The sequence below is a fragment of the Pseudophryne corroboree genome, chromosome 9 (genome assembly GCF_028390025.1).
Source record: "Pseudophryne corroboree isolate aPseCor3 chromosome 9, aPseCor3.hap2, whole genome shotgun sequence".
NCBI lineage: Eukaryota > Metazoa > Chordata > Amphibia > Anura > Myobatrachidae > Pseudophryne > Pseudophryne corroboree.
Window position 1 is genome coordinate 114,644,479 of NC_086452.1, and position 144,179 is coordinate 114,788,657.

The 144,179-nt window shown below is 45.3% G+C and overlaps 1 protein-coding gene across 4 annotated transcripts; it reads left to right on the top strand.

The window, feature by feature from the left end:
- Positions 1–4,936: 4,936 nt before the first annotated feature.
- Positions 4,937–105,319, top strand: RGS8 (regulator of G protein signaling 8). 4 transcript variants are annotated; one of them, XM_063939778.1, is made up of 5 exons: positions 4,937–5,362; positions 62,956–63,063; positions 68,155–68,261; positions 76,502–76,668; positions 102,814–105,319. In XM_063939778.1, exons 1-5 carry the CDS (start codon positions 5,235–5,237, stop codon positions 102,883–102,885), a joined length of 582 nt encoding a protein of 193 aa, XP_063795848.1. In that variant the 5' UTR covers positions 4,937–5,234; the 3' UTR covers positions 102,886–105,319. The 4 variants fall into 4 exon arrangements, with proteins under 4 accessions (XP_063795848.1, XP_063795845.1, XP_063795847.1 ...); XM_063939775.1 differs by lacking the exon at positions 102,814–105,319 and adding an exon at positions 95,177–95,710; XM_063939777.1 differs by lacking the exon at positions 102,814–105,319 and adding an exon at positions 95,177–95,710 and having other exon boundaries at positions 68,197–68,261.
- The last annotated feature ends 38,860 nt before the right edge of the window (positions 105,320–144,179 follow it).

Here is a 144,179-nt window from a genome sequence, read left to right on the forward strand (position 1 = left end):
AGATGCACAGAGCCTGCTCCTCTTCATGACTCTTCGTGACAGCATGACATCAGATATGCCGTGCTGGAAAAGTAAACCACTGGGACCTGAGGAGGGGATGAATGCTGTCCAACAGACACAGCATGTGTGAGTACCAGGAGGTGTGGGGTGTAGATGGAGGAGGACCATGGAGCCACCAGGACCTGAGGAAGGGGGAGGTGGCTGCAGCTCATCAATAACACTAGCACCACCTGCATCATCTATTGACGTAGGTGATGGGGTGGCCTTTTCTGTTAGAATTACTGTTCAGGGCAGTGGAGGAGGTAGAACTAGTGCCCCCTACCATTACAGGTGGTGGAACTCAATTCCACCTCGTTCCCCCTCACTTTAACCCCTGGCTGGGTGGCTGAGAGTAGTTTGCTGCATACCTAAGCAAGAGGAACCTGATCTAAGGTAGAGCTGGAGGGAGAGCATAACATTTTTTTAAGTATGTACAACTGTTACTAAACATCAAGAACATTTAACACCAAACACTTGGCTCTGTACATTAGATTTGGCAGCTGATAGGGCACTCTGCAACACCAGATATGTTTGTTTTAAATCAGATATTGTTCACATTATATTTTGCATGAGATCTGGCTCAGGTAACAGATATGGCTCATTGAAAAAAAAAGTTGTGAAATGTAATATGTTGCAAAGGGACACTCACTATCCTGACAGTGCACAGGTGTTAATGGGAACCATTAAAAAACACAGTACTTACTGAGTATGCCCTTCCAGACAAACTCCAGAGCTGGTTTACATGTTCCTGGTATGTTAACTTAAGAAGATATATGATTGTCCATGCTGTTTGTAACTTCATTGGTATTATTAGCCACTTATCCACATGGGTGAGGAGTGGGTGTTAATTACCTGGGTCCAGGATTGTTGGAGGGACCAGGCACCCCACCCCAACTCCTTGTTATCTGCCAGTGGCAACAGCATCTCTCCCACAACCAGTTTCAGGACGAGTGGGGCACATGCCCTGGGTGCCATCGCAGATCCAACAGAGAGGGTTTCCCTCCCCCCTGCCGCTGACCAGTGTAATGTACTACTCGGACATCCCGCTGGGTGCACCACCCACTACCCTGGTGCGTCTCCAGCTTGAGAGAGGAGAGCACCGGAGACGCACCACTCCAGCATCCTCAGCAATCAAAGGGAATCCTGGCCATCCAGATGCACTAACCACCAATGGTCAGGTAAAGGGGCAATAGGAGGGACAAGGAAACGCAGCAGCTGAGATGGCAAAGTCTATCCCCTCACAAGCTGCTGATACAGAGAGGAGCAGTGCAACCTCACATAAACCGATAAGGGTTTAACATACAGTAGGTGGGATTTCACCATATGTGTGACACTGTACCAGAAGATTTATTATTTGTGACACTGACAATTTATGACTTTAGAGGGGGAGCATAAAACCCCAGGATTAAGGAGCAGACTGACAATTGTGAACAACTGGCATTCAATTAATGGAGATTATAAACTCAGGGATTAGGTAGTTTATGGTAAAGGTGGAACCCAACATTAAAAGGGTTCCCCATTATATTGGCAGTATACAGTTAACGGGGTATACTAGAAAGGGTAGTCTCTAGGTGACCCACCTAACAGAAAGCATTGTGACTCTAAGTCTTGGGGGGCAGTATCCGTGTCTCTCCACAGGTCTCTCTCTCTCCCCCATGTCTCTCTCTCTCCTCCATGTCTCACTCTTTATCCATGTCTCTCTCTTTCCCATGTCGCTCTCCCTGTCTCTCTCTCTCTTCCCATGCCTCTAACTCGCCATGCCTCAGTCTCTCCCCATTCCTCTCCCTCTCTCCATGCCTCTCTCTTCATGTCTCTCTATCCCATGTCTCTTTCGCCCCTTGCCTCACTGTCTCCATGCATTTTTCTCCCCATGTCTCTTACTCTCTTCCCCGTGTCTAACTTCCCCATGTCTCTAACTCCCCCATGCCTCTCTCCCCATGTCTCTCTCTCCATCTCTCTCTAACTATGCATCTCTCTCTCCAATGCCCCCCCCACTCTCTTTCCCTATGCCTCTCTCTCCCCATGTCTCTCTTTTCCCATGTCTCTCTCTCTCCCCCATGTATCCCCGATGTCTCTCTCTCTCCCATGCCTCAAGCTCCCTCCCCTTGCCTCTCTCTCTTTCCACCATGTTTCTCTCTCTCTCTCCCCATGCCTCTCTCTCTCTCTCTCTCCGTACCTCGCTCTCTCCATATTCCTCTCTTTCATGCCATTCTCTCTCATGTATCTCTTTCTCCCCATGTCTCTCTCAACCCTTGCCTGTCTCTATGCCTCTTTCTCCCCATGTCTCTCTCTTCTCCCCACCATGTCTATCTTCCCCATGTCTCTCTCCATATGTCACTTTCTCTCTCTCCCCATGCCTCTCTCCCCCATGTCTCTCTCTCCCCCATGCATATCTCTCACTCTCCTATGTCCCCCACTCTTTCTCCCCATGCCTCTCTCTTCCCATGCCTTTCTCTCCCTATGCCTCTTCCTTTCTCCCTATGCCTATCACTTTCTCCCCATGCCTCTTTCTCCCCATATTTCTTTCTCCCCATACCTCTCCCTCCCCATGTTTCTCTCTTCCCATTTCTCTCTCTCCACCTTGTCAATATATCTCCCCCCATGTCTTCCCCATGCCTCTATCTCTCTCTCATGTCTCTCTCTCCCCATGCCTCTCTTTCCACATGTTTCTCCCTCCCCATGTCTCTCTCTCCTCATGTCTCTCTCTCCCAATTTCTCTCTCTCTCCCCATGCCTCTCCATACCTTTTTCTCTCACTTTCCCCATGTCCCCATGGTGGGACCATTTTTTTTATTTGCCCTGGGGGCGCCATTAACCCTAGTTATGCCTCTTCCCATAGCCCAGTAAGTGCTGCTGTGTATTTGCTTGGCTATGGTGGGTCCAGGGAGGCTGCTGCTGCAGTCTCCTCTGCCTGCACCTGATGTAAGGGATAATAAAGAGGGGAGTGAACACACTGCTCCTGCACCCCCTCCCCAATCCACCCTAGTGTTGTATGCATTGCCACAATTAACAAAAAATAATAATCACTTTTATTTTTGTAGTGGGCGTGGCCTGGCACCACTCTCTATGGCCCTGCATATCCATGGCATAGTATTCACAAAACAAACACACACATTTTGTCAACTGACTGACTGCTGGGGTATAGTGAGGCATAGAGCTTTCCTAGCAGCATTTAGTGATATATCATGAAAGGTTTATACTAAGAATCTTCCGTGGTGAAGCATTTTTGTAATGGTGGATTGTCTGTGCACTATCACTAGCAGTGGCAGAATGGCTAGGATCAAATGCTGCCATACAATTTAGGGCCGCCATACAATTTAGGACCGCTATACAATTTAGGACCGCTATACAATTTAGGACCATCAATAATGTTTTCTGAACATTACTCATTTTTATCTTACAGAACACATGACAACCCTTGCAGCACCTTGGGGTTCCGTAAAAGCTAGTTTGAGAAATATTTATAACGGCAATAGTCCACCAAAGTCTTTGTCACTAAATATGGGGGAGATTTAGAGACATAATGGTCCAATGAATCAACTCTTGTCATTTTTTAAACACAGCCTATAACATGGCAGCTGTGGCCCCCATACATCAGCGGCCGCGATTCCATGATCTGCCGGCATTGCAGATTCATTTATCGATCCAGTGATAGTCAGCCAGGGATGATTGGCAATCCGTCTGGGAATCAGGAAAATAAAACATGTTAAAACTACCTGAAAACAGTCGGGATTGTTTAATCGGGATTCTTAAAAGTTTAATAATCCGATTCCCCGACCAGGCGGCGTATGGGGGCCATTAAAAGCTGACTGGTTAACAAAATATCTCTCGCCACTTTATGGGGGTCATTCCAAATTGATCACATGTAGCAACTTTTTGCTTCTTGTGCGATCAACTAGATGCCGCCTATGGGGGAGTGTATTTTAGCATAACAAGGCTGGAATCGCTTGTGCAGCCCTGCTATGAAAAAAAGTTTTGTGTAAAACAAGACTAGCCCTAGACATACTTACCTGGTGCGATGATTTCAGCGATGCAGGTCCCGGAATTGACGTCAGACATCCGCCCTCCAAACGCCTGGACACGCCTGCGTTCGCCGAACCACTCCCGGAAAACAGTCAGTTGACGCCCCGGAATGCTTTCCCCCTGTCAATCTTCTTGCGGTCACCGCTGCGACCGCTTTCTTCGTATGCGGCCTTTCAATGCGGCCGCCGCACATGCACAGTTCCAACCCGATCGCACGGCTGCGAAGAAGTGCAGCGTGCGATCGGGTCGGAATGACCCCCTATATCTCTCCAAGCTTTGATAAATCTTTTCCTATGACTCTTAATTGCATTACCAGTGCAACAAAACTACAATGCAGGTGTACGCCGGAATACTGACAGAGGAATTTCCTGTAGCTTCTCTGTGTGTCACTCAGATGCCAATCTTGGTGAAAAGGAATAAGGCAGAGGTCAGATACACGTGACTGCATCATGCCTCCTGCCACATATTGTTATGTTTATTCTGCAATTTTATACCAATTCCTTTGTGACAAAAGTACTGATCTAGTGTGTCTGGTGCACTGTGAGTATCTTTGTGTGTGTGGCTGCAATGCATTGACATTCTGTTCATGTCGATATTCAGAACATGTTAACATTCTGGTGTCGGCATTCTGAGTGTTGACTTAATATACCACACCCATTGATGCAGCCCATGCTGCAATTCAGTCATCTTTTTCTGCTCATAGTACTCAAGGTGAAGTCTAATCAGTGACCTACAAATTGGCAACCTAACCTCCCTCTTCGTGCTATTTCTGCACCTATACTGATGTGCTACCAGGAAGAGGCCTGAAATAGTTAACAATAACAGATCTGTGGATCTGATTCCTGAGCTCCATCATTCACTGCAGAGGTTGGGACTGGGAGAACACGGTTAATAAGGGTAAGGGAGGCGGAGAGGTTATGCCTGGAACAGACACCATGTGACTATTAATGTTTTGGTACCCATGCAGGCAGAACAGTTCCCAGTAGCAGTCAATACAAGGGATGGCAGGGGTATGTTAGTATATCCAGGCAGCTATCATCAAATGTGTTACATTGCCTGACCAGACACCCTGCAGGGGGATTAGAAGGGCTGGGATTGAGCCGTCACACAAACAAGGGCAGGAGGCTTGGTGGGGGGATTATTTGTTATGCAGGGGTTTATCCCCTCTGGATAATGCATCAAAGCACCAAGCTCCGTTCTCTCAGCATGAGCTGTCCGCCACATTCAAGCGATGAAATGGATGCTGAGCTTGGGGGTCATGGAACAGGAAAACCGCCACGGCCATGTGGGTCTAATATGGGGTAAGAAACACGATTTTCAAGTGCCCCCGCTCACTTCTTTTGTCTTGTCTCGTCCCAACCCTCTTGTTGTTGCTGTTGTTCCCATTACAATATATCTCCCCCTCACATCCTTCATAAAATCCCTAACCCCCTAATCAGTGTAAAAAGAATGAAGAGGCAGCAATGAATGGAAATTATAGTGTATACAGTACTGCAAATGGAGCGAACATTGATGATACATCAGTGCTAGTTACTGTCATGTGGGGAGAGCGTGTTAATGAAGGCACCGAGCTTAATGGGCTCCAATGTTTGTTATTTCATGTATCCTTCAGAGAAAGAGAAATTCTTCCTCTCGCAATGTGCCCACAATATAGATTATTTTCTTTACTGCATTAAAAGGACACCATCCATTATCATGTTCTTTTTTTTACAAGGATTGAAAGTCAGAACCCATGCAATAGAAATATTCTCCCTTTGGAAGAAGTGAAGGACGAGCTACTGCATGTAGACAATAAAATGCATGAGACCTGTTTCATGCAGACAGTAGCAGGCACTGAGTGCAGAACAATGCTGGGAAGAGCCTCTTCTCAAACAATGGTTATATCAAAGGATGCTCTGCAGCATTCACTCCATGAGTCATGACATTATAATACACTGCAGTTGTCTACATCAGAGGGGAACAGAAAGCAAGACTCGGAGGAAAACAGTCATTTGTGTTTTTGTAAGTTTGATAACAGCTAGTCATCAGAGACTGGAATTATTTAACAAAGTCATCAACATGATCTTTGATCCAGACACTGATTATGCAAAACAGGCAACGCCGGTCTCTGGTGTATAGTTACAGCAGAATCCGCAAGCTGAATGAATTGATTAGTGCCTGGATTGTTTTGCACAATTTACAGTATACAGTAGATCAATTACAATTCTCCCACCAGGATTATGTTAATGGTGTAATGTACGTGTTGGCAAATGAATGCCGACTGTACACTGCATTGCAGCCGAGATGAGATGTTAATATAAAGTGTGGATCAGATTATTATCCATCTGCATAAGAAATGTACTGTGAGTCCGGTCATTTTTATACATGCACCATGAATTCTTTATAAGTGGCCTGTATCAAACAATCTATACAGTCTTCCCTTATCGTTCCATGGGATATTTCAATCCTTTGATACAATGTAGAACGTGATGAAGATGATAACCCCAAAAAATCATTTCCAGCCATTTTGTGCTACTTCTGAAGCATTTGAAGGAATTACAGTGCAATATTCTCAGGCAACATAGAGGTTTATATGGAAAGTATAACAGTAATGATCATTTCGCAATATTATAATATAGTTTTTGGATGTGTCCAAACAGATCTGGAACCCAGGACAGTTATGCTTTCAGGACTATGTACAATAAAATCTATTTGACTTAATATGTCTGACGCAAAAGGTGCAACAAAGATCCTGATCATTGAAAGAGTTAATAGAAAGAGATTATTAGATTTGAGGAAACAAGCTGTGAAATCACAAATCTCCTTCTGGCACCAGGACCCTTATCTGTGGCCATCTGTGCATAGATCAAGTAAGGATAGGGGGAGATAGCAGGGTTAGCAGGGATATTTAGCTTAATGAAAGCCTAGCACGGCCTACAGCACTCTCCTAACGTCATTCCAGAATCGCAGTGGTGTAAACAATCCTTTTATATTGATTTTTTGTGGGAAAAGAAAAGTGTACTTGGAATTGGTTAAAAGAGATAATCCGGATTCACCTAAAATCTTTCATGTCAGTGGCGGACCCAGGGGGGGTTTCCGAGCACCCATGAGTATTATTAATGGCTGTCTAGCGTTCTCTGCAGTCTGCTGTCTTCCTGGTGGCACTTGTAAGTGCTTAATAAAAGTTTACTTTCTTTTAATTATAGTACATATATATCCATGTGCATACATATATACACAGAGCTGGATTAAGGGGGGGGTTCTGGGGATAAGTACCCCTGGGCCCCACGCTGTGAGAGGGCCCCCCCTCCGCCGCCGAACACCGCAGATCGGATCTCTGTCACTGATCCGATCTGCGCTCCCTGTTCATCCCGGCCCCGTCAAACAGCCGTCAAGCAGCGCCGTCAAGCAGCCGCCTCCAGCGCTGCAGACTTTTACTGGGCAGCTGAGCCGAACGACGGCTCCGCTGTCCAATGATGAGGGAATCTGCAGCCTGCGGCTCCGTGACTGGTTGGAGCGCAGGCTGCAGGGGAAGAAGGAGGCGGGATCCCGTCCATGCACAGCCTCGGCGGCGGTGGAGGATGTTGTACCCGACGGAGGAGAGTGGAACAAGCTCTCCTCCTATTCAGTGCAAAAGTAAGATAGCCTGCATTAACTCTTTCATGTCAGAAAAATGTGAAGTCAATGTTCCTATATGTGTATATGTATGTATATACATATATGCATTTGTTTGTTAATATACAGTATGTATATAGGTATGTATGTCAATATATCTGTGTGTGTGTGTGTGTGTGTGTGTGTGTGTGTGTGTGTGTGTGTGTGTGTGTGTGTGTATATATATATATATATATATATATATATAGAACACAAATCCGGCGGCACTCAAGCAGACTGTTACAACCAGTTATGCAAAAGGTATCTGTTTAATTCATCCTACGGCATTTCGGGGTAACACCCCGTCGTCAGGGACAAAGCGTTTTACAAGCAGCAATTATTTGCTGCTTGTAAAACGCTTTGTCCCTGACGACGGGGTGTTACCCTGAAACGCCGTAGGATGAATTAAACAGATACCTTTTGCATAACTGGTTGTAATAGTCTGCTTGAGTGCCGCCGGATTTGTGTTCTATAAAGGATAGGGCCGTCTACTCACGGAGGGCACCGCAGCAAGAAAATACCTGTATACAGTATTGAGTGCCGGGTGAACAGTTTGTATGTATATATATATATATATATATATATGTATATGTATAATACGCAGAATATAATATATCCAAGCTACCCGATCCTCCCCTAGTTCAAATTTTACAGTGTGTGTCATTTACATATATATATATATATATATATATATATATATACTGATTTTAATTTTAGACCTTAGGGCCCCCTTGTTTTAAGTACCCCGGGCCCCCTGAAGCCTTAATCCAGCTCTGTATATACACATGTATATACATACATACATACATACATATAAACACACACACACATACATATGTGATATATATATACATGTGTATATATACGTGTACTGTATGTGTATGTATATATATATATATATATATATATATGATGCAGAAATGCCCGGCACTCCCACCCACACGCAGTAGATCCGGGTGCCCTCCGCAACCGATGATGCAATGAATAAATGGAAAGAAGGCAGCGGCACTCCGTCAACATAAAAGATCAAGCGTGTATTGAAGCAAAAATAACAGTGGTCACATAACAACCAACGTTTCGGGATCCTAAGATCCCTTTGTCAAGGCCTGTTCACGCCTTGACAAAGGGATCTTAGGATCCCGAAACGTTGGTTATTATGTGACCACTGTTATTTTTGCTTCAATACACGTTTGATCTTTTATGTTGACGGAGTGCCGCTGCCTTCTTTCCATTTATTCATTGTATATATATATATAAATATATATATATATATATATATGCATGTTTAATATGCGATGTATATGTATGTGTATATATATATACAGTATATATATATATATATATATATATATATATATACGGTATATATATGTGTATATATATATACAGTATATATATATATATATATATATATATATATATACACACACACACTAGTTTTACGGACCCAGCATATACTGGGTCACCTCAGTCCCCACCCCCGTGATTGGCTCCACCCAGTTCTGGAAACCCCCCCATGCAAATCCTGCGTTTGCCACTGCATGTCAATCATTTGTTGAAGCACAGTACAACCCCCTCAAGAAAAAATTGTGTATACTAAGATTTTGTATTCAAAATATATTTTGTTTTATGATAAGATTTTTTATTCATTATTATGCCTCACTATTCTAAAAAATCCTGTTTTATAAAAACATTAGCCTCGTTTTTTTTTTTAATTTATCAAATAAGCTTATTTTGTGCCAGGAGTTTTGCCGAAAGAATTCCTTATATAAATACAGAAGTTAAAAGAGGCTAAAAATGTAAAGCGTGATACTGGTTTGCAGCATATAAACTGTAGTAATGTAATTGGGAAGGGAATCTATTGGTGCATTGCAGCAAAAAACTACTACTTATTTCTGTACTGTATTATGCGGGTTTGTTAGCAAACAAAAAAAGCACACTAATAGGCAAAACCATGTTGAACTGCAGGTGGGGTAGATGTAAAGGGGAGTACACACGGAGCGATGTTCAGCTAATTTCTAAGCAATCTGACTAGATTGCTTAGAAATTAGCTGAACATCGCTCTGTGTGTAGGGGTGCCGGCGACAGTGATGTGCAGTCACGCGCGTTGCTATCGCCGGTGCTAGATTGGCCTGCATGCAGGCACAATCTAGCAGGTCGCTCATTTCACCACTGGGTGAAATGAGCGGCCCCCCGTGTCGTCCCACCTCGCTGAGCTCATCGCGCTGTGCTGAGTGGGGGGGAGATATATGTGTTGAGCGCTCAGCACACATCTCTGGGGAAATCTCCCCGTCAGTACGGTCCTTAACATGTGCAGAGAGAGTTAGATTTGGGTGGGTTATTTTGTTTCTGTGCAGGGTAAATACTGGCTGCTTTATTTTTACACTGCAATAGAGATTTCAGTTTGAACACACCCCACCCAAATCTAACTCTCTCCGCACATGGTACATCTGCCCCACCTGCAGTGCAACATGGTTTTACCCATTATACCCTTTCACATCGCAAAAATAACCCGGTATCGACCCAGCATATTGCCGGGTCGATACGGGTCAGTGTGCGATGTGAAAGGGCCCTTGGAGAATTTCCTGGTCACCTGACCCGGTAATTCAACCCAGGTAATAAGAAGAGATATTCCTGGGTTGAATATCTGGTCAGTGGCAATGTAAACGGGTTCCCGGGTTACCTGTTTCCTACATAGGGAGAGGCGGCGTGGAGATGAGTTCATCTCCCAGCACCGTCTCCATCCCCGCCGCGCTGCCGGCTCCGCCCCCCACCGCTTTGGCAACCAGACCGGCATATTGCCAGGTCGGGAAGCCAGCGCTGAGACTCCAATGCGGGATCCCACCTGGGAAGGACCCGTTTCCAATTCCTGGGTGGGATCCGGCATTGGAGAGGTGAAAGGGGTATTATAGTGTGCTTTTTTGGTGTGCTAACAAACCTGAACAAAGGCCCTATGTTCATACTATCTGTTTAACACCTTGAGTCCTATTGGAGAAAGAGCACTATATAAAAAAATGTATATATATTATTATGATGATTATTATGATTATTATTATTATTATTATTATTACTCTTTGAATTAGGATGCGCAAGATTGGACCATATACTTCATGGGACACAAAGAAATAATTAAATTTTATCAGAATTATTCACTCAGAGGGAGTAAACAAAGCATAATAGATTTAGGGGGACATGTACTAAACAGTAATAAAAGTGAAGAAGTGAGCCAGTGGAGAAGTTGCCCATGGCAACCAATCAGCTGCTTTGTATTCTTTTATAGTATGCAAATTATAAATGTTACCTCAATGCTGATTGGTTGCCATGGGCAACTTCTTCACTGGCTCACTTCTCAACTTTTAGCACTGCTTAGTACATTTCACCCTAATTCTATAATCCTGTCTCCGGGGAAAAACTTTAACTCATACTACTTTCAGTTACAGCAGTATAACCTCCAAATCAATGATAGGGTGCATCAAGGACATAGGACAGTTCCTAGCCCAGTAAAGTTTCCAATTGGCTGCAACTGAGAGGTAGTCAGCTTGTAGATCTCCAACTGTGTAGTTATTACAACTTCCCCACCAATATTCAGTATGTAAGGAAGACTGGAGTTAAAGGTTTTTCATAACGTCTCCTCAGATGTTAAAAATACACAAATGACAAGGTGGCTCCTGGTTAATGAATTAAAGCTCAATATAAAACATTTCTATTGCAATTTACTGTACAAAGAGCATCATTGGATTTTCATCATATCTGTAAATTCTCAGTGTGGCTCAAGTTTTTGAGCATGAGTATACACATATGCCCCTCTGATACAGTAATAAGTGAGTAAGTGCAGATTTAAAGGTAGGCTCATAAAACCTACCAACTTACTGTATTTATCCACATTTCTCATTAATATTTATTTTCATTTTATTCTAACATACTGTATGCTGCTTGGTTAGGGTGTGGTTCGTTTTATCGACAGTATCTAGGTCGACAATGTTTAGGTCGACCACTATAGGTCGACAGTCACTAGGTCGACATGGATGGAAGGTCGACAGGGTTTCTAGGTCGACATGTGCTAGGTCGACAGGTCTAAAGGTCGACATGAGGATTTTTTTTTTTTTTGGCGTTGTTTCCTTCGTAAAGTGACCGGGATCCCAAATTAGTGCACCGCGTCCCCTCACATGACTCGCTTCGCTCGCCATGCTTCGGGCATGGTGCCTTCGCTCCGCTACCGCTTCGCTCGGCACACTTTACCGTTCCAATCGTAGTCCACGTGGATCGTTAAGTATGGAAAAATGCGAAAAAAATGTGAAAAACTCACGTCGACCTTTAGACTTGTCGACCTAGCACATGTCAACCTTCCATCCATGTCGACCTAGTGACTGTCGACCTATGTTGGTCGACCTAAACATTGTCGACCTAGACACTGTCGATCTTCAGACCGGATCCCGCTTGGTTGACAGTGGTGTTTTATATAACTTCTAACACTAAGGAAATATCTGGGACTTCTTTATTGTGGATCATAAAAATAAAACGCAAATGATTTCCGAGTGAATATTTTTCTGCACAACGCATCATTTGCAATCACAGCTAGTGGATACATTGGTGGAAACACCAATATAGAGTAATTTGATAGGGCCCATGTGCAGCCAGTGTGAATTGTATGATCCACAGAATAAAGCCCAACAATGCCTGGAACTTCAGCACCATTTTTCCATTAAAAAAAAGTTATTAAAGTTGTTGGTGGTGGATATCGCTGTGTCAGGTATTGTTCTAAAATATCCCATAAACATATGTCCCAACAGTGTCACTATACAGAGGTTGTGGTCAGGGGCGGATTGGCCATAGGGCTCACCAGGAAGATTCCCTGTAGGATGACGTGTTTGTGGAGCCTGTTTTGTGTGTTGTCATGTGGCCCCACCCCCCACATGACAGTGGGCTGCCACTGCACTCAGTACACTGCATTGTCCCCATTCATTCTGTTATTCCACCTCTGCAGTACAGCAACTCTGCCGTACAGTGATGTTGCCATGGCTACACAGTATGTTATACCTCTTGTGCTGCCCATGTCAGGCCACTTCTACAAAATTTTGCAAGATCACTTTTAGTTATCCGCCCCTAGTTGTGATTAAGTCATAATGCAGTCATGGCTATGTTACATGGGGTGTGCTATGGCCGCTGGTTACCTGACTAGCTCATTTGAAGCATAAGGCCCATCACAACCTCCTTTACCTAAAAATTCCCTTGCATTACCAAATGTACCAGCGGCAGTACTGTACACCAACACAATTGGGACACACATCTCAGCATTCATGACAAGAGTCCTGACTGTCAAGACGAAAGGGCAGTCCACTAAAATCGAGACTGTCACCCCTAAATCTTGACAGTTGGCAGCATATATACAGATCTGGTGACTGAGAAGGTCATGAGCTATAGATAACATCAGAGCCATGTTGGTCATACTATTGGGTAACATGACATCACACGCTCTGTTGCTCAGTCGGGAGAGAAATGTTGCAACATCAGGTGAATATAATACCCATGTAACTCTCCAACTGCTTCAATTCCCTTAAAGTTTTCACTAGAAAATGAAATATGCTAACAATTGCTACTGACAGAGGACATCATTTTACTGGAAAATGGAGCTGTCTTGAAAGTATTGGTATCTAACTGTTACCTGGTACAAAGGAGATATTCACTGATGTTATATAGCCACTTGTAACCCAGTGATTGCAAAATACGTGCTATAGCGCATTTTTATGCGCTATAGGCAGCGAGGGACTAATTTTAAAAAATTGAGCGGGTCCTGCAGGACGCGCTTGGTTCTGAGTCACATAGTCCCACCTCAGCCAATCCCCATCCAGGTGCCTCCTGGGACAACCCTTCTTACACATGGAGGGCTGAGGAGGGAGATCCTGCAGGCAGTCGGTAAGGGTCAGGACTCAGGGGTAAAGAGGTATGGCTGGGGGGAGGGGCAGCAATATGACAGACTGGTGGTGGGGGAGGGGTTTACGGAGACAAATAGGTGGGAGAGGAGTGCTGTCAGAGCAGTATCACAGGCCTGTGGGTAGGGGTCACCAAGCATGGCCGGATTAACAATGGGGCTGATGGAGCTGCAGCTCCAGGCCTACCGTCAAAAAAGGCCCACAGCAACAGCATAATGCTCTGCTGCTGTAGACAGGATTTTCTTTCTTGCTACAGCAGCCTGCCCTGCCACTGGCCGTCCGGGGACCCGCCCCCACTGCCCGCAGCTACCCCCCACCCACCTCGGCACAGGTGGATCACACACCACCGCCGGCATGGAAGCCCTCCCTGCACCGCATACACACACTGCAACGGCACCTCCTCCACGCCGCGTATGCCTCCACAACCTGGCTGGCGGCTATCTTCAGACTCCTCCAGTCGATTATGAATACGGGCAGGCGGCCTGACAGCGGCAGTGTATCTAGACCTCCGGACCTGCTGGCTGCTGCTGCTTATACTAATTACAGGTATGCAGCTGGCAGGCTGAGGTCATGTTGCATTGTTGTCTAACATTTTCAGTATAAATATATGTATACTGTATATAATTTATGTTATATGTATCAATACAGATTATACAGATTATACATATATATATATATATATATATATATATAATATATTTTGTTTGTGGGTCTGGGCAGGGGCGGAACTCTGGGAGGCAGTGGAGTCGGCTGCCGCCAGGCTCCTGACCTCAAGGGGGCACATCTCCACTGTCTCCCGCAGCCTGACCGCTCACCGCGCTGCTGCTGCTGTCTGTGAGGGGAGGAGAGCGCATCGTGCGCCTCCCCTGCCCCTCACTCTCCGCCGGCGGAACGCTTCATTTCAGCGCCGTGAGCCAATCAGAGCTCGCGGGTCTCAAGCTTGGATTGGCTCACGGACCGGCGCCGAATTGAAGTGAGACACAGCCGCTGGAGAGTGAGGGGCAGGAGAGGCGCACGCTGCGCTCTCCTCCCCTCACAGACAGCAGCAGCGCGCTGAGCAGCACGGGGGAAGGGGGTCGTCATGTATATCTGTCACTGGGGGCATTGCCGGCACTGTGGGGACATGTATACCTGGCACTGGGGGGCATATCTGCCACTGTGGGGACACTGGCATTGGGGGCATAGCTGGCACTGTGGGGACATATATATCTGGCACTGTGGGCACACTGGCATTGGGGGCATAGCTGGCACTGTGAGGGACATATATATCTGGCACTGTGGGGACATATATATCTGACACTTGGGGGACATGTATATCTGGCACTGGGGGCATTGCTGGCAGTGTGGGGACATGTATAACTGGCACTGGGGTCACAGCTGGTACTGGGGAGACATGTATATCTGGCACTGTGGGGACACTGGCATTGGGGGCATAGCTGGCACTGTGGGGACATATATATCTGGCACTTGGGGGACATGTATATCTGGCACTGGGGGGCATATCTGGCACTGGGGACACTGGCATTGGGGGCATAGCTGGCACTGTGGGGACATATATATCTGGCACTTGGGGCATAGCTGGCACTGTGAGGACATATATATCTGGCACTTTGGGGGCATAGCTGGCACTGTGGGGGCATATATATCTGGCACTGGGGGCATATCTGGCACGGGGGCATATCTGGCACTGTGTGGGGACATGTATATCTGGCACTGGAGGCATATCTGGAGGCATATCTGGCACTGTGGGGACATATATATCTGACACTAGGGGCAGAGCTGGCACTGTGTGGGGACATGTATATCTGGCACTGGAGGCATATCTGGCACATGTGTGTGGGGACATGTATATCTGGCACTGGGGGCAGAGCTGGCACTGTGTGGGGACATGTATATCTGGCACTGGAGGCATATCTGGCACTGTGGGGACATATATATCTGGCACTTGGGGCATATCTGGCACTGGGGGAAAATGTATATCTGGCACTGGGTGGACATGTATAACTGGCACTGGGGGGTCATGTCTATCTGGCACTGTGAGGCATATATGTATCTGGCACTGTGAGGCATATATGTATCTGGCACTGTGGGGCATATATGTATCTGGCACTGTGAGGCATATATGTATCTGGCACTGTGGGGCATATATGTATCTGGCACTTTGGGGCATATATGTATCTGGAACTGTGGGGACATATGTGTATGTGGCACTGTGGGGACATATGTTTCTTGCAGTGTGGAGGCACCCATTTTTTGACATTTTTATATGTATGTGGTACTGTACTGGGGCATTATATGTATTTGGCCCTGTACAACATGACTAAAAACGGAGTTATGACACAAGGTCATACTCCTACAAACATCATAACGAAAGGTGCGCGCACAAAATGGGGTGTGGCTTTGTGAAAACTAGGCCATGCCCCCATTTTTGCGCACCTCCTTTGGCGCGCCCATGATACTGGCTCTTGCCTTTGACTACAGATTTTTTCTGGCTCTTTGTCTCTGACTGGTTGGCCACCCCTGTCCTAGTATATACAGAGAGCTGGCTGTGGCTACAGCTAGGGGGAGCTCCAGAACGCAGCTCCTGCCAGGCCCTTCCAGATGAGCTGGCCGAGTGAAGCTCTCTGTTCTTCCGTTGGGCTGATAGCAGCAGATAGGCACATGGCAGCACTTGCCTCAAGCTGCACTGTGGGGGTGTGTGTACAGTAGTTGGAAAGGGGAGGGGTGCTGGGGGGTCTTTAATAAATGTTGGCAGCACTGTGTTTTATGTGTGCATGTTTAAGTGATGTGTGTGTGTGTGTGTGTGTGTGTGTGTGTGTGTGTGTGTGTGTGTGTGCGCGCGCGTGTGTGTGTGTGTGTGTGTGTGTGTGTGTGTGTGTGAAGGAAGCGTGTGTGTGTGTGTGTGTGTGTGTGAGTGAAGGAAGCATGTGCTTGTTTTTGTTTGTGTGAGTGTGTGTGTATTTTTAAGTGAAAGAGGCGTGCGTGCATGTAAGGGAGACATGTGTATGTGTATGTGTGAGAGAGGCATATGTGTGTGTGTGTGTGTGTGTGTGTGTGTGTGTGTGTGTGTGTGTGTATAAGTGAAAGAGGCATGTTTGTGTGTTTAAGTGAAGGAAGCGTGTGTGTGTTTGAGTTTAAATGAAGGAGGCGTGTGCAGGAGTTTAAGTGAAGGAGGCATGTGTAAGTGAGAGGTGTGTGTAAGTGAGAGGTGTGTTTGTAAGTGAGGATAGTGTGTGTTTAAGCGAAGGAGGTGTGTGTGTTTAAGCGAAGGAGGCATGTGTGTGTTTAAGCTAAGGAGGCGTGTGTAAGTAAGAGGTGTGAGTGTAAGTGAGAGGCGTGTGTGTGTGTTTAAGTGAAAGAGGCGTTTGTGTGTTGTTTTTTTTTATATATATATATATATATATATACACACTGTATATCGGCACACCACTGCGCCAAAGCATCTACATTGTGACACGCTGTTGGGTGAGGGAGTACTGTAGGTGTGCTATAAAGGTATGCTGGTGTCTATTTTATTGTGATGACTGACTTGGAGTGCCGTCCACTTTGTATGTGTATCTATATTACTATTTGGAAAGGCACCTGAGCACGCTACTACTGTTCAACATGAGTGCCAGATAGCTACATATGAAGGGTGTGTGTGTATACAGTATGTATGGGGGGCACCAACATTTATCATGCCTCCGGGCGACTGGGGCGAACTTACGCCACTGGGTCTGGGCCAAGACTGGTTTGTCCCCCCTCCTTGCAATAGTAACCAGGCGGTAGATAGATAGAGATTATAAATATGTATATATATATATATATATATATATACACACATACACACACACACACACACACACACACACACACACACACACACACACTAGTTTTAAGATTTGACACTCTCTCATGGCTCAAATCCTCCTCCTTCCTCCCATTGTGGCTCCCTCCCAATCCACCCCAACAGATCGATCCCGCACATCTATCGTGACTCCTTCCCGATCCCTCCCCCATCTCTGTTCCATTCTGAACCCCTCTCCCCTACACACTCCAGTACTAACCCTGGCAGCCAGTCATCCTCTCCTCAGCTGATCTTTCTCCTATGTGTATATATATATATATATATATATATATATACACACACACACACACACACACACACACACACACACATAACTGCAGCGTTTCCCGGCACTCACAGTATCACCACACAGCAGCCCCGGTGCCCTCCTCAGTTAACTTAGGTAAGTATTGCGGTCGCGGCGGCACTCATCGGATTTGTAACAGAAATCAACACTGTACCACCAGAGTACTCTGACGAAGGATTAAAAGTCCAAAACGTTAGTGCTGTACAGTGGTGGTACAGTGTTTGATTTCTGTTACAAGTCCGATGAGTGCAGCCTTGACCGCAATACTTATTTTGTATATATATATATATATATATACACACACACACACGTATGTATGTTGGTATGTCCTGTCAAAAGGTCCGACGCCCTGAAACATTGACAATACACTACTGCTCTTCTGAATCAATTCCCTTGAGTGCCGTGTCTTCCAAGGAGTACGTATTATACCACTATTCAGGTACCAGGGCTAGCTGACTACTGAAAGTGGACTGCCGACAGATTTTGTGAAATTCTATATCTATATCTATATATGCTGGGTTGTTTAGGCAGAGCTATGTGCCCTGCCCATTTTGAAGATGGCAAATGTGCCCTGCCCTTTTACGGAGTGCCACGCTGATGTGGACACTCCTTGATTTTGAGCATGGTCAGTACCTGCCTTCATGCATCCCTGGGCACCAAAGCAATAACATTACGCCACAGAGAGCTACACTATTGTAGTCAGGAGGGGTTGCTGCCACACAAAGAGCTGCAGAGAAGGGGGCACCTTTGTTGAAAGGATCTTGTGCCGTCAAGTTCTGGACAGACCTGGAGATGGAGTAACAGGCAGCGGCGGGATTAGTGACAGAAGAAAGGTAGATTGGAATAGACAGACTCTGGTGTGGATCTTGTGTGCAGCTGGAACTGGAGTGAATGTGCCCAGTACATCTCTGACTACAGCAGAGATCCGCTGACACTGCTGCTTCCCTGTCCCGGCAGTCTGCATATCCCCTTCCAGGTGGCCAGTGTTTTCTCTCCCTCTCTCCTGCACAGAGTTCTCTGTCCATTTACTTTGTGGGACATTACAGGAGTATGAATTACGGTCTGATGCCATGTCGGGAAAACTATGGGGCCCTGAAAGGGCATGTCTGATGGTCACTGAAGGCAAAATGGGTGGCCTGATGGCATGTGGAGAATACTGAGGGGCTGTGAAGGGGAATTTGGGGGGATGAATGTTGAATTTTTGAAAAAATCTTATAAATATTGGTTTGGTATATTTAATTTCTTCAATATCAGTTTCATATATAGCCGAGCGCAGCATATTCTGTTGCGCTTTACAATTAGAACAACAGTAACAGAACAGGACTGGGTAAAACCAGACAGATATAGAGGTAGGAGGGCCCTGCTCACAAGCTTACAATCTATAGGGAAATAGGCATTGATACACAAGGATAGATGCTACCTATTTCATAATGGTCCACCAGATTGCTAGGTTCTTAATGGGTTGTATGATATGATCACCCAGCAATGTTGGCCAAGTGTCAGGAGGGTGTGAGAGTAAAGAAAGACAAGATATGTGATGTTATATATACTGTACAGAGAGGATGTAATTAGATAGGGAAGCATTGCAGGTTATGCGGGTGGGTCTGGAATTTGATAAGCTTGTCTGAAGAGGTGAGTTTTCAGGGAACGTTTAAAGGTTTGGAGACTAGAGTTGAGTCTTATTGTGCGTGGGAGGGCATTCCACAGAGTGGGTGAAGCCCAGATAAAGTCCTGTAATTCTGAGTGTGAACAAGTAATGCGTTTGGATGAGAGAGTCAGATCTTGTGCAGAGCGGAGAGGTCGGGTAGGGAGATATTTTGAGATGAGTGAAAAGATGTATGATGGTGCAGTTTGGTTAATAGCCTTGTATGTCAGTAAAAGTATTTTATATTGAATACGGTAGAATACCGGTAACCAATGGAGGGACTGACAGAGCGGATCTGCATATGATAAACGTCTAGCGAGGAAGATTAGCCGCGCAGTTGCATTCAAAATGGATTGTAGTGGTGAGAGCCTATGTTTGGGAAGACCGATCAGGAGACTATTACAAGAATCAATGCGGGAGATAATTAGAGCGCGGATAAGAGTTTTAGCAGTGTCTTGTGTAAGGTATGGTCGTATTCTGGATATGTTTCTTAGATGCATGTAACATGATCTTGAGATAGCTTGAATATGGGGAACAAAGGACAGCCACACACCATAATGCCTATTACACAATATTCCACACACCGTAATGTCCCTGACACAGTTTTCAACACATCGTAATGCCCGTGACACATTATGCCACACACCGTAATGCCCATGATACATTATGCCACACATCGTAAGACACATGATACATTAAGCCACACACACCACAATGCCCCTGACACATTATACCACACATCGCAATACTCACTATACAGTATGCAACACACCGCAATGCCCATGATACATTATGCCACACACTACAATGCCCATAAAACATTATGCTATAGACCACAATGCCTGTGATACATTATACCACACACCACAATTCCCGTGATACATTATACCACACACCACAATGCCCATTACATATTATTCCCCACAATAAGACCTTTATCTACTTTTAAATTACCTGCTCGTTGCCAGGGGTTTCATGCTCCTGGTGACATGCTCGTTGCTAGAGGGTGTGTAATGCTCGTTGCCAGGAGTTTCATGCTCTGGGTGTCCTGCTCATTGCCATCAGATCTAGACTTTGTGGCGCCCCGGGCGGAAAATAGCGGTGTGGCTTCACGGAGAAGGGGCGTGGTCAGTTATGCCCCCTGTAGAGTTGTGCCTCCAGTAGAGTTGTGCCCCCTAGTTGCACCGCTTAAAAAGTAATAAAATAGAAAAATAATAATACTTACAATCCCCGCTCCTGCTTCCTGACCGCTGCTGTCCTCCTTCTCTGGCCGCCAGCGCCGCTCATCTGATCTATGGGAGAGACCATAGCACCGCATAGACACTAGAGGCCAATTATGACCCCTGGTGTCTATGTGCTGCTCCCACAATGCAATGCGGTGCGCGATGACTTCATCATGCACAGCACAGCACTGCATCTACCGAGCACCGGGGGGCACCAGTAGCGGATCTTGCCACGGCGGCGGTGCCTTCCGGAAGGCGGCACCCTGGGCAAAAATCCTGCGTGCCCGTAGCAAGATCCGCTGCTGATTGCCAAGCGTGTGTAATGCTCGTTGCTAGGGGTTTTCATGCTCTTTGTGTCATGCTTGTTGCCAGGGGTGTAATGTTGCCACCAGCGCTATGTGCTCCTGGTGCTTCCTGGCTCTGTCAGACGTCAAGTATGATCACTAGCATCTGTCTCCTCCAAGGTAACAGCTATTTTTGGAGGGACATTTAGCAGATTAGCCGTCCGCATGGGAATCTGCACTTAAACAGCAGTAGCACACCCCAGCCTTGCACCTCCAAGCCTTCACAGTGGCTGTGGGGGCTGTAGATATGCCACTGGCTCAGCTATTGTATGTATCGGGCCATATGATTCATTATGATGCAGAGTTCTGTGGAAAACATCACCTCACTGTTTATGTGTCTGGTCACTAATCTAACAGAGAAATTGTCCTTATTGGGTCTGATTCATAGTTGTACTCTTTTCCAATGTTCATGCAGTTGAGTGATTAATGGTGGTCTTCACATGTGTCACTGTCGCAATGTGTATGGGTGGTGATGGAACTGTGATAATGATCGCAGTGAGGATCCATTCGCAAGTAATTGACAGAGAGTGTCCATTTTGTCGGAGGTCATTGGGAGTGACAGAATAAATGCTGGTGTGTTGGGAACATTTTTAAGGCATGTATATGATCTGTACACAGTAATCAGTTGTGGCGGCTATTCTGACTGACCATAGACTCACTCAGGAGTTCGCTGTTTCCCTGATCTGCGTCGATGCTGCGGATATGTACACAGTTGTGGGCAGCTGCGATTGCTCCGGTGGCCGTCTCTATACAAATCCCAGCGGCTGTTGCATTAGCATTTTTTCGCACATCCTATGAGTCAAAAATCATATCTGCGGCTGCATTAGCGTACTACTATGTATCAGGCCCAGCGGTTCTTTATTGTGTTTAATCAATATGAACTATTGTAAGGTTTACAAAGGATTTTTGATTACAATAAATGTATATTATATAAGGACCTAAATCAAAAACATTGTTTAGAAATATGATTATTGAAATATAAAAATGTAATCACCCGATATAGTTATTGCCGTGTGTGGGCATATTATTATTATTCCCACAAGGGGTCTCATAGCACTCGCCCCGTTCTGGTGTTCAGGTTGCCGCTGTCGGGATATTGACAGCCGGCATCCTGCCTGCCGTTATAACATATGTAACCCAACGGCAGCATCCCCTGTGGACCCACTGACAGGTGCGTGGGGGGGGGGTGCGGGGGGTAATAGCACGGACCCAGGCCCTGGCTGGGCCACTTCATAAAGCCTGTATAATTAGTGCATGTCCCCCTTCCCCATCCTTCAGCGCCACTGGTCATAATAGCCATAAAGGACTGTTGAATCCAAAGGTGACACTGTGAGCAGTAGGGAGTATAAGTCATAGAGTGAAAATCACATGGGGAAGATGGCCCTGGTCATAAGAGCTTGCAATCTAAAGTGGCGGTGTAGACAGAGCATGATATTTAGGGTCTCCATAGATCATGTCTACTAGATGTACAGTAGGTCATTCTACATGTACAACTTGTTGGCATAGTGCGATGGATTGATACCATAGGTGTGCAGCAGGAAGTCTTATAGATAAAGGATCACCTCAGGAGTTACCTTGTATTCAGACAGAACGAGACTTGAGATGTATATCTTCTTTATATAGTACTGAGTACCAGGATCAATATAACAACAGGTTTCAGTAACAGCTTCTTAACTTAAACATGTCAGTAACATGAGCTGCTCAGCTCACCTCCTTTCCTCAGAGACTTTTCTAGAACACACACGTGAGGAGGAAGAACAAACAAGTACATGCATATACAGCAGACAAACAATACACCTCTGTAAGTATACAGCGCCATCTGCTGCCCCTGTACGGTAACTACATGCATATAAACAAACCCATAGTCTGTTGTACATATTTCAACACCCCTTCTCAACAGACTGGGTTTCTTCAGTTAGACCCATCTTTGACGTAAGTCTCCAATGTCTCTCTCTGGTAAGAGGCTTAGTCATGATATCAGCTGTCATATATTCTGTTGGGCAATAGTTCAACTCTATAAGACCTTGTTCCTGTAGATCCCTCAGGAAGTGATGCTTGACATCAATGTGCTTGGTTCTTGGGTTCACTCTTTCTGTTTGCGCTAATGCAAGGCATCCTTGATTATCCTCATATATCTTGATAGGTTCTTCTTGAGGCATTTGTAGGTCTGATAGTAGTTGCATTAACCATACCACTTCTTGACTGGCGTGAGCTGCTGCGATATATTCAGCTTCTGTAGAAGATAGTGCTACGGTAGACTGCTTCTTGCTTGTCCAGCTGATTAATCCTTCTCCGATAGAGAATAGATATCCACTTGTGGATTTTCTGTCACTTGTATCTCCAGCCCAATCTGCGTCAACACATCCTGTTAACTTGTGACTTGTGTTTGCTGAGAGCTTAAGCTTCTTGTTAATCGTTCCCTTTAAGTAACGAATTACCCTCTTAACTGCATTCCAATCCATCTTGGTTGGTTTAAAGACTTTTCTGCTTAAAATCCCGACTGCTGTGGAGATATCTGGTCTGGTGACGGTTGCAATGTATAGCAATTTTCCTATGGCTTTTCTGTATAGATGGTTATCCTGTAACAGGTTGCTCTGATCATTTGGTTCCTTTTCATAACTTGTCTCCATAGGAGTGCTTGCTGTCTTTGCATCTTGTATACCAAATTCCTCAATGGTTTCCTGAATTTTGTATTTCTGACTTAGTGTGAATGTTCCATCATCTTCTCTTGAGATTTGCATTCCCAAGTAATGCGTTATGTGGCCGAGGTCTTTTGTTTCAAACTGACGGTTTAGTTCTTGTAGCAATTCAATTTCGTCCCCTTCTTGTTCAAAACAAACTAGCAAATCGTCCACGTAAATCAATACATAGAACCATCTTTCCTCTATCAACTTTGTATAGAGACATGGGTCTGCTTTGCTTCTAATGAATCCTTTTTCTGTCAGAACTCCATTTATCTTTGTATTCCATGCTCTTGCTGCTTGTTTAAGACCATATATACTCTTGTTAAGTTTACATACATGATCTGGGTTCTGAGAATTCACGAAGCCTGGTGGTTGTTCCATGTATATATCTTCCTTTAGTTCACCATGTAGGAAAGCCGTCTTTACATCAAAATGTTTCACTTGCATACCCTTTATGGCTGCTGTTAGGAGTAAGGTTCTAATGGTAGTGTGCTTCACAACTGGAGCAAACGTTTCATCATAATCTTCTCCAAATTTCTGTGAATATCCTTTAGCAACCAGTCTTGCCTTGTATCTTTCTATTTTTCCTTCAGAATCATACTTGACCTTAAAAGTCCATTTACATCCTATGGCCTTTTGGTCTACTGGTAGTCTGGTCAATGTCCATGTCTGATTGTCTTCCATTGATTCCATTTCTTCTTTTGCGGCTCCTAACCATTTCTGTGCTTCTCTTTCAGAAAAATTAGCAATTTCTTCCCATGATGCAGGTTCTTGTATGTTAATAGCTTTTGCTTTGTAAGATAAACGTGCAGGTGCTTTTCCCTTATTTTCTCTTGAAGAGCGTCTCACCCCCTCGGATGTACTCTCACGAGTGTCGCTGGTATTTGTCTTGTGTTGTACTTTAACTTCTTGAGTGATCTCTACTTCATCTGTTTCTTTGGATTCAGTGCTTTCTTCTTCAGTAGAGTCTACTGGAATTATGACATCATCTCGTGTTTCTTCTATGAATGTCACACTGTTGCTTATAACTATTTTTCCAGTTCTTGGATTTAAGATTCTGTAGCCTTTTGAATGTTTGCTGTAACCGACTAGAACTCCCTCTTCTGCTCGGTTCTGCAACTTGCTTCATTTTTCAGCGGGAATGTAGACGAAGGCTCTGCATCCAAAAACTCTAATGTGCTTTAAGCTGGGTTTCTTACCGTGCCACAGCTCATATGGTGTCTTCCTTACTGCTTTGGAAAGTAGTCTGTTTTGAAGATAGGTGGCTGTTGTTGCTGCTTCACCCCAATATTTATCAGGTAGTCCTGAATCTGTAAGCATGCACCTTATCATTTCTGTTAGTGATCTGTTTTTCCTCTCAGATACACCGTTTTGCTCTGGTGTATATGGTACTGTCTTCTGATGCTCAATACCGAGTCCTCTTAAGTACCGTTCTATTTTCTGTCCTGTGAACTCGCCTCCATTGTCGCTGCGAAGAGTTAGCATATTCCTCTTGAACCTGTTTCTGGTCATGGTCACATAGTCTTGCAGCTTTTCTAAGACTTCATCTTTACTTTTTTATTAGATAAGTGACTGTGAACCTGGAGTAGTCGTCAATGAATGTCAGCATATACCTTTTGTCTCCTACGGTTCGCGTTTTCATAGGTCCACATACATCACTATGTACCAGGTCTAGTGGTCAGGAAGCTCTGTTTTCACTTTTCTTAGGAATTGTCGTCCTTGTTGCTTTTGCTTTTATGCAGCATTGGCACTTCATCATTTCCGAACAGTCTGACACTTTCCAATTGTGTGCTCCTGTATCTGTAAGTGTGGCTTTGGCTCTTTGTTTGTGTAATCTTTCTGGTGGTTTGTGCTGCTCTGTCTTCCATATGGTGCAATGTTTTTTTCAGGTGACCCACTTTCTTGCATCTGAAACATGCTCTTGTTTCCCTGGTGTGTGGCTTAGTGCCCGCCATTTTAAGTGCTTTCTCTGTGTCACTTTCAGTATTGCACTCTGTAAGCTCCTTTCTGCGTTGATACTCCTCTATGAGCCTGTTCTTCACAAAGTCTGGTGTGATTTCTGCTTCAGGTCTCATTTCTAGTGCATTTATTAGTGCACTGTATGTATCTGGTAAACTGCACAGGAGGATAGCTACTATGTGGTTGCTTTTGATTTCTTCTCCCATTGACCTGAGCTGTATGGTTATCTCTAGTAGTGCACTGATGTGTTCTTGCATTGTCTTGCCTTTATTAAATCTCATTTGGTATAATTTTCTTAATAGGAATAGTTTGCTGTTCAAACTTGATCCTTCATGCACTCTCTGTAATGCTGTCCACATGTCTTTAGCTGTACTCTCTTGTCTTATGTGTATAAGCTGTTCATCTTCCACCAGTAAACTTATAGTGGCTCTTGCATGTCTGTCCTTATTAATCCACTGCTGATCCTCTCCTTCAGGTCTGTCTGCATTTATAACATCCCATAAATCATCTCTGGTTAATAGCATTTCTACTTTAAACTTCCATGTCTGATAGTTCTCATTAGAAAGCTTGCTAGCAGCTAGTCTGAGATCTGTGTAATTTGCCATAACCCTTCCTTGTATAGATCTCTCTATTCTTCTGTGGTATTAAACTTGTTTTACTCACATTTTTCTTTCCAAGGTTCTCCTGGGTTGTTTCTTGTGTATGTTACACAGTCTGCTGTCTGCGCCTGCTGGGACTTGCAGTGCAACTCGTGATCTGGATGCTGCTTAGGATGCACTCCTGAAAACTTTATCTTGTATAGACTCCAGTCTGGGCCCATAACCTGTTGGCATAGTGCGATGGATTGATACCATAGGTGTGGAGCAGGAGGTCTTATAGATAAAGGATCACCTCAGGAGTTACCTTGTATTCAGACAGAACGAGACTTGAGATGTATATCTTCTTTTTTTAGTACTGAGTACTAGGATCAATATAACAAAAGGTTTCAGTAACAGCTTCTTAACTTAAACATGTCAGTAACATGAGCTGCTCAGCTCACCTCCTTTCCTCAGAGACTTTTCTAGAACACACACGTGAGGAGGAAGAACAAACAAGTACATGAATATACAGCAGACAAACAATACACCTCTGTAAGTATACAGCGCCATCTGCTGCCCCTGTACGGTAACTACATGCATATAAACAAACCCATAGTCTGTTGTACATATTTCAACACAACTTGCTTAATGATAAAATCTTTTCTGCAAAGGTGTTTTGATTATAACTAAGGGGGTAATTCTGAGTTGATCTCAGCAGGAATTTTGTTAGCAGTTGGCCAAAACCATGTGCACTGCAGGGGGCGCAGATATAACATGTGCAGAGAGAGTTAGATTTGGGTGGGTTATTTTGTTTCTGTGCAGGGTAAATACTGGCTGCTTTATTTTTACACTGCAATTTAGATTGCAGATTGAACACACCACACCCAAATCTAACTCTTTCTGCACATGTTATATCTGCCCCCCCTGCAGTGCACATGGGCCCTCATTCCGAGTTGTTCGCTCGTTATTTTCCTTTGCATCGGTGCGATTTTCCGCTAACTGCGCATGCGCAATGTTCGCACTGCGGCTGCGTCAAGTAAATATGCTAAGAAGTTTGGTATTTTACTCACGGCATTACAAGGTTTTTTCTTCGTTCTGGTGATCGGAGTGTGATTGACAGGAAGTGGGTGTTTCTGGGCGGAAACTGGCCGTTTTATGGGTGTGTGTAAAAAAACGCTGCCGTTTCTGGGAAAAACGCGGGAGTGGCTGGAGAAACGGGGGAGTGCCTGGGCGAACACTGGGTGTGTTTGTGATGTCAAACCAGGAACGAAACTGACTGAACTGATCGCAGTGGCAGAGTAAGTCTCGAGCTACTCAGAAACTGCTAAGAAATTTCTATTCGCAATTTTGCGAATCTTTCGTTCGCAATTCTGCTAAGCTAAGATTCACTCCCAGAGGGCAGCGGCTTAGCGTGTGCACTGCTGCGAAAAGCGGCTAGCGAGCAAACAACTCTGAATGAGGGCCACGGTTTTGCCCAACTGCTAACAAAATTCCTGCTGCGATCAACTCAGAATTACCCCCTAAGACCTACTGCTTGTACTAACTTAATGGAAGTGACCATAGCAATTAAATCAGTAAAATCACAGCTGAAAATATGTTTCCAATATGTTGTGATAGACATACATGAAATGCTCTTGGAGCGCGTCACACCAGTGATTTTACTCTAGTTATCTGCTGGCAGTTATTGCTAACAGTAATTGGAACCAGAGATTAGAACGCTATTGGGAAATGCAGCTGCCTTAAAATCAGTGGTATTCTATTTGACAAATACAAACAGACACAAACAGCATATACAGGACACTGCTGTAAAACAATAAATTGCAACTCATTTTCTCATATCTATGATAAACATTAAAATCACCAGAAAAAAACACTTACTATTGAGAGTACCAGTTAACAGCAGTAGAGAAGAGCTGCAGTAATCACTCATTCATTTCTCATGACAATAAACTCAGATTTTTGGCCGTGGAAAACAACAGATGAAAAATTACCAGTCTGACATTACCCAAAAGGTGCGTACACACTAGGCAATGTGCTCCATGAGCGACATTGTCTAGTTTGTCCCCCTCCTGGCCCGGGCCGCCGGATGTGGCCATACACATTGTGCAACACTGCTAGTAATATCGCACAGTGACGTCATGTCGCAGACAGGCCGTGCAAGCAGAATTGGACAATAAGGTCAAATTGAGCTTCACATATGGCCGACACTGAGGGTCGTTAATGACCAGCGAGGCCGCGCATTGGCCGTCGTCAGCAGCATACACACTGGCCAATATAATAAATGATATCACTCAGGAGGGTAAAAATGAGCTATATCATTTACTATATCGACCTAGTGCAGAGCCGGATTATAGGAGGGGCAACAGGGGCGGTCGTCCCGTGGCCCCCACAGATTAGGGGCCCCCACACACTGTTCAACCGAGAACTGGCCACGGCTTTTCACTCAGGAGCACAGCATTTAGCTGTGTCTCCGTTCCCCCACGTCCTCGGTGGCTCAGCTGTTTATTAACAGCGGCCGCCGAGGAGCTTCAGTACAAAGTCTAGCGGGATAGTGACATTACATCCCGCGAGACACTGTACTAGAGCTGCCCCCAGCTGCTGCCATGACGGATGAGCTGCAAAGATGTCGGCACACAACGTGCTGTCCCGGCTCCCTTATCTCCCGTTCCCCCGCTCAGGGTGCTGCTGCTCAAAGTGTCCAAAACAGGCAGGTGAATCACTGATGTGATATACGTTGTGTGTGTGTGTGTGTGTGTGTGTGTGTGTGTGTGTGTGTGTGTGTGTGTGTGAGCCACTGCTATTGGAGTCTCACGAGAGGGGGGGGGGGGTTTCATACATTTTTTTAGTGGGGGCCTCCACAATTTAGTTGCCCCCGGGCCCCCACAACCCTTAATCCGGCCCTGGCCCAGTGTGTATGGGGCCTTAAGACAGCAAGCACCATTAATACTGGAAAGCGTGATATTACTGGAATTAAGTTATCTGTGGCACTGGTCTGGATATATTCCTGAGAACCATTTAAGGGGTTTCCAGACACTCATTCACTATTACATAGCATACAATATGAACATTAAGAATCCTATGATAGTCAGCCAATAGGTTCATGACTATGACAAGATCAACTTTATTGTAGGGTCAGCTATCAACAATCGATAGCATAAAAAACATTGATGGTCTATGCCCAATGTTGAGTACTTTAACCATCAATGGGTGAGAATCAGATATTTTTTCGCCATCAAGAAAACAGAACCACCACTTTTTTTTTCTCCTAGGTGCAGGGCACAGAGCTTAGTCCTGTCCCCTGAAATACCCACAAGCCTCGTCTCCGGGCTCTGACTGGCCCGCAGCCCAGTGAATAGTAAAGCAGGGTTGACCATTGATGGTTCCCTTGCAGATGGTTTCACACCATCCATCAAGGTTAACCATCATTAGTACCATCAATGTGTCCATCGATGCTTAACCCACCAATGGCAATCCCTACTTTTTTGTGGATCTTGTGAGTCTGGTGGAGGCAGATTAAATTTCTCTTGTAGGAGGAGTTAATGGGGGATATGGGGTTGACACCATTTCTCATTGGTGGTCCAGCAGTTGCATATCGTAGTGATAAAGAACACAGTTTGCGCAAGAATTTTTAACCAGGGGCTACTTTTGAGGCTTATCGAAAACCGTAAGCAGTTGTCTCCTCTCCCTTACCTAATACTTCAGAATTTAGGCAGTTTACGAATGCACAGCCATCTAAAGACCAGTGACGTGCGGTGAGGTCAATGGCTGGGGAGGCACTGGCCAGTGTCGGTGGGGCAATGATGCAATGAGCGAAGAAAGGGAGACAGAAAGACAGGGTGCGGCTGGGGGATCGTGTTAGAGTAGAGACAGAACAATGAGAGGGAGAGGAATAGGGGCAGGTGAGAGGTGACTGGGGAGATAATAGAGGGTGTCAAAAACAGTACAATGTCAAAGTAGTCACAAATGGAGAGGGGCAGAGACAGGGGCAGGTGGAGAGAATTAATGGGGCTGGGGCTGTTGGGTAATAGAGTCAGAGACAGGACAATAAGAGTGCAGTCACTCATCTAGAGGAACAGGGGCAGAGAGAGGATTGGAGGCAAAGCTAGCAACAGAAATCTTGGGGCCCAATACGTGGATATCTCTGGGCCCCCCCACCTTGGTCCCGCACACACACATCCACCACCCACTGCCGCTGTCACTTCCCCTTGGGAGAGAAAGAATTGAGGAGAGAGAGTGAGACAAAGAAGTTGTCAGGGAAAGAGCGAGGGTATCAGGGAGAAAGAGAGGAGCAAGAGTGAGAAAGGGTGCCAGGGTGGGAGAGAGAAGCAAGAAAGAAATGGAGAGAGAGACACAGGGGTGGCTCAGGAATAGAGCGAAAGAGAGAAAAGGTGTTAGAGAGAGAGAGAGGGGGAGGAGCGAGAGAGAGAAGCGAGCGGAAGTGAGAGAAAGTGTCCGGGAGGGAGAGAGAAAGAGAGTGAGAGAGTGTCAGGGAAAGAAAGAGGGAGAGAGACAGTGTCAATGAGAGAGACAGTGTCAGGAGAGAGAGAGGGGGAGAGAGTGTCAGAGAGAGGGTAGAGAGACAGTGGCAGAGAGAGAGTGTCGGGGAGAGAGATAGTGTGCGAGAGGGAGAGACAGTGTCAGGGAGAGAGAGAGGAAGACAGTGTCAGAAAGAGAGAGACACAGGCCCGAAGAGACATCGGGTGCTGCGGTCGGGCTATTTCATTTGCTCGGCCAGTAACAAATCTTCTTACACCCGAAAACACACAGGTTCAGTGAAACCAGTGTGTTTTCAGGTGAAATAGCCCCGTTTTTGGTTGAAAACGGGGCTGTTATCGTGCATTTTGCTTCGCCTGCCGGAGGCAGGTGAAGCAAAACCCCCAATAAGCGGCGGCACGCGCCAGCTTATCGGGACCAATTAAATAGCCCCCACCGGCCGATACTTATCACCCGGCACCCCGGGTCAATTTGAATACCCCAGACAGTGTCAGGGAGAGAGAGGATGTGAGATATACAGTAGTGTCGGGGAAGAGAGAGGGAGAGACAGTCTCAGGCAGAGAGAGAGATAGTGTGCGAGAGGGAGAGACAGTGTCAGGGAGAGAGAGGAAGATAGTGTCAGAAAGGGAGAGACACAGTGTTAGGGAGAGAGAGGGAGTGAGATATAGTGTCGGGGAGAGAATGTCAGGAAGAGAGAGAGAAAGTGTCAAAGAGAGTGTGAGCCTTATTCAGAGATGGCGGCAGATCGATGCATACGCAGTCAGATCTGCGTCCATCTCCGCACATGCTGAGGGCCACCCAGCATGTGTTTGGCTGCCTCCCGATGTGTCCGCAATGAGATTGCGGACGCATTGGAACTAAGGTTCACCCCTGGCTGCGCCGTCAGGCGGTCTGTCTCCATTTTTTTTGTTTTTGGAGCGGCTCAGTGTGACATCACGCTGCCGCCCCGAAAATGATCTGGCCCGCCCCCCAAAGCTGCAAAGACCATGCCCGATAGCTGCCGCTGTCAGTGACACTGTGGCCGCATCTATCGGGGATGCGACCGCAATGTGTCTGCCCGTGCAGTGCAGTTTGCCTCCATCAGTAAACTGCGCTGCGGGCCGCATCAACAGCGAGGTCTGAATGACCCCCAGTGTCTGGGGGAGAGAGAGAGTCACTGTCAGGAAGAGAGAGTGAATGTCAACGAGAGAAAGAGGAGAGCAAGAGGAGGGAGTGTTAGGGAGAGGGGGATTAGGGAGAGGGAGACACAGCACTAGTGATGGGTAGTTCATGAATGATTAGTTCAAAATGAACTAATCTCCAAAGTGAACTAGTTCGTTCAGTTCACAGCTTTGGCAAAGATTAGTTCATCAGGAAGGAGGAGTCAGACACAGACAGAATAGAGCCAGCAGCTGCATTAGGCTTCTCACTGTCTCATTCACTTCACTGGATTTTCACTTCCTGAATCTGATGCTGTAAAATGAAAGGTAAAAGTACAACACAGCCCATCAATACAGATCTAATAAAAAAAAAATAGCATCTTTACTGCCTAGCCAAAGTCTATGTGTGTCTGTGAGTGAGCATGTGTGGTCATGCTGCTCACCTTTCTGTGATACAATCACTGTCCTATTAGTCCAGATGTCCAAACACTTGCTGCTACTTCTGGTACTACTGGCTCCTGAGCATACTGCTGTGCTTAATCTTCTGCTGGGTGTTGTGTAGGTGCAGCTGCAGCTACAGCAGCACTGTTGTTATTCAGCTCTCACTCAGCAATACTCATGAGTCAGTACATCTCTGCTGCCACAGGGGTCACTGCTGTGCTCAGACATGGAGTGGACTCACTCTGTGGAGCTGATTGAGTTACATTGTCCTGACGACTCATGAGTCATTCTCCTTGCAAGTAGTTCAGTAGTTCATAGTTCAGTGATTCATTACAGTTCACTGATCAGTTCACTGACTCAATGACTCATACAGCCATACGAGTCAGTGCAGTACTTCTAAGATACCATGTGTGGCACTGCTGTGCTCAGGCATATGCATTGTATGGAGCTGATACTGAACTGCATATAGCCATGATTAATTCACCTAGCATATTAGGTGGTCACAAGGTACACTGTCACTCCCAATCAGCCAAAGACACAGTTCTGAGTGCTGCATTCTATCCTGTAGGGTCTGATTACTCTACACAAGACATAGGGGGATATGTATGTTTGTCTGATGAACCTTCAGACTTGAAATAATTAAAATATGATGGTACATATACTTAGGTAGTTCTATAGAAGTGGAGATGTTGCCCATAGCAACGTGTGTGTGTGTGTGTGTGTGTGTGTGTGTGTGTGTGTGTGTGTGTGTGTGTGTGTGTGTGTGTGTACTGAATATTCATGAGTCAGTTTACCTCAGCTGCCACAGGGGTCACTGCTGTGCTCATGGAGTCAGTGGACTCTGTGTAGCTGAGTGAACTGCATTCTCCTGACGACTCATGAGTCATTCTCCTTGCAAGTAGTTCAGTAGTTCAGTGATTCATTACAGATCACTGATCAGTTCACTGACTCAATGACTCATACAGCCATACGAGTCAGTACAGTACTTCTAAGCTACCATGTGTGGCACTACTGTGCACAGGCATATGCATTGTATGGAGCTGATACTGAACTGCATATAGCCATGATTCATTCCCCCAGCATATTAGGTGACAAGCTACACTCCCAATAAGCTAAAGACACAGTGCTGAGTGCTGCATGCTATCCTGTAGGGTAGGATTACTCCACAGAAGACACAGGAGGATATGTACTATGAACCTTCAAGTGACATAAAGTAGTGATGAGCGGGTTCGGTTCCTAGGAAACCGAACCCCCTGAACTTCAGCCTTTTTACACGGATCCGAGGCAGACTCGGATCTTCCCGCCTTGCTCGGCTAACCCGAGCGCGCCCGAACGTCATCATCCCGCTGTCGGATTCTCGCGAGGCTCGTATTCTATCGCGAGACTCGGATTCTATATAAGGAGCCGCGCGTCGCCGCCATTTTCACACGTGCATTGAGATTCATAGGGAGAGGACGTGGCTGGCGTCCTCTCCATTTAGATTAGAAGAGAGAGAGTGAGAGTGAGACACTTGATTTACTGGAGCTTAGGAGTACTCAGAGAGTGCAGAGTTTACTAGTGACTGACCAGTGACCACCAGTGCAGTTTTATTATATTATTATTTTATATAATACGTTCTCTGCCTGAAAAAAAACGATACACAGTGACACAGTATACCATATCTGTGCTCAGCCTCAGTGTGCTGCATCATCTATGTATATCTGACTGTGCTGAGTGCTCAGTGCTCACACAGCTTAATTGTGGGGGAGACTGGGGAGCAGTAGCAGGAGTACATATTATTTAACAGTGCACACTTTTGCTGCCAGAGTGCCACTGCCAGTGTGACTGACCAGTGACCACTGTCTGACCACCAGTATATTGTGATTGTCTGCCTGAAAAAGTTAAACACTCGTCGTGTGGTGTTTTTATTCTATAAACGCATTCTGCTGACAGTGTCCAGCAGGTCCGTCATTAATTATATAATATATACCTGTCCGGCTGCAGTAGTGATATATATACAGGTTGAGTATCCCTTATCCAAAATGCTTGGGACCAGAGGTATTTTGGATATGGGATTTTTCCGTATTTTGGAATAATTGCATACCATAATGAGATATCATGGTGATGGGACCTAAATCTAAGCACAGAATGCATTTATGTTACATATACACCTCATACACACAGCATGAAGGTAATTTTAGCCAATATTTTTTATAACTTTGTGCATTAAACAAAGTGTGTCTACATTCACACAATTCATTTATGTTTCATATACACCTTATATACACAGCCTGAAGGTCATTTAATACAATATTATTAATAACTTTGTGTATTAAACAAAGTTTGTGTACATTGAGCCATCAAAAAACAAAGGTTTCACTATCTCACTCTCACTCAAAAAAGTCCGTATTTCGGAATATTCCGTATTTCGGAATATTTGGATATGGGATACTCAACCTGTATATATATTTTTTATATTATTATCATCCAGTCTATATTAGCAGCAGACGCAGTACGGTAGTCCACGGCTGTAGCTACCTCTGTGTCGGCAGTCGCTCGTCCATCCATAATTGTATACCACCTACCTGTGGTGTTTTTTTTCTTTTTTCTATCTTCTTGATACTAGTAGCTTACTTTAGGAGTCTGCAGTGCTGACAGTGTCCAGCAGGTCCGTCATTATAATATATACCTGTCCGGCTGCAGTAGTGATATATATATATTTTTTATATCATTATCATCCAGTCTATATTAGCAGCAGACGCAGTACGGTAGTCCACGGCTGTAGCTACCTCTGTGTCGGCAGTCGCTCGTCCATCCATAATTGTATACCACCTACCTGTGGTGTTTTTTTTTTTTTTCTATCTTCTTGATAGTACTAGTAGCTTACTTTAGGAGTCTGCAGTGCTGCTGACAGTGTCCAGCAGGTCCGTCATTATATAATATATACCTGTCCGGCTGCAGTAGTGATATATATATATTTTTTATATCATTATCATCCAGTCTATATTAGCAGCAGACGCAGTACGGTAGTCCACGGCTGTAGCTACCTCTCTGTCGGCAGTCGCTCGTCCATCCATAATTGTATACCACCTACCTGTGGTGTTTTTTTTTTTCTATCTTCTTGATACTACTAGTAGCTTACTTTAGGAGTCTGCAGTGCTGCTGACAGTGTCCAGCAGGTCCGTCATTATATAATATATACCTGTCCGGCTGCAGTAGTGATATATATATATATTTTTTATATCATTATCATCCAGTCTATATTAGCAGCAGACGCAGTACGGTAGTCCACGGCTGTAGCTACCTCTGTGTCGGCAGTCGCTCGTCCATCCATAATTGTATACCACCTACCTGTGGTGTTTTTTTTTTTCTTCTATCTTCTTGATACTAGTAGCTTACTTTAGGAGTCTGCAGTGCTGACAGTGTCCAGCAGGTCCGTCATTATATAATATATACCTGTCCGGCTGCAGTAGTGATATATATATATTTTTTATATCAATATCATCCAGTCTATATTAGCAGCAGACGCAGTACGGTAGTCCACGGCTGTAGCTACCTCTGTGTCGGCAGTCGCTCGTCCATCCATAATTGTATACCACCTACCTGTGGTGTTTTTTTTTTTTCTATCTTCTTGATACTAGTAGCTTACTTTAGGAGTCTGCAGTGCTGACAGTGTCCAGCAGGTCCGTCATTATATAATATATACCTGTCCGGCTGCAGTAGTGATATATATATATTTTTTATATCATTATCATCCAGTCTATATTAGCAGCAGACGCAGTACGGTAGTCCACGGCTGTAGCTACCTCTGTGTCGGCAGTCGCTCGTCCATCCATAATTGTATACCACCTACCTGTGGTGTTTTTTTTTTTCTATCTTCTTGATACTAGTAGCTTACTTTAGGAGTCTGCAGTGCTGACAGTGTCCAGCAGGTCCGTCATTATATAATATATACCTGTCCGGCTGCAGTAGTGATATATATATATATTTTATATCATTATCATCCAGTCTATATTAGCAGCAGACGCAGTACGGTAGTCCACGGCTGTAGCTACCTCTGTGTCGGCAGTCGCTCGTCCATCCATAAGTATACTAGTATCCATCCATCTCCATTGTTTACCTGAGGTGCCTTTTAGTTGTGCCTATTAAAATATGGAGAACAAAAATGTTGAGGTTCCAAAAATAGGGAAAGATCAAGATCCACTTCCACCTCGTGCTGAAGCTGCTGCCACTAGTCATGGCCGAGACGATGAAATGCCAGCAACGTCGTCTGCCAAGGCCGATGCCCAATGTCATAGTACAGAGCATGTAAAATCCAAAACACCAAATATCAGTAAAAAAAGGACTCAAAAATCTAAAATAAAATTGTCGGAGGAGAAGCGTAAACTTGCCAATATGCCATTTACCACACGGAGTGGCAAGGAACGGCCGAGGCCCTGGCCTATGTTCATGGCTAGTGGTTCAGCTTCACATGAGGATGGAAGCACTCAGCCTCTCGCTAGAAAAAATGAAAAGACTCAAGCTGGCAAAAGCACAGCAAAGAACTGTGCGTTCTTCGAAATCACAAATCCACAAGGAGAGTCCAATTGTGTCGTTTGCGATGCCTGACCTTCCCAACACTGGACGTGAAGAGCATGCGCCTTCCACCATTTGCACGCCCCCTGCAAGTGCTGGAAGGAGCACCCGCAGTCCAGTTCCTGATAGTCAGATTGAAGATGTCAGTGTTGAAGTACACCAGGATGAGGAGGATATGGGTGTTGCTGGCGCTGGGGAGGAAATTGACCAGGAGGATTCTGATGGTGAGGTGGTTTGTTTAAGTCAGGCACCCGGGGAGACACCTGTTGTCCGTGGGAGGAATAGGGCCATTGACATGCCTGGTGAAAATACCAAAAAAATCAGCTCTTCGGTGTGGAAGTATTTCAACAGAAATGCGGACAACATTTGTCAAGCCGTGTGTTGCCTTTGTCAAGCTGTAATAAGTAGGGGTAAGGACGTTAACCACCTCGGAACATCCTCCCTTATACGTCACCTGCAGCGCATTCATCATAAGTCAGTGACAAGTTCAAAAACTTTGGGCGACAGCGGAAGCAGTCCACTGACCAGTAAATCCCTTCCTCTTGTAACCAAGCTCACGCAAACCACCCCACCAACTCCCTCAGTGTCAATTTCCTCCTTCCCCATGAATGCCAATAGTCCTGCAGGCCATGTCACTGGCAATTCTGACGAGTCCTCTCCTGCCTGGGATTCCTCCGATGCATCCTTGCGTGTAACGCCTACTGCTGCTGGCGCTGCTGTTGTTGCTGCTGGGAGTCGATGGTCATCCCAGAGGGGAAGTCGTACTCGTAAGACCACTTTTACTACTTCCACCAAGCAATTGACTGTCCAACAGTCCTTTGTGAGGAAGATGAAATATCACAGCAGTCATCCTGCTGCAAAGCGGATAACTGAGGCCTTGGCATCCTGGGCGGTGAGAAACGTGGTTCCGGTATCCATCATTACTGCAGAGCCAACAAGAGACTTGTTGGAGGTACTGTGTCCCCGGTACCAAATACCATCTAGGTTCCATTTCTCTAGGCAGGCGATACCGAAAATGTACACAGACCTCAGAAAAAGACTCACCAGTGTCCTAAAAAATGCAGTTGTACCCAATGTCCACTTAACCACGGGTAGATGTATGGACTCCCGCCGCAAGAACAGCAGCGGCGGCACCAGTAGCAGCATCTCGCAAACGCCAACTCTTTCCTAGGCAGGCTATGCTTTGTATCACCGCTTTCCAGAATACGCACACAGCTAAAAACCTCTTACGGCAATTGAGGAAGAGCATCGCAGAATGGCTTACCCCAATTGGACTCTCCTGTGGATTTGTGGCATCGGACAACGCCAGCAATATTGTGTGTGTATTAAATCTGGGCAAATTCCAGCACGTCCCATGTTTTGCACATACCTTGAATTTGGTGGTGCAGAATTATTTAAAAAACGAGAGGGGCGTGCAAGAGATGCTGTCGGTGGCCAGAAGAATTGCGGGACACTTTCGGCGTACAGGCACCACGTACAGAAGACTGGAGCACCACCAAAAACGCCTGAACCTGCCCTGCCATCATCTGAAGCAAGAAGTGGTAACGAGGTGGAATTCAACCCTATATATGCTTCAGAGGTTGGAGGAGCAGCAAAAGGCCATTCAAGCCTATACAACTGAGCACGATATAGGAGGTGGAATGCACCTGTCTCAAGCGCAGTGGAGAATGATTTCAACGTTGTGCAAGGTTCTGCAACCTTTTGAACTTGCCACACGTGAAGTCAGTTCAGACACTGCCAGCCTGAGTCAGGTCATTCCCCTCATCAGGCTTTTGCAGAAGAAGCTGGAGACATTGAAGGAGGAGCTAACACAGAGCGATTCCGCTAGGCATGTGGGACTTGTGGATGGAGCCCTTAATTCGCTTAACAAGGATTCACGGGTGGTCAATCTGTTGAAATCAGAGCACTACATTTTGACCACCGTGCTCGATCCTAGATTTAAAACCTACCTTTGATCTCTCTTTCCGGCAGACACAAGTCTGCTGGGGTTCAAAGAACTGCTGGTGACAAAATTGTCAAGTCAAGCGGAACGCGACCTGTCAACATCTCCTCCTTCACATTCTCCCGCAACTGGGGGTGCGAGGAAAAGGCTCAGAATTCCGAGAACACCCGCTGGCGGTGATGCAGGGCAGTCTGGAGCGACTGCTGATGCTGACATCTGGTCCGGACTGAAGGACCTGACAACGATTACGGACATGTCGTCTACTGTCACTGCATATGATTCTCTCCCCATTGAAAGAATGGTGGAGGATTATATGAGTGACCGCATCCAAGTAGGCACGTCAGACAGTCCGTACTTATACTGGCAGGAAAAAGAGGCAATTTGGAGGCCTTTGCACAAACTGGCTTTATTCTACCTAAGTTGCCCTCCCACAAGTGTGTACTCCGAAAGAGTGTTTAGTGCCGCCGCTCACCTTGTCAGCAATCGGCGTACGAGGTTACATCCAGAAAATGTGGAGAAGATGATGTTCATTAAAATGAATTATAATCAATTCCTCCGTGGAGACATTGACCAGCAGCAATTGCCTCCACAAAGTACACGGGGAGCTGAGATGGTGGATTCCAGTGGGGACGAATTGATAATCTGTGAGGAGGGGGATGTACACGGTGATATATTGGAGGATGATGATGAGGTGGACATCTTGCCTCTGTAGAGCCAGTTTGTGCAAGGAGAGATTAATTGCTTCTTTTTTGGTGGGGGTCCAAACCAACCCGTCATTTCAGTCACAGTCGTGTGGCAGACCCTGTCACTGAAATGATGGGTTGGTTAAAGTGTGCATGTCCTGTTTATACAACATAAGGGTGGGTGGGAGGGCCCAAGGACAATTCCATCTTGCACCTCTTTTTTCTTTCATTTTTCTTTGCGCCATGTGCTGTTTGGGGGGTGTTTTTTGGAAGGGACATCCTGCGTGACACTGCAGTGCCACTCCTAGATGGGCCAGGTGTTTGTGTCGGCCACTTGAGTCGCTTATCTTACTCACACAGCTACCTCATTGCGCCTCTTTTTTTCTTTGCGTCATGTGCTGTTTGGGGAGTGTTTTTTGGAAGGGCCATCCTGCGTGACACTGCAGTGCCACTCCTAGATGGGCCAGGTGTTTGTGTCGGCCACTTGGGTCGCTGAGCTTAGTCATCCAGCGACCTCGGTGCAAATTTTAGGACTAAAAATAATATTGTGAGGTGTGAGGTGTTCAGAATAGACTGAAAATGAGTGGAAATAATGGTTATTGAGGTTAATAATACTTTGGGATCAAAATGCCCCCCAAATTCTATGATTTAAGCTGTTTTTTAGGGTTTTTTGGAGAAAAAAAAACTGAATCCAAAACACACCCGAAGCCGACAAAAAAAATTCGGTGAGGTTTTGCCAAAACGCGTTTGAACCCAAAACACGGCCGCGGAACCGAACCCAAAACCAAAACACAAAACCCGAAAAATTTCCGGTGCTCATCACTAACATAAAGTAGAACAGTTGCCCCTAGCAACCAATCAGCTTCTGTCACTTTATATACAGTTGAAGATAAATGACAGAAGCTGATTGGTTACTTTACAACAGCTCCACTTTATCTCTCTCTAAGGTCTGTTACATTGGGGCAAAGGGACTTTTTTTTCTTTTAATTAATGTATTTTAAAAGCAGAAAAAAAGTGACTTATGACATTACTCTGAATTTGGGTCTTTCACTTGCATATTATGAAGTAAAAAGGAGTACCAACAATGGGATTAATATTGCAGAGATACATATGTCACTATAAGGTTGCTATATAACTTATTGCTTTTCTTAAAAATAAAAAAAATCTGACATTTTAAACATATCTGATCATTTGAAAAAGATTATAACTCCTACAATGAGCTAGTATTAGAAATACCTACTCTATGTGTAATAGTCTAGACTAGTTCTAAATCTAATCACTCCTTTCAGTCTCAGAGTCAGTGAGTGAAATGATGAACTAAATGAACTACATGAACTAATCTTCTGAACTAATCTTTTGAGTGAACTAGATCATAATGAACTAATCACCAAAGTGAACTAGATTTTCCATCACTACACAGCACAGGTCTGTACTGGGGGCGGGCACTTCTCAACAGTAGGCCCCGCCCCCTAAACACCCGCGAACCGCGGCATTGCTGAGCTGCATGGAGCCGCTCCTGATAAGGGGGGGGGTGGAAGGCTGCAGCAGTCAGGTCCTGCTCACCTGTTCCATGAACCTGCAGCCAAGCCAGCAGCATTAACGGGGCTCCTGTCTAGTCAAGGCAGCTGATCCCTGACAGAGCCCAGACGTATACTGCAGCATAGGGCACCGCTAGATGGATGTATTATGACAGGCAGCGTAATGGTGTGTAAGGAGCGGGAGCCATCAGCCGAGTCCCAGTGTCCCACCGATGGAGTGATGTATGGGACGGATGCCCAGTGACTGGTCGGTTGGGGAAGAGGCCAATGAGTACTGGAAACCAGGCCTCCTTTTCAGGCATCCAATCAGGGAGGGTAAGAGAGCAGTGTGCCACGCCCCCTCTGGATCCGTCCCTGCATCTTTGTCTATCACAGCCCTGCCCCTGTCACTGAGGCAGAGTTAAGGCCCGTACACACACACACTGGTCGATATGTGTAAACGCCCGCCCAGTTCATGACGTCAGTCCCCGACGGATCGAGCAGTGGGTATGCTGAACACACTGCTCGATCCGTCCATAGATATATCTGCAGATCAATTGATCTGCAGATATATCTGTTAGTGTGTACCCACCTTTAGAGGTGCCTCATCTCCTTGTTTTTTTCCATGGGCTTTTCCTGACAGCGCCCGTGGCCCTGCCCCCTGCTTAATGCAGTTTCTAATTGTCAGTGGGAGGCAGCGCTCTCGCTGCCTCCCATCCAGTTATGGCTAGGATTTCTTACAGCAAAAATGATTACAATAATACAAAGAAGTTAGTTATAACACAGAATCTGTGTTATAAATATCTTCCTTGTATTATTGTAATCATCAGATCGGAATATGACAGGAGAGGCACTGCCTCCCCTGACTGCACATCCCTGCTAAAGACAACTAGGGTATGCACTGTAGTCCCCACTGCAGGCCAACTTATCACTGCTTCAGTAATCGACCCTCAAGAGAGAGCAACGTTATGGTTTGGCACAGGCTCGGACTGGGCCACCGGGGAGCCGAGGAGATCACCGGTAGGCCCCACTGGTTCGTAGCCACGCCCTCTTTTGTGTGAAGGCGGGGTTTACCAGAGTTGGACCGAGGTGCAGCCGGCATTTAAAAGAAAAAGGAGTTATACCTACCCTAGGGGCACCAGGGTTGGTGACACCTGGTATGGCCAAAGCCTCCCTGCCACCACCCAAAAATGGGCATGGCTTCACACAAAGGGGGCAAGGTCTCATATGTGCCCAATGACATCACTAAAGGGAGTGTGGTTTCACAGGGAAAGCCCCCAATTACCTCACTCCGGGAGAGTGCGGGCTGTTGGATCCTTCTCAGTGACAGGAGTCGAGTGTTGCAGGTTAATGTTACACTGCAGCATCTGGCTCCTGTCACTGCAGATGAGTCAATATTTTGGTGCCACCCCCTGGAAGGTTGACATCCAGAAGCAGCTCGCACCCCCCTTGTGACACCACTCCTACTTTTCTGTAGTGACCCCTCACAAGTCAGAGTTGAGAATGGGAATGTCTTAAATTGTGAAATTTCTCGTATTTATCATGTGCAGTATACCCTCAAACATTTTACACATAAATATTGGTACGAATTAGTAAAAGGGGCGTGGTCACAGGTAAAGGCTTTTCCTATACTTTCACTGGAAATTAGGAATGTCCAAAAATCGGTACAGACTATAAAAAAAGGTACTGTACCTGCCAAAAAGCTACAGTTGGAGGGTATGGTGCAGTATTGTAAATTGTTGTTCTTTAAAACAGAGAAAGTAAAAAAAATGACTGCAATAAGATATGATGTGAAACACTTGTAAAAGGAAAATATTTAGAAGAATCTGAGATACAGTATGTATATTTAATTGTCACGGCCAGTGATGAGGTTATTGATTGTCCCTGAAAAAGGTGTATGGCTTATTCTTAGGGAACTCCAGAAATCTGCCAAGACAGAGGTCCTAAATGATTCCCTTCCCATAGAATGGGCCATTAGGACTCATTACACTCCAAATTTCTGTTTGTCACTAGGACAGAGCCAGGTTGCCAGCAAGATGGGCATGGCTTATGTGTTTCTTGGCAACTGATTAGTGGGCTCAGCGTTTAAGTCATCACTCTTTAGGTAGCACTATGTTGTTGGTTTTACTCTGGCCATATTCTCCCCCATGATTGGTGTTGAGGGATATTATGGGATATTATGGTTGGTGATGGCGACAGAAGGATGGATAGCGACCCTTTCTAAATGTCATGTATCCCAATGTGGAATCAAGGGCACAGATAGGGGAGTGCACAGAGTGCCTGGTCCCATCCTCACTGGGACCCATTACTCGTATGCTGAGCCATGGCGATGTCCTCTTAGGTGGCGTGGCCACTCAGTGTAATGCATAACACATACAGTAACTTCCAGGGTGGGCCCTCATCTCTATAAGGCCATGGACACCAGTCCCCACAGTCTCCCCCCCCCCCCCTGATGGCTGCCCTGGTAACTTTATATGGCCATGCCCCCATTGTGGCTTACCCTTTAAGTATCAGGGCCCACCCAAGCTCTATGTTTCTGCTGTGGGGTTCCGACGTCAAGCTTGGGTTGTCAATATTACTCAATTCAGCCATGTCAGAACAGGAAAGATCTGAGCCAAAGCTCCTCTGTAACTGACAATAATAAATAAATCACTGGTAATAGTGATGTGATGATAGCTGGCAAAGATGCAGGGGCGACAAAATCAGTTTTGTTTTTTTAAATAAAAAAAAAGTTATGTAAAACAATAGAAAAATAAACGTAAAAATGGCCATCCTCCTCCAGGACCTTTGCCAGCCCTCTAAAATTGTGTCATCGACCGGGACACTGTCACATATTACGAGTATCACACACATGCAAAAATGTGAATGAATGTTGCGCAGAATGCATGTGGTCTCAAACCTTTGTAAGTTTGTATGAATTTTGTATGAGCCCCACTTCAGCAAAAAACATTTTGCACTGCGTCACCATTTGTATCTAGCAGATAATGACTCCTTTATCAATGAGTGATAGACTCATTGTGAATGATAAAACTCATTGCATATGATAAGTGCAATGTGTTTGAAAAATGACAGTTGGGAGCTGATTGGCAGGAGCACCGGTTATCATACGCAATGAGTTTTATCATTCACAACGAGTTTTAACGCTCATTTATAAATGGGTCCCTTAGTCTGAAATAAACCAGAAATTGTTCATTCTAGGCATGTCTTTTTAATAAACATGCATAAATAAAATGCAACAACCTGGTAGCTGGCACTAAAATTATTTATTATTATTTAAATGACTAGAAATAGTAATCCAAATAATGTACTTAGGGGGTCATTCAGAACTGAACGCTGCTGTGCGTTTTCACACAGCGGGCGATCAGGTGCCAACTGCGCATGCGTATGCACCGCAAAGCGCACGCTTGTTGGCCATCAATAACGGGCATTGCTGGTCAGCGATGGGATGGTGCGAAAATTCCGATCACACGGACACTCGCAAGGTGATTGACAGAAAGAGGCCATTTATGGGTGGTAACTGATCGTTTATTTGGAGTGTCCGGAAAAACGCAGGCGTTCCCAAGCGTTTTCAAGGAGGGTGTCTGATGTCAGCTCCGGCACCGATCAGCCTGATGTGATCACACTGTAGGAGTAAGTCCTGGGCTGTGCAGAGACTGCACACACTGGATTTCAGCAGGTAAGTGTATACAGCAAAATTAGCAGCCCAGCGATCAGATCTGAATCTCCCCCCTTAGTTTACATTTAGGAGTAAATCTAGCTAGAAGTGTGATTTGTGGTCAAATATGACATGTGCAATCAGATTTAGAATTGGAAGGGGATGCATTCTCCTGTAGCTTAGCTGCAACTCGTAATAAAAAAATAAAGCTGCCCTATATGCACAAGCAGCCAATATTTTCCCTAAAGGCAACAATAACTAACATTTTCACCTCTTGGATGCAACGTTTATTTGCACCATTTAGTTTGATTTGCTCCTGCCTCTGAAGGCACTGGGGCTGATTCTGAGTTGGATTCTGAGTGGCTGTGTGTGTATGTTGCCATAGAAGCCTGATTTACTACAGTACCTTAATTTTCAAAGGTTAAATGCAAGATCTGTGCATCGTGAAATGGGAAGCCGCTCCGCCCACTGATTTGCAGAGGTTTGCATTCTGATAGTCGCTGCCCAGACAGAGTGAAAAACCACCCCGTGCAAGTCTGTGTACACCGTGCGAAAAGCTTTGCATACTAAGGTCAGCTGCAAATCCGTTCGCAGCTCACTCACCATCGAATGATTTTTCCAGTCTGTGCGTAGCCCTGGACAAGGTGTGTACACATGGTAAGATCCTTGTAAGTATCTGATTTTGACTATGCGATTTCCCTTGAACTCCCCAGAGCTCAGATAATACAGATTTTCACTATCTGTGCTTGATATTTTGTCTATGTACGATTTTGACTAAGTGCCAATTTTGATTATACTTTGTACTAGATAGTACACTAGATAGTCAAGATTGACTTGCCTGCACAGTCTATATAGCCTTATGTTACCGACCACACGGGAGAGTGCATCGGGATCGAATCTGTATCGCAAGCTGCCTAACACCTTGAGATATGAACTAACTTTTCATAAGATTTTGACTATATAGTCAAAAGCTTACAGATTTATCTCACCGTGTGTACACACCTTAACTCCTACAGTGCAATGGCAACAGGCTGATCGGGGCCGGAGCTGACGACACACACTATCCCAAAAACACTTGGGAACACCTGTGTTTTTCCTGACGCTCCCAGAAAACGGGCAGTTACCACCCCCAAACGCCCGCTTACTGTCAATCAGCCTGCGTTCGCCTAGCGATCAAAAAAGACACAGGATTTTTTTTCAGTTTGGCCTCGCGCCTGCTCATTATGATCTGTATGCATGCGTAGTCGATTGACAAATTGTCCGCTGTGCGGTTTCACACAACAGCGATCAGGTCTGAATTAGGCCCTATAGCCGCAAATATCAACTATAGTAACTAGGTGCTAGAGATCCGGCACTAACAGGCCCCCCTCTAGCTAAACGCCCTCAGTACTCCCAAGACGCTCCCATGACACTCACAAGACAGAACAGTTCTGTGATTGCCTTGTAACCACCCAATTCCCACCCCAAAATCAATTCCCACCCCAAAATTCCCATTTCATACAAAGAGAGTTTCAACAAAGATCTATCCAACTCAGTATGGACCGGAGAAATGTAAAGATGTATAAATTTGCTTCTGTGCATGGGAGAAAAGAGATGGGTCAGAATCAGCCCCACTATGTGTGTAGTCAGAGCCGGCCATAGGCATAGGCAAACTAGGCAATTGCCTAGGGCATTTGACATGCCTAGGGGCATCAGCAGTTTCTGCTGATTAAAATGATATGCGGCATGCCTATATTCTGTGTGTAGCATTTCATATGCAGATACATCCACAGTCTCACACAGTATATAGGCATGCTGCATATCATTTTAATCAGTAAAAGCTGCTTGTGCATCATAGCCACATAGCAATGCAAATAAGATGCATTTTCATAAATAAAAAAATTGCCAGATGTTAGCATTGAGGCAATATTTATGAGGACACATCTGTATCCAAGAAGAGGCAGAGGTCACAGTGTTAGTGGCAGTGTGATTGCTGTGTGCATGTGAGTGGGTTGGTTGTGCAGTAGTGTTCGGAATATGTGTAAGGAGCATTATGTGTGTCATGTAAAAATGCATTAATAATGTGCAACATATGTGTAAGGGGCACTATGCGTGTCATTATGTGTATAAGGGTATTAATAATGTGCGGCATATGTGTAAAAGGGTATTACTGTATGTGTGTCATTATGTGTATAGGGGCACTAATGTGCAGAAAATCTGTAGGGGGCACTGTGTGTGTCATTATATGTATAAGGGCATTAATAATGTGTGGCTTATGTGTAAGGGACATTATGTATAAAAGGGCATTAATAAAGGTTGTCATAATGTGTAAGGCGCATTATGTTTATAAGGACATTAATAATGTGTCTCATATGTGTAAGGGGCATTACTGTGTGGAATTATGTGTATAAATGCATTACTTATGTGTGGCATTATGTGTATAAGGTGCTCTACTATGTGGCATTGCATATAGAAATGGCACTACTGTGTCATCTAATGTTTATAAAGAGCAATATGGTGTGATGTAATATGAATAAGGGGCTCTACTGTGAGTAGTAATGTTTATAAGGTAAAGTGATACTACTGTGGGATGTAATATGAATTATGAACACTATCGCATGATCAAATGTGAATGAAGTTGCAGTACTGTGTGGCGTAATTGGAATTGGGGTTACTATTGTGTGGCCATGCCCCTTGCCCGCAAAAAAACACCCCTTTTTGGGCTGTGCGCCAAATGTGCAAACTGTCCCTATTTAAAATATAGGGGAAACAAACACCAAAATAAGGACTGCTATGGGTGAGGGGTGATGGTGCTGGGACAGAGGTGCAAGGTCAGAGGCGGAACCAGCGGTGGTGCTAGGGGGCACCAGCCAAAATCTTGCCTAGGGCATCATATTGGTTAGGGCCGGCTCTGTGTGTAGTCAATTCAGTTCTAGTAATGCAGTTCCCTATTTGCATTAACCATCTTGAATCAATGAATATACTTCCTGGAAATGCTATAGTGGAATGTGTGATTGCCCTCCCTTAGATACACAGCACTGACTCTGGTGAGTCACTGGTGAGGCATGATCTATAATTACTTTCTTTCCTGTAGTAGAATCTTGGTGTTTGAGCAGTGTGTTCTATTCATCAGTAATAAGTAGTGATTGCTTCAGTCTGTGATTGTACTTTTCATGCTCTGGCTTCCGGTATACCAACATGACCTGCACATAGCCATATGAGACTTTCCGTGAGCTGAGACAATATTCAGAAGAATGTTGACTATCAATTCCCTGAACCAGCTGCATCACTGAGGCATGAACTGATAGGCCGAGAAAATGGCTACGTCCACTTTCTTTAGGTGGCAGAATTCCAATTAACATTTTTTTATATATTTTTTCCACCATATTTATTACCTAATTTTTACACGTTTGTCTTATGGATAAAAAGCATGGTGGTGTAAAGAAAACCCCAGTTCACTGACCCCCATATACTGTATGTTTGTATGGCTACAAATATTGGAAATTTTGGAAATGTAGCTGAAAGAGGAGAGCGCTTCTGCACAGACTCCAGTTTTTCTGTTCTCCAGGGAGGCTTAATTCCCTGTCCCAAGATGGCCACCGAGTTCTCTATTGTGAATGTGTAGAGGCCATCTTGTATTTTACTGTGAAGGGGGGGGTGGGGCGGCAACGCTCAATTTCCAGGGCAGAGATGGAGCATTGCGGGGAAGGGGGGGTGGGTGGGTGGGGCGATCTCAATTTCTGCTTGCTGAAGAGGGGGAGGCGATCAGCATGCTGGACTGCCTTGCCCTGCGATGGGCAGCCACAAGCATGCTAACAAAAGGATTGCAAATTCTGCTAATTAGCAGTATCAGTGGCAAAACTAAACAGCACATGTCCACAGGGGCGTAGCTACCATAGGTGCAGGGAGTGCAGCTGCTATGGGGCCCAGAGCTGAGAGGGGCCCACCTTCCCTGTCACAATCACTGAAGCTCTGCTCCATCACCAGTGTACATGTAACAGTGAGTACGTCTGTACCTGCTCAGTTCAGTAATTGCGCTATTCATAAAATTAGTCATCTACTGGTGTGTACCTGTATAACTCTGCAATATCAAAACCCACACACATAATTTCCAACAAGATATGGGCCCAGGCACACAAAGTTTAAGTACACAAGCCCCAAGCTACCAGAATGACCACAGCAGCATATAGACAAGATTCGGAAAGCGACAGTAGATCCCGGTAACAGTCCAAACCCAGTGTAGAGCAACATAATACATGGGAAGATATCAGCTAAAGACATATTGTACGGACAGTACTACAGGCAGCTTACCAGAATAAAAGTCTCATGAGAAGAATACATTTAAGACATGTATTGTACAACACCAAGTTATATGAATGCAACAATATGAGTAAGTGCATAGACAAAATGATGTCTGTTTCTCAACAATTAATATGATAACAGCATGTACAATAGCCCATACAAAATATATCTAAATTGAGAGCCAACTCACCTGGAGTCACCCCTAGATCCTCCAAATGGCACTACAAGAACAAGCATACAGTGAGAACATTTGGAGGGCATGCTCGTTCTTGTAGTGCCTTTTGGATTATCTAGGGGTAACTCCAGTTGAGTTGATTCTCAATTTGGATATATTTTTGTATGTGCTATTATCATGTACAGTATCATAACAAAAAGCAATTATATAACCCAGAGTGGTGCTATTATCATGTAGCAGTAGGAACCACCAGTATCAGAGAAGCCATATCTTTGCAAACGGGTGGTATTCATGTGACCGGCGGTCTGCTGACCGACAGTCACATGACCTCCTCCACCATCCCGCCGGCTCAGTATCCCGATGGTCGGCATGCCGACCAACAGGGACTATTTCCACTCGTGGGTGTCCACGACACCCATAGAGTGGGTATAGAACCTGTGGCGACCGCAGGTCGCCACCGAGCCCGCAGTGTGGCAAGCGCAGCGAGCCCACAAGGGGCTTGCTGCACTCGCCCCTCCCCGCCGGGATCCCGGCGTCGGTATGCTGCCGGGATCCCGGCGTTGGTAAGCTGACCGGCGGTCAGGAGACCGCCGGTCAGCCATACTACACCCTTGCAAACATATGCAACTAAGAGCTCTGAGTTTTCTATTATCGTGTAGTGTTTAAGGTAATTCAGAGTTGGTCGCAGCAGCAAATTTGTTAGCAGTTGTGCAAAACCATGTGCACTGCAGGTGTGGCAGATATAACATTTGCAGAGACAGTTTTGATTTGGGTGGGTTATTTTGTTTCTGTGCAGGGTAAATACTGGCTGCTTTATATTTACACTGCAATATAGATTTCAGTTTGAACACACCCCACCCAAATCTAATTCTCTCTGCACATGTTATATCTCCCCATCCCCGCAGTGCACATTGGTGGTCATTTTGAGTTGATCGCTAGCTGCATTAGTTCGCTGTGCAGCGATGAGGCAAAAAAATGGCACTTCTGCGCATGCGTATGCGGCGCAATGTGCACGCGCAACGTACTATTACAACGAACTATGTAGTTTCACACAAGGTCTAGCAAAGCATTTGAGTCGCACTGCTGGCCGCAGATTGATTGATATGAAGTGGGCGTTTCTGGGTGTCAACTGACCGTTTTCAGGGAGTGTTCGAAAAAACGCAGGCGTGCCAGGAAAATTGCAGGCGTGGCTGGGCGAACCCAGGGTGTGTTTGTGACGTCAAAACAGGAACCGAACAGTCTGAAGTCATCACAAGCACTGAGTAGGTATTGAGCTACTCTAAAACTGCACAAAAAAACTTTGCCGCCGCTCTGCGATCCTTTTGTTCTCACTTCTGCTAAGCTAAAATACACTCCCAGTGGGAGGCGGCATAGCGTTTGCACGGCTGCTAAAAACTGCTAGCGAGCGAACAACTCGGAATGACCACCATGGTTTTGCCAACTGCTAACAAATTTGCTGCTGCAATCAACTCTGAATTAGGTCCTAAGTGTTTTTGCTGATACTTTTTGGTGTGCTGGGGTAACACTTTTGTCTTTTTCTTATTTAGAAATACCCTCCTTTTCATGCACCTGATAAGTATTACTAAATTGATTTAGTGGCTTCCATTTTATACAAATATGGAGAAATATGGAGCTTTGCTTACTGCAGTTTTCAAATGAATTTTGGCTTATCACTACTTAATAAATAACCCCCCCCCATTTTCAGTGGAAATGTTGATTCAAACTCAGAACAATTGGCAACAATATCATCATTTTATTGAAAAGAAGACATTTGTTTACTGGTGTTATTTTCCCTAAGGCTGACAACCTCCCTCACTGCCGCAGCATAGTGTGGAGTGGTTCTGCATCCTACTCAGTACTGTTCTGCTTGGTGAAATAATGCTATTATTACGGTTGTTGCATTGCCTGAAACCAGTGATGATGACAGTGGTGAATCAGCCTTAAAATTGGTTGGTCGAGTAAGGACTACTCATATTCAGTTTATAACTACTGTATAGGGATGGGAGGATGAGATCACAAGAGAAACATTTACAGCTAAAAGAAAATGCTTTAAAACAAAACATGCAATCTTTCAAAAGGAAAGCAAAAATGATAAGATTAAACAAACTAAGGGCCTCATTCAGGTTGGATCGCAGTGTGCGATCCAATCACAAAAAAAATTGAAAAAGATGCGGGCGCAAGCACAGCGCCTGTCCTGCGCATGCGCCTTAATTTTCTGTGTGTGTGAAGGGGGGGAAGGGGGGGGGCGGCAACGCTCAATTTCCAGGGCAGAGATGGAGCATTGCAGGGAAGGGGGGTGGGGGGCGATCTCAATTTCTGCTTGCTGAAGAGGGGGAGGCGATCAGCATGCTGGACTGCCTTGCCCTGCGATGGGCAGCCACAAGTATGCTAACAAAAGGATTGCAAATTCTGCTAATTAGCAGTATCAATGGCAAAACTAAACAGCACATGTCCACAGGGGCGTAGCTACCATAGGTGCAGGGAGTGCAGCTTCTATGGGGCCCAGTCTGAGAGGGGCCCACCTTCCCTGTCACAATCACATGTGTCATATACTTGTTTTCACCATTGTATGGTACGTAGGGGCCCTTACAGAATTTTGCCTTGGGACTACAATATATTTAATTACGCCACGGACCTGCTAATTGTAATGTAGCACATTATGAACTGGAGACACTGTATGTCGTAATGAGAATTGGGGGTACTGAGTGGCATAATGTGTACTGGCAGCCCTACAATGTGGCATAATGTGAACTAGGGCACTATTATGGGGCATGACATTAACAACTGCTGCGGAGAGGTGTCTCTCTTAAAGCATTGGGACAGGGCCCCTTCAAAATGTAGCTATGGGGCCCACAAAGTTTTGGCTACGCCCCTGCATGTCCACCTCAGTCTTTCTCACAGTCCTCTATAGAAGCAATGACATTCTCACCGCCTCCACATATGCTACCAGCACCAAGAGTGCTATAAACAGTCCTTACACTACCATCATGTTGTACGATCAGGTTTTTTACCCAATAAAAATTAAAAAATTAAGCATGATACCTTTTAAAATTCTGACCCGGAACCGGAAGTGATGTGAGCCGGTTGCCGGGCGCCGGGGGCACGAGCAGGACGTGCTCGTGCAGGCCGGAGAAGCACCAGAGCAAAGAGCCGATCGGGCTCTCGCTCTGAACCCAGGGGCCAAGCGGGGCAGGTGGCAGGGGCAGGGGCAAAGCGGAGCAGGCAGCAAGAGATTGTGTTGCTGCTGCTCCGTGTGTTTGTGTTGTGAGCCAGGGATAAACAGGAGCAGGGGAGTGTGCTGCTCCGTGTGTGTGTGTGTGTGTGTGTGTGTGTGTGTGTGTGTGTGTGTGTGTGTGTGTGTGTGTGTGTGTGAGAGTGTAAGCCGAGGTCTGAGCAGAGAGTGTGCTGCTCCGGGGACTGAGTGTGATCCGGGAACTGAGTGTGAGCTGGGAACTGAGTGTGAGTGTGAGCCGGGGACTGAGCAGAACAGGCTGCAGGTGAGGTTGTGAAGGTGTTACAGGTTAGAGTGCAACTACTGCAGTCCTATTTGTGTGTGAGTGCTTGAAAGTGTTTGAGTGCTTGAAAGTGAATAAGTAAACCCGTGTACAGCGCTGCTACTAGGAAGACGATCACAAAGTGGAAGAACTTCGCTGAGGGCAGGCCAGACGCGGGCCGGACACGCAAGTATCACACCTATTAAACACTAATTTCCATTTTTATTTTTTATTCTTTTGACTGTTTTCCATTGATACACTTATACATTTGTACATTTACATTGCATTACCAAGTACTTTACTGTGTTGAAAATTGTCTCTTTCCACAGCTAGGCTTTAGTATTGTGTTGTGTAGCATAGTCTGAACTAAGTTGTATTGTAATACATAGTCGGTATTGTCTGTATTATATTGTATTGTTTTTATAAAGGTACAGGGAGTTAGAGGTTTTTTAAGACAAAATGGGGGAGTCCGTGGTTGGGAATCTCACTCAGTGCATGTTGTGTGGAGCAACCAGCCCACTGTGAATACATCTGCGCGAGGTGTACGTGAATGGTTGCCCTGGAAGCCCAGGTAACTGATCTAGAGCAAACTGTTCCGAGACTGAGGAGTATTCATAATCTCGAACTGAGCTTAGATAGAACGGTGGAGGAGTTGCTGGGGGTCCAGTGGTAGAGGAGGACGAGGACAATCAGGTAGCAAGCTGGGTCACGGTTAGAAGGAAGAAGAAGAGGGGGAGGGGGAGACAGGACATCTCTGACCTGCCAAACCACAATAAATTCGCCCGACTGGACGAATATTCTGGGGATAGCAGTGAGGAAATGACGGTACTGGAGGATACTGTTCCCTCTAGCAACCAGAGGAGCGGTCCCTCCAGGACAAAGGGAAAAAAAAGAAAGTGAGGTACCTAGTCAAATTGTGGTGGTAGGGGATTCTATTATCAGGAAGACAGACAGGGCAATCTGCTACCGGGACCGCGATCGCCGTACAGTCTATTGTCTCCCTAATGCTCGGGTACGGCACATTGGGGACCGGGTAGAAAGATTGTTGGGAGGGGCCGGGAACGACCCGGCGGTCTTGGTGCACGTTGGCTCCAACGACAAAGTTAGTGGTAGGTGGGATGTCCTTAGGAGAGATTATAGGGACCTAGGACAAAAATTAAAAGGCAAGGACATCTAAGGTAATATTCTCTGAAATATTACCTGTGCCACATGCTAGTCCAGGAAGGCAGAGGGAGATTATGGAAGTAAATGTGTGGCTTAGAGACTGGTGTAGGAAGGAGGGGTTTGTGTTCTTAGAACACTGGGCGGACTTCTCAGTCAGGTGCCATCTTTTTGGTCGCGATGGATTGCACCTGAATGAGGAGGGGGTAGCGGTGCTGGGGGAAGGATGGTTAGAAGGTTGGAGGAGATTTTAAACTAGGTGCCTGGGGGGAGGGATTAGAAAGAATTAGTAGGACAACTAGAGAGCAAAGAATAGTGGGATGTATAAAGTATAATGGGGGTGGAGAAGGGGGAAGGAGTGAAATAGTCAGCAATGGTAATTTAAGGGATACTGTGGTTCCTAAGGAAATGTTATGTACAACAGAACTTGCGGATCAGGGAATTAATAAACTTAAGTGTATGATTGCAAATGCAAGAAGCCTAACAAGTAAAATGGGGGAATTAGAGGCAATTGCACATAATGACCATTATTACATAATAGTCATTACTGAGACATGGTGGGACGATTCTCATGACTGGACGGCAAACATCGAGGGATACACTCTCTTCTGGAGAGATAGGATTAATAAAAAGGGAGGGGGTGTTTGTCTCTATGTTAAACCATTCTTAAAACCATATTTAAAGGAGGTCAGTTACGAGGGGACTAGAGATAACGTAGAGTCATTATGGGTTGAGATTTCGTGTGGGGGTAAAGATACAAAAAAACTTTTAATAGGGACATGCTATAACCCGCCAGATATTAGTGTGGCTGATGAATTACAACTCTTGCAGCAAATCGAAAAAGTTGCAGGTATGGGGGACGTCGTTATTTTTGGGGACTTCAATTACCCGGACATAAACTGGAACACCAAAACAGTAAAGACAGCTAGGGGTAACAGGTTCTTAAACATGCCAAAAGATCATTACTTGTTCCAGGTAATTGAGGAGCCAACTAGGCAAGGGGCTATACTGGACCTAGTATTAACTAATAATGAGGAAATAATAACAAATACTAATGTAGTGGAGACCCTAGGAAATAGCGATCACAATATGATCACATTCGATAGCAGCTTTCAAAAACAACAATATAAGGGTTTAACCAAGATTTTTAACTTTAGGAAAGCAAATTGCATATTGCTGAAACAAGCAATGAAGGAGATTAATTGGGAAATTGTATTTCATGGTAAGAATACTGCTGAAATGTGGGACGTTTTTACAACTGCGCTCAATAAGTACACTAATTTAAGTCTGACGGAAAGGTGGAATCATTCCAGTTCTACAAGGAATGTAACAAAAAATGCAAAAAAGCGATTAGAGCAGCTAAAATAGAAAACGAAAAACAAATCGCAAAGGAGAGTAAAACAAACCCGAAAAAGTTCTTTAAGTATATAAACGGTAAATGGTTGAAAAGGGAGAATATTGGGCCCTTAAAGGGTAAGCTGGATGTCTTGATTAATGATGATAGGGATAAAGCGGATTTATTTAATAATTTTTTTTCATCAGTATTCACGAAAGAGGACAGGTTGACGAGAGTAGAGCATAACATAAATAATAATAATGACCCATTGCTTGGTACTTGCTTAAACGAGGGAGTAATCCGAGAGAGACTAAGTAAAATTAAGATAAATAAATCTCCTGGGCAGGATGGACTCCACCCCAGGGTTCTTATGGAACTCAACGTAGAGATATCGAAACCTCTATATTTGATCTTCAGCGAGTCAATTAGATCAGGAATGATACCAAAGGACTGGCGTATTGCAGTGGTAGTCCCAATATTTAAAAAGGGTATTAAAATGCTCCCTGGGAACTATAGACCAGTTAGCTTGACATCTATAGTGGGGAATATACTAGAAGGTATATTAAGGGATAGCATTCTAGAGTACTTGGATACCTCCAAGGTTATTACTAGGAATCAACATGGATTTGTGAAGGACAGGTCATGTCAAACTAACTTAATAAGCTTCTACGAGAAAGTGAGCGATAATATTGATAAGGGTCAAGCAGTGGATGTGATCTTTTTAGACTACTCTAAGGCTTTTGACAAAGTTCCACACAGGAGACTAATTCTCAAACTAAGAGAGCTTGGGGTAGGAAACACTATCTGTACTTGGGTTAGTAATTAGCTGTTTAATAAGGAACAGCGAGTGGGAGTTAATGGCATGTACTCTGAATGGGCTCCAGTACTCAGTGAAATACCGCAGGGCTCAATATTCTGGCCATTGCTGTTTAATATATTCTTTAATGACCTAGGTGAGGGACTGGAAAGCACAGTGTCAATTTTCGCAGATGATACTAAAGTATGTAGAATAATTAATTCAGACAAGGATGTTGAGTCTCTACAGAATGACTTAACTAGACTGGAGGCCTGGGCAGACATATGGGGAATGAGGTTCAATATAGAAAAATGTAAAGCTATGCACCTTGGGACTAAGAACAATCAGGCAGCCTCTAAACTAAATGGGGAAAATATAGGAATAACGGTAGTTGAAAAGGATCTGGGTGTGCTCATCGATAATAAACTTGGTAGCAGTACACATTGTCAAAATGCAGCAGTAAAGGCTAATAAGGTGTTATCATGCATAAAACAGGGTATTTATTTTATTTATTAGCAGTTTCTTATATAGCGCATCATATTCCGTTGCGCTTTACAATTAGAACAACAATTATAGAACAAAACTGGGCAAAGACAGACAGACAGACAGACAGAGGTAGGAAGGCCCTGCTCGCAAGCTTACAATCTATAGGGAAATAGGTATTGATACACAAGGATAGATGCTACCTGTAACATAATGGTTCCCCAGGTTGTTAGGTTCTTAATGGGTTGTATATGATATGATCACCCAGCAATGTTGGAAGACAAAATGTGAGTTTATGTGGACTGTACAGAGGGGATGTAACTTGATAGGGAAGCTGTTAAGGTTATGTGTGTGGGTCTGAAATTTGGTAGGCTTGTCTGAAGAGATGAGTTTTCAGAGAACGTTTAAAGGTTTGGAGACTAAAGGAGAGTCTTATTGTGCGTGGGAGTGCATTCCACAGAGTGGGTGAAGCCCGGGTAAAGTCCTGTAATTTTGAGTGGGAACAGGTAATACATGTGGATGAGAGACGCAGATCTTGTGCAGAGCGGAGAGGTCTGGTAGGGAGATATTTTGAGATGAGTGAGGAGATGTATGATGGTGCAGTTTGGTTAATAGCCTTGTATGTAAGTAAAAGTATTTTATATTTGACACGGTAGAAAACCGGTAACCAATGGAGGGACTGACAGAGCGGATCAGCAGATGAAGAACGTCTGGCGAGGAAGATTAGCCTCGCAGCTGCATTTAAAATGGATTGAAGTGGTGATAGCCTATGTTTGGGAAGACCAGTAAGGAGACTATTACAATAATAAATGCGGGAGATGATGAGTGCATGGATTAGAGTTTTTGCAGTGTCTTGTGTAAGATAAGGGCGTATTTTGGATATGTTTTTAAGGTGCATGTATCATGATTTAGAGACAGATTGAATGTGTGGAACAAAGGACAGTTCAGAGTCAAGGGTGACACCTAGGCAACGAGCTTGTGGGGTGGGGTGGATAGTTGCATTGTCAACAGTTATAGAGATATCAGGTTGGTAACTACTCTTAGCTGGTGGGAAAATAATTAATTCGGTTTTGGAAATGTTGAGTTTGAGGTGGCGAGATGACATCCAAGATGAAATGGCAGACAGGCATCCAGTGACACGAGCCAATACTGGTGGTGACAAATCTGGGGAGGATAGGTAGATTTGAGTATCATCAGCGTACAAATGATACTGAAATCCAAAGGAGCTGATTAGTTTACCAAGAGAGGAGGTATAGATTGAGAAAAGCAGAGGACCTAAGACTGAGCCTTGCGGTACTCCAACTGATAGGTAGAGAAGAGGAGGTAGAATCAGAGAAGTGAACACTGAAAGAGCGATTAGATAGGTAGGATGAGAACCAAGAAAGGGCTGTGTCCTGAAGACCTAGGGATTGTAGTGTTTGTATGAGAAGAGAGTGGTCAACAGTGTCAAAAGCAGCAGAGAGATCTAGAAGAATAAGTAGTGTGTAATGGCCTTTTGATCTAGCAGTGACTAGATCATTCACTACTTTGGTCAGTGCCGTCTCTGTGGAGTGTTGGGCACGAAAGCCTGACTGAAGTGGGTCCAATAAGTTGTGCGAGTTAAGAAAGTGTGTAAGGCGAGTGTAGGCAAGCCTCTCAAGTAGCTTGGAGGGACTGGGTAGCTGAGAAATGGGACGGTAGTTAGACAGTGTGTTTGGGTCAGAGTTGTGTTTTTTTTAGAATGGGAGTAATGACTGCATGTTTAAACAGAGAGGGAAAGATACCAGTAGAGAGAGAGAGATTACAGATTTTAGTTAAGGTTGGGATAAGCACAGGAGACAAAGTTTTACTGACCTGTGAGGGTATAGGATCAAGAGGAGAGGTAGTGGAGTAGGAGGATGAAAAGAGTGTTGATACTTCATCTTCACTTGTGGGATCAAATGAAGAGAAAGTGCCAGAGGGTTCAGGTAGGGAATTGAGCATGTCACTGGCTGAGTTAGAGCATACCATTTCATCTCGGATTTTATCAATCTTATCCTTGAAGTAGGAAGCAAGTTCTTGTGTACGGATAGTAGCTAGTGGGGGAGGTGAGGGAGGGTAAAGAAGTGATTTAAATGTATTAAAAAGTCGCTTGGGGTTGTTGGCATGATAAGAGATGAGAGATTGGAAATATGTTTGTTTGGCAGTGTCCAGGGCCTGACGATAGGAGTGGTAGGTAGTCTTATATGTGAGAAAGTCACTTGGATTCTGAGATTTCCGCCACTGACGTTCTACTTTACGTGACAGTTTTTGTAGGTGTCTTGTTGATTTAGAGTGCCATGGTTGGCATCTAAGCCTACGTGGAGTGTGATGGGTAGCTGGAGCCACTTCATCAAGGGCACTCTCTAGGGTCTGGTGCAGGTGTAATACAGCAGTGTCAGGTGTAGTAAATGTAGAGATTGGTGAGAGCAGTTGTTGCAGAGAAGTGGAAAGTTGTTGAAAATGTATATTGTTAGTATTTCTGCGGGTTAGAGGAGGCTTGCTTGGTTTTAGTTTCCTAGAATTTAAAGTAATAGAAGAGATTGTGAAGGTGATCAGGTTGTGATCAGAGAGAGAGAAAAGGAGTGTTAGTGAATTCGGAAACTGAGCAGAGCCTGGTGAACACAAGATCAAGGCAGTGGCCCTCCTGGTGAGTAGAGGAGTCGGACCATTGGGTTAGGCCAAGAGAGGAGGTTAGAGAGAGGAGTTTGGATGCATGAACAGATTGTGGACTGTCAAGAGCTATATTGAAATCGCCCATAATGATGGTGGAGATGTCAGAGGATAAGAAGTGTGGGAGCCAGGCAGAAAAATCTTCTAGAAATTGTTGTTTAGGTTGCCCAGGAGGGCGATAGATAGCTGCAACACGCAGAGAGAAGGGGGTGAAAATCCTGATAGAGTGAACTTCAAATGAGGTGAATGCGAGTGATGGAACCTGAGGTAGAACAGTGTATGTGAAAAACTGTGACAGTAAGATTCCGACCCCACCACCTTTACTATTATTAGGCCTAGATGTGTGTGAGAAGTGGAAACCACTGTGTGACAGTGCTGCAGGGGAGGCAGTGTCTGATTGTGTGAGCCATGTTTCTGTTATAGCAAGCAGATTAAAGTTGTGAGATATGAAGAGATCATGGATGGATGTTAATTTGTTGCAAACAGAGCGTGCATTCAATAAGGCACATTTTAGTGACTTGGAGGGGGATGGGAGACACGTGATATTTATGAGGTTAGATGGATTTCTATGTTGTTTTGAGACAGCAGAGTGTGAGAGGGAAAGGTGGTTGGGGCCTGGATTTGGTGATATGTCACCAGCTAATAAAAGCAGAAGAGTGAGATAAATATTGGTGGATGTTTGCGAGTGTTTGTACTGGTGGCCAATTGCGGTTGTCAAAGTACTTGCAGAGAGGAAAGTATAAATCTCATGAGTGTTTAGAAGAGGGGAGTGGAGAATAGAAGCTGTAATGTGTACAGAGGGGTGAGTTTCAGGGTGAGTGTAGAATGTGTTACATTTGGTGAGAATTCCATGAATTGAAATTAAAAACAGTAGTTTGATGAACATGCTGAGGTTGTTTGTATTTTATGGGTTAAGTGGAGTTAGAGTAAGTTGTTAAATTAAGTTACCTTTTCTTGATGTTGTTCAATGTTTGTTCAACTGTTTTTTTTAACTGTTCGGATAAGTATGGAGATACCTGGAATATTGTGTACAGTTTTGGGCACCATATTATAAAAAAGATATCTTGGAACTCAAAAGGGTTCAGAGGCGAGCCACTAAACTGGTTAAGGGGTTAGAGGCATTGGACTATGAGGAGGGACTTAAAAGGCTTGATATGTTCACACTGGAAAAGAGGCGACTGAGAGGGGACATCATTAATATTTATAAATACATTAAGGGACAATACAGGGATCTATCAAATGATTTGTTTACCAAAAAAACACTACATAGGACACGAGGATACCCCCTGAGGTTAGAGGAGAAAAAATTCCATACCCAACGGAGAAAAGGATTCTTCGCAGTAAGAGCAGTAAGGATTTGGAATTCTCTGCCAGAGATGTTAGTAATGGTGGTCTCAATCAATAAGTTTAAAAATGGATTAGATAAATTCCTAGCTGAAAAAAATGTCCAGGGATACAGCATTTAATAAATAATAATAAAAAAAAATGTAATGTACAATAGGTTGAACTCGATGGACATTTGTCTTTTGTCAACCTCAACAACTATGTAACTATGTGACTATGACCCAAATTCTCACTCAAATTACCTCCCATCTTCCTGCACCAATTATCTTTAACAGAACAAAACAGCATTGATGACTAAAAATAGAATATGATGTGTTATGAAATCATTTAATACACGTGTTCATATTTTGGAACTCAATTTTGTAAAAATTATGCTGAGGAAAAGAAAATGTTCTATTTCAGTTCACTTTGCATGTGTTAAGTATTTAAAATGTATAGTTACAAAGGGTTAATTATCTGAGAACATGTGCATTATTTCCCCTTCCTAAATGGATTTAAAGTTCTATTATGATGCTAAACTGATAACATTGTGTCTTGATGTACAACTTACGCACACTAAAACAGTTGCTTAGAGGCCTATTTTCAGTATCAAAGAATATATGGATGCTAGCCCCATAATGTATGTATGGGTAATGGCAGCACATATTGGAGATATTGGGGCTTATAGTGAAGGAGTGTACATGCCGAAATGTACTTATTTATTAACAGTTACTTATATAGCCTCAAACTGCCACACCAACACAGCAATGGCCACACCTCCTCCAGTTCTCACAATAGGCCCTTCAGCACAGGGCCCTTGTGCCCTTAATATGTCCCTGCTCTTGAAACATCTTATCGTACAGTATTTAAGCCTATGTATGCAAATAGATGTAGAGATTACTATCTTGGGAAGCCTTAGTTATAATAAGAGAAATGCCCTGAGCCAGTCCTCATCCATTAGCTCCAGAGTTGCCTACCCTCTCTCATTCTGCAGGAGACTCCCTGAAATAGTAGCAATCTCCCTCACTCCCTGAATAGACCAGCAATCTCCCTGATTTTACTTTACATTCTTGGGGTATAAACATAAATAAGAGATACATACAGTCAAATGAGTTCATCAGTGCCACTTCCCTCCATTGTTATAAGGCACAATGATCCCTACGGCTACATGCATTTTAAATAAGGTTTCTCTTGGCCACTTACAGTATATGGAAGCTCTTCTAAAACACAATACACGAACAATTCCTGAAAAATATCAGTGTCTTTTCTTCAACAAGTAGATCTTACAAACTTTGGGGCTCATTTACATTTGGATGTAAGTCGTGTTTATGACACGCCTCTCAGATGTAGCAGTACATGTCCGCGCTGATAGGTGTTACTTTCACAATCTCCCTGAAATGCTTTTTCAAAAGTAGGCAAGTATGGTTAGCTCACGTGCATGTACCATGCTTATAATTGTTAGTACAGACTTGAACATGTATGAATTTATTTCAGTACAACCATGGAGCATATGTATATCATGTGTGCCTGGTTTTATATGGCTAACCTGATTGGATGCTCACAGCTATAAAGTTTTTTTATCAGGAATTGTTGAAAAGACCAGCTGGACCCCTCAGTAATGGGTGCGGTGGTACCACTTATACCCGTGCCAACATTTCTATCTGTATCCAGCTGTATATATTTTATAAGCAATGCACACCTGCATCTTTTTATGTAATAACAAACTGGGGCTGAGTCACAAGATCTCTCTTTAAGAATGCAAATGGCGAGTTTTCTGCATACACCACATGTGGAGAAGTGCCTTTATACATTGGCATTGCACATGCCTGTCCTATTCAGATCTGTCTTTGCATGAAATGGGGCATTTAGGGGCATGAACAGGGTTGTGCAAGGGGGTTGATTAAGAGAGGAGAGAGCCCGCTTCATGGCAGCCGCTGCAGACGCATGCATAGATTTCCGTGAACATGACACTCACATCTTATTCTTGAAGATATCTCTACTATGTGAAAACCACCGCACCATTTTCCCGGTGATTCCTGTCTGCAGTGCCGACTGCCGCAGGGACTCTGGAGAGGTAAGTATAATTATACGGGAGCAGTGTGGCACCTCCCATCCCCCCCAAACCCAGGGGCCCATGTGCACTGCAAATACTGCACCCAGTGGCCTACTTTTTAAGTCTCCTGTCCAGGAGATACCTGGAGAGGAGAAGCATCTTACTACTTCGGGGGGTTGGGCCAGTCTTTCACGTCACTATGCCCCAAAATGACATGATTCATGGGTCTGCGGGAAGGGGCTGGGCTAAATGGTGTGACTCCTCATAAGTTAGCCTCACCCCCTCCATACAGTGCCGATATTTCCTGTATAATCTTCTCAATGGGGTTGTGGTGAAGCAATCGCAGAGAACCATCCTGACTTGTAGGAGTGTCATGGGTGTACATCAAAACGTCTGCTATTCTGAGATGTGCACACAGGAAAGGGAAGCCCACAACTACAGCCAATTGTGTGTGACTCAGAATCAGCCCTACTGTGCATGTACAGGTACAGTGATACAATGATTATACTGCTTATAATTGTATGTACAGTACTGTATGTGTCCTCACTTTTTTCCCTCACAATTTCAGCAGAAGCCGAGGAATACGGAATCACTTGAGCTGCCTCTCGCAGAAATCAGATTCTCTGAGTGATTTCTCAACTTTACAACATGATGCCAAGCACAGCCAGGCACTGAAGTGAGTAGCCTCTGCTTTTACTTTATGGCTGCTTACATCTAATATCCATTGCAGCTGCTTATTTATTTTCGATTAGAGTCCTGTGAATAGGGTCATTGCTTGCACTGAAAATACAGTTGTTCTAGTAATGTTGATTAGATTAATATGTTTACAATATTAACTTTACATGACGGGACTGCAAAGCACCACACAGTGGGCCCAATTCAAACCTGATCGCTGTTGTGAGAAATTGCAAGGTGGCCGATTATCGAATGACTGCGCATGCGTATGCATCATAGGGGGACATTTACTAAGCAGTGATAAGAGCGGAGAAGGGAGCCAGTGGAGAAGTTGCCCATGGCAACCAATCAGCACTAAACTAACGTCTATAATTTGCATACTATAAAATTATACAGAGCTGATGATTGGTTGATGGGGCAATTTCTCCACTGGCTCACTTCCCCGCTCTTATCACTTCTTAGTACATGTCCCCGATAATGTGCATACGTGAGGCCAAACTGCAAAAAAAATCAGTGTCTTTTTTGATCGCGAGGCGAATGCAGGTTGATTGACAGTAAGCGAGCGTTTGGGGCTGGTAACTGCCCGTTTTCTGGGAGTGTCAGGAAAAACGCAGGCATCCCCAAGCGTTTTCAGGGAGGATGTGTAACGTTATCTCCGGCCGGATCTGCCTGTTTTTTTCGCACTGTAGGAGTAAGTCCTGGGCTACGTACAAACTGTACAGACTGAAAAAAAAACATTCTATGGTGAGTGAGTTGCGAACAGATTTGCAGATGACCGGCGTTTGCAACAGCGGATTTTAACTCTGTCTAGGCGGCGACTATCCGATCGCAAACCTCTGCAAATTTGCAGAGGAGCGATCAGGTCTGAATTAGGCCCTGTATTCTGGTTTTTTTTTGTTTTTTTGTATTTATTTATTTATTTTAAAGACTGATGTGTACATGTAGGGTTTCAGGGTTTGGTTGGATTATATACTAACGCCTTTTATAATATCTTCACAAAGGCAAATATGAAATTTCATCATCTTGGGTTGCTCCTCATCATTAGACTAATACATGAAAAACAGTTTTACCACTCATGCTTGTTCCAGGAGTGCAGAAAATTACAAAAAAAGAATAATATTCCCCCAGCACATTGCATTGGTCCATCAAAAGAGACATACAGCCTACATGATTATATAAATGAAGAGACCTTAGTTATACCCCTTTTACACTCGCAGGAAAATCCCGGGATATTGCACGTGAACGCGCATCATCCCGGGATTCTTCTCAGTGTAAATGGGTACATGGACAATTTCCCGGGACGAGCATCCCGGGATTTTATCCCAGGTCAAAAGCAGGGTTGAACCCGGGACCGTCCCGGGAAGCTGTGTAGTGTAAAAGGGTCCGTCCCGGGATTCACTATCCCGGGACTGTTAAAAGGACTTGGATTGGAGCTTTCTTGGGCTCAGAAAAGCTGATGTCATCTTTTCTGAGCCCAAGGCCATTTCTAATGACATACTAATGCATTTGCAGGGATATCCCGGGATCAGTGTAAATGGGGCTGTCCCGGGTCGATCCCAGGTCTTAATGCAGTGTGAAAGGGGTCAGTCCCGGGAATGCATCCCGGGATGCATCCCGGGAAGCATCCCGGGAGTGACCCGGGAGTGCGAGTGTAAAAGTGGTATTACATATATTTACAAACATATGGTAAGCCATCAGCCACAGCTAAGCATCTCTGCTCTGGTGGTCCTACATTACATGATAAAAGCACCACTTTGATCCTTGTCCCATATTAGAGGATCCTGAGGTGCCTTCTTATTTGAAAAATACATAAACATATTTTTACCCAAAGTACTGCTATTATCATGTACATGATGGTGGTTTACCATTTGTTTGCAAATGTATGTAACTGAGACCTCTGCATTTCTGTTATCATGTCGGGTGTAAGTTTCTTTTGCTGGTCCACTGCAGTGTGCAGAGGGAATTTGTTTTTGTTTTTTGTCTATAGCCATAACATGTCATGCAACTACTATGCTCCCAGGAGCAAAGGAGGCCCTAGACTCAAACATATGACTATAAAGGGCCGTACTGACAGGGCGATTGCCCCAGAGATGTGTGCTGAGCGGTCTAGCACAGACCGCTCAGCACACATTTCTCCCCCCCACTCAACACAGCTGAGCGAGGTGGGGGGTGGACACGGGGGGGGGGGGGGGGCTCATTTCACCCAGCGGTGAAATGAGCAACCTGCTAGGTTGTGCCTGCATGTAGGCCAATATATCAGCGGTGACAGCGACGCGCGGGACCGCGCATCGCTGTCGCCGGCACCCCTACACACTGAGCGATGTTCAGCTAATTTCTAGAGATGAGCGGGTTCGGATTTAACGCCAGAATTAACGCCAGTTCGGTTTTATCCGGATTTTTCCTATTGGCTATCCAAAACACGTGACATCCGTGAGCCAATAAGATGCCGTTTTGAGAACCGAGTAAATCCGAGTAAAACCGAGTAAAACCGAACCCGCTCATCTCTATTTCTAAGCAATCTAGTTAGATTTCTTAGAAATTAGCTGAACATCGCTCCATGTGTACCCCCCTTTAGGGCCCCCTCAATATGGCTGCAATCAGATTCAGTAGCTACAGTACTAATGATAAATGTATTATGTATATGTAATTGATGCAGATAGGCAAAGTTGTTGTGGCGGTGTTGTAGAGAGTGTTAGTGTTATTTTAGGCTACAGCACTACTTTGATGAAATATTGCTCAACATTTTTGGCTAGGACAGCAGGATAGGGCCGTAATTAGCAGTATGCGAGTAGTGCCCCATGGGCACCTGTATTTAGCTTGCAAGGTGCCTGGAACAGTAGGTGTGCTATTATCCTGGTATTCTAAGCGTCACCATTGTTGTATGAACCTAATGTTGGGTAGAGACTGTTATAGGCACGTCAGTGGGTGTGTACCCCCGATATGTCTGTGAACAACGTCATTTACAGACATATCACATCGGCCCTGCAGCACAGCCAATGACTGATATATACTGTACTGTGGATTTTTCTGCGTATCATGCTGTGTTTGTGTGGGTGGTCTGCAGACCGCCCATACACTTGCTGCAGGGGCCACTGGTGACTGTCATTTCAACTTGATGGGCACCAGTGGTGACCTCGGGCAAACATATCGGGCCAACAATCGATAACTGTGTATGCACTTTTCAATTGTCAGGTAGGTTGGTGGATCGGCCTAGTATGTACCAAGCTTAAGTGTTAGTGTATCTTTGTCCTGGGATCCCAAGTGTCACCATTGTTCTGGGAACCCAAATATTAATGTGCCATTGTTCTATGAAATCCAATGTCAGTGTGGCATTATCCTAGGATCCTGGGCATGCCAATTTCGACCATTTTTCAGCATGTGGGAGCAAATGTAAGATTACTAGTTGACTGGTTGGAATAGAATTGTTCTAGTGTATAGTCAAGCTTTAGTTTATGTTTCAGGACAGCTATGCACCACTATGTCCAGCAAATAAAGAGGTGCACATCCACATTACTCTCCTGAGAAACGCCCTGTAAGAAACTTTCTGCAAACAGGTCTACCAGGAATTGCACATGGTGAAAAGAGTAAACAAAAGTCACTTCAAAGCCCTGTCTGCTAATACTGTAGGACCACACTCTTCATTAAATACAAAAGAATGTCCGCATTTGCAGAACCCCATATTAATTTTGTCTATATGTGGGTGTTCCTGGGCAAATATGCTGCATAGGGATTAAGTGGTCCTGGTGTATTTTTGGTTAATTGGAGGGCAACATTTTTACAAATTTGCATGTAAAAAATATTGTGTGGCATGCATGAGTTATGTGCTCTTGGAATGTATGGCAGCTATTAAAGCTTTTTCCATGTATTGACCTCAGCAAGCTGAAATTGCAGTTACATACTGTAGAGCATCTTGCTGTCAAGCACTTCTCCGTAGAAGGTCAGCTGGAGTTTCGGGCCTTGCTCTTCATTCCTCGTCGGGCTCCTTTTGACCTGTTTGAGAACAAAAAGAAAAAGAATTAAGTAAATGTGGGCACTACCTCTTGAGGCAGGATCATTGATAAATTTGGTACAAATGTTTTAGCCATTCAGGTCTTGGCCTGAGTGGCTAGATCACTTCTGGATTCATTGTAGCCTGCCATTTCAGACTGTCAGCAATAACACGGATTATTGCATGTGAATGTGCAGGAACCTGGTTTGCGGCAGTCTGAATGAGGTCAATTGAAATAACCTGGGTCAAGCGAGCCGGTATTTCAATTCGGGTAGCGAGCAAGGCTTGCAGTGCAGTGTGAACGGGTAAGCAAGGTCGATGCGATCCGGCACCCATTCACTGAATAGGAAGAGGCGGCACTTGGAGATCATCTTCTTCTCCAAGCCCATGGCAACCAATCAGCTGCTCTGTGTACTTTTACAGTATGAAAAATTATAAATGTGTAGCGTCAATGCTGATTGGTTGCCATGGGCAGTTTCTCCACTGGCTCCCTTCTCAACTTTTATCACTGCTTAGTACATGTCCCCCTAAAAATCTGCTATTGTTATGTGTGATCTTTAAGAGCTGTTTTTGGACACTTATGCCCTATGCTTAAATCAGGCAGACTGTAATTCTTACTGCATTGTGTTGTTGTGCATTACCTACAGGACAACCCATTGTTTCATATACCATAGAAAGCACAATAAAAGGCAGGTAACAATTCTTTAGCCAGAACCAAGATACTATCTGTAAATCAATACAGTTTTAAGTAGTTACTTGTACAGAATGCAAAATAAGGTAATGATACGTTGAGACCGACTGTGCAGGATACAAACCACTGAAGTTTATGCATTAAAATGAATTTGATTTATTATTTTAAAAATAACATAAGTAGATCCATAGCATACTATATTGGCCAAATGCAATAGCCTGTGGCTACCGAAAATGCCAATATTCCTGTAATTTAGCCGCAGATTTAAAACAGTAATTCTGTATTTGAAAAAAAATTGCCAGTTTAAATGTCGTTGCTAAATCACCAAAATATCATCAGATCAATTCATTGTTTATGCTAAGTATATCTTTATGGTAGCCAGTTCGAATTTACTATTGCCCCCTGTGTTCTAGAACCAGCCAATCAAGGATTATGTATATCTTTCGCTCCCACAGACGACTGACCGCAGATGAAACCAGGCGGTGGGCTCGGTCATTTGATCTACTCTTGTCGCATAAATGTAAGTACGAAGACCATGATTAATCATACTGTAGAACTTGCACTGAAAATATATCCTACAAAATACTGAAGGCAAATTGTGGAGTGTAAGGAATGTGCAGGGTGTAAGGTACATAGAATGCATGAAGGTATTACAAACATTAGGCATATTAATATAAAGTTTTACTAAATATACTAAATCATACATTGTCATGAACTGGACACCTATGAACTTTTCAAAGGAAATTGTTAAGGGCCCCACACACTGGCAGATAAAATGCACGATATGAACGTTCTGGTTCATTAATGAATGAGAACTCGTGCATTTCGTGCAGTGTGTAGGCACCAACGATTAACGATGCGCCGCCCCGTGCTCGTTAATCGTTGTGCCCCGTCGCTTATGCATGCAGGCCAATATGGACGAGATTGTCCATATTAGCATGCAGTGCTATGGAGCCGGGTGACGAGGGGAGTGAAGAAACTTCACTCCTCCCATCACCTCCCCCCAGCCGCCGGGTCGCCCGTCGGCCGTATCCACCGTCGGGTAGCTCGGCGGCGGATCTGCCAGTGTGTAGGGCCCATTAGTGTGTATTATAATGGACATGAGTAATGATCTTCTACTGTATACATAGTTTAATATTCTGGTAATTGCAATTAATATGGGTGATGGTTCCTATGTGTATTGTGTTTGTCTGGCAGGAGTGACATTTTTGCTTTGCTATAATGATGATATCCTTTATATTATAATGATTTTACAGTATTGGTACAGATAAAATAAAAGGTGTCAGACAAAGATGATAAAAAGCTTAAGATAAATGAAGTGTATTTAAGAATAAACTAGAAGAGATTAACATTGTACACAGCCTTGGAGAGTGATAACTTACGTACCAACCAATCAGCTCCTAACAACCATTTTTCAAACACAGCCTGTAGCATGGCAGTTAGGAGCTGATTGGTTGGTACTTTATCACTGTGCAATTTATCACTCTCTATAAATCTGGGCCATAAATAATATACAGTAGTTAATCATTGCAATTTGAGCATATAAAATCTGGCTGCTCCCCCCATAATAAACAAAGGGCATGAATCCTTTCTGTTAGGAATTGCACAGCCACAGGGAAGCAGCTGTGACTTTCCGTACATATAAAATGCAAATGCAAATACAGCAGGAGGTGTCTGTAGGAGATATCTGTGAGATCCAAATGGTGCATCTAAGAACGCAGCTTTGGATCACCATCTTGACCATTGGTTGTGACTCGCGATGGTAGTAGACCGCATTCAGTCTGCGTAAGCTGAAGCTTACTTAGATTTGCCATAGGATCCGGACAGCTGGGTCCAGGACATCTACATCAAAAACGGGGATGACACGCCCTCATTTTAAAGAACAGTGTTGGTTGCAGCCCACGGTCTGCCCCCCCTCCCCCCCACAATGCAGCAGCTTGTCAATCATGCTGCAACTAAGAGGGGGCTGCAAGCGATATCACAAGAAATGCAAATGTGCAGAGTGGGTCTTGAGCCTGTGCAGTGCTCTGGATGGTTATCTTCATTTGCACGGGCTACAGAAGTTAATGAGGTATCCTTATTGTCTATATGATAGGGTATATTTTGTTTGTTAGTATATATGTAGTGCGGTGCTGCGACCCTTACACCCAGGGCTGTTTCTAGACATTTTGGCTCCAGGTGCGAGCAGAAAAAAAAATGCGCCCCACCCCCCATACACATTCAATAATGTGCCCCACCACCTCACTCCACGAAACTCCACCCCCTTGAACGGAGTACTAGGGGAGATGGAGGAGGGGGAGCAGGGAGCCACAAAAGTGCTGATGCGGGTGCCCCATGTGATCGCACGGCTCGCCCACCACTAGAAACAGCACTGCATACACCTTATAAGGGTTATAAATATTGCTGTGCTCCTGAGGAAGCTGGCACCCATTAGACCAGCGAAACGCGTTGGGCTTCACTTGTAGGACCACCAGTACCAGCACCCTCATCCACCTCCTGGCGATATTTGGACCTATCAGCTTCCACTGGATAAAATTCCTACACAAGTCTTTCACAGACCCGGACTCATCCCCATCTGCCATTTGGTTTCTATTTGCATGAGATACCTAGGGGACTCTATCCGGAAACAAGTCTGGTAAAATATATTCACATCCAATTGAACTTGTGGGCAACTGTGGATTAGTGTCCTAGCCAGGGATTGTGGACATTATATTTGGAAGGGTTAATTTGTGGCATCCTACAATTATATTGTGCTATTAGCAATTGCTTTTATTCTTGAGGAATAGGAGAACCTCTTTTTATGAATGTATATTAAAAGTAACCATTTACATTTTATATATTGATTCAGCTGTCTGATATATTTTTGAACTACAGCAGGCGCCAGCACCTCTTTCTTTCTTGTGTTTCGCAATAGACCTGTTGTACTGGTCTCTGTGTGGAATGTTGACATGGTCTGAATGTCAACATGTCAAATGTTGACAGTCACAATGTCATAATATTGACATTGCCAGAATGTTGATAATGGACATGTCAAAAATATGTTTTGCTGTTTATTTTGCACCTAGCGCTTGCCCTACATAGCCTAACCCAAAAATCGGCTGTTGACATTCTCAATGTCGTCATTATGACAATGTCAACATTCTCTATATTGCTAATGTTGACATTCTGTCCATATCTTCATTCTGTATGTCGACATTCAGACCATGTTGATATTCTGGTGTCAACATTCTGAAACCCTTGATTGATGTAGAAATCTATTGTGCATTATAATGAACCTGGGATTAGGTACTTGGTCTCCATGGTAACAAGCATGGCGTAATGCTATAGCTACATATTACAAAAAGCCGCAGGGACAGATGAACAGTGCGGCGGATGGAGCTACTGATCCGCATAAAAATAGGCCTATCGTCATGGCAGCATTATGATGACACCATCGGCCATAAATTGTAACTACTAAAATTGTATCTGTAATTTCCTTGCAAAATTATACTATTTTTCTATTTTTATCTATTTAGGGAAACATATAGGCTAAGTGTAGGGGTGTCCACACCCATATGGCAGTAGTCACAGCTTCTCCGCATTTCAGAATAGGGTGTTGATCATTTTCAGCTCCAGGACAATGTGGCCCTTAATTCTGCCCAGATGACGGTAGGGTTAAGGCCAGTACTCACTTGCCGATGTCGGGAGAGATGTTTGTTGAGCGAACCGCTCAGCACACATCTCTCCCGCCGCTCAGCACAGCGCGGTGTGTGCTGAGCGTACGGGGAGGCGCTCATTTCACCCACCGGGTGAAATGAGCGAACTGCTAGATTGGCCTGCACGGCAGGCCAATCTAGCAGCAGTGATAGCGATGCGCGGGGCTGCGCATCGCTATCGCTGTGGGGGCTACACACGGAGCGATCCTGCTTAAAATCTAAACAATCTAGTCAGATTGCTTAGATTTTAAACAGCGATCGCTCCGTGAGTACCCCCCTTAACATCGCTGAATACAATACAATTAGGATAGTCACTGTCAATGGCTGCAATTTAAAACAGGTTTAAAACAACCTCATGATGTTTGAGCAGAAATACGTATAGGCGGTTCTACTAAATTGGCAGTTAGAGCGCAGCCCACATTGCACCAGACTCAGATGGAGAAATGGCGTGTATACAGGCTCAGACTGGCCCACAGGGGTACAGGGGAAACCACCGGTGGGTCCCAGTGCCTGGGGGCCCCTCCTCCTCTAGGGATCAGGTTCTAGACTGTGCACTTGAATTATATACTATACATATGTTACCTTATACTGCACAGGATTATGATGTATTCTCTACAGTACATTGCTGTCATTAATCTGGCACATTATCATACATGCACTAGCATTAATTTACTATATAAATTATCAAGGAGTCCAGACCAGGTACTCTATAATGTTTAGCCAAACCTCTGTGGTGGCTGGCCACACCCCCTTTGGAGGCTGGCCACACCTCTAATCATGGGCCCCTACCACTGCATACCCCCGGTGGGCCCTTCATGCTCCAGTCCGACACTGCATGTATAAGTCTGTTCATGTTATGCATGATCAACTTTATTTGGCTATAAGAAAGTACTAGTGGTCATGGTCTTATTGTGTATGGTAATGAACATAAGGTAATGTTTATCTTCATGATCTGAACAGTAGTGCAGTGGACACAAGAGAGATAGGGTGTGCCTGTTACAGTTCACTCTCTCCTCTCCAAGTAGGATTTTGAAAATTATGCACAGAAAACAGAATAATATATTCAGTCAATGAGAACTGACTTTTCCCAGTTTGCTGAAACAACAGCAGAAGTGGAAGCATAATAATAATAATAATAATAATAATAATAATAATAATAATAATAATAATACAGGTTGAGTATCCCTTATCCAAAATGCTTGGGACCAGAGGTATTTTGGATATCGGATTTTTCCGTATTTTGGAATAATTGCATACCATAATGAGATATCATGGTGATGGGACCTAAGTCTAAGCACAGAATACATTTATGTTTCATATACACCTTATACACACAGCCTGAAGGTCATTTTAGCCAATATTTTTTATAACTTTGTGCATTAAACAAAGTGGTTGTACATTCATACAATTCATATATGTTCCATATACACCTTATACACACAGCCTGAAGGTCATTTAATACAATATTTTTAATAACTTTGTGTATTAAACAAAGTTTGTGTACATTGAACCATCAAAAAACAAAGGTTTCACTATCTCACTCTCACTCAAAAAAGTCCGTATTTCGGAATATTCCGTATTTCGGAATATTTGGATATGGGATACTCAACCTGTAATAATAATAATAATAATAATAATAATAATAATCAATGATACTATGATAACCCCACAAAGAACCACATAGATATAACTCTATAGATTGTAAGCTTGCGAGCAAGGCCTTCCTATTCTCTAGTTTGTCTTATCATTGTTGTTTCCAATTGTAAAGCAACACGGAATATGCTGCACTATATAAGAAACTGTAAATAAATAAATAAATTATAAATATTAATTATGAATTGCAAAATCGCCAAGACGATCTAAAAAACTGTGGATGACACAAAAACCTAAGACTTAAAAAGTCTCCCAGCAATTGTATCTGCAAAGCACTTTACCAGCTGCCATCCAGTGTATTACTGGTCTCAGAGACATGTCCTGAAATTAAATTTGAAAGTGCACACAGGGCCATTACACCTAAAGGCTGATGTGCTTGAAAACAGCATGAGGTAATCTTTTGTCTTCACTAGTTCAAGGTTAAAGACAGCATTTGTCATTTTCCTCAAGAAACATGTAGTATACCAGAATATGAGGAACACCACTATAAAGAGCCATCAATGCAGACCTGACAAATGTACTGTGTTTCGAGGATGATTAAGGCCAACATGATCAATTTAGTCTTCTCTAATGTACAGGATAAAGTTAAACTAGCTGACTTCTAAATAAAAAAATGAATGTACAATAGAAATCTAAATGTTAGGCATAATTCCCATTTGTGAACTTTGATAATCTATATAAAATAATTAACTGAATAATTATGGGACTAAAATAGTAGAGAATAATTTGCAAAGAAAGTTGCAATGCAGCAAATAACTTTTTCTGTTGTGGCGATGCGTTTTGTGAACCTCATGTGCATTTCCTCAGCATTCACACATGTTTAGTTGCTACAAATCAGGAGAATTGTATGCAAATCAAACCTGCCTGCAGTTCTGGATCATCTCGTTTTTGTTGGAATTATTTCAAGTTCAGAAGAAGAAAGAATTGGTCTTATAGTGGTGCACAATTGAAAATAATAAGAATATATAAAGTCTTATTATAGAGTCTTATTATTATTTTCGTTTGTACACCACTTTAAGACCAATTCTTTCTTCTTCTGAACATGTCCACTCCTAACATATATTGGCAACAATACTGTCTGTGGCAGCACCCTCAAAGGTGACTAAAATATGGGGCATTGGAAACACTTATTGCTGGTATGTAACTAGTGCAGCAGTCCTTTTCCAATGGTTCCGGTATGAATGATCTATTGCATTTGGATAGACAATGTTATGATCGACATTGTATAACTAGACGTGTCGATGTATTGTTTTTCTTGTTTGTGATGTGTCGATGTTGTGATGTCGATATGTATGTTGTCCATCTATCGTACCTGTCGATCATGTGCTTGTAGATGTTTTGTATCTGACTTGGTTGATCATTTGTTGTCGGTCTTTACATTGTCGATCTAGCGTAGGTCGATCCGTTGAACGGATTCCTTTTCCAATTCCCCTTTCCCTTCCATTAGTTGTGTCTGAATTATTATAATGGCTATCAGCTAGATTCCGTTGTCACAGATATTAGTGGCAAGCACAGGACCCTCTCCACTGGCAGCAGGAGAGAGACTCCATAAAAACCTAATGCGCTAGATAACGGTTGTCTATCTAAATCCTTGTTTACAGGTTACTAGTTTATATGCTTGATACAGAGACAGACACAGTGTCGATGTACCCGCAGTTGAGTGATTATTTTTAATTTGCTAGTGCTGGTAGCCCTTATTGCGCATGCACCAACCCAAGTGTCCAATGGCATTTAAATTCCGTATGGCTTTGAGAAAGGGTTTACGATCCCTGGGTGGCTCAAGGTGGAGACTGAGAGGTGTCCTATAGTGAAGGCATAAAGTGGCCATTTTATGGGTGTGTCACAGGCATGTCTGGGAATGCTGCTGTATTCCCAATCACATATCCAATGCTTCAGAGGCCATGTTTAGTTGGATTTGAGGAGAGTAGCTAGAGGAGACCCTAGGCTGCCACAAATGTCAATGTTCGAGTATTTACAGTCTCCATCCCAACCGAACAGACCACAGAGCCTGAAAGTGGGCGTCTCAGTGCTTGTATACCCCATCGTACAGTGGAGCTATCGCTATTGAGAGAGTGGCTGCGATCGAGGCTGCATTACCAACCATCTCTGAGTCAGGCAGCATATACAAATGACATCTATTGGAGACTTTTCAGGAAGGCACCTTCATAATGGGTGAGAATTTGAATATCTCCATAGTACATACAAAATGCAGGCTGTAATACAGGTTGAGTCTCCCTTATCCAAAACGCTTGGGACCAGAGGTATTTTGGATATGGGATTTTTCCGTATTTTGGAATAATTGCATACCATAATGAGATATCATTACGATGGGACCTAAGTCTAAGCACATAATGCATTTATGTTACATATACACCTTATACACACAGCCTGAAGGTCGTTTTAGCCAATATTTTTAATAACTTTGTGCATTAAACAAAGTGTGTGTACATTCACACAATTCATTTATGTTTCATATACACCTTATACACACAGCCTGAAGGTCATTTAATACAATATTTTTAATAACTTTGTGTTTTAAACAAAGTTTGTGTACATTGAGCCACAGAAAACAAAGATTTCACTATCTCACTCTCGCTCAAAAAAGTCTGTATTTCGGAATATTCCGTATTTCGGAATATTTGGATATGGGATACTCAACCTGTATTGGCTATTTTGATTCACATCGCTAAGATACATGTAGTTTAGAGAACCGGCAGATGTATTAACCTGGAGAAGTGATAAAGCAGTGATAAGCGCAAGGTGATAATGTAGCAGCCAATCATTACGGATTTTGAAAAATAACAGTTAGGAGCTGACTGACTAGTGCGTTATTACCTCGCGCTTATCACTGCTTTATCACTTCTTTATCCCTTCTCCAGGCTTAATACATCTGCCCCATGTAAGAATGCATTTAAAGCACAGAAAGATATGCTGTAATTGTATCTTAACAAGGCCTCATATTAGATGCAGTTGTTATTATCATCATCATCAACTTTATGATTAAGTTTAAGGTAAATGATTAAATTAAATAAATAAAAAACGAAGATGAAATCAGCTGATCACAAATCATTTCTCATGCTGGCTGCTGTAATTGGCTTATGAGTGAGGGAAATCCTGATCAGTTCAGGCCACAGTCATTTAATAATGGGCGTTGAAGACTTTGAGGATAATATAAATCACCTTAGACTTCTGTGCCCTGTTTAAAAGTGCTTGGCCACAGACACCCAAATTCTTGTTGCTTTCTCATATTCTCATTATTTGTGGTAGGGGGTAATTCTCTACTCTTTCCACCTTGGAGATACACATTACTTGTACACTGAATTAATGTAATATCAAACATGTTACTTTAATTACATAAAATAAAATATACTGATCTGCTATTTGATGACTGATTAGTGGGTTTGTACAACAGATGGCCGCTCTGCGTTCCGTGCCTTCCTGCAGACTGAATTCAGTGAGGAGAACCTTGAGTTTTGGGTGGCCTGTGAAGACTACAGGAAGACTCGCTCTATGAACAAACTGCCTGCTAAAGCTCGTCGTATTTTCCAGGAATACATTGACGTTCAAGCTCCCAGAGAGGTAAGCTGAAATAATCTTCTTTTCCAGTAATGACAAACAAAATCTGTAATTTCAGGCATGTACTTACTTACTTGTGAATGGAAGTACTACCACAATATACAATATTCACAGTAAACGCATTATAATGTAATTTATTTGTCATGTGTATTCCTCCTGCTGATGAAGAAAATGTACTGTTAAATTACTGAGAACACTTAGAGGTTTTAGCTGGGCATTACGTTGTGGAGTAAGATGCCTTCTCCTGACCTCTTATATAGCACACTAGGTGCTTCATCGCGCCCTACGGGCGCTCTTCACACCGTCGGAAGGGGCTACGCCCCCTTAACCCCTGCACGCCTTTCTGGGGTTCAATATATGGAGTATTACCTGCATTCCTAGTTTTGTTAGTGTTTGAATATTGCACAATGAAAGGCCTTCCGATGGTGAAGGGGGCGTAGTCCCTTGCAACAGGAAGGGGTTTGGGGAGTGGGGACCGCGGATGGGGGAGGGGGTATGAAGGCGGAAGGGGCTACGCCCCCTTAACCCCTGCACGCCTTTCTGGGGTTCAATATATGGAGTATTACCTGCATTCCTAGTTTTGTTAGTGTTTGAATATTGCACAATGAAAGGGCGTCCGATGGTGAAGGGGGCGTAGTCCCTTGCAACAGGAAGGGGTTTGGGGAGTGGGGACCGCGGATGGGGGAGGGGGTATGAAGGCGCTGTGGGTAGGGTAGGAGCAGGGGTGTCGCAGGTGGGGGATGGCAGCTGCAGGGCTGTTGCGGATGGAGGAGGGGTTCCGAAGGCGCTGCAGATGGGGAAGGGGTGGGTGCGGGTGTGCAGTGGATGGGGGAGGTGTCCAGGGGGCGCGGTGGGTGGGGGAGGGGTGAATGCGGGGGTAACATGGGTGGGGGAGTGGCGGGTGCGGTGCTGTTGCGAATGGTGTAGGCGATGCGGATTGGGAAGGGCCTGCTGCGTGGGTGGGGTAGGGGATCCAAAGGTGCAGCGGGCGGGGGAGAGCCAGATGCGGGGTGTGGCGGATGGGGGAGGGGGTCCGGAGGTGATGTAGGTGGTGGAGGAGCGGGTGGCATAGGGGGTCTGGAGGCGCCGCGGGTGGGTACCGGGGGAGGGGGCCGGGGGGGCGTTGTGTGTGGGGGAGGGGCAGGTGCTAGGTTGGATGGGGGAGGGGTTCCAGAGGTACTGCGGGTGGGAAAGGGTGTGGCGGGTGGGTAGGAGGTGTGGAGGCGTTGCGGGTGGGAGAGGGGGGGTGCAGTGAATGGGGTTAGGGGTCCGGAGGAGGGAGGGTCCGTGTGTGTGGAGGTGTGGGGTCCGTAGGCGCTGTGGGTGGGGGTGCCACGGGTGGTGGAGGGACAGGTGTGTGGATTTGCGGTGGATGGGGGAGGGGGTCTGGAGGTGCTGCAGGTGGTGGAGGGGTGTGTGCGCGGGTGGGATAGGGGGTGGGTGCGGGGGTGCAGCGGATGGTGGAGGTGGTCCGGGAGTGTTGCGAGAGGTGAGGTGCTGTGGGTGGGGGAGAGGCGGGTGAGGGGCTGTTGCGGATGAGGGAGGGGTTCCGGAGGCGCTGCAGGGTGGAAGGGTGCAGGTGTTGCGGGTGAGGTAGGGGGCCTGGAGGCGCTGCGGGTGGGGGTGCGGTGGATGGGGAGGGGCTGCAGGTGGGGAAGGAGCGGGTGGTGGAGGAGGTCCGGAGGTGCAGTGGGTGGTGGAGGGGTGGGTGCCGAGGGTGGGGTAGTGGGTCCGAAGGTGTTGCGGTTGCTGGAGAGGTGGGGGTGTAGGGGATGGGTCAGTGGGTGCAGCGGATGGGGGAGGGGTGAGTGCGGGGGTTCAGCGGATGGGGAGGGGGTCAGGGGATGTGGGAGGGGTGGGGGTGCTGTGGGTGGGGGAGGCGGGGGAGGGGCTGTTGCGGATGGGGGAGGGGTTCCGGAGGCGCTGCTGGTGGAGAAGGGTGCAGGTGTTGCGGGTGAGGTAGGGGGCCTGGAGGCGCTGCTGTGGGGGAGGGAGGGAGGGGGGTGAGGGTGCGGTGGATCGGGAGGGGCTGCAGGTGGTGGAGGAGCAGGTGGTGTAGGGGGTCCGCAGGTGGAGTGGTTGGTGGTGGGGTGAGTGCTGCGGGTGGGGTAGTGGGACCGAAGGTGTTGCGGTTGCTGGAGGGGTGGGGGTGCAGGGGATGGGTCCGGGGGTGCAGCGGATGGGGAGGGGCTGCTGCAAATGGGGGAGGGGTTTGGAAGACACTGCGGGTGGGGTAGGGGGTCTGAAGGCGCAGTGGGTGGGGGTGCCACGGGTGGTGGAGGGGCAGGTGCGGGGGTTTGCGGGGGATGGGGAGGGGTCCAGGGGCGCTGCAGGTGGTGGAGGGGCAGATATCAGTGCACATAGGCCCTCATTCCGAGTTGTTCGCTCGCAAGCGGATTTTAGCAGATTTGCTCATGCTAAGCCGCCGCCTACTGGGAGTGAATCTTAGCATCTTAAAATTGCGAACGATGTATTCGCAATATTGCGATTACACACCTCGTAGCAGTTTCTAAATAGCTTCAGACTTACTCGGCATCTGCGATCATTTCAGTGCTTGTCGTTCCTGGTTTGACGTCACAAACACACCCAGCGTTCGCCCAGACACTCCCCCGTTTCTCCAGCCACTCCTGCGTTTTTTCCGGAAACGGTAGCGTTTTTTCCCACACGCCCATAAAACGGCCTGTTTCCGCCCAGTAACACCCATTTCCTGTCAATCACATTACGATCGCCAGAACGATGAAAAAGCCGTGAGTAAAAATCCTAACTGCATAGCAAATTTACTTGGCGCAGTCGCAGTGCGGACATTGCGCATGCGCATTAAGCGGAAAATCGCTGCGATGCGAAGATTTTTACCGAGCGAACAACTCGGAATGAGGGCCATAGTCTCTGTGGTAGTTAGTGAGGGTTGGTGATGGTGTAAGAGGGGTGAAGGCCAGTACACAGACAGGCAGTTAGAGAGCAGGATGAGGGTGACAGGGCATAGTGACGGGGAGTACTTAGCAGATATAGGGGTTGGCTACAGGTGTGATGTCACAGTGTGTGTACCTTTGCTCTCATGTGTGAGGTATGTGAGGTATATGTGAGGTATGTGTGAGGTATGTGTGAGGTAAGGATGTGCGGGTAGTGGTGGCCACTAACCTCCAGGCTGCTGCTGTGAGATGGTGACTGCAGAGGGAGGTAGCTCAGACCAAGCAGCAATGGGTCGTGGTCAGCATTCCTTCCTGGCCCCGTTCCGCCGCACACTGTCCGCCCCGTCTGACGGGCGTCATTCCTCCATCCTGCATGGCAGCGTCAGCTGCTGTGATCGCGGAGCATAGGTAAGCGTCCGGAGCCCTGTGGGCGGGCAGGCATGGTGTTTCCCTGGAGAGGTGCGGCGCGCGTCCTTAGGCTGCAGACGGAGGGAGCTCCGGCCCAGCAGCAATATTTAGTGCGTGTCCCGTCCTGGCGCTGTCCCGCTGCACATGCTCCGCACCGCTTGCCGCTGAGCATGGCAGCCCTTGTGTGTATGCTGCAGATGCTGATCTAGCGGTGCCTGAGCTAGCGCCCTCTCCCTGGGGTGTGGGTGTCAGGCGACAGGTATGGTGTGTAGGTGGGAGAGGAGCTGCGGGCGGCGACTCGCTGCCTGCAAGTACCCTCCATATCAGCGCTGTTCCCCTCCCTGCAGATAGTGTCAGTGGCCGTGGTGTACTTTTGCTACTGGTGGCCAGGGCCGGTGCTAGGGTGTTCGGCGCCCCCCTGCAAACTATGAATTTTGCGCCCTCCCATATTCCTTTGTTGTGCATCGGGAAAAGTGGTGTGGTCTCACAACTAAGGGGCATGGCCACACAATAGTACCCCCATTTAAAATTACGCCACAATGTAGCACAATCTTATTCATCTTATACGTAATGCCCCACCCGTAGTAGTAGCGTCCTTATACGTAATGCCCCACCCGTAGTAGTAGCGTCCATATACGTAATGCCCCCCCAATAGTAGTAGTGTCCTTATACATAATGCCCCCCCAGTAGTAGTAGCAGTTATATGTAATGCTCCCCAACAGTAATAGTAGCGTCCTTATACATAATGCCCCCCCCAGTAGCAGTAGCATCCTTATACATAATGCCCCCCCAGTAGTAGTAGCGTCCTTATACATAATGCCCCCCCAATAGTAGTAGTGTCCTTATACATAATGCCCCCCCAGTAGTAGTAGCAGTTATATGTAATGCCCCACAACAGTAATAGTAGCATCCTTATATGTAATGCCCCACCCGTAGTAGTAGCGTCCTTATACGTAATGCCCCCCTGTAGTAGTAACAGTTATATGTAATGCCCCCCAACAGTAATAGTAGCGTCCTTATACGTAATGCCACCCAGTAGTAGTAGCATCCTTATACATAATGTGCCCCCAGTAGTAGTACCGTCCTTATACATAATGCCCCCCCAGTAGTAGTAGCATCCTTACATGTAATGCCCTCCCAGTAGTAGTAGCACCGTCCTTATACATAATGCCCCCCAGAAGTAATAGAGTCCTTATACATAATGCCCCCCCAGTAGTAGCGTCCTTATATGTAATGCCCCCAGTATTAGTAGCCTCCTTATACGTAACGCCCCCCTATAGTAGTAGCGTCCTTATACGTAATGCCCCCCCATAGTAGTAGCGTCCTTATACGTAATGCCCCCCCTATACCTATAGTAGTAGCGTCCTTATACGTAATGCCCCCCCTATGGTAGTAGCGTCCTTATACGTAATGCCCCCCCTATAGTAGTAGCGTCCTTATACGTAATGCCCCCCCTATAGTAGTAGCGTCCTTGCATGTAATGGCCCCCCCAGCAGTGGCGTCCATAAAGTGCGCACACACAGACATACCTCACACACACACAATTCACACATATATACAAACACACACACCCCACCATATATACACACGTCACCCCCCCCCCCCACTATATACACACACACGCACACACATTTCTCTCTCACCCTCCACTTACCAAGTCTGGCTGGCCGTCACTGCAATGCTGATTCCACCACTGTTCAGCTGTCTGGTCCCGTGTAGCTCCGCCCCTCTATTCCGTGTAGCTCCTCCCCCTCGTGCCGCCGTAGCTCCGCCCCCTTTTCAGGACCCGCACAGCACACAGCCCGCTGCCACAGGTGATTGGGGGGGGGGGAGGACAGGCACAGCAGCCGGCAGCTAGTGGCCATCCTCACCTCCTATACTGTAAGGTAGGGTCTTGCACCTGACTGCTGCTGGCACTGGGTATGGGGTAGCTCCCTGCAGCAGATGCAGTTGACTCCGCCCAGCTCTGTGACTCCGCCCAGCGTTACGGGCACAGAGTCACAGACTAAGGCAAATATATAGGAGATAGCACCAGGAAAATACAGAGCATAAATGTATTCCCCAGGCCATTAGTATAATGCAATAAAATGATTGGAATTGATAAAAAAGAGAACTTCTGAGAATTATTTTCTCATCATAAGGCTAAGAGATTCCTCTAAGCAAATTTCTGCTGTACCACTGGTGATTCAGATATTAAACAGGTCATTTAAATTAACTTACATGAATCATGTTGAGAATTAGGCGCTTGCTATATGGACATCTAAAATAATATTTTGCTCTTTTATGTACTGAATATTTCATTTTATTTATAAGAGTGTTAGGCAGAAAGCTGAACTAGTACACCTGGAAAACATGAAGTCACTTTTCGGAAGAAAATAATACTTAATATAAATAAATAAATAAATAAATAAATAAATAAATATGTATTTCTTTATTAATATTGCTATGGCTAGTTTAGTATTGCTGAAATAGTACTTGTGCAGGACTGGGCAGCACAGTTGATGTAATGGTTGGTATTGTTGTCTCATAGCACTGAGGTCCTGGGTTTGATTTCTACCATGACCCTGATGGTTTGGAGTTTGTATATTCGCCTTGTGCTTGCGAGGGTTTCCTTCAGGTAATCCATACCTGCTAGATTAATTAGCTCCAAACAATGGCCCTCATTCCGAGTTGTTCGCTCGCAAGTGAATTTTAGCAGATTTGCTCATGCTAAGCCGCCGCCTACTGGGAGTGAATCTTAGCATCTTAAAATTGCGAACGATGTATTCGCAATATTGCGATTACACACCTCGTAGCAGTTTCTGAGTAGCTTCAGACTTACTCGGCATCTGCGATCAGTTCAGTGCTTGTCGTTCCTGGTTTGACGTCACAAACACACCCAGCGTTCGCCCAGACACTCCCCCGTTTCTCCTGTCACTCCCGCGTTTTTTCCGGAAACGGTAGCGTTTTTTCCCACACGCCCATAAAACGGCCTGTTTCCGCCCAGTAACACCCATTTCCTGTCAATCACATTACGATCGCCAGACCGATGAAAAAGCCGTGAGTAAAATTCCTAAGTGCATAGCAAATTTACTTGGCGCAGTCGCAGTGCGGACATTGCGCATGCGCATTAAGCGGAAAATCGCTGCGATGCGATGATTTTTACCGAGCGAACAACTCGGAATGAGGGCCAATATAAATAACTCTAGTGTGTACATGTAACTGTAAGGAACACAGGTGGTCATTCCGAGTTGATCGCAGCCAGCAACTTTTTGTTGCTGCTGCGATCACCTAGTCCACGCCTATGGGGGAGTGTATTTTAGCTTAGCAGGGCTGCGATCACTTGTGCAGCCCTGCTAAGCTAAAAAAATTTCAAGTAAAACAAGACTAGCCCTGGACATACTTACCCTGTGCAACGATCTCTGCGATGCTGGGGCCGGCTTTGACGTCAGACATCCGCCCTCCGTTCTGCTGGACACGCCTGCGTTTTCTTCTCCACTCCCCGAAAACGGTCTCCAACGTTCCGGTGATGCCCAGGTACGCCTTCTTTCTGTCAATCTTCTTGCGGTCGGCACTGCGACTGCTTTCTTTGTTGTCCTGTACGTAACCCGGCGACCCCTGTCGCCGGGCAATGTCACGCATGCGCAGTGAAGCCGCCGCGCATGCGCATTCTGGACCCGTTCGCACCGCAGTGACAAACCGCTGCGTGCGAACGGGTCAGAATGACCCCCACAGATTGCAAGCTCCACAGGGGCAGGGATTGATATGAATGACCAATATATTCTGCAAAGCGCTGTGGAATATATCTGTGCTATTTAAATAACTGGTAATAAGTAAATAGAACTGCCTAAAGTGAGTACTCCTTAGAATGTAAGCTCATAGGAGCAGGGTCCTCCGCCATCCTGTTCTCCCAGCCCTCTTATCTTGCACTCCGATACCCACACACTGGCCATTTTCCTGAACTTCCTCTGCCTTCAGCTGCCCATCTCGTCCAGCGGCTCCATACCTGCTAGTGTTGCCGTCACTATTGGTGACCACTCCTACCTTTGCTACTCACCTGCTTCCCAACTGTAAGGTGCATTGAGATCTTTGGCTTGATTGTTATTTGTTGTTCTGTTTATGCTTAGTTAAGGTAATGTTCTGTTTTATCCTATTCTGTCTTGTTTGCCTTATGTACGGCGCTGCAGAACCACTTGTGGCGCCTTAAAATAAGATTTAATAATAGTAATAATACACACTATGTGATATATTGGTGGTCATTCCGAGTTGATCGCTAGCTGCATTTGTTCGCAGCGCAGCGATCAGGCTAAAAAATGGCTGTTCTGCGCATGCGTAAGCTGTGCAATGCGCATGCCCGTCGTACGAGTACAATGAACAATGTAGTTTTGCACATGGTCTAGCGAAGCATTTCAGTGGCACTGGTGGCCACAGTGTGATTGACATGAAGGGGGCGTACTTTCTGGGTGTCAACTGACCGTTTTCTGGAGTGTTTGGAAAAACGCAGGCGAGCCAGGAAAAACGCAGGCGTGCCAGGAAAAACGCAGGCGTGGCTGGGCGAACGCTGGGTGGGTTTGTGATGTCAAAACAGGAACTGAACAGTCTGAAGTGATCGCAAGCGCTGAGTAGGTTTTGAGCTACTTTGAAACTGCACAAAAAAACTTTGCAGCCGCTCTGCGATCCATTTGTTCGCACTTCTGCTAAGCTAAAATACACTCCCAGTGGGCGGCGGCATAGCGTTTGCACAGCTGCTAAAAACTGCTAGCGAGCGATCAACTCGGAATGACCACCATTGTGCAATCTTGGTACTCTCAACCAATCTGCATGAGCACTGTATAGTGTGCACCCCATCTATTGTTTAGACCCGATAATTAACATTTCTTGTCATTGTTATTCGTGGCAATATGCAGTGCTTAAAGTGGTCCTAAAGAGGTGGTGGAACTCACCCCCTCCCCACGGCGCCCATGTAATAAAGGTATTGCGCCCACCGTAGGCACGTGCCGCAAAAAAGGGGCATGGTCTCAAAAAGAAAGGGGCATGGTCACACAATAGTAATAATGCCCACAGTAGTAGCACCCCATAATACACATAATGCCCACAGCAGTAGCACCCCTTACACAATGCCCACAGTAGTAGTGCTCCTTATGCAATGTCTATTGTACTGGTAGTGCCTCTTATATAGAGCCCATAGTAGTGGTGCCCCTTATGCAATGCCCCCAGTAGTAGTGCTCCTTATGTCTCCAGGATTGATGCCCCTTATGAAGTGCCCCCTTTACAATGCCCTCATTAGTAGTGCTCCCATTAGTAATGCCCCTGTGTAGTATTGCCCCCAGTAATAATGTTGCCTGTAGTAATGCCCCGTGTCATTTAGCCCCAGTAGTTATGCCCCCAGTGGTAATGCCCCTGCAGTTATAACCCCAGTAGTTTACCCCCCCTTTAGTTTAGCCTCCCAGTGGTAATGCCCCCAGTAGTTTAGCCTCAGTAGTTTGCCCCTTGTAGTTTAGCCACCAGTAGTAATACCCCAAGTAGTAATGCCCCCCTGTAGTTTGCCCCCTTGTAGTTTAGCCACCAGTAGTAATGCCCCCAGTAGTAATGCCCCCCTGTAGTTTGCCCCCTTGTAGTTTAGACACCAGTAGTAATGTCCCCAGTAGTAATGCCCCCCTGTAGTTTGCCCCCTTGTAGTTTAGCCCCTGTAGTTACGCCCCCATTAGTAATGCCCCTGTAGTTATGCCCCCAGTAGTAATGCCTCCGGTAGTTTGCCCCCTTGTAGTTGCCCCCAGTAGCTTGCCCCCTTGTAGTTTGCCCCTTGTAGCTTGCCCCCATTAATAAAGCCCCCCAGTAGTATGCCCCCCAGTAGTTTGCCCCAGTAGATGCCCCCCAGTAGATGCCCCCAGTAGTAATGTGTTCCAGTAGTTTGCCCCCAGTAGATGCCCCCCCCAGTAGTTTGCCCCCAGTAGATGCCCTCCTGTAGTTTGCCCCCTTGTAGCTTGCCCCCAGTAATAATGCCCCCCAGTAGTTTGCCCCCAGTAGATGCCCCGCAGTAGTAATGTCTCCCAGTAGTTTTCCCCCAGTAGATGCCCCCAGTAGTAATGTCTTCCAGTAGTTTTCCCCCAGTTGATGACCCCCAGTAGTAATGTCCCCCAGTAGATGCCTCCAAGTAGTAATGTCCCCAGTAGATGCCCCTCAGTGGTAATGCCCCCCAGTAGTTTGCCCCCAGTAGGTGCCCCTCTGTAGTGATGCCCCCCAGTAGTTTGCCCCCAGTAGATGCCCCCCAGTAGTTTGCCCCAGTAGATGCCCCTCAGTAGTAATGCCCCCCAGTAGTTTGCCCCCAGTAGGTGCCCCTCTGTAGTAATGCCCCCCAGTAGTTTTCCCCCAGCAGATGCCGCTATACAAAAGAAAGAAAAAACAAACAAAACACACCATACTCACCAAGCCCTGCTCCGTGTCCGGTCGCTGCAGTCCTCTGGGCGCCCGCTCTTCAGCACTATGAGAGAGGCGTCATGACGTCTCTCCCATATCGCACAGCGACAGCGCCGGAGCTCAATACTGAGCTCCTGCCTCCGGCTGCCGCTGTAGAGAGGGAGACGGGTGCCCGCTGGTAACACAATCTCAGCGGGCATCCGGCATCTCCCTGCAGTGCCAGCAACACATCAAGCAGAACTGACGGAACGCAGTTCCGCCCCGTTCCGGCTCACTTTAACCCCTGGCAATATGAAGTTAACATTCACAGGTATGAACTAACAATCACATGCAAAAACAGGGACTCGCAAAAGCAATCATGTCATGTCTATATCGTGAGCCAGAGCCCAGAACTCCTAATGCAATAAATGGATGATAAATGGATACCATTTAACTTGTGATCACATAACAGTTACTCTGCTCCAATAGTTATAAGAGTAGCTGACTTCTGGTGGTCTCAAAAAAATACAGGACATGAGGTGGACGCATGTGTGTGTGTGTGTGTGTGGGGGGGGGGGGGGGGGTTAAATGCACCTGTTTAGTATGCAGTATTAGAACGGTAACTCAGTATCAGGCTTAGGTAATGTGAAACTATTTATTTGTGGGGCACACAGTGCTGAATGTAGGGTGGTTTGGGGTGGTACGCCGTACCATTAAGAGATATGGTGCCAGTACGCTGTACCACCAGCCCTGCTGGGCACAGGGCCTCTGTCCGCATGGCCAGCGCCTTGGAGGAGACAGACGATAGAGGTAATATTTCACATCTAGCGTCTGTCAGGAGAGCGCAGCAATCCCAGCGGTACCTGGAAGCATGGATTCTGGGAGTGCTGGTGCACACTGTGCACCTACCCCTTGGCAAGGAGCATGTAACCCCTGGGCATTGTGCATAGAAACATCTGGCAAAGAGCATGTAACCCCCGGCAAGGAGCATGTAATCCCTGGCAATGAACTTGTAACCCCATGCAACGAGCGGAGAAACCCCTGGCAATGAGCATGTAACACCTGGCAACAAGCAAGAAACCCCAGGCAATGAGCATGTAGTAGGGCAGTAAGTCCTTCTAGGGGTATTATGTGTGTAAGCGGCTCTACAGGAGGCATTAAGTGTGTAAGCGGCACTGCAGGGGGCATTATGTGTGTAAGCAGCACTAGTGGAGCATTAAGTGTGCAAGCGGGACTGCAGGGGGCATTATGTGTGTAAGCAGCACTAGTGGAGCATTATGCGTGTAAGCGGCACTGCAGGGGGCATTATGTGTGTAAGCAGCACTAGTGGAGCATTATGCGTGCAAGCGGCACTGCAGGGGGCATTATGTGTGTAAGCAGCACTAGTGGAGCATTATGTGTGTAAGCGGCACTACAGGGGGGCATTATGCGCGTAAGCAGCACTGCAGGGGGCATTATGTGTGTAAGCAGCACTAGTGGAGCATTATGCGTGTAAGTAGCACTGCAGGGGGCATTATGTGTGTAAGCAGCACTAGTGGAGCATTATGCGTGTAAGCGGCACTGCAGGGGGCATTATGTGTGTAAGCGGCACTACAGGGGGCATTATGCGCGTAAGCAGCACTGTAGTAGGCATTATGAGTGTAAGCAGCACTACAGTAGGGCATTATGCGTGTAAGCGGCACTGCAGGGGGCATTATGTGTGTAAGCAGCACTAGTGGGGCATTATGCGTGTAAGCAGCACTGTAGTAGGCATTATGTGTGTAAGCAGCATTACAGTGGGCATTATGCATGTATGCAGCACTGCAGGGGGCATTATGCGTGTAAGCAGCACTGCAGGGGGCATTATGCATGTAAGCGGCACAAAAATGTCATGGGGGCGCAAAAGTGCCGGGAACGCTGGCGCTGCCAGGAGAAGATGCAGAAAGCTGCATCTTTTGCCATGAAACCCTTGACAGCGAGTACTTAGAAGCCTTACTGTGGGCCATAATTTGTAAGGGGCATTTTTGTGTGTCGGACATAAAATGGTGTCAGCGGCATAACTGTGTGTGACATAATATGTAATAGGCAGTACGGTGTGTGGCATAATGTGTAAAAGACAATACGGTGTGACATAATATGTAATATCCAGTACGGTGTGTGGCATAATGTGTAATGGGCATTATGGTGTGTGGCATAATGTGTAATAAGCATTATGGTGTGTGGCATAATGTGTAATAGGCATTACGGTGTGTGGTATAATATGTAATGGGCATTATGGTGTGTGGCATAATATGTAATAAGCATTACAGTATGTGGCATAATGTGTAACGGGCATTATGGTGTTTGGCATAATGTGTAAGGGGCATTACAGTGTGTGGCATAATAGGCCACGCCCCTATTGCATGTAGCTACTGAAGTAGTTTCATGTTACCACGTCTCCTCATGACACGTGACCACGCCCATTTTTGGCACATGCCTGTGGCGCGTGCTATCAGTACCACTAAGAAAAAAAATTCTACTTGCACCACTGGGCAAATGGGACAGTTAGCAGCCTCTGAAATGTGTTTAAAACAACAAAAAGACTACAGTATATACTCATGTATATATATATATATATATATATATATATATATAAAATGTATCCCTATCCCTGCTTTCCCCAGCTTATACTTGCCAACTTTCTCTTGGCACCCTCCAAACTGATTATAGTATAATAAATGCAGCCCATAGCGTCACTAGCCCAGACTGTCATTGACCAATTTTGGATGTGGCTTTTGCAGGGAAACGCAATTGATGCTACCAGTGGATATGGGCCCTCATTCTGAGTTGTTCGCTCGCTAGCTGCTTTTAGCAGCATTGCACACACTAGGCCGCCGCCCTCCGGGAGTGTATGTTAGTTTAGCAGAATTGCTACTAAATAATTCTTTGCAGTTTCTGAGTAGCTCCAGACCTACTCACAGATTGCGATCAGCTCAGTCCGTTTAGTTCCTGGTTTGACGTCACAAACACGCCCTGCGTTCGGCCAGCCACTCCCGTTTCTCCAGACACTCCCACGTTTTTCCCTGACACGCCTGCGTTTTTTAGCACACTCCTGGAAAACGCTCAGTTACCACCCAGAAACGCCCCATTCCTGTCAATAATTCACCGATCAGCAGAGCGACTGAAAAGCGCAGCAGAATCCACAGCAAATCTACTAAGTTTTTAGTTAAATAACTAAGCGCATGCGCCCTGCGTGCCTTGCGCATGCGCATTTAGCAACAAATCGCAGCATAGCGAAAATCGGCAACGAGCGAACAACTCGGAATGACCCCCATGATACGGGATCCTGGTGTTGAGGATGCCAGCAATCAGAATACCAACACCGGCATCCCAACAGTGAGAATCCCAACATTGCTTTGTGAAGAACATAAGACTAATCCTTATCCTACCCCTAACTCTCCCTCCCCGCGACCTAACCCTTCCTTTCTGCAGCTAAACGCTAACCCTTCCTCCCTGCAGCCTAATTCCTTCCTCCCCTCCCGTAGCCTAAAGGTGGGTACACACTATTAGATATATCTGCAGATCAATTGATCTGCAGATATATCTATGTACGGATCGGGCAGTGTGCTGTGCATACACACAGCCCGATCCATCGGGGGACTGACGTCATGAACTGTGCGGGCGGGCGCTCGCGCCCGCCCAGTTCACCTGTCAATCACCGCCGGCCGCCGCAGCATGTGTACGGGCGGTCGGACGACCGCCCCGTACACACACAGCGACGCGCCAATATATCGTTAGATATATTGGCTGTCGGCTGTGCTGCGCGGCCGACGCGATACGTCTGTGAACGACGGAGTTCACAGACGTATCGCCCGTACACACTGGCCGACGGTCCCGCGATGTATCGGCCGTTCAAGAGAACGGCTGATACATCGACCAGTGTGTACGGGCCTTAACCCTACCCTCCCTTCCCGCAGCATAACCCTAACCTCCTTCCCCGCAGCCTAACCCTAACCCTCCCCTCCCACAGCCTAACCCTAACCTCCCCGCTGCAGCTTAACCCCAACCCTCCATCCCTGCAGCCTAACCCTAATCCTCCCCTCTCGCAGCCTAACCCTAACCTCCCCTCCTGCAGCTAAACCCTAATCCTCCCCCCCTGAAACCTAACCCTAACCTCCCCTCCTGCAGCTAAACCCTAATCCTCCCCCCCTGAAACCTAACCCTAACCTCCCCTCCTGCAGCTAAACCCTAATCCTCCCCTCTCGCAGCCTAACCCTAACCTCCCCTCCTGCAGCTAAACCCTAATCCTCCCCCCCTGAAACCTAACCATAACCTCCCCTCCTGCAGCTAAACCCTAATCCTCCCCTCTCGCAGCCTAACCCTAACCTCCCCTCCTGCAGCTAAACCCTAATCCTCCCCCCCTGAAACCTAACCCTAACCTCCCACAGCCTATCCTTAGCCTCCCCCTGATACTTACAGATGTAGCCACTCTTAATGTTGCCTCGATACGTACGCATGGGCATATGCATCGCGGCAAGGCGTTCGCCCATAGGAATGAATGGACACGTGCGTGCGTACATACGCGCACATTAATTCGCAGACACACTAGCCATGCCATCTGTGCTACAATGTGTATGCATCACAGCATACAGTAGATAAGCATCTGTATGTTCGGGATGTTGGCTGTCAGAATTCTGCCATCGGTATTCTGACTGGTGTTGTATTTCCGGCGCCGTTCTTTTGTCCGCTGGCATCCTGAGCATTGGAATGCTAACTACATCCCCTACCAGATTAGGCTATCAGTGCTAGTGCTAGTTATCCTTTGGAGGCAGAATATGCCATTTTTTGGTTTTATATTTATATTTTTAAAACACTTGTTTCTAAACTGCTTATGATGATGATCAACATGGAATTTTGCTCCTGAGTTAAAGTGTCTGCAACAGTTACCTCCAGACAGAGGTGCCAGTTTATGTTTTTGCTGATGGGTGCTCAAGCCTGTTTAATGCCCCACCCTCATGATAAGCCTTTCGGCAGTAGCCTTCATGACTCCCAACGCTAGAAGATTCTCACACAACCTGGTGTGCCAAGAGGGGCTGTTCAGCAGCAGCAAAGATGTATGAAGACACATCTGTAAGTCATCTCTGGGTAAGAGCTCAATGACAAGTGTATCATTAGTGACAGGCAAAACCACAGGTCAGACGTACTGAGTATGGAATAAATACTACCCCTACGGTATATGTGAGCCAAAGTGTGAAGTTAAAGAAGGCAGATTCTCCGGGATGTAATTATGTGACTCCCCCTACATCCCGCCCCCTGAGAATCCCAACAGTCGGTATGCAGAATAGCTGGGACTATTCCCACTCGTGGGTGTCCACGACACCCATAGAGTGCACAGTGTGGCGAGCGTAGCGAGCCCGCAAGGGTCTTGTTGTGATCGCCCCCACCGGCATTCCGCTGTCGGGATACTGCATACCCATTCCGATTCTCCCCCCACCAAACCCCAACCCGAGGCTGTCACACTCCTACATGGAAACACAGAACAATAGCAATTATTCACCAGCAAAGATTTATGGATCCGGTACGCTGTCGGGATACTGCATACCCATTCCGATTCTCCCCCCACCAAACCCCAACCCGAGGCTGTCACACTCCTACATGGAAACACAGAACAATAGCAATTATTCACCAGCAAAGATTTATGGATCCGGTACAGCCTACAGGAGGAGAGGTTGGTGGGGTAGAGACTGACGAGGGACAGGGAGGATCTGGTGGTATGCGACACAGATACAGATACTGCCTAAAAACCTGTCTCATCTAATGTGTCAATCCCCATTGCCTGACCGAAGTAAATTATAATAACCTCAGGACTGATCAGCAGCCAAACAGAGGAACTACACAGCACATTTCAATGCAATATTATTTATGGAAATTTAACCTATATGTAAGATGCCTATAATCACTTCCAATGTTCTACATTCCCTCCTAATACAGCGGCCAAAGGCTGTACAATAAGGGTCTTTGGTGGGTGGTCCCTTCCCCGCTGCTGGGTGACCTCCTCTTCCCTGGGACTCTCCTTGTGGTCAGGCCTGGTCTGCTGCCCAGGCGGACTCTCTCCTGCTCCTCCTCCAAGCAGCGCTACAGGTGCACTATATGGTATCTCAGTGGGCACGAGGACTGCGCAGGACAGACGGGATGACAGCGCAGGGCGGGCGGGAGGGAGTGCAATGTGATGTCAGCACATCTCATCATGAGCAAGCCGGAGCGTGATGACGGGTGGGCTGTGTGGCTGCTGGTGGGTGCTCACCATTTTCCGTGGGTACTCGGGCTGGGAGCACCCACGGAATCGGCACCCATGCTCCAGACATGTATATCTGTGTCTGTTACTACCACAAAGTAGAGGACAAGTGCATAGACGTGCCATTACTGTACAGATGTAAAGAGTCACAATAGGGCAAGACTGACTGGCACCTTGTGTCAGTATACCACAAACAGCGCCCCCAGCACATGTGACATTGTGATGTCATACAACAGACACCAAAGGAGCAGGGACATGGGTGCTGTCCTAAGTGCTTTGCACCTTCCTATGTAGCAGGTTCCTCCCAAGACACCCCGCTACTTGTAAACAGGATATATTAGGGTATTAGCTGTGCTGCCCCCTCGGCTTTGCAGTTTGCACCCTGGCCAACAGCATCAGTTTCACACTCCTGACTACAGTCCTGACAAAAGGGAAACAGGATGTAGTTAATATTTCGGCGGTCAGGATCCCGGTGGTCAGAATACCGACGCAGCGGTCCCGACCGCTGAGAATGCCGACAGCTGCGCCAGAGCTATTCCCACTCATGAGTGTCCATGACACCCATTGAGTGGGAACAGAACCTGTAGCAAGCACAGCGAGCACAGAGGCCACAGCATGGTGAGCGCAGCGAGCCCGCAAGGGGATTTCTAGCGCTTGCCCCACTGCCGGCATTCTAATGGTTGGGATTCCAGTGTCGTTATACTGACCACCGGGATCCCAGCCGCCAGGATTCCTTCCCCAACCCGGGATACACATGTACAAAAAGTGTAATTTTGTTAGCACCGGGAGGCGCGTGTCCCGACCGTTGCCGTGGAGCCGGGACACCGCACCTCCCGCCGACCCCTTCTCGGCGCCTAGCAACAGGCGGACACCGGGCGCAAGGTTTTCTGGTCCCCGCCCGGCGCCTAGCAACAGGCAGACGCTGAGCGCAAAGTCTCCTGGTCCCCGCCCGGCGCCTAGCAACAGGCAGACGCCAGGCGCTGTGAGCCGCCGGATCCCTAGCAACGGGGACGCCGGAGGCAGACGGCGTTCCCTGTTGCTGAGTAACTAAGTACCCAGCTGTGTACAAGGACATGCAGCAGGACAGCTGCACAATATTTGAAATGAAGGAGTTTCTTCTGTGATTGGTGCAGCACCATTTATATTCTCTTCCTGGTCACACCAAAGACACTGCTGATAGTACTTACTTCTGTGTGAACCTGTCAACTCGTTGGAGATCCTGCCTGTGTTGTGCTGTGACCTGGAGACTTTGACTGATCGATTCTTGACCATATCTTGCCAGCCGGTGTTCAGATTTTCGTGGAGTATAACAGTTCTTTGTTTATATTTATATCTTTAACATCCCTGAGCATTGTTGCTCTCACTGTTTATTTGCTTATAACATCTAAGACCATTGTTGTTCTCATTATCACTCGTGCATTGGTGTTGCAGGGTTAGTTAGGTCCCCCCTTACTCACTCTAATTCTCAGGTGGTGCCTTGTCGCTTAATAAAATCGGGGGGCATCAAAGTTTGGGTGGACCTAATTCGCCCATTCAAACGCGGCTGCCATGGGCAGAAGAACACTAGCACCACAGGCACCATCCGACCACTAAGAGGGGTAATGGAGTCAGGGGTAGAGCACGAGTTGCTGCAGACATCAATTCTAGCTGCAGCTTTACCTGTGAGTACTGGAACTTCCCAGTTATCGCATACTCCCCTGAGTTCCAGGTACTCATCCATAACAATTTTACATTTAAATGCCCATAATGTAGTCCTGATATACAGTACGTTCACTTGATATTTTTTACTTGCATTTTCCATGCTGCTATCATGTCATGCTATAGTACCACTAGGCTATTGCTGGCATACAGTACATAGATAAATAGAGTGAGAGATACTGTAAGGTGCTTCTTAGCAAAATACACATAAATCTTCCTACAATAAATCCAAGTGGTTTACATAACAATCAAACCTATTTCCTCACCAATACCCTAAGCATACATACAGCAGATTTTCTAGGTAACAGCTACTCAAGATAGCAATCTCTTTAACCAACTAAGGCTAACTATAAATAGAGACAGCAAAGAAATGGGAGGTAATTATTTAAATAACAATGAGTACTGAATAATCAATTGCCCAGAGGCAGAAACTAACGTTGTACCTGTAATTATCAACAGCCAGGAAGGCAGGAACTATCACATTGCCTGCATCCATGAGCTCACTTCCTACCAACAGCTACAATTGCTGTTCTATAAATGTATCAAATGTTACCCCACCCCACTTAGATTGCAATTATTGGTTGTTTAATTAATACCTGGAAATGAGCTTATGTTTAAGTATAATTGATAGACATATAGGGGTATATTTCCTAAAGTGTTGGTTTGTAGAAGTGGAGATGTTGCCAATAGCAAATAAACAGGTTCTAGCCATTATCTTCTAGAAGCTGCTAGATGAATAAAAAGTAAAATCTGATTGGTTGCTATGGGTAACATCTCCACTTCTAAAAACATGCACTTTAGTAAATATACCCATAGACTGACCTCAAATGATACATTGTCATTCATTTAATCTTTTGTTTTTCAAAAGGTGAATATCGATTACCCCACCAGAGAGATGACAAAACGGAACCTTCAGCATCCTACTTTGTCCTGTTTCGACCTTGCCCAATTGAGAGTACGTAGCCTAATGGAGAGGGATTCCTACCCAAGATTTCTACGCTCCGACATCTACAATGAGCTAGTTACCCACACTCAGAAGAGCCCATGCTAGTCCTACAATAGCTACAGAGACATAGGGGTCACCTGTCCACCCCAAGGAGCACTATCTGGCACTTTGGCCAAGAGGACAAAAATGATTAGGTAATGAGACAATATAGCATCTTCACTGCCAGAGCAATACATCTCATCTTCATCGGCTATCCTTAAATGACCAATGGATAGTTAAAATAAAAAGGTCTAAGCCCTACAAAAGAGAAGAAACAGGAAATTTTGGAAGTATAAAGAGGAACCAAACCAATAAGAAGAGAAGGAAAGTACTGATGCCATCTAATTAGCTACGTCAATTCTTTTCCTTCTGAGTTCGTTTCTTTCACTATGCCATTAACTTAATCAACTTTTAATACGCACATCTTCAATTAGCGCATACTTCACATCCGATGATAATGTTGCTTAGGGGTAGATTTTAATAAACATGCCAAAAAGTGTCAGTGTAAACAATGGAACCTCATATTCTAGTTATATAAAAAATGTCAGTGAGCCATGTTGGAAATGAAATTAATGTTTTCTAGGACTGTCATGAGGCTAAGTTTACAATCTTTCGTAGGAAGGCTCAACAGATGAAACCTTCCCACCAGGTCATCAAATAAGTAATGTCATTATCAATAGCTCGATTTGTGAATGCGATCCGTGGGCTGAAGCCTACTGCACAGCTAAGTTCTAGAAGCTTGAGAAGTCCCCCGAAACCCGCAAAGAAGGCAGCACTGATGGAAATGGGATCATTCGGCACCTTTTTCAAAGAATGCCTACAACAGCTGAAACCCAATCTGAAATACAGTGCTCTAATGGTGGCGTGTGTTGTTTGTGCACTATTTCTGTGTATTATGAGTGTGCAGCACTGTCTATTCAGAACCATGTCGTAATATGGGAAGATGGGATAATAAGGGACATGATGCTCTCATTTAACATATCTACCACATTAAAGCTATGCACTGTATTACTTTTCTAGGAAAATGTTCTGAATTCAAGATTTCTAACAAGGTTGCAGTGTTTCTGTGAAATCGGCTTAAGGGAATTACACACAAGAAAGCAGTTATCTCATCGTTGTCATTTTACAGGAAGAGAAGTGTTAATTGATGTCTCCATAATAAGATAACGTTGTGTAAAATTAATGGAAAACAAAATTGTCATTACTGTATGTGACTACTGGATCTTAAACATCACTTTGTTTTGCAGAGAAATTAGAACTTTAAGGGCCTTTGAGGTCTATGTACTAAAGCTTGGAGAGAGATAAAGTGGATGCAGATAACCAGCCAACCAGCTCCTAATGTTCAATCCCAACATGTAACATGGCAGTTAGGAGCTGATTGGCTGGTACTTTATCTCCGTCCACTTTATCTCTCCTCGATGCTTAGTACATGGGGGGTCATTCCGAGTTGATCGATCGCTGCCGATATTCGCAGCGCAGCGATCAGTTAAAAAAAGACAAAACTGCGCATGCGTATGCACTGGAATGTGCAGGTGCGTCACAAGGGTACAAAGGGGATCGCTGCTCAGCGATGGGTTTGTGCGACGGATCCGTTCACACGGGCGATCACAAGGAGATTGACAGGAAGAAGCCCTTTGTGGGTGTCAACAGTGACCGTTTTCAGGGAGTGTCTGGAAAAACGCAGGCGTGTCCAAGCGTTAGCAGGGAGGGTTCCTGATGTCAGTTCCGGTCCCGGACAGGCTGATGTGATCGCAGCGGCTGAGTAAGTGCTGGGCTGGGCAGAGACTGCACAAAATCTGTTTGTACAGCTCTGCTACACATGCGTTTGCACACTTGCACAGCTACAATACACTCCCCCTGTAGGCGGTGACTATCTGATCGCAGCAGTGCAAAAATCGCTTTGTGTAGGAGTATGTGCTGTGATGGTCTTGTGACTGTTGTCAGTGAGAGGATATACTAGCAAAGTGATTGATAGGTCGCCAGCATTTGGGAGAGTTAATGGAGGGCGGCTAGAACAATGCAGACATGTCGGGACCATTTTCTGGGCGTGTTTAAGTGTTGTACTGTGAATTTGTTCACATCAGGAGAGGTTCCGGTGTCTTAGGTGAGGTACACATTCTGAGACAGCATAAACTTGCTCAAAGATCCACTTTGCAACTGTTTGCAGTTTTGTATGTAAGCAGTGGATGTAAGATGCTGGCAGTGGGCGTGTCTATACACAAGACAGCATATGAGTCATCAGCATATTTTTGCACTCACACTGCAAACGCAATCGCAACAGCACAAGCCGTTGCATGCACCTCTTACTCAGGTCCATGTTTTGCTATTCAACTGTGCTTAGACCTAGAGCATGTAGATTGATTACTGTTTTTAATTTCTGTATGTGCAATAAGCGCAGTTGAATATCTCCCTTCTACTCTCCGCTCAGGGCTGATCCTACCCCTCCACAGAAACAAAACTGCTTTAGGGAAGAGTGAAATTAAGAGGTTTCTGTGAGTGTGAGGAGGGGGAGGGGGAGGAAAGGGACGATAGATGAGTCAGTGCACCAGGCTTTGCTGATGAATGCCTTGAATAGCACTGTACATACCAAGAGGTACAACAAAAAATATAGACACACTCCTTCTGTCTAAAAACCAGACATCAGGAATAAAAAAATAAAATTGGTTTTAAATGAATCATATTATTAAGAAGGGGCAGCCAGAGAGTATAAGTAATCCTTGGCGTCATATTCCATTTAATGCTTAAAAATTGTGTTTTGTAAGTTGCAAAATTGCTCACCATAACACGTGTATGAACCTTCATTCTTTGTAAGGATATTCATATGCCTTTACCAAGCAAGTTTAAATTGCTCTACTGACTTAAGCTGGCCATACACCAAAATATTTATTGCCTAATCTATCTGATTGGAAGGAAAATCTGGTAATGTATGGGAGCAAATGACAATTGACTATTTGCCCCCCAAATACTGCAAAACAGACAAAAATGGTCAATCAAATTGGCTAAATTCATTTGATTTAACCAATTTGTCTGAACAATCGTTTTTCTCAGTTTTTGGAGCAAATAGTCAATTGTCATTTGCTCCCATACATTACCAGATTTTCCTTTCAACCAGCCAGATCGGACAAAAAATCTTTAGGTGTATGGCTCTACCACCTCTGATGGGAGGCTATTCCACTTACTAGTTCCAGTTAGTAGATTTTATTTCAAATGTGTTAAACCATAATGAATACAAATGTGCCTCAGCAAAGATATCTGGAAAACAAGCTCTAGGCGATTTTAGCCTAAAAAATAAACGATAACGACATAAATGTTGTTTTCGTTTATTTTTAGGCTTATATCATCCAGTGTGTATGGGGGCAATATTGGTGACCGATGAATGATGGGCGTTCCCGCATGCCGTTCAGCGATCATCAATACTGAACTGACATGCAGTTCAACCCATCAATGTCGGGCTGAGCTGCATGTTCAGGAATGCCGGCGGTGACATTACTGAACATTCAGTGTATACGCACTATGGCCCTCATTCCGAGTTGATCGCTAGCTGCTTTCGTTTGCAGTGCAGCGATCAGGCAAAAAAAGGCACTTTTGTGCATGCGTATGGTGCGCAGTGCGCACGCGCAACGTACTTTCACAAAAGCCATTGCAGTTTCACACAAGGTCTAGCGACGCTTTTCAGTCGCACTGCTGACCGCAGAGTGATTGACAGGAAATGGGTGTTTCTGGGTGGTAACAGACCGTTTTCGGGGAGTGTGTGTAAAAATGCAGGCGTGTCAGATACAAACGCGGGTGTGCCTGGAAAAACGCAGGCGTGGCTGGCCGAACGCAGGGCGTGTTTGTGACGTCAAAACCGGAACTAAACAGTCTGAAGTGATCGCTAGCTAGGAGTAAGTCTCGAGCTACTCAGAAACTGCACAATCTTTTTTTGAAGCAGCGCTGCGATCCTTTCGTTCGCACTTCTGCTAAGCTAAGATACACTCCCAGAGGGCGGCGGCTTAGCGTTTGCACTGCTGCTAAAAGCAGCTAGCGAGCGAACAACTCGGAATGAGGGCCAATATCGTTGAACTCTATATCATTCAACCATCTACTCGTCCATCGCCGGCAATTACTTGTCACCCAGTGTGTACCTGCTTTTAGGGATCCCTGTGGACTGGATTTGTGAAAAACTGGTTCTTACAGGGAACATTATTTGATACATTGTACTTATCAATGCAGCTGCTGGATATCAGTAAGTACTAATATGAAGCTTCCATGGAAAAGTTGATATTGACAGTGTGTACAAAACATGTTCACCAGTCTGTTGTCTTCCCCATCTAAAGTGAATGATGTTATTAAGTGGATAGGGACAATTTAATGCTGTGAGAAAAAAATCATAACAATCAGTCTCGCTTATATCATACTCCCACTTAGCCCGCTAACGGTGCAGTAACTTATTCTTTTAAGCACGTGAAATGCATGTCAAACACAAACATTGAGGCAGATTTATCAAAGCTTAGAGAGAGATAAAGTGGAGAGAGATAAATTACCAGCCAATTTTTTAAACACAGCCTGTAAATTGACCATGAGGAGCTGATTGGTTGATATTATCTCCACTTTAGCTCTTTCCAAGCTTTGATAAATCTTCCGCATTGTTACTAATACTTAGGAACTCACTGGAGATCGTTCTAAGCTTCCCCAATGCATTTACCTGTAGTGAATGATTAAAATAGATCGCAATGATGCACTTTGAAACCAGAACACAAATGGAACACTGACATATATCATAACAGTGTTTGTGACTGTAGTAATACTAGAAACAGGGTATTTTGTGCCAGACCAGTCATGTGTTTCACTAGTATAATGGATGCTACTTAAGTTTGTGTTCTACATACTCTGTGTGTGTATATGTATATAGTTGGACATACACCTTCTGTCCTGTGATGTTGCATACACATAAATCTGTATCAGTGGTGTATCTCTAATGGGTGCAGAGAGTGCAGTGCACAAGAGCCCCTGGGTTCAGGGGGCACACCCTGCACCCATTTATTGTATACTTACCTTTGCAGAGTCCCGCGTTAGCACTAGTGCTGCAAAAATCACTGGTATAGGCCTAATGGCCATTTCCCCCGGAGACTATAGGCACAGCGCCAGACTGTACTCACTAATACGCTGCCAGATACAGGGGAGAGGGCCCTGACGGTGACTGCACACTGGACCCTTCCTCTCTTAATACGACCCTGATCTGTATGGAGAATTCAGTGAATCCTGTATTTATTTCTCCTTATGATTGGAGGTCTGAAAATGGGGAGAGAGCAGGTGTGAGCGAGCACAAGATACATCTCTGCACAAACTCGTATGTACATACGCTGGATGCATCTTAAGAATGCGTTGGGTATGGGTGACCGGTTGCCGGGATCCCGGCGATCAGCATACTTATGCCGGATCCCAGCTGCCAGAATGCGTTCAGGCTTCAGGGTGGCGAGAGTGGGAATAGAACCTGTGGAGAGCACAGTGAGCCACCGAGCCCACAGCGTGGTCAGGGCCGTCTTTTCGTATAGGCTCAATGGGCTCTTGCCCAAGGGCCCCAGGAGTATAAGGGCCCTAGACTGATAGCTGAGGGTCCCCTCTTTCCAGGGGTACCAGATTTTTGAAAATCGGCCTTGGGGAACCAGAGATATCCGACTTGAAAGCAGTGGTCCCCATCTAAGCCTGTTAATTGCTCTTTCCAGCCAGATATCTCGGATTCTGTCTGACTTAGAGATTTTCTGAGGCTATAATCCAAAAGCTGTGACTCTCCCCTTTTGGTGGACACTTGCAGCTTGTCTATACTATGCCCAGAACTAGAGATATCAGCCTTCAAGCAGCTGGTCCCTGCTCCAGCTCCACACGCCTAATAAGCAGTTTTAGATCCCCAAGTCCCCAGAACCTTCTGAAAGGTGGGACTCTCTAGGCTTTTATCCCATTCAAAGCTAAGAAATATATTTGCAGAAACTTGAGATATCTGCAGTCAAGCAATCTGCCCTCCCACCAGGAAATGATAAATATTAAGCCCACTCCACTATCCACCCCTCCCCTACGTATTAAACACCCCCTACCACCCCGGAAGTCATGTACCAGGGCTTCTTCATTCAGCCGAATGCCCCCATCTGTGCAGTAAAGGAGTAATTAGCAGAAATTACTGCTCCAGGTCCTACATGCTGAGTGGAAGATAGAACACCCCCTACCACCCACGGGACATCAAAGCAGCCACTGATAGCACCCCCACCCCTACCGCTGGAGGATGGGTAGGGGGCCCAGTGCATTGCTGTGCCCAGGGGCCTACACTGCTGTTAAGACGGCCCTGAGCGTGGTTAGCGCAGCTAACCCGCAATGGGCTCTGTTGTGCTCGCCGCAGGTTTTATTCCCACTCTATGGGTGTCATGGACACCCACGAGTGGGAATAGTCCTCGGCCCCCTGCCGGCATTCTGGTGGCTGGGATCGGTATGCTGACCGCTGGGATCCTCACCCATACCTCTCAACATGTCCTCTCCAGGAGGGACAGAATGCTCTGTTTCTGGACTTTTCTCTTAATTTATGATTGCCAGCACCTGTTATGAGATAAGAAAGGTGTTTCAGCACAGGTGATGGCAATCATAAATAAAAAGGGAAATCCAGGAGCCGAGCATTGTGTTCCTCCTGGAGAGGGTCATGTTGGGAGGTATGTCCTCACCGCCGGGATGGTGACTACATCCCTTAAGAACATATGCAAGTAAATGTACTTTTTCATGCATGTGTCTTTCCTGCTTACTTTTAGTGGAAAAATGTGTCCGGTTCTACATGAGCCCACTGTTTTTTTGAATTGTTATCTAAAATAGTGAATTAGTAGTACTTATTATTTGTATGTTTAAACTGTATTTTTTAATTTTGTTAGACAATCGATCTTAAGGCAAATCACATGTGTGCTGCTTCCAGGTCTATCTATGCTATTTTACAGGCCCCAGCTTAGGGAAACTTCCGTTATTGCCCTTTGCTGAGGTGTTTTCAGCCAAGCAGCATTCCAGCTCCGGTGGTAACAACTTGCTTGTCTTCTTCAGCTGTGTAAGCACTGTACCATTACATACAGTAATGGATACATTATAGTCTATTTGTTGCTAGTAAAATGCATCTCCCATTTGATAGCAAACTGGTAAAATAGCTAAAGTTGTATTACTGAATGCAAAGATGACCTTCTGAACTGGTTTAAAGTTGGACGAGATCCAGGTCTTCCAAAGGATATAATCATGTCACGCATGCTAACTGTGGTTCTGTGACATGGAAAAAAAAAGATGTTAACTGTTATTTTTTTTAATACTTGTTGTACAGTATGTATAAGAATTACACTAAAGAGTTGAACGTTTCGATAATATGTTGCAGTCCAGGAGAGATTGTGGTAAATGCCACTTGTATAACATTGTGTTCAATATCCCTTGCATGAAATGTGTCAATCTGTTCCTGCTGTGTTATATGTCAGATTGCTCTTCGTTTTTTGCTCTTAACCTGCATACAGCTGTATACTTATCCACAGGTTGTTAGAATCCCATTCGGCCATTTTCTGCTTGGCTCACCGCTGCACTGTAACTGTTACCGTGGCAACTAGTCTGGTGCCCTGTTATTGAGATTCACCGTGGCAACGAGTCTGGTGCCCTGTTATTGAGATTCACCGTGGCAACGAGTCTAGTGCCCTGTTATTGAGATTCCCATCAGTAGTCTTGGTATGTTAGGATACAACAAGTTTTCACAGTCTATTTTTTTTTACTCCCCTTTGCTACCATATAGTATTGTTAACATTTTGTGCAGCTTTCTTTTTTGTGTGTATTTATATCATCGTTTACATACTAGTATATTACCATGTTTAATAAATAATTCCCTTCCAGGTTATATATAAAATGAGCACCCTACGGATGCTTCTGCAGTAAAGATTTGTGACTTTATTGTATACAGGTTTTCTGTTTCTAGTGATGTGTTAACCACTTGTTAACCTTACTGTTTTTGTTCTTTTCTGCCTTTATGGCAGAATATTCAGGACTGATGCAGGCCATACATCAGCGCCACAATCCCCTGATTTCCTGACACCTATCCAATCCACTGATTGGTACCAAAGCTGCCAATCTGCCGGACATCAATGATCGGTTATCCATCAGAGAATCAGGGAAATTCAGCATATTAGAATAAAATCCCAGACTCACCGATCCCAATTATTTGTTGGTTGGAATTGGTGAGACAAGGATATCCCACGTTGTATTTCCCTGATTCCCTGACTTCTGCAGAACGGGGAATAAAGGCAATATATCGTAGATCACCCTCACAGGTGAAAGTGACTAGGCGAAACATGTCTTGTTCACCAAATTTGATATCTTAATTTTTGCATTTTAAATACTCTCCTTAAAAATACATTTTAAATGAGTCAGAAATTAACCATACAATTGAATCTAACATAGACAAAAAGGAATTTTTTATTGTCCGATTGGTCAATACAGAAAAATATAGAAAAATAAGGATATTTACAGGGATAAATCTTTAAAACCTCTGACTGTCCATTGGTATTCAGTACAGCTGACAACCATGCTTATCAAAGGTAAATTCCTTTTTTTTACTAATAAGTATAAAATTCACCAAAATGAAGGTTCCATGCCAGGTTTGCGGATATCCAGGCTTGAGTCCAGATGGTTACATCAAATTGACTGAGGTATCAATTAAGCCATCTGTGCTCAAGCATAGATATCTTTAAATCTGGACTGTAATGACAGTGGGGTCTATTCATGAAGCAGTGAAAAGTGTGGAGAAGTGAGCCAGTGGAGAAGTTGTCCATGGCAACCAATCAGCATTGCAGTAACATTAATAATTTGTATACTATACAATTGTACGGAGTAGCTGATTGGTTGCCATAGGTACTATCATGTCACTATCAAAGGTGTAGTACATCTCCCCCATGGTGATACACAGTATGGGACTATAATGTTAATGATATTGCCACCACTTCAAAGGCGCACTATGATACTGCCTGGCTTATTGCTAATCACACTAACCCCTTCAGAGCCTGTCGCTATCCAACTACCAGGGCCGGCTCTACCATTAGGCAGCTTTAGGCGGCTGCCTAGGGGCACCAACCCCTAGAGGGCGCGACTGAATTCATCTAGCAAATAACTGACAGTATTCTGACTGGCGGCATCCCGTACCCAACCCCAATTAAATCTCCCCACCAGACCCCATATACAGTATTGTACAGTATATAAAGAATAGATGGCACTCAAGCACTTTTAAAGTGAAAGTATATTGTGAACAAAGTCACAAAATTTTGTGACTTTGGTTACAATATACTTTATCACTTTAAAAGTCCTTGAGAGTTGTCCCTTTTTTCTGTATGTGTATAATGATGCAATTCACACCAGTCCACCTAGTGGCCAACTGCATCTCCACTCTAGGAGGTGGTAGGGTTTGCAGGTTACGGGGTGCTAGGCTGAAGCTTTGCTAGGGTGTAGAGAGACCTTGCACCGGCCCTGCCAACTACTATAGGCAGATGTTATCAAATAGATTTACCCAGTCTGTCAATCAGTCATATTTGGGGTAAAAATCTTCTTGGGCAGGTACAGCCGTAATGAGAGTAACAGGTCTACAGAGGACTCTCTGTGCCAGGAGAGGGAAGGAAACCGAGTTCAATCTTTTCTTGGTGTCCGTGTAATCCGCAAGTAGCAAAATGCTTATTGAAAAAACCTAAAGTCCCAAGAATTCCTATTAGTAGATCTCATACCTGTATTATATGGTGCAATGTTATGTGGGAAATCCTTTGGCTATTCTCAGTCTACTTTAACCATTTGTATTATGTCCTGTCTGTTCCCTGTATATATTAGGTATTCAGCACTATATAAATCTGTATACCTAGATATTAGTGGGCAGATGTATACATATTCCTGACTTCCTGCAGTGCTTTCCATTCCTGGTTCCTGTATGTCTGACAAACAGTATCTCTTACTTTCTGGTCTGCCATGTTTTTTGTATACAACTAATAAACAAAATCAGACATTGTATGTAAATGATTCTTTGAAGAGTACTTTTTTCAAGTGGCACATCTCCTACTACACTTACTTCAAAGTCTACGTGGCACATTGGTCGCCAATGAGGAATTATGAAAAAAGTCAAGTAAATATGATAATATAGTATCAAAGTATTACTATGCGCATAAAGACAAACATAAAGGTAAGGCCAAGTAGCATAAAATTAAACTTGATATATATTAAATGCAATTAAAATGTTCAAAAAGATTGCTCAGACAAACACTGAAAGCGATGGGGTTCAGTTTTAAGATCAAAACGGCCTTTATTATAAACTATGTTATTGACCCGGATCAAATTGCGGATTCCATCAATTTTAAGTCAATTTTGCCCTTTCAAAACACTATACTAGGAACATCCTTTCTCTGCCTATTACCTCCACACATCTTGTGGGAAATTCTGCCAGTGATCACAGGTTGCTTCACAAACCCAGGCACTATGCAAAAAATTTAGACACATATGCACTAGCTGTGTTCCACGTCTCCTCCAAAGCTGGATTTCCATTGCACTGTTTGGTGCTTTACAAATGACCAGCAATATGACTTCTTGCTTGGTATTCTAATATACTTTAGTTCTGGTTTGCGATAATACATTTTGAATTCAGAAGCACATACTGTAGGTGTTCATGAGCATTTGAGAATGATGTCATTTTTTCAGTGGCTGTTTGCTCTGATTAAACATATCGGGCCAAATGTAATAGAGTGAGAGTTTCAGAAAGTGAGAGATTTGGTTTTTCAGTTTTTTTTAAAGTGGCAATCATTTACACTGCAAAACCAGGTAAATCTTGCTGTGTAAATGATTGCCACTTTTAAAAAAACCTGAAAAACCTTACCAAATTTCTCACTTTTTGAAACTCTCACTCTATTACATTTGGCTCATCTTCTCATTGGATCGGAGAGAAATGCAACGTTTTCTATGTTGTTTATTTCAGTCTCAGGTGCCATGTACTGGTACAGTTCTCCCACGTTGGACTATAACACGGAGTGCAGAGAAGTCTCTCACTAAGTACAGAACATTCTGTCACCATAATTCACTTATTCTCACTTAGGGTTATTATCTCAGGTTTTTCTCATTAGAAATCTGTCACGTCTAAACCGAAAATATGTTACGGGAGGGCCATAATAAATATAATTTTAGACCTAATGTAAAACATAATCTAGCTGAATTCTTTGAAGAATATTTCTTTAGAAAATAAATGAATAGATTGATATTCAGTGCTTTTTACGTTCCTCCTCAATATGTTACTGTGTGCTGAGCACTTAGAGATCTAAATATAAAGGATTTCTGATAGAAAAGGGCAGAACGCCATTATCCATCCATTAATTTTTTTTTTTTAAATCACTCTGCTTTGTGCTTGGAAATATAGATTGACCAGATTGGTCCCCTTTGGTATATGGCATCAAAAACTGACTTTATACTACATAAAATGTTGGAAAGTTTGCTTCCACAGAACTTTGCGGAAAATGTTAACAATTTCAGTTTCATTACAGGAAAGAATTCTGGATAGACAAAATCAAGTCAGTTTGAGGGCATTATTTCACCCTGGGACGGCCCCTCTGCATGTGACGTTATGACATCAGAAAGAGGGTACTGACACTAGGAAGTTAAGGAACCAGGGATCTCTCCAGACTGCAGCCTGCAAAATACTAGTGTCACCAGCGATAACTTCATCAGGGTTGATCTCTGTATTGGCACAAACTTGAAACAATTATATTGTATCAAAAAGTTGTATTGAACAATGTAGTCAACCAAGTAGGATCTAGGTGTATCAAAAGGTTGGTCCACCAGGCCAATCAGAGCCCATATGGACCTCACTCATGCATTTTAAGTACAATTGTGAGTAAACAATTCTATAGATGTATCTAAGTGATGACAGCAATCAAAGCATTATCCACTTATTCAAATGGGTAGAGCTCTAGACATAGGCCGATATCTAACTGTATGATTGATGACGTCTCCTTGTGTGTCAATGATGGCAGATGGGGTGCCCTCTCCTGGTAGCATAGTGTGATTGATGATGTCGCCTTGTGTGTCACTGTTGGCAGATGGGGTGCCCTCTCCTGGTGGGATAGTGTGATTGATGACATCGCCTTGTGCCTCATGATGGCAGATGGGGTGCCCTTACCCTCCCACCCATCCTCTTCGCTCTGCTAATGCACATGAACTCTCCTGCCTACTGATTACTTCCTCCCACACATACCGCCAAGATTTTTCACATGCTGCTCCATTTCACTGGAATTCCCTACCTATCCCCCTCAGACTCTCCACCTCTCTACAAAACTTCAAACGGCTCTCAAGACCCACTTCTTCACCAAACCCAGCCAAATCTCATCCTAACCCTCTATTCCACGCTCTTTATGTACCCCGTCTGTGTCACCCCTGTCTGTCTACCCCTCCCCTTTAGAATGTAAGCTCACACGAGTAGGGCGCTCTTCCCTCATGTGCTTATCCTTTTTCTTACTTTAATAATCCTCAACTGCACCAAATCCAGCAGTCTTCTGCCACCTGATACATATTCCAGAGTCATCTGCTGATGTAGCTACTGTATGTTTATTTACCCTGTACTTGTCTTATATTGTCTTCAACTGTAAGTAGCTGTTTTCCTGTTTTGATTATTTGTTCATGTACTCTGTAATTGGGCGCTGCGGAACCCTTGTGGCGCCCTATAAATAGAGGATAATAATAATAATAATAATAATAACTAGCTGCAGTAATTTACCGCTGGTAATGTATTACAGCACGGTCACAGATCCTTTTTTCGGCCAATAAAAATGGCCTAGAATTGTATAGAGAGATAATGACTATCAGTTTAAAATCAGGCTGTTTATATTGGCCGAAAAACGATCGCACCTAATTAGATACCCCCCGAAGTTTCATGAGGAAACGAAATGCGTAGGGCTAAGAGACTGTAAGATCCACAGTGGGGATTTGTATTGAGGGATGGAAAAAATCTGATCTCAGGAGTGAGAGCCGATAATTTTTTAAGCATCAATTAATAAGACCAGTTGATCATATACAACCCCTTACAAGAAAAAATAACTCTTCATAATATCTTATCAAAAATATTCAGGTTCACATATACTGCATCCTCTCAATAGACAGATAGATAGATAGATAGATAGATAGATAGATAGATAGATAGATAGATAGATAGATTAAAGGTGATATTTAGGCAATTTATTTTATTTAGATCCAACTCCTAATTATATATTCTTTAGTTATATCTTCCCAAAGTTCTAAAAAACACTATCAAAGTGATGTGCATCATCAAAGTCACCCAATGATAGATTTCAAAATATAATTATCTAATAAAGAGGTTGTTTTGCAAAGGAACAATGGTCCTGATGCAGAGGTGGGCGCAATGTTCATTTGGTACGCAGCACAGCAATTTTTTTGCCACTGCACATGCATCCTAGTCAGACTGCGCACAGTATGTGTCGCGATGGTCTTGCGATAGTGATCGCAGTGAGGATTCGTTTGGCTGTGATTGACAGGGGATGTTTGTAGTAGAGATATTTGAAGGGAAAAGGGGAGGCGGAGACCTGAGCACAGGTGTATCAATAAGGGCGTGAATCAATTGCTAAGAATATATTGTTCCTACAGTGTAATATAACTACCATGGTTTTATCCAGTGGAATTCCACTTAGAAATGTCTCAGGTGCAGGTGCTCCCCTGAGAGTATGGTGAACGTATACAAGAAGGGGCAGAAGAAACTCTCTTTTTCTGGGAGCAATCTGAAGGCCCGTACACACTGGTCGATATATCGGCCGTTCTTTTGAACGGCCGATATATCGCGGGACCGCCGGCCAGTGTGTACGGCCAATACGTCTGTGAACTCCGTCGTTCACAGACGTATCGCGTCTGCCGCACAGCACAGCCGACGGCCAGTATATCTACCGATATATTGGCGCCTCGCTGTATGTGTACGGGGCGGTCGGCTGACCGCCCATACACATGCTGCGGCGGCCGGCGGTGATTGACAGCTGAACTGGGCGGGCGTGTGTACACGCCCGCCCAGTTCATGACGTCAGTCCCCGACGGATCGAGCAGTGTGTATGCTGAACACACTGCTCGATCCGTCCATAGATATATCTGCAGATCAATTGATCTGCAGATATATCTATTAGTGTGTACCCACCTTTATAGTTATAAAATGTAACTTTTATTACTGTACTTTAAAAGCAATAAGTATTGTAATCACATACAGATAGACAAACATCACATATAACATATAGTTGTAGATAATAGCAGAGATAATAAATTCTCTTGCTGTAATAAATGCTTCAAATAGACAATGTGTAGTTCACTGATAATTCAGTCTCCCTGAAGAAGCATCACTGCGAAACAGCTGTCTGAGAAGCCGGTGCCCGTGAGTGCAATAGCGGGACACCGCACCGCCAGTACAGCCGGACTGAACAGAACAAATTCACTGCTGCGATACTCATACTCCAAACAGGTACCTCCTTGCTTTCAGGGCGCTGTGAGAAGTGCTGCAGGGCATGGTTAGAGACCCTGCAATACCATGAGGCACCAGGGACCGGCCAGCCATCGAGGCACAGAACACTGCAGCTGACCATTCTGCTTTCCATACACACCACAATAGGTCAGAGTATCGCTCACCCTGCACCAATACCAGTGGCATATGCAGCGGAGCAGCATACTCTGAGGGCAGCCCGTGTGTCTTTATTCTATATCTTTTCTGACACTCTCATCTTCTATGTCGGCGCTCTCTCATTGTGGGAAATGATCTACTGAGTCCCCTGCGCTGAATACAACAGGGCACTCAACAGCAGAAGCACCAAATTATCCTCATTCCAAACCCTGTGACACTATGGGACACGCTCACTCACTATAAATGCCCCTGCACACAGTGAGCATCAGCTGCCCCAATTAGTGTCAAAATACAAGGTTGCCTGTTACTGCCCCTCCACTCATGCAAGGAGTTTTACCTTTATCCTGCATGACATGCCCTCACATTGCATGTTATTAATCAGCAATATTGACATTAAGGACTGATATCATCAACTATTTGGCAATTTTGTGAGATATTCTGTGTTGTGGAATCATTGGTGATTGTTATTTGGAGTAATTATTATTCTTTACCGGCTGTATACAGTATCTGCACTGTGAACTATAAGAGTGCCCCCAGAAAAAGAGAGTTTCTTCTGCCCCTTCTTGTATATAGATGTTTGTAGTAGGTAAACGGGAAGTGGTGACTCAGATGCAGACTTGTCGTGGCCATTTTTGAGCATGTTTCAGGCGGCAACGGAGATCCCACAGACAGAATTTATTTATTATTTATTACAAATTATTTATATAGTGCACACATATTCTGCAGTGCTTTACAGATAATATTTTGGAGGAAACCGGAGTACCCGGGTGAAACCCATGGGGAGAATATACAAACTCCACACAGTTAGGGCCATGGTGGGAATCGAACCCATGACCTCAGGCTGTGAGACAGTAATGCTTACCATTACACCATCCGTACTGCCCAGTAATGAGGGCTCCGGCATCTTATTTCTAGCAGCCACACTGCGCAACCATAGGGTTACTCAGAAAATCAATGTTTGTCTGATGTGCGTCAATGGTTGCATCTTTGTACACAAGCAACTGCAGTTATGGGTGTCTCAATACAAATCCTGGCAGTTGCCACATTTGCATATTTTTGCACAGCTACTGCATACAAACTCACAGCAGTGGCGGCATTTGCCAATTGCGTACATCTCTGAAACAGGTCCAATATACACTATATGGACAAAACTATTCGGACATCTGACCTTTACACCAACAGGGACTATAATGACCTTGTATTCAAATACATATACTTTAATATGGAGATGGTCCCTCTTTTGCAGCTTCCACTCTTCTTGGAAGGCTTTACACAAGATTTGGGAGTGTTTGTCCCAAAGGTACTCAATGGGGTTGAGGTCAGGGCTCTGTGCGGGTCAGTCAAGTTCTTCCACACCGAACTCATCAAACCATGTCTTTATAGTCCTTGCTTTATGCACTGGGGCTCAGTCATGTTGGAATACAAAAAGGATCTTCTCCAAACTGATGGCACAAAGTTGGAAGCATAGCATTGTTTAAAATGTCTTGGTATGCTGAAGCATTAAGATTTCCCTTCACTGGAGGTTAGGGGCCCCATATCATTATCTATCCTCCACCAAATTTCACAGTTGGCATAATGCGGTCAGGCAGGTAACATTCCCCTGGCATCCGCCAAACCCAGACTCGCCCATCTGACTGCCAGAGAAGTGTGATTTGTCACTCCACAGAACACGTTTCCACTGCTCCACAGTCCTGTGTCAATGTGTGCTTTACACCACTCCATCCAACATTTGGCATTGGACTTGGTGATATGAGGCTTGCATGCAGCTGCTTGGCCATGGAAACCCATTCCATGAAGCTCCTGCTGCACAGTTTTTGTGCTTACATTAATGCCAGTGGAAGTTTGGAACTCTTCAACTATAGATACAGCAAAGCATAGTAACATAGTAACAGAGTTTCTGAGGTTGAAAAAAGACAATTTGTCCATCGAGTTCAACCTATTTGTGGTCTCCTACACTGGGGTAAATTTACTAAGGTGGGAGATTTTTAGAACTGGTGATGTTGCCCATGGCAACCAATCAGATTCTACTTACCATTTATCTAGCTGCTTCTAGCAGATAATAGATATAATCTGATTGGTTGCTATGGGCAACATCACCAGTTCTAAAAATCTCCCACCTTAGTAAATTTACCCCACTGTATTATTTTATTAGCACTAATTTTATATGTTGAAAATTATCAAGAAGTTGGCCGTTATTTAATTATTTATTTTAAATATAGTGCGCGATCTACCCACCATAACCATGTATATCCTTATCCGGTGGCCGCAGCAGTAATGGAACAGCTCAGCTGCCGGGGAGGACGGAGAGGAGACAGGTAAATGCTGTACTCCTATTCCGATATTTTTTTGCAGTTGTGAGGACAGTGTATGGGGGGCCCACAAATTTGTTGCCCAGGGGCCCCCACAGACCTTAATCCGGCCCTGATCAAAGTACCACACTTCAAATCACTGTTGTCTTCAGAATTATTATTATTACATTTTATTTACAAGGCGCCACAAGTGTTTTGCAGCGCCGTACAAAGGACAGTACAGGGAAACAAAACTTAGCGTCACAGTAAATAAATAACACAAATCAAGTACAGGTAACAGAAAGCACCACGAGAATGACCCATTTTGTATCATAAATGGTTGGTAATGGAGACTACATGGCTAGGTGCTTGATTTTATACACCTATGGCAATGGATTTCATTGAAACACCTGAACTCAATTATTAGCAGGTGTGGCCAAATAATTTTGTCCGTATACTGTACATCATTTGTGTTGATTCTCAATATAAAATAAATCAACATTTTATAAAACGTTAACCCACTATGTATTATCATGTCTCACAATAATTTCTCCAAAAGAAATTTAAATTAATAGATACAATTCAGTATTTACAACAAAGAAAATGAGAGTGAAAAAAGGGATAATAGAGCCACGGCATTATCAAATCGGAGGATATCACATGCAAGTGGAGGGGTGGGGGGTTTGGTGCTGAGGAATTATGATGAGAGAGACAACACAGGCAGGGTTTAGTGGTATACAAAGGTCGGGCAGGAAGGGAGGGCAGAGATTGAATGACTGGGAAAGAAACAGAGGGAGAGGAAATATACACAGAGGAGATGGAGACAGTGCGATACACAGGTGAGAGATGGAGGAAGGGTGTGAGAGGAAATGCAAGTGAGAAAGCTTTTCACAAAAGCTGATAACTAGGTGCATAAATAATAAAACAAAAATGCTAATTATATGTTAATTATATACCTATAATTTATTATATACCTATAATTATTAAAAAATAACTTTGCTCTTACTATATATTATATACACTGCAAACTGCAATCTATATAAAATCAGGGAATTTTAGTGTTCAATACTGAAATATCTGTTAAGCTGGCGCTGCAGAACACATGTGGCTCCCGATAAATAAAGTTTAATAATAATAACAAAAGTATTTACTAAGCAGGGAGTTTGCAATTGGGCCGCAATGATTGGTCGAAGCGTGGGAACTGTCATGATCTGATCAATCAGCGCATCCCCGTTTATTTCTCTGGAGAGTGTCCCCGGATGACCTCTCATCACATGATGGGGCTTCTGGAAGAGCAGTAGAAGAGTTTTTTTTATTTTCCAAGATGGGATCCTATAGTAACATAGTAACATAGTAACTATCACTGACCTGTTTGTAAGTGTTGTGGACTCTGGGTTTCTTCCGGTGACCGGGAAGAGGAACCGCAACTGGGTCGCAGCAGAGATGGCCGAATGTAGGTTTTCCTCATGCAGGATTTGGACGGCAGGCAGGAGGCACGTGTGGACGCTGGAGGTATCCTGAAAGACAAGACTTGAAAAGGCGCTGATGAATTGGTGAAGAGTACCGTAAGCTCGCTGAGAGCGATACTGAGGTGCTGGAGGCACTGAGGTGCTTGGAGGCACTGAGGTGCTTAGAGGCACTGAGATACTTGGCGGCGCTGAGGCACTTGGAGGCACTTGGAGACGCTGAGGTGCTTGGAGGCACTGAGGCGCTTGGAGGCACTGAGGCGATTGGAGACGCTAAGATGCTTGGAGGCACTGAGGTGCTTGGAGGCGCTGAGGTGCTTGGAGGCACTGAGGCGCTTGGAGGCGCTGAGGCGCTTGGAGATGCTGAGGTGCTTGGAGGCACTGAGGTGCTTGGAGGCGCTGAGCAGGCTTAGCTCCCTTTTATACATTACGGCAGGCAGAGTCCCCCTTTTACACAGCATGGCAGGCAGAGCCCCTTTTACACATTGGGCAAGTAGAGTCCCCTTTTACACATTACAGTAGTCAGAGTCCCCTTTTTTTTTTTACACATTACAGCAGCAGAGTCCCCCTTTTTACACATTAAGAAGGCAGAGCCACCCTTTTTTACACATTAGGTAGGCAGATTCCCCCTTTTTGACACATTATGGCAAGCAGTACCCCCTTTTTTACACATTAGGCAGGCAGAGTCCCCTATTTTGCACATTAAGGCAAGCAGTCAACCTTTTTGACACATTATAGCAGGCAGTCCCCCTTTTTTACATATTATGGCAGGCAGTCCCCCTTTTTGACACATTATTGCAGGCAGTCCCCCTTTTTTTCTTTTTTACACATTATGGCAGGAAGCGCCCCTTTTAGAGAGAGAGAGAGAGAGAGAGAGAGAGAGAGTGTGTATGTGTGTGTTATACTCACCCCCACCTGTGATCTGGCATCCATGGCACGGCAGCTTGTCATGAAGGAGGAGGCAGAGACCCGGGAGCTGGCGGCTGCGGCAGTGCTCCTGAGTCCCCTGCAGAGGCAGTGGTGGTGAGAGGCAGGCACACTCGGAGCCCTAAGATCGCGGTAGTGAGGAGGGGATGAATGCCGTGCCCGGAGTCCCTTCAGAGGCGGCGGCCGGTGGGAGACAGTCGGCAGCACTGGACAGTGAGGGCAGGATGCATCATGCTATGTGCGCCATGTTATCTCTGTGTCTTGCCGCTTCTGCTGTGCCTCACATATCCTCGAATGCAGTTTTCTGTGCCTGCGGTGATTCCCCCTGGCCGCCTCCTGTCTAGGCTCACATCTATGTCCATCGCCGGCGAAAACATAATTAGGAGCGCACCAGTAAGGAGTGTACCCCCCTGCACTAACGTGGCTAACTTTGATGCATCCCGCCTTGAGTAGTGTACTGACAGTGGCTGTGGCCGTGCAAGGGGGGCGCTGCCTATGGTGCACCTACAGTGCATGTGCACTGTGGGCAGGGCACCATCGGCACACACCTAGTTACGGCCCTGGCTCCATCTGTGTATATATATATATATATATATATATATATGTGTGTGTGTGTGTGTGTGTGTGTGTGTCTCTTTTTCCCCCTCTCAGCACCTCACATCCACCCCTTATATATTTAATGATCCCCCATCCCTTATGTATGATCCCCCACCCCTTCAATATTTAATGATCCCACCTCACCCACACCTTGTATATATTTAACTGCACTCACTATCACTTTATAAAATATATTTAATGACTCCCTATAGCTTTATACATTGATCTCTGCTGATGTGCACCCAAAATCAGGCAGCTTCTCGCCAACCTCCCGCTTCTTCTGGTCTCAACCCCAATGCCAGATGCACAGCGCCGGCGTCTTCAAGTAGTCTCCGACACTGGACAAGTAGCAGGTGGAGCATGCAACGCTGCATCCTGCCGCGGGTACAGACATAGGTGCCGGGAAGGCATTGGGATAATTCCACTGTTCGCCAGGCTCCGTCGTCTGCAGCAACTCCACCAGCAGCTTCCGTTGCTGTGAGTCTGCTGCTGGTGGTGAAGCATGTAGAAGAGAAGTAGAATCATCCCTATATACAGTAGCAGCTCCATCATGTCGGGTAAGTTTTCTGGGACCTGTAGTTCACTTGTAAATAACTATTTTTGTATACTTTATTATTCATATTACTCCTGCACACAAAGCCCAGTGGTATTGAGAAAAGCTTTCAGTACATAAGGATTCCACACCTAGGTTTCCCAGGTTGAAGCTGGTTACCGTTATGACTAGTGATGAGCGGGTTCGGTTCCTCGGAAACCGAACCCCCCCGAACTTCACCCATTTTACACGGGTCCGAGGCATACTCGGATTCTCCCGTATGGCTCGGTTAACCCGAGCGCGCCCGAACGTCATCATCCCGCTGTCGGATTCTCCCGAGATTCGGATTCTATATAAGCAGACGCGCGTCGCCGCCATTTTCACTCGTGCATTGGAAATGATAGGGAGAGGACGTGGCTGGCGTCCTCTCCGTTATTCATTGTATTTGTGCTTGCTTTGTATTTTATTATAGGAGGAGTACAGTGCAGAGTTTTGTTGATCAGTGACCACCAGTTTTATCCGTTCTCTGCCTGAAAAAAACGCTCCTTATCCGTTATCTGTGCTCAGTGTGCTGCATATATCTGTGCTCACACTGCTTAATTGTGGGGACTGGGGAGCAGCAGTATTATATAGGAGGAGTACAGTGCAGAGTTTTGCTGACAGTGACCACCAGTATACGTTGTCTGCCTGAAAAACACTCCATATCTGTGCTCAGTGTGCTGCATATATCTGTGCTCACACTGCTTAATTGTGGGGACTGGGGAGCAGCAGTATTATATAGGAGGAGTACAGTGCAGAGTTTTGCTGACAGTGACCACAAGTATACGTTGTCTGCCTGAAAAACACTCCATATCTGTGCTGCATTGTAGTATATAGTAGGAGTACAGTGCATAATTTTGCTGACCACCAGTATATAATATATAGGAGTACGGTACAGAAGGCCACTGCTGTACCTACCTCTGTGTCGTCAAGTATACTATCTATCCATACCTGTGGTGCATTTCAGTTTTGCACAGTTTGCTGAACACCAGTATATAATATATAGCATTACGGTACAGTAGGCCACTGCTGTACCTACCTCTGTGTCGTCAAGTATACTATCCATCCATACCTGTGGTGCATTTCAGTTTTGCACAGTTTGCTGACCACCAGTATATAATATATAGCATTACGGTACAGTAGGCCACTGCTGCACCTACCTCTGTGTCGTCAAGTATACTATCCATCCATACCTGTGGTGCATTTCAGTTTAGCACAGTTTGCTGACCACCAGTATATAATATAAAGCATTACGGTACAGTAGGCCACTGCTGTACCTACCTCTGTGTCGTCAAGTATACTATCCATCCATACCTGTGGTGCATTTCAGTTTTGCACAGTTTGCTGACCACCAGTATATAATATATAGCATTACGTTACAGTAGGCCACTGCTGTACCTACCTCTGTGTTGTCAAGTATACTGTCCATCCATACCTGTGGTGCATTTCAGTTTTGCACAGTTTGCTGACCACCAGTATATAATATATTGCATTACGGTACAGTAGGCCACTGCTGTACCTACCTCTGTGTCGTCAAGTATACTATCCGTCCATACCTGTGGTGCATTTCAGTTTAGCACAGTTTGCTGAACACCAGTATATAATATATAGCATTACGGTACAGTAGGCCACTGCTGTACCTACCTCTGTGTCGTCAAGTATACTATCCATCCATACCTGTGGTGCATTTCAGTTTAGCACAGTTTGCTGACCACCAGTATATAATATATAGCATTACGGTACAGTAGGCCACTGCTGTACCTACCTCTGTGTCGTCAAGTATACTATCCATCCATACCTGTGGTGCATTTCAGTTTTGCGCAGTATATATAGTAGTAGGCCATTGCTATTGATACTGGCATATAATTCCACACATTAAAAAGTGGAGAACAAAAATGTGGAGGTTAAAATAGGGAAAGATCAAGATCCACTTCCACCTCGTGCTGAAGCTGCTGCCACTAGTCATGGCCGAGACGATGAAATGCCATCAACGTCGTCTGCCAAGGCCGATGCCCAATGTCATAGTAGAGAACATGTAAAATCCAAAAATCAAAGTTCAGTAAAATGACCCAAAAATCAAAATTGAAAGCGTCTGATGAGAAGCGTAAACTTGCCAATATGCCATTTACGACACGGAGTGGCAAGGAACGGCTGAGGCCCTGTCCTATGTTCATGGCTAGTGGTTCAGATTCACATGAGGATGGAAGCACTCATCCTCTTGCTAGAAAACTGCAGTGCCACTCCTAGATGGGCCAGGTGTTTGTGTCGGCCACTTGTGTCGCTTAGCTTAGTCACACAGCGACATTGGTGCGCCTCTTTTTTTCTTTGCATCATGTGCTGTTTGGGGACAATTTTTTTGAAGTGCCATCCAGCCTGACACTGCAGTGCCACTCCTAGATGGGCCAGGTGTTTGTGTCGGCCACTTGTGTCGCTTAGCTTAGTCACACAGTGACCTTGGTGCGCCTCTTTTTTTCTTTGCATCATGTGCTGTTTGGGGACAATTTTTTTGAAGTGCCATCCTGCCTGACACTGCAGTGCCACTCCTAGATGGGCCAGGTGTTTGTGTCGACCACTTGTGTCGCTTAGCTTAGTCACACAGCGACCTTGGTGCGCCTCTTTTTTTCTTTGCATCATGTGCTGTTTGGGGACAATTTTTTTGAAGTGCCATCCTGCCTTACACTGCAGTGCCACTCCTAGATGGGCCAGGTGTTTGTGTCGGCCACTTGTGTCGCTTAGCTTAGTCACACAGCGACCTTGGTGCGCCTCTTTTTTTCTTTGCATCATGTGCTGTTTGGGGACAATTTTTTTGAAGTGCCATCCTGCCTGACACTGCAGTGCCACTCCTAGATGGGCCAGGTGTTTGTGTCGGCCACTTGTGTCGCTTAGCTTAGTCACAAAGCGACCTTGGTGCGCCTCTTTTTTTTCTTTGCATCATGTGCTGTTTGGGGACAATTTTTTTGAAGTGCCATCCTGCCTGTGCCTGCAGTGCCACTCCTAGATGGGCCAGGTGTTTGTGTCGGCCACTTGTGTCGCTTAGCTTAGTCACACAGCGACCTTGGTGCGCCTCTTTTTTTCTTTGCATCATGTGCTGTTTGGGGACAATTTTTTTGAAGTGCCATCCTGCCTGACACTGCAGTGCCACTCCTAGATGGGCCAGGTGTTTGTGTCGACCACTTGTGTCGCTTAGCTTAGTCACACAGCGACCTTGGTGCGCCTCTTTTTTTCTTTGCATCATGTGCTGTTTGGGGACAATTTTTTTGAAGTGCCATCCTGCCTTACACTGCAGTGCCACTCCTAGATGGGCCAGGTGTTTGTGTCGGCCACTTGTGTCGCTTAGCTTAGTCACACAGCGACCTTGGTGCGCCTCTTTTTTTCTTTGCATCATGTGCTGTTTGGGGACAATTTTTTTGAAGTGCCATCCTGCCTGACACTGCAGTGCCACTCCTAGATGGGCCAGGTGTTTGTGTCGGCCACTTGTGTCGCTTAGCTTAGTCACAAAGCGACCTTGGTGCGCCTCTTTTTTTTCTTTGCATCATGTGCTGTTTGGGGACAATTTTTTTGAAGTGCCATCCTGCCTGTGCCTGCAGTGCCACTCCTAGATGGGCCAGGTGTTTGTGTCGGCCACTTGTGTCGCTTAGCTTAGTCACACAGCGACCTTGGTGCGCCTCTTTTTTTCTTTGCATCATGTGCTGTTTGGGGACAATTTTTTTGAAGTGCCATCCTGCCTGACACTGCAGTGCCACTCCTAGATGGGCCAGGTGTTTGTGTCGGCCACTTGTGTCGCTTAGCTTAGTCACACAGCGACCTTGGTGCGCCTCTTTTTTTCTTTCCATCATGTGCAGTTTGGGGACAATTTTTTGGAATTGCCATCCTGCCTGACACTGCAGTGCCACTCCTAGATGGGCCAGGTGTTTGTGTCGGCCACTTGTGTTGCTTAGCTTAGTCACACAGCGACCTTGGTGCGCCTCTTTTTTTCTTTGCATCATGTGCTGTTTGGGGACAATTTTTTTGAAGTGCCATCCTGCCTGACACTGCAGTGCCACTCCTAGATGGGCCAGGTGTTTGTGTCGGCCACTTGTGTCACTTAGCTTAGTCACACAGCGACCTTGGTGCGCCTCTTTTTTTCTTTGCATCATGTGCTGTTTGGGGACAATTTTTTTGAAGTGCCATCCTGCCTGACACTGCAGTGCCACTCCTAGATGGGCCAGGTGTTTGTGTCGGCCACTTGTGTCGCTTAGCTTAGTCACACAGCGACCTTGGTGCGCCTCTTTTTTTCTTTGCATCATGTGCTGTTTGGGGACAATTTTTTTGAAGTGCCATCCTGCCTGACACTGCAGTGCCACTCCTAGATGGGCCAGGTGTTTGTGTCGGCCACTTGTGTCGCTTAGCTTAGTCACACAGCGACCTTGGTGCGCCTCTTTTTTTCTTTGCATCATGTGCTGTTTGGGGACAATTTTTTTGAAGTGCCATCCTGCCTGACGCTGCAGTGCCACTCCTAGATGGGCCAGGTGTTTGTGTCGGCCACTTGGGTCGCTTAGCTTTGCCATCTAGCGACCTCGGTGCAAATTTTAAGACTAAAAATAATATTGTGAGGTGTGAGGTGTTCAGAATAGACTGAAAATGAGTGTAAATTATGGTTATTGAGGTTAATAATACTATGGGATCAAACTGACCCCCAAATTCTATGATTTAAGCTGAGGAGACTGGGTGCATTGCAGGGAGTTCTCCTGAGTTTCCTGTCAGAAAGTATATTTGTTAGGTTTTTTATGTTCAGGGAGCACTGCTGGCATCAAGGGACTGAGGGGAGAGAAGCAGACCTACTTCTGTGAGTTTCAAGGCTCTGCTTCTTAGGCTACTGGACACCATTAGCTCCAGAGGGAGTCAGAACACAGGTCTCACCCTGGAGTTCGTCCCGGAGCCGCGCCGCCGTCCCCCTCGCAGAGCCGGAAGATAGAAGTCGGGTGAGTATGAGAAGAAAAGGAGACTTCAGAGGCGGCAGAAGACTTCATGATCTTCACGGAGGTAACGCACAGCACTGCAGCTGTGCGTCATTGCTCCCATACACCTCACACACGGCAGTCACTGTAAGGGTGCAGGGCGCAGGGGGGGGGGGTGCCGTGGGCAGCATGTAAACCTCTTTTCTGGCAAAAATAAGATATATACAGCTAACCACTGTATATATAAAGAGCCCCCGCCAGTGTACAGTATATTCGAGCGGGACAGAAACCCGCCGTCGAGGGGGCGGGGCTTCTCCCTCAGCACTCACCAGCGCCATTTTTTCTCCACAGCACCGCTGAGAGGAAGCTCCCCGGACTCTCCCCTGCTTATACCACGGTAGTGTCAAAGTCAGAAAAATATCTCTATGCACACTACCATATTTGCACCTCACGCAGGTCCGTGCTGCGCATGCGTACGCTCTCCCGTACGTGCGCATACTCACAGTCGCGGGCACCCGCAGGCGCACGGTATGCGTATTTACGGTAGAGTTTATGTGATCGTAGCGTGCGACTCAATCGTTACATATTTTCACTATATAATGTATTTTGTAGATCATGGTCCCTTTGATAGATTCTGAAAGTTTAGTTAACATAGCATGTTCCTGAACAGAGAGATCCCTCTTTGTATTGTACGAAGGGTCTAACAGGGGTCATACAGTGGTGTTTGGTACCCATCGGAAGAGTATTTAAATAGCAATATTCCGGTGTTGGTTTGGAGCGGATTAATCACTCGTGCGAATAGTTATGGACATAAGAAGTTTATGTCCATTTACTATTATTTGTTCTTATTTAGTCATGCGGCGGGAAACCCAGTATCCCACCCACCTGAACAGTTGGAAGCAGTCACAGCCCACCTGTATGAATCAACCTATGACCTTTTGTTATAATGCGAAGCCGAATTCCTGTGTCCAATGAACAATGAGATTGTAGGGACCATTGAATTGTATTGTGTGAGGGGCATAAATAGGCAGGCCGACCATATCCAGTTCACTCTCTTCAACGGTTCTCATTGCTGATAATCGGGAGCTGGATATCGAGGCGCATGCGATCGTTTCCCCTTGTGCGTAAGTGTTTCTCCGCAACTATATTGATCTTCTTGTTATTGTGGGCCAATTTCTCTCTCTCTCTCTCTCCTCCTCTTTTTCTCTTATTTTCCCTTAAATAGTAATTGTATTATATTTCCTGTATAGTTATCTGGTTAGGTAGTCTATGTTATATTGTAGTGTATGATTTGTATTTGTATTAATTCTTTTGCAAGTATATCATTCAAAATATATATATATTAGGCGTTGGACCCTAAGCCCAGGTATCTGTGTATTTCTTATAGTGTTTAGTATTCTCAGAGCGTCGGTGACGCTCAAACAGCTTTTAAGTTAATAAGGTTACACTAGGTTGCATCTACACCCTATCTCTACACAAAGGTTTTACAGCATATTACATTGTTATGGTTTAGATATAAAGGTTTAACATTGTGAGCGTCAGCGCCGCTGGTGATCTCCTCGTGGTCCCGAGCGTCCGCTACGCTATAGCGAATCATTACGTTAGTCAGCAGCCAATAGCGTGCCTGCCTGTGATCTCTTGGCCGTGAGCGAACGTGACGCTTGAGCGTCTCGACTACGGCTAAGCGATTGTTACGCAACGTGCGTACCCTTACGGTACTTCATACGTAGATAGCGTACAGTGTTCTTAGACCCCATAAAGGGTATTATATAAGATAAATATTTAGCTTTATCAATTGCGGGCTCGTCCTGTCCTTCACATATCTGCACTAGGTAATTTCAGCAGACATTATCCAGCAGCAAAGGGCGGGAGATCATATTCCTCGTAGTGCTGTTTGGATAAGCGTCTGCTTCTCTTAGTAAAGGGTGCTGAAGGAATCCGGGAACCGGAGGTAAGAACAACACGCTAGTCTCTTTTAAAACTGTTTATTTTTCTGTCTTGCGTACACACGCACGCACACATATATATCTGCATTTCTTTTTTTCATTTGTGTATTTTTGTATATCACTCTCCTGTTTGCCAGTTTTATAGTTGATAAACGTGCTAAGAGAGATTTGCCGCTATTTTATAGTTTAAGAGTAAAGGTAATATAGTTAAAGTATAGACAAACACACAGCTGTGCCTGAGAGACAAGGCGAAGTCAGTGTGGTGCGTGGTAGATGATAAAGGATCATCTACATTGATAAAACGTATAAATTGTGTTACGGTGGATCTTTGCTTTGCGTACACGTGTCTCTAACAAAGGACTGAGACTTGTGTACGCAACCCAAGGGCCGACGCACGCAGCGTATATTACGCAACGGAGCGTACGGGTACGCCCACGTAACTCAAATCACAAGTGTTAATTTTTTTTCAACGCGATAAATAGCGCAACGCGGTAAATAACGCAAGGCGATAAATCGCGCAAATCTATTTTAACATTCAAAATTTAAATTAACAGATCCTTCTCCTAATTTGTAACACATCTGGTCTAAAGAGAAATTTTTGCGCAGAAATAGAAATAGAAACAAAAGTGTATATGTGGTGAGTGAGTGTTTGTTTTTACAATTTTTGAGGTTGAACCACAAGAAAAGTCGAGTTCTCGTGAGGTACATGCGTGTAAGTGACGTACATGGTGGCTAGGGAGGCATCCCTGGTTAAAACATACAATTTGAGCATTAGAGTGTAGCAGACCAGGAGGTCATACTGTAACAGACCAGGAGGTCATAGCAGACCAGCAGGTTCAGGTACAGCAGACAAGGAAGTCCGCTATACAGTCCACAGGCACAACACCAAGAAAGGGTTGGTGCAACACCCATATAGGCCATACAAGCTCTGGCTGAAGGAATTCGCAGCCGCAATTTTCGATTCCACTGGTCGCTCCGTACATAAGATTAGTTGCTTATGTGCTGAACGATTGAACCGCACGTAATTGTGTGCATTAGTAAACCTGACCGGTACTATTTGTGTACGAAGGTTATAAACGCTATTTGTACATTCTAACGTGATTTGTGTAATTTTTTTTATTTTAAGGGAGGTTCGCTGCTCACTCAGGAACTATCCAACAACCAATAGTTACTGGAAAGAGTAAGTGTTCTTCGGATCACCCTCACAGGTTCCAGTAAATAGAGGTTCAGGTCGCAGGGGCCCTGGGTCGAGTACGCCAGCACCATATCGGTGTGATCAGGTCGTATTGGTCGGCGTGGGCGAGTGAGTGGGGTACTCGGTAAACCGCCACCGTCAGCCTATTTTGAACATTTTGGTTTGCGTAAGGGTTGGTTGAATAAAGCAACACCTTCGAACTATGGGGGCCACTTGTTCAGGTAGGGGGCGATCAACCTCGGTTCGGGTTGATTCAGTGAACCGACCAGTCGGGTCGGCAAGATACGTAATGTGTGAGAAATACGGAAGTCACACAGAAGCTTTATGTGATGAATGGGAGAGAATGACAATACATGACGGGGAGAAATTCCCAAGAGTAGGTAGCTTCAGCACAGAAGTGTTAACGAATTTAAGGAGAAGGATATGTCTCATTAAATCAGCCAAGAGACGAATCAAGCATTATGATTATTTACAGTTGTGGCAACAGGAGGGTGACATACAGAGAGGATTGGCTCAGGTGGCGGGATCTGGCTCGATCAGAAAACTGATAGCCACGGCCCCACCGCCACCATATATATCGGGAGAAAAATTGGTTGCGGAGAATGACGCATTAAGGTGTAACAAACAAACACTTAGCAACTGTGTAAATGTTAAAGATAATGTTAACCAATTAACCAATGCAAGTATTAACCCGTGCAAGTTGTACCCTGTTTTGAACTTTCCTCAGGAGTGTGATCAAGAGGACGAATCGGCAACAATTTCAGCGCTCTCTCTAGCAGCCACCATAGCAGAGACCACTGTAGGCACAGCTCAACCCCCGAGATTAGTAACGAAAGCCCCTAGTGGAGGGATAGGTGAGGTCGTATCAACGGGTAAGTACGGCACCATACACTATGCTGAAACTATTTCACCACAGCCTGTAGAATCTACACAGAATGAGGTTGTTAGAGTTAATCCTGTTAAGGTAATAGTAGTTCCAAATGGGAAAACAGACACTTCAGGAGTCACTCCTGTTAGGAACATTGCCATGTACAGCCCATTTTCCCGAATGGAATTAAGGACCATAGTGTCGGAATTCCCTGACCCTAGAAAAGACTTAGTAGCCAGCCAAAAATACATCAGAGACCTAGGTAACACTGTAGAGCCCAACAATAAAGACTGGCAGATATTGCTGAGAGCATGTTTACCCTCCAATGTCGACGCAGCTCAATTTTTAGCTGACTGTGGATTAGATCAGGATGTACCTCTTACAGAAGTGTACAACAAAGACAATGTAAAAAGAATAAGTTTACAGTTAAAGGAGTATTTCCCAGCCGTAGTTAAATGGAACAAAATATTCTCCATTAAACAGAAGGAGTCAGAAACAGCTGCAGAGTATTTTCACAGAGCATTATCAGAAATGGCAAAATACACAGGCATAGAGGACATTAAAACAAACATAAATCATCGAGAAGTAGCAGTATCGGTACTGATGGATGGTTTAAAAGAGTCATTGAAGACTAGGGTAAAGACCACACAACCATGTTGGCGAGGTCTGTCTGTGGCTACTTTGAGAGAGGCTGCTATTGATCACGATAGGAACATCACCAGACACAGGGAACAACAAGGTGATAAGTTAATGGCAGTAAGTATACAGGCCCTGACCACAAGGCAGCCTTTGTTTATATCACCAAACCCTGTGGGTAAGTCAAGTGTGGTTACTTGTTATTCTTGTCATAAACAGGGACACATGGCACGAGATTGTAGAATGAAGAATTCACGAAACTCATACCAACCCCCTAGACAACGACACGACACACGACATTGGGAGCAAGGTCCGCAGAAACGGAGTTATGAGCCACATACAGGGGAAACAAAAAGATACCCCCCGAACAGAGACTGGCAAGCCTCTGGTAGCTCCCAATTAACTCCATCACAAGTAGTTGCTGCCAGCGGGATTCAGGGAGGTCACCATACCCAATAGGGGTGTGGCCATACCTGTAATCTGCAGCCAGTAAAATTGATTGCAAGTCTTGGAAGTGAACCAGAAATTGCAATCAATGTAGCTGGTAAATCATTAAACTTTCTTGTAGACACAGGGGCGGCCAAATCAGTGATAAATTCGACAGTGGGCATGAGAACCACTGGTAAGACAATTCCAGCCATAGGGGTAACGGGAGTAGTCCAGCACTACCCTGTTAGCAAACCAGCCGAGATCACAGTAGGGCCTTTACATACCAAGCATTCCTTTTTGCTGGCTGCATCGGCACCGACTAATCTCCTGGGAAGAGACCTACTGTGTAAAATGGGGTGCGTCATTTATTGTACTCCTGAAGGTGTATTCTTGGACATACCTGAGAATCACGCTCAGGAAGTGCGAGACATGTTAGACTCCCCGTCAAAATTAATGTCACATACCATTATGACAAATAGGACTCCCTCCCAAGTAGAAGAAATGACATCTCAGATACCAGAGTCACTTTGGACTAAAGATGGACAGGACACTGGATTAATGGCAAACGTAGCTCCGGTAGTTGTACAAGTAAAAGATGGTAGGATAGCTCCAAAAATCCCACAGTACCCTCTGAAGCCAGAGGTGGAGTTAGGAGTGTATCCCGTAATAGAGCGCTTGCTACAACAGGGCATTCTGGTAAGAACGTCCAGCACTGCCAATAGTCCCATCTTCCCTGTTAAAAAGAGTGGGGGGAGGGGTTACCGGCTAGTGCAGGATCTAAGGGGGATTAACAAAATAATTGAGAGTCAGTTCCCCGTAGTGCCAAATCCAGCTGTCATCCTAATGCAAATCCCTCCCACTGCGAAATTTTTCACTGTTATTGACCTCTGCTCCGCTTTCTTTTCGGTACCTCTGCACTCTGACAGTCAATATTTGTTTGCATTTACATACAGAGGAGTCCAATACACATGGACTCGATTACCACAAGGATTCATAGATAGCCCAAGTATATTTTCTCAGGCTTTGCATGATTGTTTACAGTCTTTCCAACCAGTGAGTGGATCAGTATTAATACAGTACGTGGATGATCTACTACTGTGTTCTGATTCATTGGAAGCATCCCTGAAGGATACGAAACAGCTCCTGTTTCATCTTTCAGACACAGGACACAAGGTTTCCAAAGACAAGTTGCAATTATGCCAAACTAAGGTAAAATATTTGGGACACTGTCTAACACAAGGACTGAGACACCTGACCGCTGATAGAATTCAAGCAATTAGAGACATGACTCTGCCACAAACCCAGCAACAGATCAGAACATTTTTAGGAATGTGTGGGTATTGCCGTAACTGGATCCCAGGGTTTTCCATCCTAGCGTTACCCTTGCAGGAGATGGTCTCCTCAAACAAACCTTATCGGATTTCGCATACAGACGAGTCTGAGACAGCATTTGAGAGACTTAAACAGTGCCTAACGCAGGCACCAGCATTAGGTATGCCTGACTATGGGAAACCCTTTGAACTATACGGAACAGAAAGTGCTGGTTGCGCGGCAGGCGTACTAACCCAAAAGCACGGTGATGCCAGCAGGCCGGTAGCATATTACAGCGCTCAGCTAGATACGGTAGCGCGATCCCTCCCCACATGCTTGCGAAGCGTTGCTGCGATAGCATTGCTAGTAACGAAAAGCGAAGACGTCGTGCTAGGTCACAACCTCACAATTCATACACCACATGCAGTGTCAGCCTTGTTGAATTCTGCCCAAACCAGACACGTCTCATCAGCGCGGTTTACAAGATGGGAATTGGCACTAATGGCCCCCGTAAACATCACCATAAGGAGATGCAGTGCATTAAATCCTGCAACATATCTCCCAGGTGTGCCTGGACAGGCACAAAGGGTGGAGGATGAGAGTGGTGGGGAAGGAGGATTTAATACAAAGGATTGTATGGAATATTTGACCCAAAATTTTACCGCAAGGCCTGACGTCAGTGACAACCCACTGGAAGATGTAGAACTTACGTTCTACACGGACGGTAGTTGTCATAGACAGTCAGACTCTGGAGACTTGTGTACTGGATACGCAGTCGTAGATGACCAAGGCACCATAGAAGCGGAACCGCTAGGCCCACCTCACTCAGCCCAGGTTGCTGAACTGGTCGCCCTAACTAGAGCATGTGAATTGGCTAAGGGCAAATCAGCCAATATCTACACCGATTCTAGATACGCATTCGGGGTAGTCCATGATTTCGGAGCCCTATGGCGCCTCAGAAATTTCATGACGGCAGCTGGTACACCGGTAGCGCATGCAGCTCACATAAAAAGGCTTCTAACAGCGATACAGGAACCCGACAGAGTGGCTGTTATCAAATGTAAAGCACATACATATAGCCAAGACCCAGTATCACTTGGTAACAGCCGAGCAGACGAAGCTGCTAAATTAGCAGCTGCTACCCCCAGACAGACAGACACCACACAACTGATGGTATTTAATACCATCAACACACAGAAGTTGTGTGAGATGCAAAATTTGTGTTCCACACAGGAAAAGGCAGTCTGGAAGGCAAAGGGATATGGTCAGGAGTCCTCAGGACTCTGGACGGATGGACACGGTAAACCAGTGGCCCCCAAAGCATACCTTCCATGCTTAGCTGAGGCAGCTCATGGGCTGACTCATCTGGGCAAGGAAGGGATGTGCAAGTTGGTAAGAGCATATTGGTGTGCCCCAGGATTTTCTTCTCATGCGAGTAAAAGGGCAATGTCATGCCTTACCTGTCTGAGAAAGAACATCGGAAAGGCAATACCTACAGAACCATCTCATATCCCACCTGCCGGCGGCCCTTTCCAGGTAATACAGATTGACTTTATTCAATTACCCCCTTGTCGAAATTTGAAATATGTACTTGTTTGTATAGATGTTTTCTCAAATTGGGTCGAAGCATTTCCGGCGGCAACAAATACCGCTATGTTTACTGCTAAGAAAATTGTGCAGGAATTTGTATGTAGATATGGTATCCCTAGAATAATCGAAAGTGATAGGGGTACCCATTTTACAGGTGATGTCTTTCAAGGAATGTGTAAATTGATGGGAATTGATAGCAAGCTGCACACTCCATACCGTCCACAGGCGAGTGCGAAAGTGGAAAGAGTGAACAGCACTATTAAAAATAAACTGAGTAAAGTGATGGCAGAGACAGGATTGACATGGCCAGAAGCTTTACCCATTGTACTGTACAGCATCAGAACCACTCCCAGGTCCCCTCTTAATCTGTCTCCCTTTGAAATCTTGTTTGGTCGACAACCGCATGTTATGATTAACCCTCAGGATGATTTGAAGTGTAACAATGAAGTGACTGTAAAATACTTGATTAACATGAGTAAACAGTTGAGGAATCAAAATGATAATCTGAAGTTAGTGATTCCTGATTTACCAGATAATAATTGTCATGACATTGAACCTGGGGATTATGTAATGATACGGAATTTTCTACGCTCAGGTTGCCTTATTGACAGATGGGAAGGACCATACCAGGTCTTATTGACTAGCACTACAGCATTGAAGGTTGCTGAGAGGGAGACTTGGGTTCATTCGTCCCACTGTAAGAAGGTTGCTGATCCAGAGAGGTCCCGTGATAAGGAACAGACGGTAGAGGTTGTATCACTGGAGTGTCTGTTCCAGGAGGATTGAGGCGGCACCTGAGCATTGAAAATCACAAGACCAAAAGCAGTTGTCGATCCCCTGTTCCCTTTTATTGTTTTTCTCCAACTTCCCATCCCCTCTCCCTCAAATTATTTTTTTCCCCCTTCTCATTCTTCTCCGTTTCCTCCTACAAGATGGACTTGCCCCAAGAGACTGTGATCCGGATTTTCCTGTTGACCATGATGTTGACCAGAGCAGTCTGTTCCGGCGAGAGTACCATGGAGGTCGAGAAAGGTTCTGGAATGGGTTCTGATGATAAAGATGGAGGCGTAGTTTTCCAAGAACAACTTAACCAACAAGTAAAGGCGAGTATCAGAAAACGATCCGATAGCATTGACCATAGAAGGAATTGTGAAGGATTGTTAGCTGAAGAAAACTGTATCTGTAGGCTCTGTAACAATGTCATTGAGGATGGGTGCATAAAGAAATGCCAATCCAGTTTTAATATCCATATGGACCGGCATCCATTGAGTGACTATCACTCCTTAGTGGGTAGTGTGTTAAATAAAACAGATTGTTGGGTATGCTCTCAAGTACCTCAAGGTCATAGCAAATCAGGGCTAGTACCATTTCCTTTAACGTTAGGGGAGGTACTTGAGTTAAGTGGTGGGAGACCGGTGGACAGGAGGTTTAATATCTCCAGCCCTCCTAGTTTGAAGCTCCACCAATACCATGTGGATAGGTCCCTATTATGTTTTAACATCTCCAATCCCCGAAAGCCGGGAAATTGGGAAGTGTCATGGAGTAATCAAACCATGACCTTTTCGCATAGAGCAGATAGAATGCCTACAGATACAGAGCTTATACGCCACATAGCCAGTAGAGGAAAATCTTTCCGGTATAGGTATACCTTAGGAAATAGGATTACGAGAGTTGGAGAGGTATCACCAGGATACTGTGCACATATCGTACAACCTGATACGTGTACTAAGCAGATGGAAGAATTAGGGTTAGGAGATTTCACATGGAAGGTGTGTAATATGGTTATGTCCTACTCCGTCCCATATGTTCTCCCCGATGATGCATATTTCATATGCGGGAGAAAGGCGTATAAGTGGCTTGCCCCAAACTCTGAAGGATTGTGTTATATTGGAAAAGTACTGCCTGAAGTAATGACTGTATCACATGACAAAATGAAAGACATACACCGTGTTGCCCAAACTCCTTATACTCACACCCATTACGAGCACGTAGTTAAACGGCACCTGATAGAAAGAACAGAGCACCCAGCCTCTGACATGATCCATGAATCCACCGGGATTCAGTTTCTAATCGCGTTAGACATCACTCGCACCGCTAGAGGAGTGTTGAATTATAAATACATATCTGCGCTCGCCAATTTGTTAGATAATATCACTGAAATGTATGATGACACGTTTAGGTATACTGGAAGAGAACTTCAGGCTTATAAAACAGAACTGGTACAGCATAGAATGGTTCTTAATTACCTCACAGCAGTGACAGGTGGATATTGTGTCACACTGGCAACACAATACGGCGTGAAATGTTGCACATATATTACGAATAGCACCGAGGACCCGGTCGAGGTCATAGACCAAAAGATGGACGATATTCTCCAACTGAAGTGGGAATTTCGCAGGAGACACAATCTCACTCTTGCTGCTGTAGGTAATGAGCTGACTGGTTGGGTGTCATGGTTGAACCCGCGAAATTGGTTCTCTGGTTTAGGAGACTGGGCTCAAGGAGTCATAATGGATGTTGGGAAGTTTCTCCTATGTATCTTAGGTGTTATCATAACGATTGGTTTGATATTTAGATGCGGTCAGGCTTTAATGAAGTGCAAACATCGTACTAGGGTAATGAGTTTGAGGAGTGAGGAAACTGTAATTCCAATGGACTTGATTTATGACCCAAATGTAGAAACAATGATGTGATGAAAATGCGATTTCTACGGTCCGTTTCTTTCACCTGTTTTTCCGTTTCCTCCAAGGTAAAAAGACCCACTTGGACGAGGAATTTGATGAGCCGATATACAGACAACAGAGGGATTAAAGAAGAAGTTTTGACAACCTGATACACAGATTTTTGATGAACTATGCCATGGATCCCCAGTTTCCCTAGAAATTTTAAAATTACGCTAGCCCAACACTTTTGTAAATCTATGGACATTGACAGCTTTTGCTCGCACCTTATGGGCAAAAGCACAAAGAAGACTGCATTCAACAGACACCAAACAAGACCTCAATCGACGAATGTACATTTACCTGACATAGAATACCACCGCATTTACCGTAATTATGTCTTTTCTTCATTTCTACAACCCTCAGGTAATGACACACATAGTCGACAGGGAATACAGGCACAGATATCAGCAATCACATATCTCCCCCATTCATGTATCATCAACTAAAATGTGCTCCCCCATTTTGTTACAACCAAAGCCGAAAAGAGCTCGGTAAAGTTTGACAGCCCATCCACAGACCCGTACCACGGGATAAGAAGGAATTCAAATGTATACTTCGCAATACCTCGAAGCTTGATGTACCACACGTACGGCACGATGATACATGACCCCCAAGCACGGATTCATACACACATGCTTCTGCTATCTCACTAGGTCATACCCTTTTCCTACCTTCTCCTCTCCTCCCCTACCCAACCATGTAAATGTATTAACCCCTGACATATATTTTTTCTCTTTTTGAAATGTTTTAGAAGGTGGCAGTTATTGTTGACTGCCAAAGGGTGGACTGTCAAAGTCAGAAAAATATCTCTATGCACACTACCATATTTGCACCTCACACAGGTCCGTGCTGCGCATGCGTACGCTCTCCCGTACGTGCGCATACTCACAGTCGCGGGCACCCGCAGGCGCACGGTATGCGTATTTACGGTAGAGTTTATGTGATCGTAACGTGCGACTCAATCGTTACATATTTTCACTATATAATGTATTTTGTAGATCATGGTCCCTTTGATAGATTCTGAAAGTTTAGTTAACATAGCATGTTCCTGAACAGAGAGATCCCTCTTTGTATTGTACGAAGGGTCTAACAGGGGTCATACAGTGGTGTTTGGTACCCATCGGAAGAGTATTTAAATAGCAATATTCCGGTGTTGGTTTGGAGCGGATTAATCGCTCGTGCGAATAGTTATGGACATAAGAAGTTTATGTCCATTTACTATTATTTGTTCTTATTTAGTCATGCGGCGGGAAACCCAGTATCCCACCCACCTGAACAGTTGGAAGCAGTCACAGCCCACCTGTATGAATCAACCTATGACCTTTTGTTATAATGCGAAGCCGAATTCCTGTGTCCAATGAACAATGAGATTGTAGGGACCATTGAATTGTATTGTGTGAGGGGCATAAATAGGCAGGCCGACCATATCCAGTTCACTCTCTTCAACGGTTCTCATTGCTGATAATCGGGAGCTGGATATCGAGGCGCATGCGATCGTTTCCCCTTGTGCGTAAGTGTTTCTCCGCAACTATATTGATCTTCTTGTTATTGTGGGCCAATTTCTCTCTCTCTCTCTCTCTCTCCTCCTCTTTTTCTCTTATTTTCCCTTAAATAGTAATTGTATTATATTTCCTGTGTAGTTATCTGGTTAGGTAGTCTATGTTATATTGTAGAGTATGATTTGTATTTGTATTAATTCTTTTGCAAGTATATCATTCAAAATATATATATATTAGGCGTTGGACCCTAAGCCCAGGTATCTGTGTATTTCTTATAGTGTTTAGTATTCTCAGAGCGTCGGTGACGCTCAAACAGCTTTTAAGTTAATAAGGTTACACTAGGTTGCATCTACACCCTATCTCTACACAAAGGTTTTACAGCATATTACATTGTTTATGGTTTAGATATAAAGGTTTAACATTGTGAGCATCAGCGCCGCTGGTGATCTCCTCGTGGTCCCGAGCGTCCGCTACGCTATAGCGAATCATTACGTTAGTCAGCAGCCAATAGCGTGCCTGCCTGTGATCTCTTGGCCGTGAGCGAACGTGACGCTTGAGCGTCTCGACTACGGCTAAGCGATTGTTACGCAACGTGCGTACCCTTACGGTACTTCATACGTAGATAGCGTACAGTGTTCTTAGACCCCATAAAGGGTATTATATAAGATAAATATTTAGCTTTATCAGTAGAAAAGAGGGTTTTAAAGAAGAGGGGGTGGGCACATAATTCGGCGCAGATAATATATAACAGCGCTACTGTGTAAAACATTAAATTACTGTGTTTTTTTCCTGGGTCATATAGCGCTGGGGTGTGTGCTGGCATACTCTCTCTCTGTCTCTCCAAAGGGCCTTGTGGGGGAACTGTCTTCAGATAAGAGGGTTCCCTGAGTGTGTGGTGTGTCGGTACGCGTGTGTCGACATGTCTGAGGTAAAAGGCTCTCCTAAGAAGGAAATGGAGCAAATGTGTGTGTGTGGTGTCTCCGTCGACAACGCCGACACCTGACTGGATATGTGGAATTAAGTGCTGAGGTAAATTTATTGCACAAAAGATTAGAGAACAGATAGGGAATCTACCCATGTCTGTCCCTATGTCGCAGGGACTTTCAGAGTCTCAAAACACCCACTATCCAAAATAATAGACACTGATACCGACACGGAGTCTGACTCCAGTGTCGACTACGATAATGCAAAGTTACAGCCAAAACTGGCAGAAAAGTATTCAATATATGATTATTGTAATAAAAGATGTTTTGCATATCACTGATGACTCATCTGTCCCTGACACGAGGGTACACATGTTTAAGGGGAAGAAAGCTGAGGTAAATTTCCCTCCTCTCATGAAGAAATAGAGCGGGAATCTCCAGACAAGAAACTGCAGATTTCCAAAAAGAATTCTTATGGCGTATCCTTTCCCTGCTAGGGCCAGGATACGATGGGAATCTTCCCCTAGGGTGGACAAGGCATTGACACGTTTACCCAAAAGGTAGCGCTGACTTAACAGCTATCCTCAGGGATCCTGCAGATAGCATGCAGTAAAAGTACTTTGAAGTCCATTTACACACATTCTGGTACACTACTCAGACCGGCGATTGTGTCGGCATGGGTTTATAGAGCTGTAGCAGCGTGGACAGATACCTTATCAGCGGAGATTGACACCCTAGATAAGGATACCATGTTATTGACCCTAGGATGTATATGTATATATATATATATATATATATAAAAGATGCTGTCTTATATATAAGACATGCCCAAAGAGACATTGGTCTACTGGGTTCTAGACTCAACGCTATGTCGATTTCTGCTAGACGTGTCCTGTGGAACATGCAATGGACAGGTGATGCCGACTAAAAGAGGCATATAGAGGTTTTACCTTACAAGGCTGAGGAATTGTGTGGAGAAGGGCTCTCGGACCTGGTCTCCACAGCTATAGCTGGTAATTCTGATCTTTTGCCTTATATTTCCTCACAGCCTAAGAAAGCACGACATTATCAAATGCAGTCCTTTCGGTCGCAGAAAAACAAGAAGTACGAGGAGCGTCCTTTCTTACCAGAGGTAAGGGCACAGGGCACAGCTAGTTCCCAGGAACAAAAGTCCTCCCCGGCCTCTACTAAATCCACCGCATGACGCTGGGGCTCCGCTAAGGGAGTCCGCCCCAGTGGGAGCACGTCTTCAACTCTTCAGCCATATCTGAATTCACTCACAGGTAGATCCCTGGGAGATAAATCTCAGGGTTACGAGCTGGAATTCGAAGAGGTGCCTTCCAAATTAGACTTACCGGCTTCTCCCCCAGAAAGGGAGATAATATTAAATACAATTCACACATTGTATCTCCAACAGGTGGTGCTCAAGGTTCCCCTCCTGCAACAAGGAAGGGGATATTACTCAACCTTGGCTGTAGTCCCGAAACCGGACGGTTCGGTCAGACCTTTTTTAAAATTAAAATCTCTGAACCTATACTTGAAAAGGTTCAAATTAAAAATGGAATCGCTCAGAGCGATCATCGCCAGCCTGGAGAGATTTTATGGTGTGTCTAGACATAAAGGCTGCATACCTTCATGTTCCCATTTATTCACCCCATCAGGCGTACCTGAGAATTGCGGTACAGTATTGTCATTACCAATTTCAGGGTAATTGGCGGAAATGATGGTGCTCCTACGCAAGCAAGGAGTTACAATTATCCCATACGTGGACGATCTCCTAATAAGGGCGAGATCAAAAGAGCAGTTGTTGAACAGCGTGTCACTTTCGCTGAAGGTGTCATAGCAACACAGCTGGATTCTCAATATCCTGAAGTCACAGTTGGTTCCTATGACTCGTCTGCCCTTCTTGGGTATGATTCTGGATACGGACCAGAAATGGGTTTACCTTCAGATAGAGAAGGCCCAGGTACTCATGACTCTGGTCAGGAACCTGTTGAAACCAAGACAGGTGTCAGTGCATCACTGCACTCGAGTCCAGGGAAAGATGGTGGCATCATACGAGGCCATTCCCTTCGGCAGGTTCCATGCGAGGACTTTCCAATGGGACCTACTGGACAAGTGGTCCGGGTCACATCTACAGATTCATCAGTTGATCACCCTATCCCCCAGGGCCAGGGTATATCTCCTGTGGTGGCTGCAGAGCGCTCACCTTCTAGAGGGCCGCAGGTTCGGCATTCAGGACTGGATCCTGGTGACCACGGACGCGAGCCTCCGAGGTTGGGGAGCAGTCACACCGGGAAGAAATTGCCAAGCTCTTTGGTCAAGTCAAGAGACTTGTCTTCACATCAACATCTTGGAACTAAGGGCCATATACAATGCCCTACGTCAAGCGGAGACCTTACTTCGCGACCAACCGGTTCTGATCTAATCAGACAACGTCACCGCTGTAGCTCATGTAAACCGCCAAGGCGGCACAAGGAGCAGAGTGGCGATGGAGGAAGCCACCAGAATTCTTCGCTGGGCGGGGAATCATGTAAGCGCACTGTCAGCAGTGTTCATTCCAGGAGTGGACAACTGGGAAGCAGACTTCCTCAGCAGACACGACCTACATCCTGGAGAGTGGGGACTTCATCAGGAAGTTTTCGCACAGATTGCAAGTCGGTGGGGATTGCCACAGATAGAGATGATGGCGTCCCGCCTCAACAAAAAGCTACAGAGGTATTGCGCCAGGTCAAGAGACCCTCAGGCAGTAGCGATAGATGCCCTAGTGACACCGAGGGTGTTCCAGTCAGTCTATGTATTCCCTCCTCTTCCTCTCATACCCAAGGTGTTGAGAATAATAAGGAAAAGAGGAGTGAGAACAATCGTCATTGTTCCAGATTGGCCACGAAGGACCTGGTATCCGGATCTGCAGGAAATGCTTACAGAAGATCCGTGGCCTCTTCCTCTAAGACAGAACCTGTTGCAACAGGGGCCATGTCTGATCCAAGACTTACCGCGGCTGCGTTTGACGGCATGGCGGTTGAACGTCGGATCCTAGCGGAAAAAGGCATTCCGGATGAGGTCATTCCTACGCTGATAAAGGCTAGGAAGAATGTGACATCTAAACATTATCACCGTATATGGCGAAAATATGTTTCTTGGTGTGAGGCCAGGAGTGCTCCTACGGAAGAATTCCATCTGGGCCGTTTCCTTCACTTCCTACAAACTGGAGTGAATTTGGGCCTAAAATTAGGCTCCATTAAGGTTCAAATTTCGGCCCAATCCATTTTCTTTCAAAATGAATTGGCTTCTCTCCCACAAGTTCAGACTTTTGGGAAGGGAGTGCTGCATTTTCAGCCTCCTTTTTGTACCTCCGGCCTTGGGACCTTAACGTGGTGTTAAGTTTCCTTAAGTCACACTGGTTTGAACCACTTAAAACGGTAGAGTTAAAATATCTCACTTGGAAGGTGGTCATGTTATTAGCCTTGGCTTCGGCTAGGCGAGTGTCGGAATTGGCGGCTTTGTCACATAAAAGCCCCTATCTGGTTTTCCATATGGATAGAGCGGAATTGCAGACCCGTCCTCAATTCCTGCCAAAAGTGGTTTCATCCTTTCATATGAACCAACCTATTGTGGTGCCTGTGGCTATGCGTGACTTGGAGGATTCCCTTGATGTGGTCAGGGCTTTGAAAATTTACGTGGCCAGAGCGGCTAGAGTCAGAGAAACAGAAGCACTGTTTATCCTGTATGAGACCAACAAGATTGGTGCCCCTGCTTCAAAGCAGATTATTGCTCGCTGGATCTGTAACACGATTCAGCAAGCGCATTCTACGGCTGGATTGCCGCTGCCAAAATCGGTCAAGGCCCATTCCACTAGGAAAGTGGGCTCTTCTTGGGCGGCTGCCCGAGGGGTCTCGGCACTACAGCTGTGCCGAGCTGCTACTTGGTCGGGGTCAAACTCCTTTGCAAAGTTCTATAAGTTTGATACCCTGGCTGAGGAGGACCTCGTATTTGCTCAGTCGGTGCTGCAGAGTCATCCGCACTCTCCCACCCGTTTGGGAGCTTTGGTATAATCCCCATGGTCCTTACGGAGTCCCCAGCATCCTCTAGGACGTAAGAGAAAATAAGATTTTAAACCTACCGGTAAATCTTTTTCTCGTAGTCCGTAGAGGATGCTGGGCGCCCGTGCCAAGTGCGGACTACTTCTGCAATACTTGTATATAGTTATTGCTTAAATAAGGGTTATGTTTTAGTTGCATCGGTTTTGAACTGATGCTATGTTGTTTCATACTGTTAACTGGGTAGTTTATCACAAGTTATACGGTGTGATTGGTGTGGCTGGTATGAATCTTGCCCTTGGATTAACAAAAATCCTTTCCTCGTACTGTCCGTCTCCTCTGGGCACAGTTTCTCTAACTGAGGTCTGGAGGAGGGGCATAGAGGGAGGAGCCAGTGCACACCCAGATCTAAAGTCTTTCTTAAAGTGCCCATGTCTCCTGCGGAGCCCGTCTATCCCCATGGTCCTTACGGAGTCCCCAGCATCCTCTACGGACTACGAGAAAATGCTTTACCGGTAGGTTTAAAATCTTATTTATTGCAATATAAGCGGGGACTCTTCGCTATTTTTCCTTTTGTTTTACAATACAAGCCTAGGCTCAGAGGCCTGGCGCTAGCTAACTATTTGGGGGGACCCCACACTGTTTAAAAATTATTTTTTAAAAGGGTTACTTTCTCTTCCGGCACTGTAGCATCCTGAGGTGGTATTCAATTAGCTCCGACAATTTCAGAACTGTCGAATTTACCCCACTGAGTATTCAATTGTGGGCCGTTTTCTCCTGTTTTTGAGGCATTTTCACTAATGCCTTTTCACTTCTTTTTTTTATAGTGAAAAGGCATTGGCGAAAAATGCCAGTGCGCAAAACATGTGGATTCGCTACTCCACATGTTTTTCGCTCCTGCCGAATGTTTTACCTAGGCGAAAAAACGTGCCTGCTATTGCATAGATCGAATCCCAATTTGCCGTAAAATATAGCGAAAAACTGCAGTTTTTCGCCTTGGCTTAAAAACGATCCTTATTGAATACCCCTCTGAGTCTTTGCAAAAGAAAAAGACTACAACTGCTCCACTTTTAACATGAAACTAATACACAAACACGTTCTAGTTGCCGATAATCCAGTCTGATCATATTAGTACCATTTGGTATCGCTCTTGTGACCTGCTAATTCACAACTGCTTCTATTGTTCTTTCATTGAAGGTTGCTATTCAGATATTGTCATTATTGATTGTTTCTGCTGTGTCATTATCCTATGCCATTGTTCCACACTGATACTGTAGCATGGTTATTGTATTCCTTTTCATCTCAGTCTTACACTGATCACCTCCTAAATAAACAGGAACTAAAGGGAGAACACTTATCTGTCTGGTAAAAATTGTTGTTTTAGTTGGAGAAAGTAGCACAGGAAACTAGAAACTCATGTCCAGGCTTCCGCGGCACTATGTATGCGAGAACAGGATTGTTCAGTCTTCCAGGACTGCAGCAGCAATACTGTATTGCTAATAATAAGTGGCAATAGGAAGCTTTTCTCTCTCTGTGATGAAGCAGTGAAAAGTGTGGAGAAGTGAGCCAGTGGAGAAGTCGCCCATTTCAACCAATCAGCATTGAAGTAATATTTAGAATTTGCATACTATAAAATGATACAAAGCAGCTGATTGGTTGCCATGGGTAACTTCCCCACTGGCTCACTTCTCCACTCTTTTCACTGCTTCATGAATAGACCCCAAAGTGAGATAGAAACCAGCCTCGTTTTGGGAAGTAGACCAATGTATCCTTATCAGAGGTGAAACTTATTACATTGCATATTACCCACTACTTTTTACGCTAAAGCCCTATAAATTACACTGACTTTAATAAATGTTCCTTTTCCTGTACCAGGGTTTTTACCAGCGTATTGGTAATCATTTTGCAATGGTTAAGGGTGCGGCTACTACTGATGCTTGGAATCTGCTTATACATGTACCATCTGTTCTGTAATCCATTAGTTCAACCTATCAAGAGAATGAAAAACCGTTGTGCTTTGTTACCTGTCCGGAAGCTCTATGTCAAATTGCCTTGGGTTAATGTGAGACTGAAAATACAGTATTGCCTGGTACTGTACTTGCTGCTTTGCATCTTTACAGCTCGTATGACGTACTACTACTGTATAAAATTCCCTAACACTAAAGTCACAGACAAGAGACCATTACACAACATGATACAAAAACTGTGGACAGGGAAAGTGTTTCTTTTTAAACTGAGCCATCAAGGAAAGAAAAACGTATAAAGTCGCTCTATTGAGCACACCTTGCTAATATCCTGTATTCACAATCTGCAGAATGTTTCCCCACAATTTTTAACACTATAGGTTCCATATTGTTCTGGAAACTAGGGAATAGTGGATACAGTGCTCTTATAGGATATACAGTATAGTAGATTCATTTAAATAAAAATATTAATAATACTACTACTACTACTACTACTACTAATAATAATAATAAAGCCAGTTTAGACTTTTTATTTCCATCATATATAATTAATTTCTCATGATCGGGGCCTGAGTTCGAGTCTGACACAGCAGCGATGTGGAACGCAGTGGAGCGATGTTTTCTCTAACGTCTTAAGTGGATGCTGGGGACTCCGTAAGGACCATGGGGAATAGCGGCTCCGCAGGAGACTGGGCACATCTAAAGAAAGCTTTAGGACTATCTGGTGTGCACTGGCTCCTCCCCCTATGACCCTCCTCCAAGCCTCAGTTAGATCTCTGTGCCCGAACGAGAAGGGTGCACACTAGGGGCTCTCCTGAGCTTCTTAGTGAAAGTTTTAGTTTAGGTTTTTTATTTTCAGTGAGACCTGCTGGCAACAGGCTCACTGCATCGAGGGACTAAGGGGAGAAGAAGCGAACTCACCTGCGTGCAGAGTGGATTGGGCTTCTTAGGCTACTGGACATTAGCTCCAGAGGGACGATCACAGGCCCAGCCATGGATGGGTCCCAGAGCCGCGCCGCCGGCCCCCTTACAGAGCCAGAAGGCAGAAGAGGTCCGGAAAATCGGCGGCAGAAGACGTCCTGTCTTCAACAAGGTAGCGCACAGCACTGCAGCTGTGCGCCATTGCTCTCAGCACACTTCACACTTCGGTCACTGAGGGTGCAGGGCGCTGGGGGGGGGCGCCCTGAGACGCAATAAAAACACCTTGGCTGGCGAAAATACATCACATATAGCCCCCAGGGCTATATGGATGAATTTTAACCCCTGCCAGAATCCATAAAAAAGCAGGAGAAAAGTCCGCGAAAAAGGGGCGGAGCCTATCTCCTCAGCACACTGGCGCCATTTTCCCTCACAGCTCCGTTGGAGGGAAGCTCCCCTGGCTCTCCCCTGCAGTCACTACACTACAGAAAGGGTTAAAAAAGAGAGGGGGGCACTAATTAGGCGCAGTATTAACTATACAGCAGCTATAAGGGGAAAAACACTTATATAAGGTTATCCCTGTATATATATAGCGCTCTGGTGTGTGCTGGCAAACTCTCCCTCTGTCTCCCCAAAGGGCTAGTGGGGTCCTGTCCTCTATCAGAACATTCCCTGTGTGTGTGCTGTATGTCGGTACTTTTGTGTCGACATGTATGAGGAGAAAAATGATGTGGAGACGGAGCAGATTGCCTGTAATAGTGATGTCACCCCCTAGGGGGTCGACACCTGAGTGGATGAACTGTTGGAAGGAATTACGTGACAGTGTCAGCTCTGTATAAAAGACAGTGGTTGACATGAGACAGCCGGCTACTCAGCTTGTGCCTGTCCAGACGTCTCATAGGCCGTCAGGGGCTCTAAAGCGCCCGTTACCTCAGATGGCAGATATAGACGCCGACACGGATACTGACTCCAGTGTCGACGGTGAAGAGACGAATGTGACTTCCAGTAGGGCCACACGTTACATGATTGAGGCAATGAAAAATGTTTTACACATTTCTGATAATACGAGTACCACCAAAAAAGGGGTATTATGTTCGGTGAGGAAAAACTACCTGTAGTTTTCCTGAATCTGAGAAATTAAATGAGGTGTGTGATGATGCGTGGGTTTCCCCCGATAACAACTGATAATTTCTAAAATGTTATTGGCATTATATCCTTTCCCGCCAGAGGTTAGGGTGCGTTGGGAAACACCCCCTAGGGTGGATAAAGCGCTCACACGCTTGTAAGGACTCTACCTTCGCCTGAGATGGCCGCCCTTAAGGATCCTGCTGATAGAAAGCAGGAGGGTATCCTAAAAGGTATTTACACACATACTGGTGTTATACTGCGACCAGCAATCGCCTCAGCCTGGATGTGCAGTGCTGGGTTGGCGTGGTCGGATTCCCTGACTGAAAATATTGATACCCTAGATAGGGACAGTATATTTTTGCCTATAGAGCATTTAAAAGATGCATTTCTATATATGCGTGATGCACAGCGGAATATTTGCCGACTGGCATCAAGTCTAAGCGCGTTGTCCATTTCTACCAGTAGAGGGTTATGGACACGTCAGTGGTCAGGTGATGCGTATTCCAAACGGCATTTGGAAGTATTGCTTTATTAAGGGGAGGAGTTATTTGGGGTCGGTCTTTCAGACCTGGTGGCCACGGCAACAGCTGGGAATTCCACGTTTGTACCCCAGGTCGCCTCTCAACATGAGAAGACGCCGTATTATCAGGCGCAGTCTTTTCGTGGACAAGCGGGCAAAAGGTTCCTCATTTCTGCCCCGTGACAGAGGGAGAGGAAAAAGGCTGCAGAAATCAGCCAGTTCCCAGGAACAGAAACCCTCTCCCGCCTCTGCCAAGCCCTCAGTATACGCTGGGGCTTTACAAGCAGAATCAGGCACGGTGGGGGGCCCGTCTCAATGAATTTCAGCGCGCAGTGGGCTCACTCGCAAGTAGACCCCTGGATCCTTCAGGTGATATCTCAGGGGTACAAATTAGAATTCGAGACGTCTCCCCCTCGCCGTTTCCTAAAGTCGGCTTTACCGATGTCTCCTTCTGACAGGGAGACAGTTTTGGAAGCCATTAACAAGCTGTATTCCCAGCAGGTGATAATCAAGATACCCCTCCTGCAACAGGGAACGGGGTATTATTCCACACTGTTGTGGTACCGAAGCCGGACGGCTCGGTGAGACCGATTCTAAATCTAAAATCTTTGAACACTTACATACAGAGGTTCAAATTCAAGATTGAGTCACTCAGAGCAGTGATTGCGAACCTGGAAGAAGGGGACTACATGATGTCTCGGGACATCAAGGATGCTTACCTTCATGTCAAAATTTACCCTTCTCACCAAGGGTACCTCAGGTTTATGGTACAGAACTGTCACTATCAGTTCAGACGCTGCCGTATGGATGGTCCACGGCACCCCGGGTCTTTACCAAGGTAATGGCCGAAATGATGATATTCCTTCGAAGGAAGTGAATTTTAGTTATCCCTTACTTGGACAATTCCCTGATAAGGGTAAGATCCAGGGAACAGTTGGAGGTCGGTGTAGCACTATCTCAGGTAGTGTTGCGGCAGCATGATTGGATTCTCAATATTCCAAAATCGCACCTGGTTCCGACGACGTGTCTTCTGTTCCTAGGGATGATCCTGGACACAGTCCAGAAAAAGGTGTTTCTCCCGGAGGAGAAAGCCAGGGAGTTATCCGAGCTAGTCAGGAACCTCCTAAAACCGAGCCAAGTCTCAGAGCATCAATGCACAAGGGTTCTGGGTAAAATGTCGGCTTTCTACGAAGCAATCCCATTCGGCAGATTCCACGCAAGAACTTTCCAGTGGGACCTGCTGGACAAATGGTCCGGGTCGCATCTTCAGATGCATCAGCGGATAACCCTGTCACCAAGGACAAGGGTGTCCCTCCTGTGGTGGTTGCAGAGTGCTCATCTTCTAGAGGGCCACAGATTAGGCATTCAGGACTGGGTCCTGGTGACCACGGATGCCAGCCTGCGAGGCTGGGGAGCAGTCACACAGGGAAGGAATATCCAGGGCTTATGGTCAAGCCTGGAGACATCACTTCACATAAATATCCTGAAGCTAAGGGACATTTACAATGCTCTAAGCTTAGCAAGACCTCTGCTTCAAGGTCAGCCGGTGTTGATCCAGTCGGACAACATCACGGCAGTCACCCACGTAAACAGACAGGGTGGCACAAGAAGCAGGAGGGCAATGACAGAAGCTGCAAGGATTTTTCGCTGGGCGGAAAATCATGTGATAGCACTGTCAGCAGTATTCATTCCGGGAGTGGACAACTGGGAAGCAGACTTCCTCAGCACGACCTCCACCCGGGAGAGTGGGGACT

What these genes read in the sequence shown, in the direction of transcription:
- RGS8 (XM_063939775.1), top strand. Translation starts at nt 5,235, where the DNA reads ATGCATCAAAGCACCAAGCTCCGTTCTCTCAGCATGAGCTGTCCGCCA. An exon ending in AAGCACAGCCAGGCACTGAA is followed by an intron (nt 63,064 to 68,154) that starts GTGAGTAGCCTC and finishes CCTGTGTTCTAG; the next exon opens with AACCAGCCAATCAAGGATTA. An exon ending in TCTACTCTTGTCGCATAAAT is followed by an intron (nt 68,262 to 76,501) that starts GTAAGTACGAAG and finishes TTTGTACAACAG; the next exon opens with ATGGCCGCTCTGCGTTCCGT.